The 144,179-nt window shown below is 44.4% G+C and overlaps 4 protein-coding genes and 2 long non-coding RNA genes across 21 annotated transcripts in view; 3 read left to right on the top strand and 3 right to left on the bottom strand.

Annotated features, from left to right (window-relative positions):
- Window positions 1–33,455, bottom strand: part of LOC118370000 (xin actin-binding repeat-containing protein 2-like) — a 56,579-nt gene extending 23,124 nt beyond the window's left edge. The window contains exons 1-2 of one of the 2 annotated variants that reach the window (XM_035754755.2): window positions 32,865–33,455; window positions 7,193–7,313 (exon numbers count right to left, since the gene is read on the bottom strand). In XM_035754755.2, coding sequence (XP_035610648.2) covers window positions 7,193–7,313; window positions 32,865–33,095 — 352 coding nt within the window. In that variant the 5' untranslated portion in view covers window positions 33,096–33,455. Of the gene's footprint in view, window positions 1–1,711; window positions 1,945–7,192; window positions 7,314–32,864 lie in introns of those variants that run through there. The other variant, XM_052499266.1, reaches the window with a different exon arrangement.
- A 15,356-nt stretch (window positions 33,456–48,811) lies between these two features.
- LOC118374188 (cysteine/serine-rich nuclear protein 3-like) lies at window positions 48,812–71,473 on the top strand. Of its 2 annotated transcripts, none has more exons than XM_052499265.1 (6): window positions 48,812–49,057; window positions 50,014–50,063; window positions 65,458–65,646; window positions 66,534–66,793; window positions 68,522–68,818; window positions 69,070–71,473. In XM_052499265.1, the coding sequence occupies exons 3-6, from the start codon at window positions 65,490–65,492 to the stop codon at window positions 70,078–70,080; spliced, it is 1,725 nt and encodes a 574-aa protein (XP_052355225.1). In that variant the 5' UTR covers window positions 48,812–49,057; window positions 50,014–50,063; window positions 65,458–65,489; the 3' UTR covers window positions 70,081–71,473. The 2 variants fall into 2 exon arrangements, with proteins under 2 accessions (XP_052355225.1, XP_052355224.1); XM_052499264.1 differs by having other exon boundaries at window positions 68,522–68,833.
- Window positions 71,474–76,140: 4,667 nt separating this feature from the next.
- Window positions 76,141–118,715, bottom strand: LOC118374186 (sodium channel protein type 2 subunit alpha-like). 5 transcript variants are annotated; one of them, XM_052499260.1, is made up of 27 exons: window positions 118,428–118,715; window positions 113,728–114,044; window positions 111,643–111,760; window positions 111,207–111,297; window positions 110,487–110,615; window positions 107,999–108,090; window positions 104,237–104,518; window positions 98,773–98,836; window positions 97,707–97,848; window positions 96,353–96,559; window positions 95,285–95,548; window positions 94,727–95,068; window positions 94,351–94,498; window positions 93,841–94,079; window positions 92,972–93,145; window positions 92,354–92,710; window positions 91,561–92,106; window positions 86,318–86,453; window positions 85,601–85,755; window positions 84,970–85,143; window positions 84,509–84,631; window positions 83,308–83,583; window positions 82,441–82,494; window positions 82,086–82,223; window positions 80,226–80,330; window positions 79,714–79,984; window positions 76,141–79,594 (listed from the first exon to the last, which is right to left on the bottom strand). In XM_052499260.1, the coding sequence occupies exons 2-27, from the start codon at window positions 113,989–113,991 to the stop codon at window positions 78,363–78,365; spliced, it is 6,123 nt and encodes a 2,040-aa protein (XP_052355220.1). In that variant the 5' UTR covers window positions 113,992–114,044; window positions 118,428–118,715; the 3' UTR covers window positions 76,141–78,362. The 5 variants fall into 5 exon arrangements, with proteins under 5 accessions (XP_052355220.1, XP_052355219.1, XP_052355222.1 ...); XM_052499259.1 differs by lacking the exon at window positions 107,999–108,090 and adding an exon at window positions 107,745–107,836; XM_052499262.1 differs by having other exon boundaries at window positions 94,351–94,480; window positions 118,428–118,714.
- Window positions 108,098–110,480, bottom strand: LOC127916682 (uncharacterized). 10 transcript variants are annotated; one of them, XR_008095523.1, is made up of 6 exons: window positions 109,785–110,480; window positions 109,596–109,622; window positions 109,389–109,514; window positions 109,092–109,172; window positions 108,867–109,028; window positions 108,098–108,767 (listed from the first exon to the last, which is right to left on the bottom strand). It is a non-coding gene; the product is annotated as an uncharacterized LOC127916682 (long non-coding RNA). The 10 variants fall into 10 exon arrangements; XR_008095528.1 differs by having other exon boundaries at window positions 109,461–109,514; XR_008095531.1 differs by lacking the exon at window positions 109,785–110,480 and adding an exon at window positions 109,704–109,761.
- Window positions 118,716–135,594: 16,879 nt separating the features above from the next.
- LOC118383271 (cordon-bleu protein-like 1) lies at window positions 135,595–137,026 on the top strand. Its single transcript, XM_035769853.2, has 2 exons — window positions 135,595–136,722; window positions 136,811–137,026. The coding sequence occupies exons 1-2, from the start codon at window positions 136,651–136,653 to the stop codon at window positions 137,000–137,002; spliced, it is 264 nt and encodes an 87-aa protein (XP_035625746.1). The 5' UTR covers window positions 135,595–136,650; the 3' UTR covers window positions 137,003–137,026.
- A 179-nt stretch (window positions 137,027–137,205) lies between these two features.
- The window catches only part of LOC118374187 (uncharacterized), a 7,163-nt gene continuing 189 nt past the window's right edge, over window positions 137,206–144,179 (top strand). The window contains exons 1-4 of the long non-coding RNA XR_004823553.2: window positions 137,206–137,294; window positions 137,494–137,661; window positions 138,144–138,249; window positions 141,366–144,179. The exon at window positions 141,366–144,179 is cut by the window's right edge and continues 189 nt beyond it. This is a non-coding gene — a long non-coding RNA (uncharacterized LOC118374187). The remainder of the gene's footprint in view (window positions 137,295–137,493; window positions 137,662–138,143; window positions 138,250–141,365) is intronic.

Raw genomic sequence — 144,179 nt, 5'->3', positions numbered from 1 at the left:
AAACTGGGCCCTGGGCTGTCAGTAAGACAGACAGACATACAAGCGGTTCTGATGCCATAAAAACATTGACAACAGTCCCTTGGTATGTTCAGCCTGCGAGCGGAGGTATGGTGGTGAACTAATGCAAAGCTTGCCGTAGCAGGGAAGTGAGGTAACTAAACCAGGCTCCATGAGAGTCGCAAAATAAACCCTCTTCTTTTCCTATGGCCCTGTCTGCAGTCATGTTTCCCAGTAAGGGAGTGCTGCTCTTGGATCAGCTTTCTCCATTCAAATCTTTCCTTGACATTATAATTATTCCACAATACTGACAACGGATCAGCTCCTAGAGAGATATTACCACCTACGGCTACAAATATTGAGGAGGCTTATTCTAATGAAGGGGAGAGAGAGAGAGAGGTCATCTCAAAAGAGCTCAGTTTCTCCAGAAGTCTAAAAGCTTTTTCATCTACATCACTGGCGCGTTCATCTGTTTAATTAGCGATATCAACCGATTTCAATGATTATAACATTTACAAATGACTTACTGGGTAAGATGCCATAATCTTCCAGCAGATTACCATCTGTTTGCATTTTGATATCGCTGTCTTAAAAGCAGAGGTGCTTTCACTGATTTTATTTTCCTATATTAACTTCCCTTCCACGGAAGGCAGTGCGTTTGCGGAAACTCCACATGGAAAAGTCTATGGGGGAGACAGTATGTGTGAGGGAGGCCTTGCATCTGGTATGCATGGCTCAGTGGCTATATCGAGCTGTGCCAGCCCCCCTCCCCACAGTCACTGCTGCTGCTCTGCCTGTGGTTATGTGATCAGAGGTGGGCTACACTACTAGCTAGCTAGCCTCATGGAACCACAGACCCAGAGCAGCAGCTGAGATCCTGAGCCAAAGCTCGCTGTTCTGTGACTCCTGTTCAACTGGCACAGAGACGACGCACAATTATTAAGCTGTCAAATGGATCAAAGAGACCACTGGATCGGCCTCAAGTACTTGGTCTCGATGTCTCTACTGAGTACGCTCACAGTCGGACAGTCGGAGAGCATTCCAGGCGAAATAACTAAGTCATATCAGATCGGGAAAAACAAGCTGACTTCATGCATACTTAACAATCCCACATCCTCGTGGAATCATGCTTCCTTTCGCAATTTTACATTTTATTCATTTAGCAGACGCTCTTATCCAGAACATCTTACAGGAGCAACTAGGGTCAAGTGCCTTGCTTAAGGGCACATTGACAGATCCCTTGCCTAGATAACGCAGGGATTCAAACCATCGACCCCTCGGTCACCGGTCCAATCAGCATCATCTGACAACTCTATACTTCTGGAACACATTTAGAAGACTCTTGCTGTAATTCCAGTCCTGTTTTACATGGTAAAACAACCTAGTCGTACACTACACGCAAGCAAAAGCTGTATAAAACTGAAAAGGCAATCTACTGTCAACACAGTCAATTCACCATTCAGCCTCTCATTCATCCAGTACATATAGTATCTCTCTCTCTCTCTCTCTCTCTCTCTCTCTCTCTCTCTCTCTCTCTCTCTCTCTCTCTCTCTCTCTCTCTCTCTCTCTCTCTCTCTCTCTCCATATCTCTCGAAGTGTCTTTGTGTGTCTCACTCAAATCAATCATGTGGCAATGAATGTCAGTCCACCTTTACATGCACAGTATTGCAACACACTGAAAGGCTATGAAGGTTGTAAAGACTGGCTTACTTACTGTAGTGCTCTCTATGCCTTTAGCACAACTGTGTACCTCAGACAATACAATCCCTCAGATAATGTTGAAGGGCCTTGAAATCCCCTGAGAGCCAGCAGCAGGGTCTTTTCGCCCAGCCGTTACCAGAGAAAACTAAACAAAACCCTGGGAGGTGATTTAATGAGGGTTGGAGACCGGCTCCAGCAGTGTCCGATCAGCTCAGCTCTGTGGGGCCTAGTGGACAGTGACAGCTGATTTTATTTTAGATGCCCCCCCTTCCTAAAAGACGGAGCTCAGGAGGGGTAGGGGGGCTTTTTTTAGATGAGGTACCCTACATTCCCTTTACCTTAAGTCACACGGACCTAACGGAACAGACGTTCCTCACTGAGACCTCGAAACCGGACCCGCATCCCTCGTTTCTCAGAGTGGAGGGGAAAAGACGAAGGGATGGGGTGAGTAATCAACCCAGTGAGAGGACCGACCCAGATAACCTCATACACGTCCCCAAATCCAGAAATATTGACAACGATGATTCACCATGATGACGTTCTTTTAATATCTTTGATGATGAAATGCGTGAATCCACCCTAGGCTCCCTTTTAAGAGCCACAGGCAGCAGGACTTTTTACATGCCAAAAATGAAAAGTAGAAAATGAAGGGGACTGAGTAGAGGGCAGACACCTGAGGTTCAGGGATCTCCCTTGGCTGCCCGGGCCCAGATGGGGAACAGGGATACCAGATGGACATGAGTCCCCTCTGAGACCACAACAGAGCCGCCTGTCATAGCTCACCCTGATGCATCAGCCATGATCATGGCATTTACAACACACTATATACAAATATATCTCAGATCTGTGTGTGTGTGTGTGTGTTTGTGGTACCGGGCCTGTCTAAGTAACTGAGTGACGCTGCTCCCTCTTTGTGCCATCGAGGCTCCCTCCCCTTAAGTTACTGTCCAGCCTTTCTGAACTGCCTGGCTGAACAGCACCTTATCATCTGAAGATGGAAGAACATCGCCCAACACCTACCAGATCTACATTAGTTTTGTTTGTTTTAACGAGCGTATTTAAAATGATCTTTGTAAATGAAAAGCACTATATAAAATAAGTCTATTATTATTGCTTTTATTATTATTATTAAAGCCACTTGCGTTCTGGGAATCGAAACATTTTAGGAACTGTTACATAAATGCATGCCTTAAGGCTCGAATCCTTAGTTGCTAGATCCATTTTTGGACTTGATTGATTCTCATTGATTCTTTTAATTTTTTAAATTTTACCTTTATTTTACTAGGCAAGTCAGTTAAGAACAAATTCTTATTTTCAATGACTGCCTAGGAACAGTGGGTTAACTGCCTGTTCAGGGGCAGAACACCAGATTCGTACCTTGTCAGCTCGGGGGTTTGAACTTGCAACATTCCGGTTAATAGTCCAACGCTCTAACCACTAGGCTACCCTGCCGCCTCATTGAGTCTTGAAGAATATCTTATAAATGCTTAATGAGTTTAGTTCAACATCAGATCCCCAAATAGCTTTATGTTTATAAAACATCATGAATGTAAACAAACACTGTAGAGGTTCAAAACATGGTTCAAACTATACATTTGATATCATAAATTTGAGTGTGGTTAAATTTCTCCAGCATCATTACTTAGCTTTTTAGCTAAACAGGGGAGTGTGTTTTGTTATTGTTTCAATTAAGAATTCTATCTTAAGAACACACATAAATGAAATACAATATTTTGTCACTGGAAACTTGGCCCTTCACGTGACATACAAGAAGTATCATTCAATAATTTATCATTGAACTGACATCATGTTGTAGTTAAAGGGCAATTCCGCCACTATTCAACCTCATATTCACCATCTCCAGCACCAAACCAGTGTTTAAATACAGTGGGGTCCAAATGTATTGATACCCTTGTTAAAGATGAGCAATAATAAGTGTATAAAATAAATCATTAAAATACTGAGCTGTGTTATATGCTCCAAAAAATTGATCAGAGAAAGAGATTTTGTTTAACAAGAAAGACTTTTTCGTTTTTACCTCTTAAGGATCCGCCCCTTTTTTAAATTTTCACCTAAAATGACATACCCAAATCTAACTGCCTGTAGCTCAGGCCCTGAAGCAAGGATATGCATATTCTTGATACCATTTGAAAGGAAACACTTTGAAGTTTGTGGAAATGTGAATGTAGGAATGTAGGATAATATAACACATTAGACATGGTAAAAGATAATGCAAAGAAAAAAAAACAATAATGTATTATTCCAGCCCAGGTGCAATTTAGATTTTGGTCACTACATGCCAGCAGTGTATGTGCATAGTTTTGACTGATCCAATGAACCATTGCATTTCTGTTCAAAATGTTGTATCAAGACTGCCCAAATGTGCCTAATTTGTTTATTAATAACTTATCAAGTTCAAAACGGTCCACTCTCAATATACTCTCCTCAAACAATAGCATGGTATTATTTCACTGTAATAGCTACTGTAAATTGGACAGTGCAGTTAGATTAACAATAATTTAATATTTCTGCCGATATTAGATATGTCTACGTCCTGGAAAATGTTCTTGTTACTTACAACCTCATGATAATCACATTAGGCTACGTTATCTCAACGGTCCCATGGGGGATGCACCAATCTTGAAGATGTTTTAAGGTAGGAATCAAAATTATTGACACCCCTGAAGATTATTAGAAATAAAGAAGTCAAAAGTGTAGTATTTGGTCCCATATTCGTAGCAATGACTCTACAAACGTGTTCGTTTTGGTTGTGTTTCTGATTATTTTGTGTCCAATAGAAATGCGTGGTAAATAATGTATTGTTTCATTTTGAAATACCTTTTATTGTAAACATAATATGTTTCTAAACGCTACTACATTAATGTGGATGCCACAATGATTACGGATAATCCTAAATGAATTGTGAATAATGATGAATGAAAAAGTTACAGTGTCAAAGATCATACCCCCAGGACAGGCTATCCTCCCTGTTATTGGTAATGGCGAAGAGGTTAGCATTGTCGTGGGGGTACGGTCTTTGACCCTCTGTAACTTTCTCACTAACCTGCAGAAAGAAAAAAGAGCTCAGCATGAAAGAGGCGAGTAAACTTTTCCCAACAAGAGCGAGCTCCCCTTAAGCCAATGACCTTGTGAGAGTAGCTTCATCACACTAACTTCTCTCATTCAGGCCTGTAATCAAAGACTGATTAGCATTAGCTCGCTCAAGGCACCAATGTGCAGACCCTGACATATCTTGACATTCTACCCAGGGTACTCCTGGTTCTGTTCAGAAAGCCTCCAGGTATTGTATAGCTCACTAAATTCAAATAGATTAGCAGTGATTGTTGTTTTCTAGCCCTGCAGAGGAAACACAGTGCACACCATAGGAGGCTGGTGGGAGGAGATATAGGAGGAAGGGTTTCATTGTATTGGCTGGAAAGGAATGAATGGAACAGTATCAAGCATATGGAAATCACATGATTCCATAAATTCCATTCCAGCCGTTACAATGAGCCCTTCCTTCTATATCTCCTCCAACCAGCCTCCTCTGGTGTGTAAGTACCCCCAGAGTCATACATAGCAGTGCATCGGCGAAAGGAAAGCCTGGTTATCTCTGCTGTAGGAACCTGTGCCATGCTGATAATCCCTCTGAAATTGCACATGGATTTCCTGTTCGTGGAGTGTAAACAAACTCGCCCGGAATTTCTGATGTCATAGACGGTATCCCTTGGCGCTTTATCAGCTATCTAATGCCTGCAGGCCTTCAAAGGGTTAATAATGAACGCATTCACAAATTCTGGAAACTTTTTTTGCTAAGGCACAGTAGATGTGTATGCAAATTCACTGGCAAGACTTATTTTCAGGTCAGTGTTTAGACAACAGTTTATGTTATGTGCTGACTGTCTAGGTAGAGACTGTTGTCCCTCAAAGCACCTTAGCCCTCTGAGTCTGTTTGAGTATTGTGCTTAATGGAAGATAATGGGAGGAAGTGAACTTTTGCCATTTAGAGAAGACGTAAGAGAAACAATGTGGATCAATAGGTGTCAATCTGAGTGACTGGAGCTTCGATTTCCAATTCAAGCAGGTATCCTAAGGCTAAAATCTCATCCAATAACCTTCGTTGGGTAAAATCCCAAAACAAATTTGCCTTGTTTAACAAAATCAGTGGTGCTTTTCCCAACGGAGCGTATCCCCTGATATTATAAAATAATATCACTACAACTGTGAATATTACATTCCATGTAAAAAATATAGTGTTTTTTGGACCCACAGGTGTGGGATATATAAACCAGACCCAGAATCCACTGGGATATACAAAAGGGAGATATTGTAGCCAAGGTTGTCTATTTAAAAGACAAAAGCATGCTGCTTCAGAGGTGAGGTTGGTGCTTGTTTAAAGCACAAAGCTCAGTGCGTCGTTCACAGGTCTTTATTTAACACGGTGGCTTCGGTAAAACAGCTCCTTTACCTCCTCTGTCACTCACTGTGAGCTGTAAATCACATGATGCTGTCACTAGCATGACACTGTCAATCGGTCAGCTCTCACAAACCCTCATCACTTACACCCACACCGGTCCGCAAAGGCCACGGTGGCATCCAACTTTAGCCACCACAGTGATTTAGGACTGGTTAACCATTTCACATGGCCGAGGTAACATTTGAGAAGAGAAAAAAAAACATTCTGGAGATTGAACTGCTGTATATAGGTTGTTACTGAAACCACAACAACAACTAGGAGTAATGTTGTGTGTGTGTGTGTGTGTGTGTGTGTGTGTGTGTGTGTGTGTGTGTGTGTGTGTGTGTGTGTGTGTGTGTGTGTGTGTGTGTGTGTGTGTGTGTGTGTGTGTGTGTGTGTGTGTGAGTGTCTGTGCGTGTGTGTGTGTGTCTGTGAGTGTGTGTGTGTCTGTGAGTGTGTGTGTGTCTGTGAGTGTGTGTGTGTCTGTGAGTGTGTGTGTGTCTGTCAGTAAGTATGTGAGTGGAACACACAGTGAGCTGTCAACATGTCCATCAATCCACTGAGCCTTTCTGTCTCTCTTACACACACACACACACACACACACACACACACACACACACACACACACACACACACACACACACACACACACACACACACACACACACACACACACTCACAGAAGCACCTCAACATGACCCCAATGTCACACACTCAAGCACTATCTCTCTCAGGTCACGTCCTCTGCCTTCACATGTGTAAATAATTTAAATGGAGTGAAACAGTGGAATTATTTGTGGATGGTTTTCCATAAAGAAAGATTTGATCCCACACAGGACAACACAGTACATTCTCAACATACAAGCTCATCTTCAGATTTCTCTCTCAAGTGCACATAACCGGTATCACATTCTGTAGCTGCTATGTGGATTTGAGGAAATTCTATGAAAGTTGTGCTACCTGATTTCTGATGGAATAAAAGTCGTGGAGGAGGAGGAGGTAGGGCCGTGTGTAATACTACAGTAATGAACTACTTACAGAGGCTGGGGTCATGAGCTGAGGCCATCTTCTCACCAGGTGATGGGTCCCTCTTCTGGTCAAGCTGGTAGCTACTGGCTGGGGCTCTTCTAGATGTGCTGGTCTGTACGGCTCTCACTTCCTGGTTAGGGAAAGAGAGGGAGGGAGGGAGGAGAGAGACAAGATGGGTAGGTTAGTATATTATCAGAGGAAACACCTGTGCTTTTCCAGAAGAGGGTGGTGATTGAGGTACAGGTCAAAGCTCAATAGGCACACGCACACAGGCTGGTATACACACACACACACACTCACATACACACACACATGCCCATATCTGAAAAATGATCCACCCAGTGAGTGTTAGGTGTCATTGAACCCCTGGACACCAGTGGAACATTATTGTTGGTAGCGAGGATGTCTGTGTCTGTTGACTGGATGGCAAACAAACCCCTGAACTTACAGAGCAAACACTGACGACCTTGACTGGAATGTGCAAAACAGGCATCGACTGGAAAGTTACAGCAAACAAAAGACTCCAGTGAATTTTAATTGGCAAACTCTTGGTGTGTGTAGCAACTTAAGGCTCCACCCTTCAACAGAATTGTAGGTTACACAACTACCGTGTTAGACAAGACACAATATTATAATGCAAAACATGTCTCGTTGTTAGTGGTATATCCTTGAGGCATACAATCTTGTGTTTCCTGAAGTGTTTTTTTGTGTGTCAAATGTAGAAACCAGTAGAATAAGCACGCCTAGTTTCCTTGCAAATCAGCACTGTCTTTCCAAAAACGATTTGCAAATCAAATGTGTTCCCTGTGGTATTTCATCTACAGATTCCCAGCGGGACCTGGGGAAGAGTGACAACAAGCAAACAACAACGCAAGGACACAACAGACGATGCTCCAAAACACACAATCAGAGGAGCGCACCTAAGACAAATCTGGGACACACACAAAGACACAAAGACACAATGTATTTGAAGGACGTGTCCATGAGAGGAACAGCTTGTGCGGTGTGTTCGAGGTCACAGGTCCCAAAACAGCGTGAACAGAGTTAACCTGTGGTCTGGGTTCTTCGACTGACTGAATGTGGGATTTAGTCCCTCACACTTCAAGCTTTGTCAACAGCAGTACAGTAGTAAACACCATGTCGCTGAACGCTCCATTCTGAGACTGTAAAGCTCGAACCACTCCTCTCCTCAGGAACGAGTTCCCAGCCTCCCACTGGATCGTCTTACCAGTTCTGTTGACGTCTCCCGTTATTCAATAATGATAAACAGTACGTCTACGGCAGCATTGTGTGTTGCTCCGGAGATGTTTAAGAGCGTCATTAGTGGCAATAAAACTGCTGTTTGAACAGCATTTGTGTCTGTGAAGTGGGGATTGATGGTATAGAGAGGACTGTGTGCTAATCTGGAGATTAGGGTTCCATTCAATCTAATCCACAAGGGGATTTTGGAGTTAAATCTCCTGTAAATAATAATGCTCCACTACAAACATGTTGGCACAGTGATCTTATTTTACTGTTTACAACAATCCAGTTGCACATTGTATCACAGCAAGCAAGTGGTGTATTCTAATTGATTTCATTGGATAGGGCCGGCAGTCATGTTACCAGGCAGACTGGGCTCGAGCCTCTCTGTGGCTATTCAGCTCTGAGGTCATGATTTCAACAAACAGGGCAGGATGTCAAACATCTTTATCAGCGGAGTGAGCATTTACATCACATAATATAGGCAGCAATTATGTGACATATTCCTATACAAAACATGCCATATCCCTACTGTGTATATATACAGTTGAAGTCGGAAGTTTACATACACTTAGGTAGGAGTCATTAAAACTTGTTTTTCAGCCACTCCATAAATTCCTTGTTAACAAACTATAGTCAGTTAGGACATCTACTTTGTGCATGACACAAGTCGTTTTTTCAACAATTGTTACAGACAGATTATTTCACTTATAATTCACTGTATCACAATTCCAGTGTCAGAAGTTTACATACACACGGTTGACAGTGCCTTTAAACAGCTTGGAAAATTCCTGAAAAGGATGTTTAGAAGCTTTGAATAGGCTAATTGGCATCATTTGAGTAAATCGGAAGTGTATCTGTGGATGTATTACAAAGCCTACCTTCAAACTCGGTGCCATTTTCATGAGAAAATCAGCCATGACGTCAGAAACAAAATTGTGGACCTCCACAAGTCTGGTTCATCCTTGTGAGCAATCTCCAACCGCCTGAAGGTACCACGTTCATCTGTACAAACAATAGTATGCAAGTATAAACACCATGGGACCACGCAGCCATCATACCGCTCAGGAAGAAGACGTGTTCTGTCTCCTAGAGATGAACGTACTTTGGTGCGAAAAGTGCAAATCAATCCGAAAACAACAGCAAAGGACCTTGTGAAGATGCTGGAGGAAACAGGTACAAAAGTATCTACATCCACAGTAAAACGAGTCCTATATTGACATAACCTGAAAGGCCGCTCAGCAAGGAAGAAACCACTGCTCAAAAAACGTCATAAAAACGTCAGACTACGGTTTGCAACTGCACATGGGGACAAAGATCATACTTTTTGGAGAAATGTCCTCTGGTCTGATGAAACAGAAATTGAACTGTTTCGCCATAATGACCATCGTTATGTTTGGAGGGAAAAGTGGGAGGCTTGCAAGTCGTAGAACACCATCCCAGCCGTGAAGCACGGGGGTGGCAGCATCATGTAGTGGGGGTGCTTTGCTTCAGGAGGGACTGGTGCACTTCACAAAATAAATGTGTGGGAGGACAATTATGTGGATATATTGAAGCAACATCTCAAGACATCAGTCAGGAATTTAAAGCTTGTTTGCAAATGGGTCTTCCAAATGGACAATGACCCCAAGCATACTTCCAAAGTTGTGGCAAAACCCTGTTCCGCTAGCGGAACCAATCGCCAACAGCCAATGAAATTGCAGGTCTCCAAATACAAATCAACAGAAATCTCAAACATCAAATTTCTCTAACATAGAAGTATTTATTAGGCACCATTTTAAAGATAAAATTCTCGTTATTCCAGCCACAGTGTCTGATTTCAAAAATGCTTTACAGCAAAAGCTCCACAAACGATTATGTTAGGTCACCACCAACTCTTAGAAAAACCCAGCCATTTTTCCAGCCAAAGAGAGTCACAAAGAGAGTCACAAAAATCACAAATAGAGATTAAATTAAAATCAAATCAAATCAATTGTATTTATATAGCCCTTCGTACATTAGCTGATATCTCAAAGTGCTGTACAGAAACCCAGCCAAAAACCCCAAACAGCAAGCAATGCAGGTGTAGAAGCACGGTGGCTAGGAAAAACTCCCTAGAAAGGCCAAAACCTAGGAAGAAACCTAGAGAGGAACCAGGCTATGTGGGGTGGCCAGTCCTCTTCTGGCTGTGCCGGGTGGAGATTATAACAGAACATGGCCAAGATGTTCAAATGTTCATAAATGACCAGCATGGTCAAATAATAGTAAGGCAGAACAGTTGAAACTGGAGCAGCAGCATGGCCAGGTGGACTGGGGACAGCAAGGAGTCATCATGTCAGGTAGTCCTGGGGCATGGTCCTAGGGCTCAGGTCAGTTGAAACTGGAGCAGCAGCATGGCCAGGTGGACTGGGGACAGCAAGGAGTCATCATGTCAGGTAGTCCTGGGGCATGGGTCCTAGGGCTCAGGTCCTCCGAGAGAGAGAAAGAAAGAAGGAGAGAATTAGAGAACGCACACTTAGATTCACACAGGACACCGAATAGGACAGGAGAAGTACTCCAGATATAACAAACTGACCCTAGCCCCCCCGACACAAACTACTGCAGCATAAATACTGGAGGCTGAGACAGGAGGGGTCAGGAGACACTGTGGCCCCATCCGAGGACACCCCGGACAGGGCCAAACAGGAAGGATATAACCCCACCCACTTTGCCAAAGCACAGCCCCCACACCACTAGAGGGATATCTTCAACCACCAACTTACCATCCTGAGACAAGGCTGAGTATAGCCCACAAAGATCTCCGCCACGGCACAACCCAAGGGGGGGGCGCCAACCCAGACAGGATGACCACAACAGTGAATCAACCCACTCAGGTGACGCACCCCCTGCAGGGACGGCATGAGAGAGCCCCAGTAAGCCAGTGACTCAGCCCCTGTAATAGTGTTAGAGGCAGAGAATCCCAGTGGAAAGAGGGTAACCGGCCAGGCAGAGACAGCAAGGGCGGTTCGTTGCTCCAGAGCCTTTCCGTTCACCTTCCCACTCCTGGGCCAGACTACACTCAATCATATGACCCACTGAAGAGATGAGTCTTCAGTAAAGAATTAAAGGTTGAGACCGAGTTTGCGTCTCTGACATGGGTAGGCAGACCGTTCCATAAAAATTGAGCTCTATAGGAGAAAGCCCTGCCTCCAGCTGTTTGCTTAGAAATTCTAGGGACAATTAGGAGGCCTGCGTCTTGTGACCGTAGCGTACGTGTAGGTATGTACGGCAGGACCAAATCAGAGAGATATAGGTAGGAGCAAGCCCATGTAATGCTTTGTAGGTTAGCAGTAAAACCTTGAAATCAGCCCTTGCTTTGACAGGAAGCCAGTGTAGAGAGGCTAGCACTGGAGTAATATGATCACATTTTTTGGTTCTAGTCAGGATTCTAGCAGCCGTATTTAGCACTAACTGAAGTTTATTTAGTGCTTTATCCGGGTAGCCAGAAAGTAGAGCATTGCAGTAGTCTAACCTAGAAGTGACAAAAGCATGGATCAATTTTTCTGCATCATTTTTGGACAGAAAGTTTCTGATTTTTGCAATATTACGTAGATGGAAAAAAGCTGTCCTCGAAATGGTCTTGATATGTTCTTCAAAAGAGAGAGTAACGCCGAGGTCCTTCACAGTTTTATTTGAGACGACTGTACAACCATTAAGATTAATTGTCAGATTCAACAGAAGATCTCTTTGTTTCTTGGGACCTAGAACAAGCATCTCTGTTTTGTCCGAGTTTAATAGTAGAAAGTTTGCAGCCATCCACTTCCTTATGTCTGAAACACATGCTTCTAGCGAGGGCAATTTTGGGGCTTCACCATGTTTCATTGAAATGTACAGCTGTGTGTCATCCGCATAGCAGTGAAAGTTAACATTATGTTTTCGAATAACATCCCCAAGAGGTAAAATGTATAGTGAAAACAATAGTGGTCCTAAAACAGAACCTTGAGGAACACCGAAATGTAGGGTTGATTTGTCAGAGGACAAACCATTCACAGAGACAAACTGATATCTTTCCGACAGATAAGATCTAAACCAGGCCAGAACATGTCCGTGTAGACCAATTTGGGTTTCCAATCTCTCCAAAAGAATGTGGTGATCGATGGTATCAAAAGCAGCACTAAGGTCTAGGAGCACGAGGACAGATGCAGAGCCTGGGTCCGATGCCATTAAAATGTCATTTACCACCTTCACAAGTGCCGTCTCAGTGCTATGATGGGGTCTAAAACCAGACTGAAGCATTTCGTATACATTGTTTGTCTTCAGGAAGGCAGTGAGTTGCTGCGCAACAGCCTTTTCTAAAGTTTTTGAGAGGAATGAAAGATTCGATATAGGCCGATAGTTTTTTTCTGGGTCAAGGTTTGGCTTTTTCAAGAGAGGCTTTATTACTGCCACTTTTAGTGAGTTTGGTACACATCCAGTGGATAGAGAGCCGTTTATTATGTTCAACATAGGAGGGCCAAGCACAGGAAGCAGCTCTTTCAGTAGTTTAGTTGGAATAGGGTCCAGTATGCAGCTTGAAGGTTTAGAGGCCATGATTATTTTCATCATTGTGTCAAGAGATATAGTACTAAAACACTTGAGTGTCTCTCTTGATCCTAGGTCCTGGCAGAGTTGTGCAGACTCAGGACAACTGAGGTTTGGAGGAATACGCAGGTTTAAAGAGGAGTCCGTAATTTGCTTTCTAATAATCATAATCTTTTCCTCAAAGAAGTTCATGAATTTATCACTGCTAAAGTGAAAGTCATCCTCTCTTTGGGAATGCTGCTTTTTAGTTAGCTTTGCGACAGTATCAAAAGGAATTTCGGATTGTTCTTATTTTCCTCAATTAAGTTAAGGGAGTCTGGAAGGGCATCAAGGAATCTTTGTGTTGTCTGTGAATTTATAGCACGACTTTTGATGGTCCTTGGTTGGGGTCTGAGCAGATTATTTGTTGAAATTGCAAACGTAATAAAATGGTGGTCCAATAGTCCAGGATTATGAGGAAAAACATTAAGATCCACAACATTTATTCCATGGGACAAAACTAGGTCCAACGTATGACTGTGACAGTGAGTGGGTCCAGAGACATGTTGGACAAAACCCACTGAGTCGATGATGGCTCCAAAGCCTTTTGGAGTGGGTCTGTGGACTTTTCCATGTGAATTTTAAAGTCACCAAAGATTAGAATATTATCTGCTATTACTACAAGGTCCGATAGGAATTCAGGGAACTCAGTGAGAAACGCTGTATATGGCCCAGGAGGCCTGTAAACAGTAGCTATAAAAAGTGATTGAGTCGGCTGCATAGATTTCATGACTAGAAGCTCAAAAGACGAAAACGTCATTTTTTTTTTGTAAATTGAAATTTGCTATCGTAAATGTTAGCAACACCTCCGCCTTTGCGGGATGCACGGGGGATATGGTCACTAGTGTAGCCAGGAGGTGAGGCCTCATTTAAAACAGTAAATTCATCAGGCTTAAGCCATGTTTCAGTCAGGCCAATGACATCAAGATTATGATCAGTGATTAGTTCATTGACTATAATTGCCATTGAAGTAAGGGATCTAACATTAAATAGCCCTATTTTGAGATGTGAGGTATCATGATCTCTTTCAGTAATGACAGGAATGGAGGTGGTCTTTATCCTAGTATGATTGCTAAGGCGAACACCGCCATGTTTAGTTTTGCCCAACCTAGGTCGAGGCACAGACACGGTCTCAATGGTGATAGCTGAGCTGACTACACTGACTGTGCTAGTGGCAGACTCCACTATGCTGGCAGGCTGGCTAACAGCCTGCTGCCTGGCCTGCACCCTATTTCATTGTGGAGCTAGAGGAGTTAGATCCCTGTCTATGTTGGTAGATAAGATGAGAGCACCCCTCCAGCTAGGATGGAGTCCGTCACTCCACAGCAGGTCAGGCTTGGTCCTGTTTGTGGGCGAGTCCCAGAAAGAGGGCCAGTTATCTACAAATTTTATCTTTTGGGAGGGGCAGAAAACAGTTTTCAAACAGCGATTGAGTTGCGAGACTCTGCTGTAGAGCTCATCACTCCCCCTAACTGGGAGGGGGCCAGAGACAATTACTCGATGCTGACACATCTTTCTAGCTGATATGCACGCCGAAGCTATGTTGCGCTTGGTGATCTCTGACTGTTTCATCCTAACATTGTTGGTGCCGACGTGGATAACAATATCTCTATACTCTCTACACTCGCCAGTTTTAGCTTTAGCCAGCACCATCTTCAGATTAGCCTTAACGTCGGTAGCCCTGCCCCCTTGTAAACAGTGTATGATCGCTGGATGATTCGTTTTAAGTCTAATACTGTGGGTAATGGAGTCGCCAATGACTAGAGTTTTCAATTTGTCAGAGCTAATGGTGGGAAGCTTCGGCGTCTCAGACCCCGTAACGGGAGGAGTAGAGACCAGAGAAGACTCGGCCTCTGACTCCGACCCGCTGCTTAATGGGGAAAACCGGTTGAAAGTTTCTGTCGGCTGAATGAGCGACACTGGTTGAGCTTTCCTACAGCATTTCCTTCCAGAAACCGTGAGAAAGTTGTCCGGCTGCGGGGACTGTGCCAGGGGATTTATACTACTATCTGTACTTACTGGTGGCACAGACGCTGTTTCATCCTTTCCTACACTGAAATTACCCTTGCCTAACGATTGCGTCTGAAGCTGGGCTTGTAGCACAGCTATCCTCGCCGTAAGGCGAGTACAGCGACTACAATTAGAAGGCATCATGTTAATGTTACTACTTAGCTTCGGCTGTTGGAGGTCCTGACGAATCGTGCCCAGATAAAGCGTCCGGAGTGAAAAAGTTGAGGAAAAAATAAATAAATATATGAACGGAAATTAAAAAGTGAAAACCGTAAAGTTGTCAGGTAGCAAAATAGGTTGGCAACAAAATGCACAGCAACTCGAAAACTTAACCACTAACCTTTGATGATCTTCATCAGATGACACTCATAGGACTTCATGTTACACATTACATGTATGTTTTGTTCGATCAAGTTCATATTTATATCCCAAAATCTTATTTTACATTGGCGTGTTATGTTCAGTAGTTCCAAAACATGCAGTGATATTGTAGAGAGCCACATGAATTCACAGATGAATTCACAGATGTTCATAAATGTTGATGAAAATTCAAGTGTTATGCAAGGAACTTCAGATACACTTCTCCTTTATGCAACCGCTGTGTCAGATTTTTTTTGTTAAACTAATGGAAAAAGCATAATCTGAGAACGGCGCTCAGAGCCCAAACCAGCCAGAGCTATATCTGCCATGTTGGGTAGTCAACATTAGTCATAAATAGTATTATAAATATTCACTTACCTTTGATGATCTTCATCCGAATGCACTCCCAGGAATCGCAGTTCCACAATAAATGCTTGTTTTGTTCGATAATGTCCATCATTTATGTCCATTTATGTCCAAATTGCTTCATTTGTTAGGGTGTTTGGTAAACAAATCCAAAAGCGCGTTCTGGTCCAGTCGGACGAAACGTTCAAAAAGTTATATTACAGGTTGAAGAAACTTGTCAAACTAAGTATAGAATCAATCTTTAGGATGTTTTTATCATAAATGTTCAATAATATTCCAACCGGAGAGTTCCATTGTCTGTAGAAAAGCAATGGAACGATGTGAAAGCGCATGACTGAGAACGAGGCTAGTGGAAGACCCCTTAGTCAAACAGCTCTGATCCGGCCCCCCTTCACAGGAGCAGCCTGAAACAACATTCTAAAGACGTTTAACATCTAGTGGAAGCCATAGGAAGTGCAAAATAACCCATATCCTACTGTGAATTTGATAGGGGCTGAGTTCAAAAACTACAAACCTCAGATTTCCCACTTCCTGTTTGGATTTTTTCTCAGGTTTTTGCCTGCCATATGAGTTCTGTTATACTCACAGACATCATTCAAACAGTTTTAGAAACTTCAGAGTGTTTGCTATCCAATACTAATAATAATATGCATCTATATGCATATATTTGCATCTATTGACTGAGTGGAAGGCAGTTCACTCTGGGCACGCACCTATAGATCATTTGTGGGCAGAACTGAAAAGGCGTGTGCGAGCAAGGAGGCCTACAAACCTGACTCAGTTACACCAGCACTGTCAGGAGGAATAGGCCAAAATTCACCCAACTTATTGTGGGAAGCTTGTGGAAGGCTACCCGAAACGTTTGACCCAAGTTAAACAATTTAAAGGCAATGCTACCAAATACTAATTGAGTGTATGTGAACTTCTGACCCACATTTCACGTTCTTAAAATAAAGTGGTGATCTTAACTGACCTAAGACAGGACATTTTTATTAGTATTAAATGTCAGGAATTGTGAAAAACTTAAATGAAATGTATTTGGCTAATGTGTATGTAAACATCAATACATATATGGTCATTCAGCAGTTACTCATGTATTTCATCACCCATTCCCATTAAAATGGATCAAATGTTTTCTGCTTTTCTCCACTATCATGCCACAGCATATCCTGTTCTGAAGAGGAATGGGGGTCAGATAAACCACAGACAGGAGGCCATTTCCCAGGGCTCCCTGTTAGCCAGATCTTGTCCTCCATATGTTCCCGTTGGCCCTGCCACAGCTTCCCCGTCAGCTTCCCCGTCAGCTTCCCCGTCAGCCTGGGGAATCACTCCCCTTACGCTCCCCTTGACAGACTGCATCATTAATAAGGTACGTGCTTCAGGAAATCTACCAGCCTCAGAGACAATCCTGCAGGAAAAATAAATAACCCTTTTAAGGGTGTCTCACTAATGAATTCAATGCCACCCATCCATGACATTAATGCTGATATGACAGCATGCACAGTAAAACGGTGAGGCCGGTCGGACACTTGTCAGGGGAAACCATGGCGATGACATCAGTTTTTTAAATGGAGCTTCAGATTAGGAATTGACATCGCGACCTGTTGTTTTGTGTCACCTGGGGGTGCACTAATGCACAACCATGCCTATTAAAATCCAGTAAAGCACGTCATACAGCAGCTATAGGTGATCTCTCTCTCTCTCTCTCGCTCTCGCTCTCGCTCTCGCTCTCTCTCTCTCTCTCTCTCTCTCTCAATTCATTTTCAATTCAAGGGCTTTATTGGCATGGGAAACATGTGTTAACATTGCCAAAGCAAGTGAGGTAGACAACATACAAAGTGAATATATAAAGTGAAAAACAACAAAAATTAACAGTAAACATTACACATACAACAGTTTCAAAACAGTAAAGACATTACAAATGTCATATTATATATATATATATACACAATGTACAAATAATTAAAGGACACAAGATAAAATAAATAAGCATAAATATGGGTTGTATTTACAATGGTGTTTGTTCTTCACTGGTTGCCCTTTTCTCGTGGCAACAGGTCACAAATCTTGCTGCTGTGATGGCACACTGTGGAATTTCACCCAGTAGGTATGGGAGTTTTTCAAAATTGGATATGTTTTCGAATTCTTTGTGGATCTGTGTGATCTGGGGGAAATATGTCTCTCTAATATGGTCATACATTGGGCAGGAGGTTAGGAAGTGCAGCTCAGTTTCCACCTCATTTTGTGGGCAGTGAGCACATAGCCTGTCTTCTCTTGAGAGCCATGTCTGCCTACGGCGGCCTTTCTCAATAGCAAGGCTATGCTCACTGAGTCTGTACATAGTCAAAGCTTTCCTTAATTTTGGGTCAGTCACAGTGGTCAGGTATTCTGCCGCTGTGTACTCTCTGTGTAGGGCCAAATAGCATTCTAGTTTGCTCTGTTTTTTTGTTAATTCTTTCCAATGTGTTAAGTAATTATCTTTTTGTTTTCTCATGATTTGGTTGGGTCTAATTGTGCTGTTGTCCTGGGGCTCTGTAGGGTGTGTTTGTGTTTGTGAACAGAGCCCCAGGACCAGTTTGCTTAGGGGACTCTTCTCCAGGTTCATCTCTCTGTTTGTGATGGCTTTGTTATGGAAGGTTTGTGAATCGCTTCCTTTTAGGTGGTTGTAGAATTTAATGGCTCTTTTCTGGATTTTGATAATTAGTGGGTATCGGCCTAATTCTGCTCTGCATGCATTATTTGGTGTTCTACGTTGTACACGGAGGATATTTTTGCAGAATTCTGCGTGCAGAGTCTCAATTTGGTGTTTGTCCCATTTTGTGAAGTCTTGGTTGGTGAGCAGGACCCCAGACCTCACAACCATAAAGGGCAATGGGCGCTATGACTGATTCAAGTATTTTTAGCCAAATCCTAATTGGTATGTTGAAATTTACTCTCTCTCTCTCTCTCTCTCTCTCTCTCTCTCTCTCTCTCTCTCTCTCTCTCTCTCTCTCTCTCTCTCTCTCTCTCTCTCTCTCTCTCTCTCTCTCTCTCTCTCTCTCTCTCTCTGTATAGAAAAAGGAGTTCTGGCTGAGATGACAGACTAGAAGGAGTTGTTGAGGGAAATGGCAGCTCATATGTGACTGGCTCACCGCTTGGAGGGATGCTTTGTATCAAATGATGCACACACAGACGCACATATACACACCACCAAGCCCGATTGCTCCTGGCTAGGAGGTCTAATGTTGTGAGAGCTGCCTTATCGCTTTCCTGGCACAACATGAAGTGACATGAAGATGACTCATCAGGATCCACAGTTGATAGTCAAGACAGAGACATACCAGTAGGCTGTAGGAGGCATCTGCCTTGCTGCTGGTGGAGAACATCTCATTTTTCTTTCCTCTCCTTAAATCAATCCAATTCTTTACTAATGGATCCAATGTTTTCAGTTACAGCGTCACAAAACTTGCTTCACCTGAGCACGTACTGTACCTGAACAAGTTTGATTTCACGTTCTCCTCCTCTTATTGAAATAACAAAGCTTTAGTTCCTGGTTTGGAAGCTTTTGCTGAAACTCCAGATATTTCCTGTCTTTGAAGGTCACCCAGAGGCACTTAACAGACTCCAAAGTGTCTCATCCAAACCTTGGCACGAGCTTCTCTTTCCATCTGAGTTATTTGTTTGCATCCAATGCCATAAGCTTTCCTCACAATCCAAACATTTGCAGTGAAGATTATTGTACAGTACAATTCTCTGTTGACTCTCACCATTATTAGGACACACAGGCCACTGAGATCCACCCACTTATATTTCACTCTCAAGCCAACACAGTCACAAAAGTGTTGCAGTGAGGATAGAAAGATAGAGATGAGAGCGGGGAGAGCAAGAGATAAAGGGGGATACCTAGTCAGTTGTACGACTGAATGCATTCAACTGTAAGAGTTAGTGACGATAGTTGGCAGTAGAAAGCCGAAATAGTATATTTGACCTTTCAGCTTCCCTATCAAATCTAGACATTTCAAGCAGACAATTAACAACAATGACAAATGATTTGATGCAAAAACCTAAGAAAGAAATTGGGAAACCTGTCCAACCAAAAACATAGAGATCCAGAAAACCACAGCCTACGCTTTCACTATGGTGAATCACTAAAACAATACAGAAATACACTACGGAAAAAGAAGGAACAGCACGTCAGAATTCAGCTCAAAGTAATTGAAGAACCCATAGAATCTAACCACTTCTGGTAAAATTGGAACACTCTAAACCAACAACAACACGAATAGTTATCTATGGAAAACGGAGATGTATTGGTAAACCACTTCTCCAATCTTCTGACCTTATAACAAAGATCAAACAGCAAAGACATGATCAATTGAAAATCTTAGAATCAACTATTAAAACTACCAGAACCCACTGGATTCTCCAATTACATTGAATGAACTACAGGGCAATTTCTTCAGTGAAAACAATGTACTGAGCAAATGTCAAATTGGCTTTTTACTAAATTACGGTATGACAGACCATGTATTCACCCTGCACACTCTAATTGACAAACAAACAAACCAAAACAAAGACAAAGTCTTCTCGTGCTTTGTTGATTTCTCATAAGCTTTTGACTCAATTTGGCATGAAGGTCTGCTATATAATTACAAAAAATCTGCTATGTAATAATAAAATGGTGTTGGGGGAAAACATTATAAAATCCATAAATGTCCAAAAAAGCAAACATTTCTTTCCAAAGGGTGTTGGGGTGAGAAAGAGATGCAACTTGAGCCCCTACGTATTAAACATATATACAGTTGGGCAAAAAAGTATTTAGTCAGCCACCAATTGTGCAAGTTCTCCCACTTAAAAAGATGAGAGAGGCCTGTAATTGTCATCATAGGTACACTTCAACTATGACAGACAAAATTAGAAAAAATAATCCAGAAAATCACATTGTAGGATTTTTTATGAATTTATTCTCAAATTATGGTGGAAAATAAGTATTTGGTCAATAACAAAAGTTTATCTCAATACTTTGTTATATACCCTTTGTTGGCAATGACAGAGGTCAAACGTTTTCTGTAAGTCTTCACAAGGTTTTCACACACTGTTGCTGGTATTTTGGCCCATTCCTCCATGCAGATCTCCTCTAGAGCAGTGATGCTTTGTGGCTGTTGCTGGGCAACACGGACTTTCAACTCCCTCCTAAGATTTTCTATGGGGTTGAGATCTGGAGACTGGCTAGGCAACTCCAGGACCTGGAAATGCTTCTTACGAAGCCACTCCTTCGTTGCCCGGGCAGTGTGTTTGGGATCATTGTCATGCTGAAAGACCCAGCCACATTTCATCTTCAATGCCCTTGCTGATGGAAGGAGGTTTTCACTCAAAATCTCACGATACATGGCCCCATTCATTCTTTCCTTTACACGGATCAGTCGTCCTGGTCCCTTTGCAGAAAAACAGCCCCAAAGCATGATGTTTCCAACCCCATGCTTCACAGTAGGTATGGTGTTCTTTGGATGCAACTCAGCATTCTTTGTCCTCAAAACACAACGAGTTGAGTTTTTACCATAAAGTTCTATTTTGGTTTCATCTGACCATATGACATTCTCCCAATCTTCTTCTGGATCATCCAAATGCTCTCTAGCAAACTTCAGACAGGCCTGGACATGTACTGGCTTAAGCAGGGGGACACGTCTGGCACTGCAGGATTTGAGTCCCTGGTGGCGTAGTTTGTTACTGATGGTAGGCTTTGTTACTTTGGTCCCAGCTCTCTGCAGGTCATTCACTAGGTCCCCCACGAGGTGAGATCTTGTGTGGAGCCCCAGATCGAGGGAGATTATCAGTGGTCTTATATGTCTTCCATTTCCTAATAATTGCTCCCACAGTTGATTTCTTCAAACCAAGCTGCTTACTACCTTTTGCAGATTCAGTCTTCCCAGCCTGGTGCAGGTCTACAATTTTGTTTCTGGTGTCCTTTGACAGCTCTTTGGTCTTGGCCATAGTGGAGTTTGGAGTGTGACTGTTTGAGGTTGTGGACAGGTGTCTTTTAAACTGATAACAAGTTCAAACAGGTGCCATTAATACAGGTAACGAGTGGAGGACAGAGGAGCCTCTTAAAGAAGAAGTTACAGGTCTGTGAGAGTCAGAAATCTTGCTTGTTTGTAGGTGACCAAATACATATTTTCCACCATAATTTGCAAATAAATTCATAAAAAATCCTACAATGTGATTTTCTGGAGCACCCCGCCTCAGCCTCCTAGAATCTGAAGTAAAATTTCTACTGTTTTCTGATGATCTGGTGCTTCTGTCCCCAACCAAAGAGGGCCTACAGCAGCACCTTCATCTTCTGCACAGATTCTGCCAGACCTGGGCCCTGACAGTAAATCTGAGTAAGACAAAAATAATGGTGTTTCAAAAAAGGTCCAGTTGCCAGGACCACAAATACAAATTTAATCTAGACTCTGTTAACCTAGAGCACACAAAACATGATGCGTACCTCGGCCTAAACATCAGCACCCCAGGTCACTTCCACAAAACTGTTCCATTGAAAGGAACATAAAATTCGACATCCCATTTAGGATGTATGAGACACATATTTATCTCAGATTACACAGATCCACAAAGAATTTCAAAACAAATCCAATTTTGATAAACTCCCATATCTATTGGGTGAAATACGACAGTGTGCCGTTTTGTGACCTGTTGCCACAAGAAAAGGGCAACCAGTGAAAAACATAAATATGGGTTGTATTTACAATGGTGTTTGTTCATTTATTTTCCCTTTTGTACTTGAACTATTATCTAATCGTTATAACACTGTACACGGCCATAATATGATATTTGAGATGTCTCTATTCCTTTGAAACTTTTATGAGCCTAATGTTTACTGTTCATTTCTGATTGTTTATTCAACTTGTGTTTATTGTCTATTTAACTTGCTTTGACACTGTAAACATATGTTTCCCATACCAATAAAGCCATTTGAATTGAATTGAGAGGTAGAGGGAGGGATACAGAGCGAGAGAGGAGACATACAGACAGGCACATAGTGGAGAGAAAGAGAGAGGCTGAGTAGAGAGAGAGAGAGTGTTGTGACGGAGTGGGCCCAGCTTGGCTGTGGCGTCTCCAAGCAGGTTTGAGATGATTAGGAGCCTCTGTCTCGCTGGGCCAGCTGACACACACAGAGGAGCTAAACAGTACTGTGTGCCAGATGGCCAGACGGCCAGACAGACAGACTGCAGAAGTGTCATATGTTGTATGGGTGGAGAGGACTATTCTAGTCACCAGGCTTTATTGTTGGTAACACCTCTCACTCTGTCACACTCATCACAACACAGTACATCAAACCCAGAAAAGCCCCAGCTACAGTGGTGGGTTAGTGATGATGTAACACTCCTCTGAGTGTAGGCTACTTTGTACTTGATTTATGGAAGGTGTAGGACGTACTCTGAAAAGGTTGTCAATGTTGATATAACATGCATGATCATTTTTTTCACTGAACATTTCTGAGAGAGATGTATAGAGAAATAGCGAGTTGGAACTACAGAGAGTCAACATGAAAAAATAGTGTGTTTCTGAAATGTGCTCGTCATGCTTCACCGTAGATGGGACTTGTTTATGAAGTACAGTGACCTGCTTGTTAAGTCCCGAGAACCAACATCTCTCCCTCTCTCTCTCTCTCTCTCTCTCTCTCTCTCTCTCTCTCTCTCTCTCTCTCTCTCTCACTAGGTCATTCTCTCTGTCTCTTCCCACTGGGCCTATGTGTAATGAATGCAAATCATGTTTCACTCCCTTTCATCAGGCTCCTCTGCCTCCTAATGTTTACTGAGCGCTGCCAAACACCAACTCCATCCGACACTATTTATACGTACGAGTGGCGGATCTAAACCGGGATATCCAGAACCTTCTCCATTTCCAGACAGTGACTTTGGACATAAGCTGAATCAGGGGCCCCTTGTTCATCAATGCTGATCCAATGTTCTGGGGATATAGGCCTAGTCTATCTTTGTTTACATGGATATATGCCTAGTCTATCTTTGTTTACATGAATATATGCCTAGTCTATCTTTGTTAACATGGATATAGACAGGTGGAAGCAAAATAAACTAGCTGCGAGTGTGTTCTCAGTTTGACCAACGGTGCTGCTGTTAATGATTCATCCGTCACACCGAATATCGTTCGTCATCCAGTAAGTTATAAATAAAGCTTTAACGGGTTTGAAAACAACCAACATCAATTGAATCTATTTCGCCATGGCAACCGTCACAGTAGCAGCCAGGTCTGAGTGAGGGGACGTTATGAATTATAGTGCTGTCTTTGTCTCAGAGCAATATCTACATAAATGATTAAACTGTAAGCCCTGTGGTTCGGGTGGTAATCCGTTAGCGTGCACGCTCCGGTGCCGTTCTGGGTGTCATAATAATAACGCTGTAAAAATGTTTAAAAAAAGGTCCCTGAAACACAGAATCATGCTGGTGGTGAAGATGGATTATGACGATAATGAAGATGACTGGTGAACTATAGGAAAATAATGCTCATATGCACATAACAGATAAGTGTACAAGATGAATGCTTTAGAAAGGGAAACCCCCCAATCAAACTCCCCACCCGTACAGTATCTAGAATAGAACCTGTTTTAGGGCAAGTCGATGGAAATGGAAAGCCAATGGAAAGCCAGGTGACGACCTGGCCTGGCCATTGGTTTAACTATACAACAGATAAGTGCTGGTAATAATTGGAATGTCTAGCGTTCAGAGACCCACTCCTTTGTCATTGGGCCGTGTGGTTGGACTCATACAGCCGTGACTTCATTAAATGATTTGAATCAGTGAAACTGAGACGAGGTGGAAGTGTCTCATAGAGCTAATGGAATCTTACGAGTGAGCCGTTGAGCCACTTTGGGCCGGGCTGGGCTGGACAAGAGAGGGCTGGAAGAATGGGTCAGAATGAAGGGGTTTTGATGTGGGTGTGAGTAAACTGTAGCCTTAACTTCAACATAACATTAACCATTTGAAGCTTTAAAAGAGGCTTTCATACCTGTTTGCCAAATACCACTTCCGGTCAACCGGGGCAGCCAATGAAATGACAGTAAACACAATTGACTATCCCCAAAATAAAACACACAAGCATACACATAATGTCGTGTCAAGTGTCAAGTTACCTGAAAATTATGCATATGGGACACATGAAGCAATGTTCAAAGCCTCGATAAAAATGAAAAAAAAAAATCATTCTCCCGAGTGGTGCGGTGGTTTAAGACACAGCATTGCAGTGCTAGAGGTGTCACTACAGACCCTGGTTCCATTCCAGGCTGTATCACCATGATTGGGAGTCCCATAGGGCCAGTGCGCAATTGGCCCAGCGTTGTCTGCGGTAGGCCCGTCATTGTAAATAAAAATGTGTTCTTAACTGGCTTGCCTAGTTAAATAAAGAGAAATGCTTTTGCAGTACATCCAACACAGTACAGAGGTACGGTAGCTACTCAAGCTGTGAAGATCAACCCAAGCTCCCATGTACATTCCCACCCGCACGTGCCACCATCTGAATGTGTGCAGACGCCTCACATTTAAGTGTCCAACTTTAAGTGTCCAAGCCACCCATGACATCAAGCTTCATAGGTCACAGTGGGCTGTATATTTAGAGTCTGGATGTCCCATGAGGTGAGGATGGGGAGTGGGCTATCGATCTCAGAGAACCCCTAGGACCTTCAAAAACAAACTAACCAAGATTAAATCCCTGGTGAAATAACAGGACAATGACATAGGATGTGGCATGGTTTGGTGACATAGATCCTATCTCTGTGGCATGGTTTGGTGACATAGATCCTATCTCTGTGGCATGGTTTGGTGACATAGATCCTATCTCTGTGGCATGGTGTGGTGACATAGATCCTATCTCTGTGGCATGGTGTGGTGACATAGATCCTATCTCTGTGGCATGGTGTGGTGACATAGATCCTATCTCTGTGGAGTGATACATGCTGTATGGCTTTGGTTTCTTCATTATAGTCCTACCTGTTTTGGTATGCAACTTGTATGGATTGCTTTAGATTGCATTTGGATTACTGATACTGTGTTATGTGGGTTGTTAACTGGATTCGTTCTGACATTTGTGATTTATTGTTTTTGATTATTATTTGACATTTTTGCTGCACTGTTAGAGCAGGACTAATTGGTGTGACTCCCAGACATTTGATTGCCCCCCTCTGGTTGGGACTGGTAACGACATCTGCTTCCACTGTCAGAAACAGAAACAGAAAGGGGTCGGCTAGTCAGCTTGTCCACTCGAGAAAAAAAAGGAACTCTTTGCTCCGAACATAAACTATTGCATCACTCCACATCTGTGGATAATGGAAACATGCCTGTCCTCCTCTACAGTGGAATCAGTGACGTTTTGGCACTACTTATACGGCCACCCGGCGATGATCCATCCTCCATTGTTATGACTAACCTCTCAATGACATCCCAGGCATTCCACTGTATAAATAATAAAATATCCCACCAAAGCTGACATTTGCATTACAACCCTACAGATAAGGCAAGAGACAGAGAGTCATGTTTTATAGTGAGCTGCACACCTTTTCTTCTGTGATCTGTGAACACTGGCCCTGTGTTGAACTGACACAGGCTTTTGTTAGACGACTAAATCAGAGATAAGAAGATGACCTTCCCGTTGCCTGTGAATAATGTGTGGCTGAGAATGTTATTAGAAACCAGAGTGAAACAGAGACAAATTAACAGCCAGATGATTGTGCTTCATTCAAGGTCTCCTTTAATTAAATGTTCTAAAGGGGTATTAATCAAATATTAATATTCCGCTTTATTGTTTCTCAGGTCACCTTGCCCCAAAAGGGGGCAGAATTCATCTGATTTGGGGGAATAAAAAAGCACTTTAACACCATGGCCAACACAGAAGGAAAATTAAAAACGGGAATGAAATCTTCTGCAGAGGAAATTGAAAGGAAACGGCAAATTGGATTATCATTCATTAAGAATCAAATGTCAAATAGAAAGGTCAGATTCAAAGGAAGAATTAAACAGTGACAAGTATCCGTGTTCTCAAAATTAAGATTCAAGATAATGACAGAAAGATCGGTTTCTTTGCGAATTTTGGTCATGCAAAATAAAGGATGAATTCCAAATGGGCGTCATAGAGTAAAAGTATGTCTTTATCCCCCTTTCCTTGACTTGAATGATGTAGTAAGAGAAGGATTGAGAGTCGTCATATTGGAACCCTACAGAAATACAAGCAGTTCAGCGTTAGTATATCACAACGGTACAGTAGATAAACCACCATTGTATGGGGTTTGGGGGCGGCAGGTAGCCTGGCGGTTAAGAGTGTTGAGCCAGTAACCAAAAGGTTGCTGGTTCAAGTCCCTGAGCTGAATAGGTGAAAAATCTGTTGATGTGCCCTTGAGCAAAGCACTTAAACCTAAATGCTCCTGTAAGTCATTCTGGATAAGAGCATCTGTTAGCCTAACCTACATTGTCTCAGTCTCATCATGATTGTCAGTCAGCTCATGTCAAGGGAATACAATAATTCATCTTTGAAGCAAATGTCTCCTAAATGTATTATAGGACAAGGTCCATTGGGGAATAGCCAAACTCTGTTCTTATCAGGATGTGTTTGGTTTATTATGGCTTCGTTCCACTCTGTCTCGCCACACTCGTCTACATATACTTAACAAGGCTTAACTTTCCCTAAAATACTACATTTCACTCAGTACCAGATGAAGTTTTTACTGTGTATTGGAGACATGGCCAGTTATTCTGAGCCAAAGAATGTCTGTGAAAGATTGCATCTTTTGGACCTTTGGCATCAGTGGTTCAGTGTTGTGGTCGCAGCAAACTACGGTACAGTCATCTGAGAAACCTCTCACATTTCCTTTCACACATTAGTAGTAATTAAAGAACAGTAAAGATAAAAACCCTCACAAAAAACAACAACCCCATCACAAAGAAAAAAACGTTCAATAAAACAAACCCCAAACTATTTTGCTTTTGTACACTTCTGCTCTTGTCGTTAAACTACTAAGAATGAAGCTTCTCAGCTGGCCTTTAATCAGTTCAGCTGACTTCACCTTCCTCTTTGTGATCTGAAGCAGCACCAGAACCCACAGATCCACATAAGAAGACAAACAGCCAGCAGGACCCAGTCCAGAACTCTGACTACGACAGGCATGATCCAGTTCTCTATAGATCCACGTCTCCACTCTGCCTGCGCTCCCATCCGATCTGAGGCAGGCTGGCAGTACCTAAAGGCCCTCCACTCCCGCGCTGTCAGCCACAGCCGACATACCAATTACAGGGTTATTTTTAAAATGCAGCATAACCATAAAACCCCAGGAATAGGCCTTAAATAACACAGTGCGAAATAAGCTCCATCGTCTGTGCACTGCACTGCACTGCACAGACAGCATGTGCCATCTACAGGTTTCAACCCACAGTCGGCAGGCTAGAGACACCATACTGCAGCTGTGCTGCCGCCTCAAGACCTCTAAAACCTACAGAGGTGGGACAACTGTATGTTTATTATGAGTAGGGCTCAGAGTTTTCCCTGACCATGAGCTAACTAGGAACAACTTTAGTTAAGTTAAGGCTATATGGTCAGGAACAAATCTAGAACCTAATTATGGACTAGTCAGAGCTCCTATGAGTCCCACAACTAAGCAATCAAAGCCAGTGAGCTCACTGAATAGATCAGTAAGAAGTTCATCCGTATCAGAATGAGTGATTAATAATACACAGTTCTTAAATACATCTAAAACTAAAAGTATTGTATTTGGTTAAAAAAAAGAAAAATAATCTGAGCCCCAAACCTCAACTGGAGTTATGCATTAAGTGTGTTAAGTGTGTGACCATTGAGCAAGTTGAGGAAGCTAAACTCCTAGGTACAGTTGAAGTCGGAAGTTTACATACACTTAGGTTGGAGACATTAAAACCCATTTTTCAACCACTTCACAAATGTCTTGTTAACAAACTATAGTTTTGGCAAGTCTATTAGGACATCTACTTTGTGCATGACACAAATATGTTTTCCAACAATTGTTTACAGACAGATTATTTCACTTATAATTCACTGTATCACAATTCCAGTGGGTCAGAAGTTTACATACACTAAGTTGACTGTGCCTTTAAACAGCTTGGAAAATTCCCGAAAATAATGTCATGGCTTTAGAAGCTTCTGATAGGCTAATTTACATAATTTGAGTCAATTGGAGGTGTACCTGTGGATGTATTTCAAGGTCTACCTTCAGTGCCTCTTTGCTTGACATCATGGGAAAATCAAAAATCAGCCAAGACCTCAGAAAAAAATTGTAGACCTCCACAAGTCTGGTTCATCCAGCAATTTCAAAACGCCTGAAGGTACCACATTCATCTGTACAAACAATAGCACGCAAGTATAAACACCATGGGACCATGCAGCTGTCATTCCGCTCAGGAAGGAGATGCTTTCTGTTTCCTAGATGTGAATGTACTTTGGTGCGAAAAGTGCAAATCGATCACAGAACAACAGCAAAGGACCTTGTGAAGATGCTGGAGGAAACAGGTACAAAAGTATCTATATTCACAGTAAAACCAGTGGTAAATCGACATAACCTGAAAGGCCGCTCAGCAAGGAAGAAGCCATTGCTCCAAAACCACCATAAAAAAGCCAGACTACGGTTTGCAACTGCACATGGGGACAAAGATCGTACTTTTTCTAGAAATGTCCTCTGGTCTGATGAAACAAAAATAGAACTGTTTGGCCATAATGACCATTGTTATGTTTGAAGGAAGAAGGGGGAGGCTTGCAAACCGAAGAACACCATCCCAACCTTAAAGCACAGTGGTGGCAGCATCATGTTGTGGTGGTGCTTTGCTGCATGAGGGACTGGTGCACTTCACAAAATAGATGGCATCGTGAGGGAGTAAAATTATGTGGATATATTGAAGCAACATCTCAAGACATCAGTCAGGAAGTTAAAGCCTGGTCGCAAATTGGTCTTCCAAATGGACAATGACCCCAAGCATACTTCCAAAGTTGTGGCAAAATGGCTTAAGGACAACAAAGTCAAGGTATTAGAGTGGCCATCACAAAGCCTTGACCTCAATCCTATAGAAAATGTGTGGGCAGAACTGAAAAAGCATGTGCGAGCAAAGAGGCCTACATACATGACTCGGTTACACCAGCTCTGTCAGGAGGATATGGCCAAAATTCACCCAACTTATTGTGGGAAGCTTGTGGAAGGCTACCAGAAATGTTAGACCCAAGTTAAACAATTTAAAGGCAATGCTACCAAATACTAATTGTGTGTATGTGAACTTCTGACCCACTGGGAATGTGATGAAAGAAATAAAAGCTGAAATAAATCATTCTCTCTACTATTATTCTTTATTCTTAAAATAAAGTGCTGATCCTAACTGACTAACCTAAAACAGGGAAATTTTTACTTGGATTAAATGTTAGGAATTGTGAAAAACTGAGTTTAAATGTAGTTGGCTAAGGTGTATGTAAACTTCTGACTTCAACTGTATATCATTGGATGGTCAATTATCATATTGAAAAATGTGTCGTGAAGATGGGGAGGAGTATGTCTGTTCTGAAAATATGTTCTGCGCTTTTGACACAAAAATCAACTGCACTAGTTGTTCAGGCTCTGGTCTTGTCCCAACTTGATTACTGTCCGCTCATACGGTCAAGTGCAGCAAAGAAAGACCCAGCAAAGCTGCAGCTAGTTCAAAACAGAGCATCACGCCTCGCCCTTAACTGCACATACAGAACTAGCATCAACAACATCCATGCCAGTCATTCCTGGTTGAGGGTTGACAAGAGATGAACTGCTTGTCTTTTTATGTTTATGAGAAGTATTAGTGTAATGAAAATTCTAGATTGTCTGTATAATCCAATAACATTCAGCACAGACAGCCATACATACCTCACAAGACATGCCACAAGGGGTCTCTTCACATTCCCCAAGTTCAAAACCAATTCCCGACAACACGCAGTATTATACAGAGGCATGGTCCAATTACTCAAAGAAACAGGAAATGACCTTTAAAAAATTGATTAAACAACGTCTGATGGCAAAATAGCGACTGTGAAATGACACACACACAGACACACTCGAACACAATCCACACACACGTTATTCTTCGGTTGTACACCGTTGCATTCTACATTTGTGTGACTGCTCTTGTCTGTGCTTGTCTCTTGTCTGTGCTTGGTTCCTCGTCATGTTCTGTGTTTCGTGTGGACTCCAGGAAGAGTAGCTGCTGCTTCGTCAAAAGCTATCGGACATCTGAATAAGCCAATAAACACTGTCAGTGTATTGATCTAGTTTATAAATAACTAAAGCTGCTTTCAGATGGTTGACACTGAGACATGGTCATCTACTTTGTTTACAGCATGACTAAGTTCCCTTTACAACTCTCAAGAGGACTGTAATGCCATGGCCGGGGCTAAGAAACATCAGCTGTGTATTTAGGCTCCACTCCATAGACAGGAGGATGGACTAGAGATCAATACAGATCTCTCTGTGCAGCTAATGGGGAGACTTCACTCATTTCTTTCACTTTTGCTGTGCTCTTCATACCATCTGCTGGAAGCTTATAAATTCACTAAGGATATTGTAATAATATTTGTATTATAGTTTTTGATTAAACCGATCAAATCTGCGGTGGATCTTTGGCATTACGAACACATCACGGCCAGATTTGGGAATAATATGGTTGGACATCATGACGGTGTTAAAACCAACTAAGAGAATAACTAGGTCAGATGGACCATTCGTTACTCCACGGTAGACATTTGGCAGTGGGATGGTTTGCCCAAAAATGACCCACTTTCCTTCCAAGTGTCTTAGATGTTCCTCTGAGAGCAGCCAGCTGTAATGTGATGGAAAACCAGGTGGTGAGTCATTCGCCCTCGACTTCAGTGAAAAAAGAAGACGTAAGCACTTTTACCAGAGTCAACAAACTTTGAGTAAACCCTTTGCCAAAGGCTGAATCATATTCTCTGGCTTTGAAACAATACTCCTAACCCCTAGACCGTGGTATCCACTGCTCTTTGTAACAATACTCCTAACCCCTAGACCGTGGTATCCACTGCTCTTTGTAACAATACTCCTAACCCCTAGACCGTGGTATCCACTGCTCTTTGTAACAATACTCCTAACCCCTAGACCGTGGTATCCACTGCTCTTTGTAACAATACTCCTAACCCCTAGACCGTGGTATCCACTGCTCTTTGTAACAATACTCCTAACCCCTAGACCGTGGTATCCACTGCTCTTTGTAACTATACTCCTAACCCCTAGACCGTGGTATCCACTGCTCTTTGTAACAATAGTCCTAACCCCTTAGACCGTGGTATCCACTGCTCTTTGTAACAATACTCCTAACCCCTAGGCCATGGTATCCACTGCTCTTTGTAACAATACTCCTAACCCCTAGACCGTGGTATCCACTGCTCTTTGTAACAATACTCCTAACCCCTAGGCCATGGTATCCACTGCTCTTTGTAACAATACTCCTAACCCCTAGACCGTGGTATCCACTGCTCTTTGAAACCTACTTTCTATCCCTTGTCATCTTGTTCTATCTTGACATTTCAACCATCTTAGTAAATAGTGCATTTTCTAACTGTGTAAAAACCAAATGCAATAAAAAAGAGGGGCCAAAATACTGCAACCAGGTGCTGCACCAGGGGTTTTCTATTGGTCAGTGATCACACGGACGTCTTTCAGAGGATCCCACATAGCCACCCTGAAACTAGAATAGACCTATTTATGGAATTAAGTGAGAGACGCAACAAGAACACAAAAACAAGCAGCAGAGCTGATGTTTTTAAAAAAGTGTGATGCCATTGGTCACCAGACCTCCCTCTATATACACTGATACTCTGCTTCCCGTCTCTCAGAAACTAGGAGACAGCATTACAACTGCGTCAAAATCTCCAATGAACCTACTTCACTAAACCTACTTTTTAAACTTTCCACTAAAGTTTTATTCAGTTTCTCACAGTAAATGTAGCACATAATTGCCCATCAGTTGGTTCCCTCCCAAACAGTCCATGGACAGAGTGCTTTGGACCACAGTAAGTTAGGGCACTGTTTGGCTTAAACATTCAATTCACATAAAGCTGTACTGCATAATAAGAAAAAAAGTGTACTTACAGTGTTGGCTGCTCCTGGGGGCTTCTCAAACATCCTCTTCAAGTTACTCAGAGGGATGTCAAACCTCTCAATGGTCTTGGCAGCCTGGAGGTCCTCCCGGAGTACTTGGTCGTCCGTGCCGTCTGCCTGAGGGACAGGGAGATACGGCGAGGAGGAAACGGAGCCCGAGGTCACTAATGACTCGCCACTCACCACCTCCAACTCTTCTCCATTTCCTGATTGAATTTCCATTGTTGTGGAAACCGTATCCCCCTGTTCTTTCTTCTGGACAGGAGCGTACAGGGGAAGTCTATTGTATGACTGGGAGGTAAAAGGGGGAGAAAGGAAGAGAGATTTGTGAGTATTGTGAGTGAGAGAATGAGAGAAAGAGGAGTAGATGGGGTAGATGCCTTTCTCTGCTCTGTTCTGACCCTGTGGCTAGCTCTAGACACACCAGGCTGATAGACGACACAGAGAGGCTGGCCTTCAGAGGAGGAGAGAGGGAGAGGAGAGAGGAAAATGTTTTCCCAGTGACACACTGTTTTGGGTCTTGGATGCAGCTCACAGTAACGTCAGCTACATAGCTATGAGAAATAAATATTCACGTTAGAGAGAGAGACAAAGGAGGACAGAGACAGACAGAGAGAGAGAGAGAGAGAGAGGGAGAGAGAGAGGGAAAGAGAGAAAGAGAGAGAGAGAGAGAGAGGGAAAGAGAGAAAGAGAGAGAGAGAGAGAGAGAGAGAGAGAGAGAGAGAGAAAGAGAGAGATAGATAGAAAGAAAGAAAGAAAGAAAGAAAGAAAGAAAGAAAGAAAGAAAGAAAGAAAGAAAGAAAGAAAGAGAAAGAGACAGACAGACAGACAGACAGACAGACAGACAGACAGACAGACAGACTGACCAAGCTAGGGCCTACTTTATAAATGTAATATTACACTAATAGAGGTATCATAGCCTACCTTTCAGCTTAATCCTGAAGCAAGGAACTCCAGAACCCAGTTTAGACTGAACAGACCCCTTTCTCCCTCCCTCTGTCAGTACCACCCAGGTCAGGCTGACATGAAACAGTTGAGACCCAGGGTTGACCCCAGCCCTAGCCTTGTCTGGCTCCAAACCTATTTTTCCTGAACAAATCATGGAAGCTCTGTCACAATTAACCTCCCACCCCAGTCGTCAGTGTGATAGTTGTTTTATTGCCCTTCCTTTCCTTGGGAGGGTTTTACTTCACTGGGCTAATGGTTGTTTGACGGTTTAAACACATTTTTTCCTCTACTTACACGATTGGATCACAACTTTTCTACTGTTTTTCTTTGTCCCCCTGTGACATTAATGGTGTCTCTCACAGCTTTGCGTTGAATGTTTTTTTGTGTCAAGACAAGGGCCATTCAGTGTGGGGACTTTGTGCTGTGTGAGCGTATGCTAACTGAACTGCAAGGTTTTGCTGGGTTATCTTAATGAATTTAAGCAATGAATCGTCAACCATGTGAAATGAATTGAATTACTTATGCATAGGTTGTGAAATCCGTCAAGGCAACTCTGTGGTCCTCTCAAGTGTGTCAAAAGGACCTTTTTAAGCAATAGCATTTCAAAGAGTACCTTGGCAACCATCTCAGGCAGTAGTTGAATATATTTTAAAATACACTTACAAGCTATTGGAAAAATACCCAAATACACTCCCATGCGTTTTAAAATAGTATTTAAAATAAGTATTTGAAAATACTTTCAAATAGTAGGCTATTTAAAGCATATTATTTGAAAATGCCTTAAATTACGTCCGATAGAAGTAGTTGATTCGGGCCACATTATTAGAAAATAGTAAAATCCCCAAAAGACGTTCAGGTCAGGGAATAAAGAGAGGGATACAGGGGATATGAGAAAGGGATACAGGTGGGATATGAGAAAGGGATACAGGGGATATGAGAAAGGGATACAGGGGATATGAGAAAGGGATACAGGGGATATGAGAAAGGGATACAGGTGGGATATGAGAAAGGGATACAGGGGATATGAGAAAGGGATACAGGTGGGATATGAGAAAGGGATACAGGGGATATGAGAAAGGGATACAGGTGGGATATGAGAAAGGGATACAGGGGATATGAGAAAGGGATACAGGTGGGATATGAGAAAGGGATACAGGGGATATGAGAAAGGGATACAGGGGGATATGAGAAAGGGATACAGGGGATATGAGAAAGGGATACAGGGGATATGAGAAAGGGATACAGGGGGATATGAGAAAGGGATACAGGGGATATGAGAAAGGGATACAGGGGGATATGAGAAAGGGATACAGGGGATATGAGAAAGGGATACAGCGGGATATGAGAAAGGGATACAGCGGGATATGAGAAAGGGATACAGGGGATATGAGAAAGGGATATACAGCGGGATATGAGAAAGGGATACAGCGGGATATGAGAAAGGGATACAGGAGATATGAGAAAGGGATACAGCGGGATTTGAGAAAGGGATACAGGGGATATGAGAAAGGGATACAGGTGGGATATGAGAAAGGGATACAGGGGATATGAGAAAGGGATACAGGGGGATATGAGAAAGGGATACAGGGGATATGAGAAAGGGATACAGCAGGATATGAGAAAGGGATACAGGGGATATGAGAAAGGGATACAGGGGATATGAGAAAGGGATACAGGGGATATGAGAAAGGGATACAGCGGGATATGAGAAAGGGATACAGGGGATATGAGAAAGGGATACAGCGGGATATGAGAAAGGGATACAGGAGATATGAGAAAGGGATACAGCGGGATATGAGAAAGGGATACAGGGGATATGAGAAAGGGATACAGGTGGGATATGAGAAAGGGATACAGGGGATATGAGAAAGGGATACAGGGGGATATGAGAAAGGGATACAGGGGATATGAGAAAGGGATACAGCGGGATATGAGAAAGGGATACAGGAGATATGAGAAAGGGACACAGCGGGATTTGAGAAAGGGATACAGGGGATATGAGAAACGGATACAGGGGGATATGAGAAAGGGATACAGCGGGATATGATAAAGGGATACAGGGGATATGAGAAAGGGATACAGGGGATATGAGAAAGGGATACAGGGGATATGAGAAAGGGATACAGGGGATATGAGAAAGGGATACAGCGGGATATGAGAAAGGGATACAGGGGATATGAGAAAGGGATACAGGGGGATATGAGAAAGGGATACAGCGGGATATGAGAAAGGGATACAGGGGAGATGAGAAAGGGATACAGTGGGATATGAGAAAGGGATACAGCGGGATATGAGAAAGGGATACAGCGGGATATGAGAAAGGGATACAGCGAGATATGAGAAAGGGATACAGGGAATATGAGAAAGGGATACAGTGGGATATGAGAAAGGGATACAGGGGATATGAGAAAGGGATACAGCGGGATATGAGAAAGGGATACAGCGGGATAATAGAAAGGGATACAGGGGATATGAGAAAGGGATACAGGGGGATATGAGAAAGGGATACAGGAGATATGAGAAAGGGATACAGCGGGATATGAGAAAGGGATACAGGGGATATGAGAAAGGGATACAGCTGGATATGAGAAAGGGATACAGGGGATATGAGAAAGGGATACAGGGGGATATGAGAAAGGGATACAGGGGATATGAGAAAGGGATACAGGGGGATATGAGAAAGGGATACAGCGGGATATGAGAAAGGGATACAGGGGAGATGAGAAAGGGATACAGTGGGATATGAGAAAGGGATACAGCGGGATATGAGAAAGTGATACAGTGGGATATGAGAAAGGGATACAGCGGGATATGAGAAAGGGATACAGCGGGATATGAGAAAGGGATACAGGGGATATGAGAAAGGGATACAGCGGGATATGAGAAAGGGATACAGGGGATATGAGAAAGGGATACAGCGGGATATGAGAAAGGGATACAGCGGGATAATAGAAAGGGATACAGGGGATATGAGAAAGGGATACAGGGGGATATGAGAAAGGGATACAGGGGATATGAGAAAGGGATACAGCGGGATATGAGAAAGGGATACAGGGGATATGAGAAAGGGATACAGCGGGATATGAGAAAGGGATACAGGGGATATGACAAAGGGATAGAGCGGGATATGAGAAAGGGATACAGGGGATATGAGAAAGGGATACAGCGGGATATGAGAAAGGGATACAGGGGATATGAGAAAGGGATACAGGGGGTATGAGAAAGGGATACAGCGGGATATGAGAAAGGGATACAGCGGGATATGAGAAAGGGATACAGGGGGATGAGAAAGGGATACAGCGGGATATGAGAAAGGGATACAGGGGATATGAGAAAGGGATACAGCGGGATATGAGAAAGGGATACAGCTGGATATGATAATGGGATACAGGGGATATGAGAAAGGGATACAGCGGGATATGATAAAGGGATACAGGGGATATGAGAAAGGGATACAGGGGGATATGAGAAAGGGATACAGCGGGATATGAGAAAGGGATACAGGGGAGATGAGAAAGGGATACAGCTGGATATGATAATGGGATACAGGGGATATGAGAAAGGGATACAGTGGGATATGAGAAAGGGATACAGGGAATATAAGAAAGGGATACAGTGGGATATGAGAAAGGGATACAGGAGATATGAGAAAGGGACACAGCGGGATTTGAGAAAGGGATACAGGGGATATGAGAAACGGATACAGGGGGATATGAGAAAGGGATACAGCGGGATATGATAAAGGGATACAGGGGATATGAGAAAGGGATACAGGGGATATGAGAAAGGGATACAGGGGATATGAGAAAGGGATACAGGGGATATGAGAAAGGGATACAGCGGGATATGAGAAAGGGATACAGGGGATATGAGAAAGGGATACAGGGGGATATGAGAAAGGGATACAGCGGGATATGAGAAAGGGATACAGGGGAGATGAGAAAGGGATACAGTGGGATATGAGAAAGGGATACAGCGGGATATGAGAAAGGGATACAGCGGGATATGAGAAAGGGATACAGCGAGATATGAGAAAGGGATACAGGGAATATGAGAAAGGGATACAGTGGGATATGAGAAAGGGATACAGGGGATATGAGAAAGGGATACAGCGGGATATGAGAAAGGGATACAGCGGGATAATAGAAAGGGATACAGGGGATATGAGAAAGGGATACAGGGGGATATGAGAAAGGGATACAGGAGATATGAGAAAGGGATACAGCGGGATATGAGAAAGGGATACAGGGGATATGAGAAAGGGATACAGCTGGATATGAGAAAGGGATACAGGGGATATGAGAAAGGGATACAGGGGATATGAGAAAGGGATACAGGGGATATGAGAAAGGGATACAGGGGATATGAGAAAGGGATACAGCGGGATATGAGAAAGGGATACAGGGGAGATGAGAAAGGGATACAGTGGGATATGAGAAAGGGATACAGCGGGATATGAGAAAGTGATACAGTGGGATATGAGAGAAAGGGATACAGCGGGATATGAGAAAGGGATACAGCGGGATATGAGAAAGGGATACAGGGGATATGAGAAAGGGATACAGCGGGATATGAGAAAGGGATACAGGGGATATGAGAAAGGGATACAGCGGGATATGAGAAAGGGATACAGCGGGATAATAGAAAGGGATACAGGGGATATGAGAAAGGGATACAGGGGGATATGAGAAAGGGATACAGGGGATATGAGAAAGGGATACAGCGGGATATGAGAAAGGGATACAGGGGATATGAGAAAGGGATACAGCGGGATATGAGAAAGGGATACAGGGGATATGACAAAGGGATAGAGCGGGATATGAGAAAGGGATACAGAGGATATGAGAAAGGGATACAGCGGGATATGAGAAAGGGATACAGGGGATATGAGAAAGGGATACAGGGGATATGAGAAAGGGATACAGCGGGATATGAGAAAGGGATACAGCGGGATATGAGAAAGGGATACAGGGGGGATGAGAAAGGGATACAGCGGGATATGAGAAAGGGATACAGGGGATATGAGAAAGGGATACAGCGGGATATGAGAAAGGGATACAGCTGGATATGATAATGGGATACAGGGGATATGAGAAAGGGATACAGCGGGATATGATAAAGGGATACAGGGGATATGAGAAAGGGATACAGGGGGATATGAGAAAGGGATACAGCGGGATATGAGAAAGGGATACAGGGGAGATGAGAAAGGGATACAGCTGGATATGATAATGGGATACAGGGGATATGAGAAAGGGATACAGTGGGATATGAGAAAGGGATACAGGGAATATAAGAAAGGGATACAGTGGGATATGAGAAAGGGATACAGGATTTATGAGAAAGGGATACAGCGGGATATGAGAAAGGGATACAGCGGGATATGAGAAAGGGATACAGCGGGATATGAGAAAGGGATACAGCGGGATATGAGAAAGGGATACAGGGGATATGAGAAAGGGATACAGCAGGATATGAGATAGGGATACAGGGGATATGAGAAAGTGATACAGCGGGATATGAGAAAGGGATACAGGGGATATGAGAAAGGGATACAGCGGGATATGAGAAAGGGATACAGGGGATATGAGAAAGGGATACAGCAGGATATGAGAAAGGCATACAGGGGATATGAGAAAGGGATACAGCAGAATATGAGAAAGGGTTACAGCGGGATATGAGAAAGGGATACAGCAGGATATGAGAAATGGATACAGCGGGATATGAGAAAGGGATACAGGGGATATGAGAAAGGGATACAGCGGGATATGAGAAAGGATACAGCGGGATATGAGAAAGGGATACAGCGGGATATGAGAAAGGGATACAGGGTAGATGAGAAAGGGATACAGCAGGATATGAGAAAGGGATAGAGTGGGATATGAGAAAGGGATACAGCGGGATATGAGAAAGGGATACAGGGGATATGAGAAAGGGATACAGTGGGATATGAGAAAGGGATACAGGATTTATGAGAAAGGGATACAGCGGGATATGAGAAAGGGATACAGCAGGATATGAGAAAGGGATACAGCGGGATATGAGAAAGGGATACAAGGGATATGAGAAAGGGATACAGCGGGATATGAGAAAGGGATACAGCGGGATAATAGAAAGGGATACAGGGGATATGAGAAAGGGATACAGGGGGATATGAGAAAGGGATACAGGAGATATGAGAAAGGGATACAGCGGGATATGAGAAAGGGATACAGGGGATATGAGAAAGGGATACAGCTGGATATGAGAAAGGGATACAGGGGATATGAGAAAGGGATACAGGGGGATATGAGAAAGGGATACAGGGGATATGAGAAAGGGATACAGGGGGATATGAGAAAGGGATACAGCGGGATATGAGAAAGGGATACAGGGGAGATGAGAAAGGGATACAGCGGGATATGAGAAAGGGATACAGCGGGATATGAGAAAGTGATACAGTGGGATATGAGAAAGGGATACAGCGGGATATGAGAAAGGGATACAGCGGGATATGAGAAAGGGATACAGGGGATATGAGAAAGGGATACAGCGGGATATGAGAAAGGGATACAGGGGATATGAGAAAGGGATACAGCGGGATATGAGAAAGGGGTACAGCGGGATAATAGAAAGGGATACAGGGGATATGAGAAAGGGATACAGGGGGATATGAGAAAGGGATACAGGGGATATGAGAAAGGGATACAGCGGGATATGAGAAAGGGATACTGGGGATATGAGAAAGGGATACAGCTGGATATGAGAAAGGGATACAGGGGATATGAGAAAGGGATACAGGGGGATATGAGAAAGGGATACAGCGGGATATGAGAAAGGGATACAGGGGAGATGAGAAAGGGATACAGTGGGATATGAGAAAGGGATACAGTGGGATATGAGAAAGGGATACAGCGGGATATGAGAAAGGGATACAGCAGGATATGAGAAAGAGATACAGGGGATATGAGAAAGGGATACAGCGGGATATGAGAAAGGGATACAGGGGATATGAGAAAGGGATACAGGGGGATATGAGAAAGGGATACAGCAGGATATGAGAAAGGGATACAGGGGAGATGAGAAAGGGATACAGCGGGATATGAGAAAGGGATACAGCGGGATATGAGAAAGGGATAAAGCGGGATATGAGAAAGGGATACAGGGGATATGAGAAAGGGATACAGCGGGATATGAGAAAGGGATACAGGGGATATGAGAAAGGGACACAGCGGGATATGAGAAAGGGATACAGGGGATATGAGAAAGGGATACAGGGGGATATGAGAAAGGGATACAGCGGGATATGAGAAAGGGATACAGGGGAGATGAGAAAGGGATACAGTGGGATATGAGAAAGGGATACAGCGGGATATGAGAAAGGGATACAGCGGGATATGAGAAAGGGATACAGCGAGATATGAGAAAGGGATACAGGGAATATGAGAAAGGGATACAGTGGGATATGAGAAAGGTATACAGGATTTATGAGAAAGGGATACAGCTGGATATGAGAAAGGGATACAGGGGATATGAGAAAGGGATACAGCGGGATATGAGAAAGGGATACAGGGGATATGAGAAAGGGATACAGGGGGATATGAGAAAGGGATACAGCGGGATATGAGAAAGGGATACAGGGGAGATGAGAAAGGGATACAGTGGGATATGAGAAAGGGATACAGCGGGATATGAGAAAGGGATACAGCGGGATATGAGAAAGGGATACAGCGAGATATGAGAAAGGGATACAGGGAATATGAGAAAGGGATACAGTGGGATATGAGAAAGGGATACAGGGGATATGAGAAAGGGATACAGCGGGATATGAGAAAGGGATACAGCGGGATAATAGAAAGGGATACAGGGGATATGAGAAAGGGATACAGGGGGATATGAGAAAGGGATACAGGAGATATGAGAAAGGGATACAGCGGGATATGAGAAAGGGATACAGGGGATATGAGAAAGGGATACAGCTGGATATGAGAAAGGGATACAGGGGATATGAGAAAGGGATACAGGGGGATATGAGAAAGGGATACAGGGGATATGAGAAAGGGATACAGGGGGATATGAGAAAGGGATACAGCGGGATATGAGAAAGGGATACAGGGGAGATGAGAAAGGGATACAGTGGGATATGAGAAAGGGATACAGCGGGATATGAGAAAGTGATACAGTGGGATATGAGAAAGGGATACAGCGGGATATGAGAAAGGGATACAGCGGGATATGAGAAAGGGATACAGGGGATATGAGAAAGGGATACAGCAGGATATGAGAAAGGGATACAGGGGATATGAGAAAGGGATACAGCGGGATATGAGAAAGGGATACAGCGGGATAATAGAAAGGGATACAGGGGATATGAGAAAGGGATACAGGGGGATATGAGAAAGGGATACAGGGGATATGAGAAAGGGATACAGCGGGATATGAGAAAGGGATACAGGGGATATGAGAAAGGGATACAGCGGGATATGAGAAAGGGATACAGGGGATATGAGAAAGGGATACAGCTGGATATGAGAAAGGGATACATGGGATATGAGAAAGGGATACAGGGGGATATGAGAAAGGGATACAGCGGGATATGAGAAAGGGATACAGGGGAGATGAGAAAGGGATACAGTGGGATATGAGAAAGGGATACAGCGGGATATGAGAAAGGGATACAGCGGGATATGAGAAAGGGATACAGCGGGATATGAGAAGGGGATACAGGGGATATGAGAAAGGGATACAGTGGGATATGAGAAAGGGATACAGGATTTATGAGAAAGGGATACAGCGGGATATGAGAAAGGGATACAGTGGGATATGAGAAAGGGATACAGCGGGATATGAGAAAGGGATACAGCAGGATATGAGAAAGGGATACAGGGGATATGAGAAAGGGATACAGCAGGATATGAGATAGGGATACAGGGGATATGAGAAAGGGATACAGCGGGATATGAGAAAGGGATACAGCGGGATATGAGAAAGGGATACAGCGGGATATGAGAAAGGGATACAGAGGGATATGAGAAAGGGATACAGGGAATATGAGAAAGGGATACAGCGGGATATGAGAAAGGGATACAGTGGGATATGAGAAAGGGATACAGGGGATATGAGAAAGGGATACAGGGGATATGAGAAAGGGATACAGGGGGATATGAGAAAGGGATACAGCGGGATATGAGAAAGGGATACAGAGGGAGATGAGAAAGGGATACAGTGGGATATGAGAAAGGGATACAGCGGGATATGAGAAAGTGATACAGCGGGATATGAGAAAGGGATACAGCGGGATATGAGAAAGGGATACAGCGGGATATGAGAAAGGGATACAGGGGATATGAGAAAGGGATACAGCAGGATATGAGATAGGGATACAGGGGATATGAGAAAGGGATACAGCGGGATATGAGAAAGGGATACAGCGGGATATGAGAAAGGGATACAGCGGGATATGAGAAAGGGATACAGAGGGATATGAGAAAGGGATACAGGGAATATGAGAAAGGGATACAGCGGGATATGAGAAAGGGATACAGCGGGATATGAGAAAGGGATACAGCGGGATATGAGAAAGGGATACAGAGGGATATGAGAAAGGGATACAGGGAATATGAGAAAGGGATACAGCGGGATATGAGAAAGGGATACAGTGGGATATGAGAAAGGGATACAGCGGGATATGAGAAAGTGATACAGCGGGATATGAGAAAGGGATACAGCGGGATATGAGAAAGGGATACAGCGGGATATGAGAAAGGGATACAGGGGATATGAGAAAGGGATACAGTGGGATATGAGAAAGGGATACAGGATTTATGAGAAAGGGATACAGCGGGATATGAGAAAGGGATACAGTGGGATATGAGAAAGGGATACAGCGGGATATGAGAAAGGGATACAGCAGGATATGAGAAAGGGATACAGGGGATATGAGAAAGGGATACAGCAGGATATGAGATAGGGATACAGGGGATATGAGAAAGGGATACAGCGGGATATGAGAAAGGGATACAGCGGGATATGAGAAAGGGATACAGCGGGATATGAGAAAGGGATACAGAGGGATATGAGAAAGGGATACAGGGAATATGAGAAAGGGATACAGCGGGATATGAGAAAGGGATACAGCGGGATATGAGAAAGGGATACAGCGGGATATGAGAAAGGGACACAGATTGAGTGATCAGATCATCTTAATGAGTGTGAGGCCATGTGGCAGATGCATCTGATAGTACTGTGGGGATATAATATCCAGGTTCATTTGAACCTGTGGCATATACATTATTTAGTGGAGGCCAAAGGTATGTGTGTCACTTTCAAATGGATCCTGTATCCGCCTGGCACACTCATCTTACAGGAGTTGCAACACTCACATGCATGCGTATGCACACAAACACATGCACATGAACTCAGCAAAAAAAAGAAGCGTCCCCTCACTGTCAACAGCCTTTATTGTCCGCAAACTTAACATGTGTAAGTATTTGTATGAACATGACAAGATTCAACTACTGAGACATAAACTGAACAAGTTCCACAGACATGTGACTAACAGAAATGGAATAATGTGTCCCTGAACAAAGGGGGGTCAAAATCAAAAGTAACAGTGAGTATCTGGTGTGGCCACCAGCTGCATTAAGTACTACAGTACATCACTTCCTCATGGACTGCACCAGATTTGCCCGTTCTTGCTGTGAGGTGTTACCCCACTCTTCTACCAAGGCACCTGCAAGTTCCCAGACATTTTTTGGGGGAAAGGCCCTAGCCCTCACCCTCCGATCCAACAGGTTCCAGACGTGCTCAATGGGATTGAGATCTGGACTCTTCGCTAGCCATGGCAGAACAATCCTGTCTTGCAGGAAATCCCGCACAGAACTAGCAGTATGGCTGGTGGCATTGTCATGCTGGAGGGTCATGTCAGGATGAGCCTGCAGGAAGGGTACCACATGAGGGTGGAGGATGTCTTCCCTCTAATGCACAGTGTTGCGATTGCCTGCAATGACAACAAGCTCAGTCCGATGATGCTGTGACACACCGCCCCAGACCATGACGTACCCTCCACATCCCAAAACGATCCCGCTCCAGAGTACAGGCCTCGGTGCAACGCTCATTCCTTCGACGATAAACGCGAATCCGAACATCACCCCTGGTGAGACAAAACCGCGACTCCTCAGTGAAGAGCACTTTTTGCCAGTCCTGTCTGGTCCAGCGATGGTGTGTTTGTGCTCATAGGCAATGTTGTTTCCTGTGGTCTGGTGAGGACCTGCCTTACAACAGGCCTACAAGCCCTCAGTCCAGCCTCTCTCATCCTACTGAAGACAGTCTGAGCACTGATGGAGGGATTGTGCGTTCCTGGTGTAACTCTGGCAGTTGTTGTTGCTATCCTGTACCTGTCCCGCAGGTGTGATGTTGGGATGTACCGATCCTATGCAGGTGTTGTTACACGTGGTCTGTCACTGTGAGGACGATCAGCTGTCCCTCATGTCTCCCTGTAGCGCTGTCTTAGGCGTCTCACAGTACGGACATTGCAATTTATTGCCCTGGCCACATCTGCAGTTCTCATGCTCCTTGCAGCATGCCTAAGGCACATTCACGCAGATGAGCAGGGACCCTGGGCATCTTTATTTTGGTGTTTTTCAGAGTCAGTAGGTATGCCTCTTTAGTGTCCTAGGTTTTCATAACTGTGACCGTAATTGCCTACCGTCTGTAAACTGTTAGTGTCTTAACGACCGTTCCACAGGTGCATGTTAATTTATTGTTTATGGTTCACTGAACAAGCATGGGAAACAGTGTTTAACCCCTTTACAAGGAAGAGCTGTGAAGTTATTTGGATTTTTATGAATTATCTTTGAAAGACAGGGTCCTGAAAAAGGGACATTTCTTTTTTTGATGAGGTTTACACACACACACACACACACACACACACACACACACACACACACACACTGCCCTCTGCCTCCCAAAGCGGATCAGAAGTAAGAAATGGGCCTTAAAATCTGTAGCCCTAAAGTCCTCTTCATTCCCATGGAAAAGACATCAACTCAACAGTTACATACCAGCCATGTCATGACAAGTAGGAATATCATTTGTTATCATGAAATGCAAAAAGTAGGATGGGGGTGTATTTCTCTACAGAGAAGTTCTCCATGAAAAGAAACAACACTGTATGGCTTCTTTTGTATCCAAATAAAAGCTCTCATTTCTAAACGTTCATTAGATTAACGTGGGCTTTTTTTCAGCAGATGGGGAATTGCTGCATGCAGTACTAGACATATGGGTAGGTACGATCTATTCCTGGCTTTCTAGTCACTCAGTATCAGATCTCTGTCTCGCATACTCCAGTTACTGAGGTTTAATTCAGAGCTTGGTTTTCACACGTCGCCGGTACGGCAGGTGAGAAGGGACACTCTACCTAGTGAATAGTAACACTAATACTGCAGCCTATGTTTACACAATGTTTCATGGGGTGTTCATGTAGCTCAACAGCTACAACAGAGATGCACATGGCACTCAATGCCTTGGACGTTATGGGACATTTCCTTTTATATTATTTAGTTGTGCTTATCTCACTCAATGCCTTGGACGTTATGGGACATTTCCTTTTATATTATTTAGTTGTGCTTATCTCACTCAATGCCTTGGACGTTATGGGACATTTCCTTTTATATTATTTAGTTGTGCTTATCTCACTCAATGCCTTGGACGTTATGGGACATTTCCTTTTATATGATTTAGTTGTGCTTATCTCACTCAATGCCTTGGACGTTATGGGACATTTCCTTTTATATTATTTAGTTGTGCTTATCTCACTCAATGCCTTGGACGTTATGGGACATTTCCTTTTATATTATTTAGTTGTGCTTATCTCACTCAATGCCTTGGACGTTATGGGACATTTCCTTTTATATTATTTAGTTGTGTTTATCTCACTCAATGCCTTGGACGTTATGGGACATTTCCTTTTATATTATTTAGTTGTGCTTATCTCACTCAATGCCTTGGACGTTATGGGACATTTCCTTTTATATTATTTAGTTGTGCTTATCTCACTCAATGCCTTGGACGTTATGGGACATTTCCTTTTATATTATTTAGTTGTGCTTATTTCACTCAATGCCTTGGACGTTATGGGACATTTCCTTTTATATTATTTAGTTGTGCTTATTTCACTCAATGCCTTGGACGTTATGGGACATTTCCTTTTATATTATTTAGTTGTGCTTATTTCACTCAATGCCTTGGACGTTATGGGACATTTCCTTTTATATTATTTAGTTGTGCTTATTTCACGATAGGTGTTAAACAGTGTATTGACCTTCCTTATTTATTGACTATACATCTTTAAACAAACGTCCATTTGATTGAACTTCTCACAATGCTTGACCAAAAGAACAATGCATAAACTGTTATTGAAGATTTTTTCCCCCAAACGTTACACTGCTTCCCCCGTTCAATCATTCGTCATGTTCTCTTGACAGCCGGGGGGAATAGTTTAATGACTGACTTCCCGGAAACCAGACTGAAGAGACAGATTGCAACATAGACAGTTGAGAGTTCACCATTTTAGTGAGGGAAAGCTTCATCTTGAAGTTTTGGAGGGGAATGACTAGGCTACAAGCAAAGAGCTATTTAACTTATCCTAAGCTTTAGGCCAAAGTTAGCTTGTTTGGCTTGGAACTCTGCCCAGACCAGACCGTTCTTTAAACAAACTCAGATGGTATCTGGATATTTCTCAGCCACCTCTCTCTCTCCCTCTCTCTCTCTCTCTCTACTGCTGCTGCTGCTGCTGAAAAAAGTGACTCTGTCTCATTTAGCTCTCATTACAATGCAGCTGGAGTCAACAGGGGATAAGGGTACTAGGGTACTTTCCCAGGTACTAAAGTAAGACTTTCTGTTCCAAAGACAGATGGAAGACGATGAATGTGCAAGACAATCAACATGAGTTACCTTTGTGTATGTAGACTGCAATGAGCCCTACAGTGCCTGTCATTAATACAGATGCAGGATCTTAATTTGAGCCAGTTTTTTACAGCAGGAAAGGACATTTGAATTATTATGTGGATTACAATTGATGGATATTTTTGAAGGGGTTGATACATTTTTTGTTAAGGTAAATCAAGTCTGAAATGTCAAAGTGGAAATTACAAATTTAGAAGCTTTTTGTCAACTCAAACACACTACAGGTTTACATTTCCTGTTGTGCAGGCAAATTCTCAGCAACAAAAGAATGATCCAATACGTCTGTGAAACCAGAGACTGGAAATGGAACAGAACGGAGCCAGTACAGTGTGTGGGCTGTGAGCGCCCTCTACTGTCTCCTGGCTCTAATATCACGCTCTCCAGTACCCATTGATAAAAATAAAAAAATAGACCAATGCTGCAAATGTCCCCAAGTAGTTGCTATTAAGTAATCTATTCAAATAAACGATGTGCTATACCCAAATCCAACACTTGGATAAAACAAAATGTAATTAAATATCACATGATAATTATTCAGAATATACTATATATATTAGTTATTATACAACTATAACAACTTGTGGACACATCCTGGCAGGGTGTTTCTGTACCTCAGCTACGACATTCAAATATAATACTTATTCTTGACAGCTCAATACATAAAACAATACATGGTTAATTATTTAAATACCCCGCTGAGAGGCTAGCCAAGCTTTCCACTGGATGGCAGCAAAACATTTCCACCGCACCAAATCCATAGCTGAGCCACACACACACGCACGCGCGCGCACACACGCGCACACACACAGCTTCTTATCTGAAGACCAAAGACCACAATTATTTTTGTTGGAGTTGACAAAAATATTGTTTTACGTTTTCAAAGATAGGCTGCCATGTTTCAAAAACGTGTAATCGTTTGCTACAGTAGCCGACACTTTGGTAGTCCACGTATAATTTCATTCACCTGGGAATGATTGGCTAACCGTAGTCACGTTGCTTGTAGGGCTCGTGTCAACCCCTTTCTCTCCACCATTGTCAGCGCGCGCAGCCGAAAAGACCTCCACGCATCAGTCGTGCTGCAAAACCTACTAATTCATTTACAACATAATCAGTTACAGGACCATATCACTCTGTTATGCGTTTGTGTGTATGGTGCGCAAATATAATTTAAGCTGCATTGACAATTAGCCTTTGATTTAACAGTTGTCATTGAGATTTGTTTATTTTAGCCAGTACGGGACGTAATTTTATACAGTTGCCAGTTTTTCGTGATGGGTTTGACAAGATGATTGGTAAGTCACTGCTTTTGATACCTCTGTATTAGTATTTCCCTCTAGCCTTTTCAATTCCTATATAGCACGGTATACCGCGATACCCTGCGCGCTGTGCTTTTTCACTATCTGAATCTTAAACAAGCTGAGTGAGTGCATGATTTGAGAGATGTTACGCTAACGATGCACATATTTTGCAAATATAAAGTGTTTTGGAATAGAATAGTACATTTTGTTGTAGGATACGTGGTTTGTCATAGAGGCCTCAGAGCCTTCAGGTTTTCTTGCTTTGTCACAGGCATAACTACAGTACGTTTTCATTCAAAAGGTTTCACCACTATGTTTTATTATGAAATCAATTTGACGTTGGTTATATATAAGTTGTAGTGTATATGCTAGTACCCCCAAAACATGTATAATTAATAACATCATAGTTTAACCTTTTCTGTTGAACTTATTCCAAGGTTATGCATAGTTAAAACAGATTGATTAAACTGTATTTACATGTCATATCATAAAAAATCTATTCTCTTGTAAACACACACACACACACACACACACACACACACACACACACACACACACACACACACACACACACACACACACACACACACACACACACACACACACACACACTTCAGTGCTGCAGAGAGGAGGCTACTGCCCCAGTCAGTCTGTTGAGAAAGGGAAACTGTGTGTGTAGAACTGCTGGGCCCCACTCCTGAGTCCCCTGGGAACCAATTATTCATCACAAGAGGAGAAGGGGGAGGAGGAGGTAGTGGTGGGGGGGCAGCAATGCCTGCTTTCCACTTCCCCAAGCCAAACTCTCACTATAAGCTTTGTCTCACTGCATGAGTAGTTTCTATGAGAACCCAATCCACACTATTAGTGAATTGTGTCTCACTATATTTCAGCCATTGTCAAATAAGAATACATTAGCTCATCAGTCCTCACCTGTGCGCATTTCCTTACAGGCCAACGACTTCTCATGCAAACAACCTAACTTGATCTCTCAGCATCTAAGGTAGGTTGGCTTTAACTTGTCCAAGCATTGTTGTTCCAGTTTGTATAGACTGATTTTAAACATAAACTGTTAGCAGCCCTGTTAGCTGTCTGGCATTTCCTAAAAGGTTCCTGATGGGAGAAGTCATCATGTAGTGAGTGGGGCAGCTAAGTGTCCGTGCAGGCTGAATGATGCTTGATTTATCTGGGTAGAACCTCTCTTTGTCCACCACCACATGGTTATTATCTCTACAGGAGATATCAGGGGAGAGAAAATAGAACTGGAGAAGTATGGGGTGTTATTACACAATACAATGCAAAGACACACACACACACACACACACACACACACACACACACACACACACACACACACACACACACACACACACACACACACACACACACACACACACACTGTAAAGGTCACCCTGATTCTCTGTCTGTCAACATCTGTCTATCAAATCCATCATCAAGCAATTCCCAATGCATAAATTATATTACTAGGTGTCATGCCATGTTTTCATCAGGCTTTGACTGTATATTATTAGGGTGAAGGATACATTGTTACAATTTCATAGAGAGAGAGAGAGAGAGAGAGAGAGAGAGAGAGAGAGAGAAAGCGGTTGCATCATTGTCTGTTAAAGATAGTATTCTAGTCACACTTCCAATGAATGCTTCATAATGCATAGTAATAATATGATCGTCTATACTGTATTTTACATGTAGAATTGTATTACTATTCTATATTTCAATGGATCATTCTGTATTGTCATTGATACAGCTCCATAACTATTGCATGCAACCACACAGTATATTAATTACATCTATACTCATCACCCCTCCTGGCTAGCATACATAACAGTTCTTCTTTGTGAGATGTGGTATACTTCCCAGTCCAACTCATGCTTCAGCATAGTGCTCTCCCCTCGCCTCCACCCCCCCTCCCCCTCGTGGCTGGTTGCCATGGCAGCTGATTGGAATGTTCACTCAGTCTCCAGCAGCATATTGCTGTTCACCCCCTAGGAGAGGACAAGCCGCTTACAAAAGGTAACATCTAGGAATGAACCAGGGTGCTGAGGTCAGCTGAAAGTGTGATTCATTCATTTCACATGTTCATTACTTGTAAGAGATCGTCATTATTTGGGATTATTTAGTATAATAATAATAAAATATATATATTATATATATTAACCACTGTAAAAGTATAGTATTCTTTGTATTTGCCTTGGTTTAGTGGACAAATGTTCATCTGGGTTTTATTTGCAGATTTAGTAAACTTATTCTCCAACCCCCCAATCATAGCCAACCATACTCACACCTCTTTAAGGCTTCTGTCTGGAGACTTTCCATGAAATAAACTCTCAGACAGAATGCGGACAGGAGATACACAGCACCTCTCACCTTCCACATTCATTGAGGTAATTACTTTGCATAATTACTTTGCATCCCCTTGCTCCACGTTTGATTGGAGAGAGGTAATATGAGAGAGAGAGAAAGAGCAAGGGAGAGAGATAATATGAGAGAGAGAGAGAGCAAGGGAGAGAGATAATATGAGAGAGAGAGAGCAAGGGAGAGAGATAATATGAGAGAGAGAGAGCAAGGGAGAGAGATGATATGAGAGAGAGAGAGCAAAGAAGAGAGATATGAGAGAGAGAGAGCAAAGAAGAGAGATATGAGAGAGAGAGAGCAAGGGAGAGAGATAATATGAGAGAGAGAGCAAGGGAGAGAGATAATATGAGAGAGAGAGAGAGCAAGGGAGAGAGATAATATGAGAGAGAGAGAGCAAGGGAGAGAGATAATATGAGAGAGAGAGAGCAAGGGAGAGAGAAAGAAGTTGATATGGATAGAGAAAGGGAGGGGAGAGAGAAACATATAGAGAGAGAAACACAGAAAGAGATTGGGGGATGTTGAGAGAGAGAGAGAAACAGACAGAGTGAGAAACATATAGAGAGAGAAACAGAAAGAGAGAGAGGGGGATGTTGAGAGAGAGAGAGAAACAGACAGAGTGAGAAACATATAGAGAGAGAAACACAGAAAGAGATAGGGGGATGTTGAGAGAGAGAGAGAAACAGACAGAGTGAGAAACATATAGAGAGAGAAACACAGAAAGAGAGAGAGGGGGATGTTGAGAGAGAGAGAGAAACAGACAGAGTGAGAAACATATAGAGAGAGAAACACAGAAAGAGAGAGAGGGGGATGTTGAGAGAGAGAGAGAAACAGACAGAGTGAGAGAGGGATGTTGAGAGAGAGAGAGAGACAGAGTGAGAGAGAGAGAGGGAAAGGGAGAGAGAAGTTGAAATGAGAAAGAGAGAGAGAAATAGACAGAAAGAGGAAGTGTGGGTGAGAGAGAGAGAGGAGAGAAAGAGAGAGAGCAGTGGCTGGGAGAGAAATCAGTAGCAGATTTTAAATGCAGCACAATTAGTTTCACCAGTCACTAGGAGAAGAGAGGGAGAGGAGAGCAACGGAAAGGGGCTCACTAACTCGCTCTAGGACACATACAGTAGTAATTGGACGTCTCCACTATCTCCTCTTGTCGTGCTTCCAACAGCTAGGCCATATTTTGTGCAGTGGTAAAGGCTACTGTTTATTCAGTCAGTGGTAAATGAATCTATGTTATACCTCTCATTAGAGTGCATTTGCTTAACATTTTCGACAGACTGAATGTGATTTCCAGTGGCGTGTTAGCTCATGAGACAAGTGTCCGTAGATTCACTTTGCAAATAGTTAATGATCTTACGTTGGTCTTTGTTCTCCAAGAGCTTTAGACTGTGAGTGCATACTGACAGAATGTCAGCCCTCCCCAATACTATATCAGCCTAACAAGCCATTCTATTCTGTTATGTCTAAGTAGAATTTAGAAGTAGAATGTCCCTTATAGGATTTGACTGGTGTGCTGGTTTAAGATGGAAGGGTATTCCTTCTCTCGATAGGCTGTGTGTCTGGGTGCTATATGTCTGGTATTGCTATAGCAACCTGTTTTCATTCATGTATGGGTAAACTGTAGCTGCCACACACACACACACACACACACACACACACACACACACACACACACACACACACACACACACACACACACACACACACACACACACACACACACACACACAGAGAGAGAGAGACACACACACAAACACACACAGAGGACAGTCAGAATAGTCGTAGAGGGACTGATGGTGTAACGCCTTTCTGTCACCTTCCATCTTAAAGCAGAAGTTTATCTTGTTATTTTCACCCATGGTACCATTATAAGACCATAGCCCTCTGAATAAGAGAGATACAGCTCTCTGAATAAGGGAGATACAGCTTTCTGAATAAGGGAGATACAGCTTTCTGAATAAGGGAGATACAGCCCTCTGAATAAGGGAGATACAGCTTTCTGAATAAGGGAGATACAGCTCTCTGAATAAGGGAGATACAGCTTTCTGAATAAGGGAGATACAGCTCTCTGAATAAGGGAGATACAGCTCTCTGAATAAGGGAGATACAGCCCTCTGAATAAGGGAGATACAGCCCTCTGAATAAGGGAGATACAGCTCTCTGAATAAGGGAGATACAGCTCTCTGAATAAGGGAGATACAGCTCTCTGAATAAGGGAGATACAGCTCTCTGAATAAGGGAGATACAGCTCTCTGAATAAGGGAGATACAGCTCTCTGAATAAGGGAGATACAGCTCTCTGAATAAGGGAGATACAGCTCTCTGAATAAGGGAGATACAGCCCTCTGAATAAGGGAGATACAGCTCTCTGAATAAGGGAGATACAGCTCTCTGAATAAGGGAGATACAGCTCTCTGAATAAGGGAGATACAGCTCTCTGAATAAGGGAGAATACAGCTCTCTGAATAAGGGAGATACAGCCCTCTGAATAAGGGAGATACAGCCCTCTGAATAAGGGAGATACAGCCCTCTGAATAAGGGAGATACAGCTCTCTGAATAAGGGAGATACAGCTCTCTGAATAAGGGAGATACAGCCCTCTGAATAAGGGAATAAGAGATACAGCTCTCTGAATAAGGGAGATACAGCAGCCCTCTGAATAAGGGAGAACAGCTCTCTGAATAGCTACAGCCCTCTGAATAAGGGAGATACAGCCCTCTGAATAAGGGAGATACAGCCCTCTGAATAAGGGAGATACAGCCCTCTGAATAAGGGAGATACAGCTCTCTGAATAAGGGAGATACAGCTCTCTGAATAAGGGAGATACAGCCCTCTGAATAAGGGAGATACAGCTCTCTGAATAAGGGAGATACAGCTCTCTGAATAAGGGAGATTACAGCTCTCTGTCTGGTATTGCTCATGACTCATGTCTATTTGAAATATAATGGCAGAACATATGAATGGCATCGTTCCGTGTTTTGTTCGATGGTGCCTAGTCTAATTTTAGATTTTCCTCTTAGTCTTTGTCTGTCCTCTCTCTCTCTCTCTCTCTGTCTCTAAATTCTGGCAATCCAGCAACATTTTCAACTCTGACTGAAAGAAAGAGCACATTTGTGTAGGTGGGTGTGGGTGGGTGGATAGGAAGAGGAAACATTGTTCCATAAAGTCAACTCCCTCACATCTCCTTCAGTCCCCTCTAGCCCTTCCCTGCCTTACCCAGCCCTGCTCCCCTGTACTCCCTGTACCGAGAGGTGAAAACAGGTCTGTGTGTCTGCCTGCCTCCGTGTGTGTGAGTGTGTGCATGGGGGCGTGCATGTCTGTGGCAGTAGACTTCTTCAGCGCCAGATGACCCTAGGGGCCGTTCCTTTAGGAATCCCATTCAACTGACCCTCTCTGTGTGGTCATTCTAGAATCTAGAGAGGGCTTCATTTCTCAACCTCCCTTCCTGGAGGCTGAATGGAGCCTGGCTATCTAGGTTAGCGCTAATTCAACCAGTCTCACTGCAGCGAGTGAGTCAGGGCTCCTCTCTGCTGTATGACACACACACCATTAACCCAATGAATCCAAACATGAATGTAGGAGGAGGAGGAGTAGAGAGGAGAGGAAAGGGTAGTAGAGAGAGAGGAAGAGGGGAGATGCAAACGGGTATTTTAGGGCAGTGAGTTAAGATGAGTTGACAGTTGGCCCGTATTCATAATCGAGACTGAGTGTCTGTGGACAGGGTCAGGACTGGCATCGGTGCTTCCCACTAAGCTTTGTCACTTATGCTATTTGTGGCAACCTGAGCCTGTAAAGTGACACAGTGTTGTTGTGTCTGTCTGTTATACAGGGGACAGTGCAGGGTTTGGGATTATAAAAGGGAGATTTCGTATTGCAGATCTGTCTCCTTGCCCTTTTTGCTATTTTGTCGAAATTGTCTGATTACACCCCCCTCTCTCTCTCTCTCGCCTATTCTTTCATTCTATCCTCTTTCTCTCGTGATCTCCAAGGACTTCCTCCTCTACCTCAGTCAGGCTTCGGCACTTCAGCCAGCACAAGCTAACGAGTCTTTGTGTGGAAAAGGAGGGTGAGAGAAAGCGAGATAGAGAGAGAGCTAGAGGGGAGAGAGAAACTGTCTGAGAAAGCTGACAGCAAGCAACACCAGAGAGAGAGAGGCAAAGAGGGGGTAGAGAGAGATAATGCATGCAGAGCAGAATTAGGCCGATACCCGCTAATTATCAAAATCCAGAAAAGAGACGTTAAATTCTACAACCTCCTAAAAGGAAGCGATTCCCAAACCTTCCATAACAAAGCCATCGCCTACAGAGAGATGAACCTGGAGAAGAGTCCCCTAAGCACGCTGGTCCTGGGGCTCTGTTCACAAACATAAACACACCACACATATTTACTTAACACATTGGAAAGAATTAACAAAAAAAATAGCAAACTAGAATGCTATTTGGCCCTAAACAGAGAGTAGACAGTGGCAGAATACCTGACCACTGTGACTGACCCAAACTTAAGGAAAGCTTTGATGATGTACAGACTCAGTGAGCGTAGCCTTGCTATTGAGAAAGGCCGCCGTAGGCAGACCTGGCTCTCAAGAGAAGACAGGCTATATGCACACTGCCACAAAATGAGGTGGGAACTGAGCTGCACTTCCTAACCTCCTGCCAAATGTATGACCATATTAGAGAGACATATTTCCCTCAGATTACACAGATCAACAAAGAATTTGAAAACAAACCCAATTTTGATGAATTCCCATATCTACTGGGTGAAATACCAAAGTGTGCCATCACAGCAGCAATATTTGGACCTGTTGCCACAAGAAAAGGGCAACCAGTGAAGAACAAACACCATTGTAAATACAACCCATATTTATGTTTATTTATTTTACCTTTTTGTACTTTAACCATTTGCACATCATTACAACAATGTACAGTATATAGACACAATTTGACATTTGAAATGTCTTCATTATTTTGGAACTGCTGTGCGTGTGATGTCTACTGTTCATTTTTATTGTTTATTTCACTTTTGTACATTATCTACTTCACTTGCTTTCACACTGTTAACACATGTTTCCCATGCCAATAAAGCCCCTTGAATTGAATTGAATTTCAATTGAATTGAATTGAGAGAAAGATTGTGAACCCTAGACAAACTCCTGGGTGCTAAACAATAAGTAAGAGGGTAGCAGCAAGGTCTGTTCTTCTGGGAGCCCTATCGATGTGGACGTTTATGTAGTGAATAATGTGGGGAAGCGCTAGAGGATTCCTGGAGTTTGCAAGGCGATACGACACAGGTCAGTCAGTGGTCACATAGATTATTGAAGTGTGGTGGTAATATTTCCTCACCTTTGGTACTTTTACATTTTATGGGGGGAGCTCGCGAATGGGATCCATTCAGCACAGGACACTATGTGTAGCATCTGGTGTGGAGGGAGCTTATGCAGCGTTGTGTTCCCAGTGTATATCCTGCTGCTTACTGTTCTTCAGAGAGAGAGAGAGAGACAGAGAGAGAGAGACAGAGACAGAGAGAGAGAGAGAGAGAGACAGAGAGAGAGAGACAGAGAGAGACAGAGAAAGAGAGAGACAGAGAGAGAGAGAGACAGAGAGAGACAGAGAGACAGAGAGACAGAGAGGTGGTTAAGCAAGCGAAGGGGAGTCTCCCTCCACCTATTCTCTCACTGCCATTGCAGGGTAGTCTGCTCCCATGTTCTGTTCTGTTGTGGTGCATGATGTCATCCGGTACCAGTTCAAGGAGGCATTTATTATGAGATTGGGATTTGTGTGGACAGTAAACCGCCGTTTTAAGTGGTATTGTTTTGCACATAGTATCCATAATGTCTAAAACAGGCGACGACTGCCCGAATTAAACATGTCTCTTAATAAGACACATGTATACGATGACACCGTTGTCATGGCAACCGCCGCCGGGTTTTCAAGGAATAGGTAGCAAGGTGCACGGAGTGCTGGATTCTGAAGATGGGAATGAGAATACGTGACTGAAATGAAGTGTAGGAAGTCGGTACATGATGCTTGGATATAGCCACGGAAACCCTTACCCAGTTCCCACCATCTCCCCATACTGTCACCGTGGGGGGTTGTGTTTGAATTTTAGTCTAGTTTATTCACTCGACCATTTAAAAACAAAAAACAAGAACACAGAAAACTTGAGAAGCCATACAGGCACATGAGTAACATCATGGAGGATAACACACAACAACGTCTGGGACTTCTTTCCATTGTGGTCCTCTTGAAACAAGAGACTGCTCTATCAAATCATAGACTTAGTTATAACATAATAACACACAGAAATACGAGCCTTAGGTCATTAATAAGGTCGAATCCGGAAACTATCATCTCCAAAACAAGACGTTTATTCTTTCAGTGAAATACAGAACCGTTCCGTATTTTATCTAACGGGTGGCATCCATTAGTCTAAATATTCCTGTTACATTGCACAACCTTCAATGTTATGTCATAATTACGTTTCCCAATCACAAACAATTAGTTATTCTTCTAATTGCTTGGCCTGGCTATAGCAATAAGTAAGCTGGCTTACGCTACCGAAACGACGAAGGCTAACAAGCCGGGATCGGATTCTGGACCATACCCCAAGATACTCACGTTGGTTGTCTTGTATGTCTCGGCGCATGCTCAGACTGCCCTCACTTGAATCTATTTGTGTGCGAGGGGATGGCTGGCACTGTTCCCCTACTAATCCGTGGCACAGGTTCTCTTGACAATCGAGTAGCATTCTTTAGGGAGCTTGGTGTTTCCGATAGTGACTTCCTTTCCCGGGTGCCCTTACCTCGGCTGATGGTTTGGGTCGTTGGTCGGGTAGAATGTCTCCCGGCTCCTGTGCGCACTGTCGCCGGTTACGGGAGGCTACTTGAAGAGAGAGGGCGACAAGGTTCTGTGGGTATCCCCACCGCCTGTAAATGGAGGTATTTGGATTTAACAATAATCTTTCTGTAACATTTATTGTGTAACTGGGAGTCTCGTGAGCGCAAACATCCGAAGATCATCAAATGTAAGCGATTCATTTGATTGCTTTTCTTACTTTCGTGACCAATCTACTTTGCTATCTGTTTGTAATGTTTTGTCTACTGAGAGAGATGTCCTAACATAAACGCTTGGATAGCTTTCGCAGACATCGGGCTAAACAGTCTTCCATTCATCCACCTCCCGGATGTGGATGAGCTTGTTCACACTCCGCAGGTCCAATTTGGTAAAAAAGAATAATAATAAAATGGGCCCCACGGAGCTTTTCGACAGCTGCCGGAAAACAATGGGAGAGTGTAATAGTACTTTGTGCTGATTTCATTGAGTCCTTTGTAATCAATACATGGACGTAACCCTCCATCTTTCTTGGGCACAAAGATGAAGCCAGCTGACGCAGGAGAAGAGGACGTCCTTGTTGTAGCTCCTCTTGGATGTAATCCTCTGTGGCCTGGGTCTCAGCCACCTACAGAGAGTAGATGCTCCTGCGAGGAGGCACAGACCCTGCCAGCAGGTTGATGGCACAGTCCCAGGGGCGATGAGGAGGAAGACAGGTGGCACAGGTCTTGGAGAATACCTCCTCCTGGTAGGTCCTGGTATACCTGGGTTGTTGGGTTGTTGGGCTGAAAGGCAACCACAGGACTCTCAACCGACGTAGAACCAGCATTCGGGTGACCAGTCTGATTCTCATTCTCGACCATGAGATGGTGGGGTTATGACATTGAAGCCAAGGCAGATCTTGTGAACTGGTAATGTAGAAGGGAAGTTCTCCTGATGAATGGACTCCACGTGAGGGTGAGTGGTTGGGTGATGTGTGTAATGGTTCCGGATCCTAGTGGCCAACTATTGAGGGCTTGAACCGGGAAAGGAGAGGTGGTATGAGATGTTAAGAGAGGAGGCAAGGGTCTGGTCAATAAAGTTCCCTGTGGCACCGGAATCCACTAACGCTGTAGACACAGTACATGAGTGACAGTCAACTAGTATGATGGACACCAAAAAGAGTTTAGCAGAAAGTGATGAAGGTGGAATACTCACTCCTGCCCCAGGAGGTGGAAGATCACGTGACTCTGCTCTTGTGGATCCCAGATTAGGAAGTCCTTGAACACCATCTGGCTCAGTCTGCGTCATGGGGAGGCATGTGACCCCTACCTCCATGTGTTCAGGCTCTGATCCAGAGTGTTCACTGAGAGAAGCGATGAGTGCCAACGCTGCCGAAGTAGGATATCCAGAGGGACGGCCATCACAATGAGTGCGTCCAAGCAGAGGTTGTCATCGACAGGCCAGTTCCATCTGGACCTACTCGTGCAGACCTCTTCTGAATAGCGTACGAAACACCCACTCGATCCATCCGCTGGATGTTGCTACTGTCCGGGAGGTGAGCGAAAACTAGGCAGCCGTCTGGTCCCCCTGCTGTAATTGGAGTAGGCGCTCACCTCCCTCTGCCCTCCAGGGATGATCAAAGATGCATTTGAACAGAGCCATGAACCCCTTATGAATATAGCTCCTTTACTCTCCTCTTCCAGACGGCCGTGGCCCATTCCAACACTCGCCCAGTCAGCAGAGAAATAACCTCTCGGTGGTGGGGGCTCCCATTTGGTGCATAAAGTAGAGGGAGCACTGAAATAGGAAGCCACGGCATTTAGATGGGGTGCCGTCATATTTATCCGGGAGGGACAAACAGGCTTCCCTGACCTGAGCGGGTTGCTAAATGTGCTGGTTGTGCCGGCTCGCTGGGTCAATTGGTTGTAGAGTATCCTACGCTAGTTGACGGCAACGCTTCCGGGTATGTAAGCAGCTGGAGTGTTCACTCCGTTAGTTGAGGACTATAAGCATCGGTGTAGACTAGAAGCATTAATGTAGAGCTGAGGTGATTATTATAGTAGTACCCGAGATGGCATAGCAGTTCAGACGTCTTTTGTCCTCGTCTTGTCGTGTCCTGTATATATATATATATTTACAACTTTTTTTTCACATACATTTTATTTTTATTTTCCATCAACTCATCTTCAAAACACTCTCCTGCAACCCGCCTCACCAATTTATATTTATAAATAAGTATTATTTGCCTCAAATCTGCAATCCTCCAAGAAGCTAGCCAGAAACTAGCCAGAAACTACCCAGAAGCTAGCCAGGAGCTAGCTAGAAGCTAATCAGAAGCTAGTTCAGAAGCTAGTTAGCTTCTTTACTGGCAAATCGTTAGTATTCAGCTAACCACGGTTTGTGGTCATCAGCTATCCTTTAGCTCGAAAATCTATCGCCAGTTTTTGTACGGCGCAGCTCAGAACGGAACATACCGGACCAATTTTTCTCTCCATGTCCTTGGATTTCAACTGCTCTCTGGACATTCATTCCCGGATCTCACAGCTAGCTAGCTGCTATCCATGTGTCTATCTGCTCTCGTCGATTCCGGAGCAAACATCAATTACTCCGGAGCTAGCCAGCTCCGTCAATCACTCCTGAACTCCGTCAATCACTCCTGGGCTGCAGTCACCTATCCGGACCCGTTTTACCGCCTACGCGGAGCCCCACCGGGCCTTCACAACTGGACTGCCGACGTTATCTACCCGAAGGAGATCCGGCTGGCTCCTCCGTCGCGACGTTACCTGAACACCCATCTGCGGCCTGCTAACCGTTAGCTGTCTTACCGGCTGCACTCAGAATAGACAATCGGACAATTTATTTATTTTTATTATTATTATGTTTTCTTCTTGGGCCTCTATAACTATATCTATTGTTTTTATTTTATTTTTGTTGTTGTGTGATTTGGACTAATCCCCTCTACCACACGGAACCCCACTAATCTACTGACGGAACGCAAGAGGTGGCTAACAACAGACCTACATCCTATGCTAGCTTGCTACCGATGTCCTGGCTAGCTGTCTAAATCGCCGTGACCCCCAAACCAACCACTCCACTCACTGGACTCTTTTGATCACTCGACTAAGGATGCCCCTCCTTAATGTCAATATGTCTTGTCCATTGCTGTTCTGGTTAGTGTTTATTGGCTTATTTCACTGTAGCGCCTCTAGTCCTGCTCACTATAACTTATCCAATTTATTAGTTCCACCACCCACACATTCAATGACATCTCCTGGTTTCAATGATGTTTCTAGAGACAATATCTCTCTCTTCATCACTCAATACCTAGGTTTACCTCCACTGTATTCACATCCTACCATACCTTTGTCTGTACATTATACCTTGATGCTATTTTATCGCCCCCAGAAACCTCCTTTTACTCTCTGATCCAGACGTTCTAGACGACCAATTCTTATTGCTTTTAGCCGTACCCTTATTCTTCTCCTCCTATGTTCCTCTGGCGATATAGAGGTGAATGCAGGCCCTGCAGTGCCTAGCTCCACTCCTATTCCCCAGGCGCTCTCTTTTGATGACTTCTTGCTTCTGTAACCGTAATAGCATTGGTTTCATGCATGTTAACACATTTACATTTACATTTAAGTCATTTAGCAGACGCTCTTATCCAGAGCTCTGGACACCATATTCAGGATTCAGACACAGCTAGAACATCCGGGTTGGCAGAGTGTGCTAAAGCAGTGAATAGAACAAACTTAGGGAGGAGGTTTCTCCGCTCTCTCCACTGGCTTCCAGTTGAAGCTCGCATCCGCTACAAGACCATGGTGCTTGCCTACGGAGCTGTGAGGGGAACGGCACCTCAGTACCTCCAGGCCTGATCAGGCCCTACACCCAAACAAGGGCACTGCGTTCATCCACCTCTGGCCTGCTCGCCTCCCTACCACTGAGGAAGTACAGTTCCCGCTCAGCCCAGTCAAAACTGTTCGCTGCTCTGGCCCCCCAATGGTGGAACAAACTCCCTCACGACGCCAGGACAGCGGAGTCAATCACCACCTTCCGGAGACACCTGAAACCCCACCTCTTTAAGGAATACCTAGGATAGGATAAGTAATCCTTCTCACCCCCCCCCCTTTTAAGATTTAGATGCACTATTGTAAAGTGACTGTTCCACTGGATGTCATAAGGTGAATGCACCAATTTGTAAGTCGCTCTGGATAAGAGTGTCTGCTAAATGACTTAAATGTAAATGTATGTAAATGTAAATATCAAACATCTCCAATCCAAAGTTAAATCTAGAATTGGCTTCCTATTTCGCAACAAAGCATCCTTCACTCATGCTGCCAAACATACCCTTGTAAAACTGACCATCCTACCAATCCTCGACTTTGGCGATGTCATTTACAAAATAGCCTCCAATACCCTACTCAACAAATTGGATGCAGTCTATCACAGTGCAATCTGTTTTGTCACCAAAGCCCCATATACTACCCACCATTGCGACCTGTACGCTCTCGTTGGCTGGCCCTCGCTTCATACTCGTCGCCAAACCCACTGGCTCCATGTCATCTACAAGACCCTGCTAGGTAAAGTCCCCCCTTATCTCAGCTCGCTGGTCACCATAGCATCTCCCACCTGTAGCACACGCTCCAGCAGGTATATCTCTCTAGTCACCCCCAAAACCAATTCTTTCTTTGGCAGCCTCTCCTTCCAGTTCTCTGCTGCCAATGACTGGAACGAACTACAAAAATCTCTGAAACTGGAAACACTTATCTCCCTCACTAGCTTTAAGCACCAACTGTCAGAGCATCTTACAGATTACAGCCCAAACAACTACCTCTTTCCCAACTGTATTTAATTTATTTATTTATTTTGCTCCTTTGCACCCCATTATTTTTATTTCTACTTTGCACATTCTTCCATTGCAAAACTACCATTCCAGTGTGTTACTTGCTATATTGTATTTACTTTGCCACCATGGCCTTTTTTGCCTTTACCTCCCTTCTCACCTAATTTGCTCACATTGTATATAGACTTGTTTATACTGTATTATTGACTGTATGTTTGTTTTACTCCATGTGTAACTCTGTGTCGTTGTATCTGTCGAACTGCTTTGCTTTATCTTGGCCAGGTCGCAATTGTAAATGAGAACTTGTTCTCAACTTGCCTACCTGGTTAAATAAAGGTGGAAAATATGAATAAATAAATAAATGTTCAAGACGTTACACACTGTGAAGAACCTCTTCCATAGCCGTTGTACTAGCTGGTCATGGTGTTGACGTAGAAGGTATCCCTGCTCGCCGACCGTCTGGGAGATACTCTGTTTTCCTGCTGCTTCCATTGTTGTAGTCAGTATTCTGTAACAGAAACGCTGAGAGTCGAGAAGCAGGTGAAACTTTTAATAAAACAACAACCATGAACCGAGACAACAGTAGAGTCTATGCATAAACACAGGAATAATACCGACTGGGGAAAGAACCTAAGGGAGTGCCAGATATAGGGGAGGTAATAAGTGAGGTAATGGAGTCCAGGTGTGCATAATGATGATGTGCAGGTGCGCGTAATGATTGATGCCAGGTGTGTGTAATGATGGATCCCAGGACCGGTGGTTAGTATACCCGCTACGTCAAACGCCGAAGGGGAGGAGTGGGAGTAGACGTGACACAGCCATTAAATCCAGTAGATAGTGGTTAGAGGTCGACGGATTATGCTTTTTCAACGCCGATACCGATTATTGGAGGACCATAAAAAGCAGATACCGATTAATCTGACTATTTTTTATTTTATTTATTTGTAATAATAACAATTACAACAATACTGAATGAACACTTATTTTAACTTAATATAATACATCAATAAAATCAATTTAGCCTCAAATAAATAATGAAACATGTTCAATTTGTTTTAAATAATGCAAAACAAAGTGTTGGAGAAGAAAGTAATAGTGCAATATGTGCTATGTAAGAAAGCTAACGTTTAAGTTCCTTGCTCAGAACATGAGAACATATGAAAGCTGGTGGTTCCTTTTAACATGAGTCTTCAATATTCCCAGGTACAAAGTTTTAGGTTGTAGTTATTATAGGAATTATAGGACTATTTCCCTCTATACCATTTGTATTTCATTAACCTTTGACTATTGGATGTTCTTATAGGCACTTTAGTATTGCCAGTGTAACAGTATAGCTGCCGTCCCTCTCCTCGCTCCTCCCTGGGCTCGAACCAGGAACACATCGACAACAGCCACCCTCGAAGCAGCATTACCCATGCAGAACAAGGGGAACAACCACTCCAAGTCTCAGAGCGAGTGACGTTTGAAACGCTATTAGCGCGCACCCTGCTAACTAGCTAGCCATTTCACATCGGTTACACCAGCCTAATCTTGTGAGTTGATAGGCTTGAGGTCATACACAGCGCAATGCTTGACGCACAACGAAGAGTTGCTGGCAAAATGCACGAAAGTGCAGCCTGCTGCTGCCTACCACCGCTCAGTCAGACTGCTCTATCAAATCATAGACTTAGTTATAACATAATAACACACAGAAATACGAGCCTTAGGTCATTAATATGGTCAAATCCGGAAACTATCATCTCAAAAACAAAACGTTTATTCTTTCAGTGAAATACGGAACCGTTCCGTATTTTATCTAACGGGTGGCATCCATAAGTCTAAATATTCCTGTTACATTGCACAACCTTCAATGTTATGTCATAATTACGTAAAGTTCTGGCAAATTAGGCCGCCCAAACTGTTGCATATACACTGACTCTGCGTGCAATGAACGCAAGAGAAGTGACACAACTTCACCTGGTTAATATTGAATGATAACCTGGATTTATTTTAGCTAAATATGCAGGTTTAAAAATATATACTTCTGTGTATTGATTTTAAGAAAGGCATTGATGTTCATGGTTAGGTACACATTGCAGCAACGATACGCACCGCATCAATTATATGCAACGCAGGACACGCTAGATAAACTAGTAATATCATCAACCATGTGTAGTTAACTAGTGATGATGATTGATTGATTGATTGTTTTTTATAAGATAAGTTTAATGCTAGCTAGCAACTTACCTTACCTCATCGTCCTATACCTGTTGGGAGAGATCAATGCCCACCATTGCATGAACTGAGCAACCATGTACAGTAGCATGGGTTTGCTCAGCGAACCATGTACACTCTTGTGCAATAACGGTAATAACATTTCTTACCACATTCTTTCTCTCTCTCTCAGGGGCAGACGTTGGGTGGTAGACCTACGGCAGGATGAGTGGGATCCTGAAGAGGAAGTTTGAGGAGGTGGAGGTGGACAGCCCCTCCCCCTGCCTCTCTCTCCGGGGGTCCGATGACGAGGTCTCTGCCGGCAGCGACAGCGGGAACAGCAGCGACAGCGTCAACCCAGGCACCTCCACCCCCGTCGCCCGTGAGTTGCTTACCCAGCTTGCATGTACTTGACTGCTTAACTATCAAAACCAGCATTTCCAACTTTGGACAACACTGTCAACTATTTGACCCCAAGTGAATTAAATAGCGCCTTACATTTTGCTAGTGAGTAGCCTTCCATCTTTTCAGTGGAAAAACTCCCAGTTACGAGAACCTCTTCCTCACCTACTTCTTTTCAAATCAGCTGGGATTCCTTCAAGCACCACCAGCATAGAGAGCCTCAGCGGTATTAGAATGATAGGGAGAAACAGGAAGTAACTCTTGGGAGTAGTGTGATTTCATCTCTCTCTAGGAGTCATAGCTGGTGATCTCCCCTAGCTCCTGCTCCCTGTGGGTTTTTAGATGACAGGGAGGATGTTAGGGATGCTCGAACTCACTCAAAGGGTCCATAGGGATATCAATAGCAGCAATACTCTCGATTGGCGCAGCGGTCTAAGGCAAGAGTGCAAGAGGTGTCACTGTAGTCCCCAGTTCAAACCCAAGCTGTATTACATCTGGCTGTGATTGGCCCAGCGTCGTCCAGGTTTGGCTGGGGGTAGGTTGTCATTGTAAATAGTAATTTGTTCTTAACTGACTTGGCTAGTTAAATAAATTTTAAGTAAAACATTTCTATAGTGATACTTTGTCTCTAAATGCCCCCTCTCCCTCCTTCTCTCTCCTTCTCCCTCCTTCTCTCTCCTTCTCCCTTCTTCTCTCTCCTTCCCCCCTTCTCTCTCCTTCTCCCTTTTTCTCTCTCCTTCTCCCTCCTTCTCTCTCCTTCTCCCTTCTTCTCCCTTCTTCTCTCCCTCCTTCTCTCTCCTTCTCCCTTCTCTCTTCTTCTCCCTTCTTCTCCCTCCTTCTCCCTTCTTTTCTCCCTCCCTCTAACAGCCGCTTCTATCTTGAGGCGTGAGAAGCGTCTGCTGGTACGCAATGTGCACTTTGAGAGTGTGACGGTGTACTACTTCAGCCGGCGCCAGGGCTTCACTAGTGTGCCCACGCAGGGCGGCAGCACCCTGGGCATGTCCACGCGCCACAGCTGGGTGCAGCGCTACACTCTGGGGGAGTTCGCTGTGGAGCAGGAGAGAAGCCACCGAGACATGCTGCGAGACCACCTCAAAGAGGAGAAACTCAACTCCATAAAACTCAAGGTAGTCAAGTCCATCTAACTAAAGGTAGTCAACTTTAGTCAACTCCATCAAACTCAAGGTAGTCAACTCCATCTAACATAGGGGTTCCTAAACTTTTTTAGCCCAGAACCCCATTTTGATATCTGAAAATTCTTGTGACCATCACATACTTTTAATATGGGGCTATAACAGTTAATTTCAAATTAGTCTGACATAAGGTATCCTGCATCCCGGAGTCGCCTCTTCATTGTTGACATTGAGACTGGTGTTTTGCGGGTACTATTTAATGATGCTGCCAGTTGAGGACTTGTGAGACACTTATGTACTTGCCCTCATGCTCAGTTGTGCACCGGGGCCTCCCACTCCTCTTTCTATTTTGGTTATAGCAAGTTTGCGCTGTTCTGTTAAGAGAGCAGTACACTGCATTGTACGAGATCTTCAGTTTCTTGGCAATTTCTCCCATGGAATAGCCTTAATTTCTCAGAACAATAATAGACTGAGTTTCAGAAGAAAGGTCTTTGTTTCTGGCCATTTTGAGCCTGTAATCGAACCCACAAATGCTGACGCTTCAGATACTCAACTAGTCTAAAGAAGGCCAGTTTTATTGCTTCTTTAATCAGGACAACAGTTTTCAGCTGTGCTAACATAATTGCAAAAGTGTTTTCTAATGATCAATTAGCCTTTTAAAATGATAACCTTGGATTAGCTAACACAACGTGCCTTTGGAACACAGGAGTGATGGTTTCTGATAATGGGCCTCTATACACCTATGTAGATATTCCAAAAACAATCTGCTATTTCCAGCTACAATAGTTATTTACAACATTAACAATGTCTACACTATTCTGTTATTTTAATGGACAAAAAATGTGATTTTCTTTCAAAAACCAGGACATTTCTAAGTGAACCCAAACATTTGAACACGAGTGTACATTGTTTTTCTTCAGGATTTTGGAAAATCTCCCGCGACCCCATTTTCCATATCAGGTGACCCCACATGGGGTCACGACCCCAAGTTTGGGAACCACTAGTCCAACTAAAGGTAGTGAACTCTGTCTAACTATAGGTAGTCAACTCCATCAACCTAAATGTAGTCAACTTTAGTTCTCCATCAAACTAAAGCTAGTCAACTTTAGTCAATTCCATATAACTAAAGGTAGTGAATCTAACTCAAAGTAATCAACTCTGCCTAGTCAGCCCCCTTCAAACTTAAGGTAGTAAACTCCGTCTAACTAAAGTTTTGGACTGTGCCTTTAACGCCTTTGTATTAGAGTATCCAGCAGTGCAGTTGCAAAGGCAGTTTATTAATAATAGATTGCGTAAAGCATTCACAGTGGCACTTCTCCAAGTGCATTACATTGTACACCGATGTGGTGCATGCCAACTATTTTTGTGCTAGAAATCAGCTAACATAGAAGAGAGATGAGGAAGGAATGTTTTCCCATCTGTAAGCCGGGGATAACCAGGAAAGCAGGGTGGCATTAGGACTAGGTTATGAATTCAAGGTTAATGACAAATTACATGAATAAGCTGAGTGCCACAGTCCTTTCTCGTCAAAATGACCTTTACATTGTTTATAATGTATTTATTCAGTGTATTCACTAGCACTTTAAGCTGCGTTATCGCAGTGATTCTAATCCAACACAAGGGGATGCGCTAACACAAGCGGTCAGTATTAGGAAGGTGTTCGGTATACTCAATGTGCATCGCTAGAGAGCATCACCATCTACTCGTGTGTTTTTCCTCCAGCTGACCAATAATGGCACTGTTGAGTCGGACGAGGCCGAGTCGCTGACCCTGGACGATATCTCAGAGGACGACATCGACCTGGACAACACGGAGGTGGACGAGTACTTCTTCCTGCAGCCGATGACCACCAGGCGGCGCCGCGCTCTCCTCCGGGAGTCCGGGGTGCGACGCATCGACGTGGAGGAGAAGCACGAGCTGCGGGCCATCCGGGTGTCCCGGGAGGAGTGCGGCTGTGACTGCAGGGGGCTGTGCAACCCCGCGACCTGCGCTTGCAGCCTGGCCGGCATCAAGTGCCAGGTAAATGGAGCTGTGGTGAGGGTCTCCTGAATTACCTCTGTCAGTATGTTTGCCTGTTAAATGATAGCTGGCCCGCTATTGGCTGGCTGGATGTTTGCCTGGCTGTTTGCCTGGCTTTTTCCTTGTCTGTCTGTCTGTCTGTTTGACCGTCTGCTATGTTTATGCCTCTGTCTATGTGTTAGTTATTCATTGGAAATGGGAACCGTCCAGTTTTGGAGGCTAACTGAGGCGTTGGTTGTCTGTCTGTACAGGTAGATCGAATGTCATTCCCATGCGGTTGCAGCAAGGAGGGCTGCAGTAACAGCACAGGCCGCATCGAGTTCAACCCCATCCGTGTTCGTACCCACTTCCTGCACACCATCATGAAGCTGGAGCTGGAAAAGAGCCGCGAGCAACAACAACAACCACAGGTCACCAATGGCAATGGTTACCATGGAGAACTACCAGTCAACGTCCCTGTCCAGCGTGCTCTGCAGTACCCCCTGATGTCTGACAACATCCCAGTCCTGCAGGCTCCCATCATGCACCTGCCAAGCGCCAGCGACGCAGAGCAGCATCTAGAAGAGGAAGTAGACGAAGATGAGGAAGACGATGAGGAGGAGTACGAGGATGAGGACGATGGTAGTAGTTTATGTAGCGGCCTCTCTGACTGCAGCACCGACAGCCTGCACACTAGTGACTCTGAGGAGGAAGAAGAGGAGGAGGAGGAAGATGACTGTGAGTCTATGGAGGAGGGAGTGAGTGGACCCCCAGTCTATCACACAGAGGTGGTTCCTCTCTCCTCTGTGTTGGGTTACACTGATGTCACACACACCAACACCAACCATGCTAACCCCAACTCATACTACCACAACCCTTTATCAGGGTACTACCATATGGACAACTCAGCCAACTTGAACCCCACACCCAAAGCCCCTAGTGAAGCTTCCTCACTCCCCCTCTCACTCCCCAATAGGCAGGGGGCCACGGATGGCCCCACAGTCGTGTCACAGGAGCAGCCTAAAACCACCTCCGAGCCGCACACAGACCACCTCAGCCAGATAGAGCGACTGTATATGCATTTTCCCCACACTGACAAAGCACCAGCAGCCAACGCCTGTTCCTCAGCCCCGCAGCAGAGCAACACTCCCCACAGTGGGGAGACTAGTACACTACACCATGAGCAGCCCTATCAGACACAGGTTAGCGTTTTTCATAATGAATCTTGTTCTAGAGGCAACTCTGCGGAGTGGTCACTAGCTGGCACAGCCACAAAGTCATAAAATCAGATTTAAACCTAACCTTAACCCTAAAAGTAACCACACTGCTGACCCTAATGCCTAACCCTAACCTTAAGATCAAAGCACATTTTTGTTTTCATATATTTTTACAATATAGCCAACTTTTGACTCAGCAGCTGGCCTATCTAAAGGGAAATCGCTCAGTTCTGCCTCCAGGACAAGACTTATGACAATAATTGTAAATCTGCCTTTCAGACAGACATGGGCAGTAATGATATTACACTGTCACTGAAGAATAGCACACGGTCTGAGGTATCTGTGGGGACTGAGGAGCAGCAAAGCCAGCGTTCTGTCAACAGGCTGGCTGAGGCGTCCTCTCTCCTGCCTGAGAATAAAAGGGATCCACCAATCCTAGAGACTAACACTCGTCACTAGCATAGTGTCAGGTAGACTTGTGGAGAGTTCAATGCAACTGGTTAGTGTGATAAGTAAAGTTAGCATTCCTTTGCAGCAAGTATGTACATTTGGATTAATGTGCTGACCAACTTAATTAAAGGGATACTACAGGATGTTGGCAATGAAGCCCTTTATCGACTTCCCCAGATCCAGTTGAACTTGTGGATACCATTTTTATGTCTCTGCATGTAGTTTGAAAGGAGTCGCTAACTAGCGTTAGCGCAATGACTGGAAGTCTATGGTACCAGATGCTAGCTGTGACCATAGACTTCCAGTCATTGCACTAACACGAGTTAGCAATTGGCTTGCCAAACTACCTCTAACTTCCTTTGTACTGGATGAAGGATGCAGGGACATAAAAATGGTATCCATGAGTTCATCCGACTGGGGAGGTAGATAATGGGCTTCATTGCCAAAATCCTAAAGTATCCATTATTATTATTATTATTATTTACCAGTGAAACTACATGATGTCAATATCAATTCATTTTCTGCACAGGAATAATGGTGTTGTTGACCTATCCTAGAAACCGGGTCGCCAGTAATGATTGAATAGAACCTGAAGGACGGTGTTTGTTGTTTTTAACTCCTGATGAATGTACCTTTTTAAAGTGAATGATTAGGTTGCAAAGGCAAGTTGTGGGGTTTTGCCTCAGAAGGATCTTTGCACATTATTGCGCACACAGTTTCCATGTCCTGGATCTGAGTGTCTAACAGCTATTGGACGATGACTGTGAAATAGTTAGAATTAAACAAAATGATTCCTTATTTCAACAATATAACCATGTCGAATGGGAAAATGAAAAGATCATCTTATTTGAGTTAAATGAATGAGCTAAGATAGACGCTAGGGCTTGGACAATATCAGTAACGCGATACTTGTTGGTGGCGTGGCAATGGAACAAAACACGAAGCGGATTTCACTTATTTGGGGAAAACAGCCCTAATGTTGGAAATAAACATTATGTTGTCACCCAGACTCACATGTATTTATTTCCCATGCTATCGCACGCGTTATTTACATATAGCAGGTTTTTAAAAGACCAAAGAGTTTTGTCTGCTTCGTGTACAACAAAAAAAAAATTGCCATGGAAAAAATATTGCAATACTGGTATAGTCACAGCCTTAGTAGATTGAACTTTTATATGGGGTCAACTGGAAAATGTATATAGCTGCAGTTTATTTATGGCTATACAACGTTTATGTAATGTTATGAATGTTTTGATAATGCGAGCATGCTGTGGTTAGTATTGATGACAAATCAACACGATTTTGAGGTACTACAATTATTAAGCGTTAGTCTCGTGTTTATTTGTGTTGTCTCATAGATGTTGAATACTTTGCATGTATTTTGTTAAAAGGAAACACCCTGTTTAAAAATGAACGTTTTTATATATATATATATATATATATATATATATATATATATATATATATATATATATACAGTGAGAATGTCAAAATGAAACAAATTAAGTAACATTTATACTTTACATTAGATTGGACAATACTCCAAGATACTGTAGTTAGAGCCACAGACTTATAATCACCTCTAGTCGTATCATTACATTTAGGTCCAATTTCAAAAGGACCATGAAACATGGATGATGTACGTCGTTTGAAATCGTTTTAAACGTCTTGCTGAATTTCATGAGACAAGCTATATTTTCAGTGCTGCTATTATGATTTGTTATCAAGCTTTATTGTCACATGCACAGGACACAGCAGGTGTAAAACAGTGCAGGGAGAACCTTAATTGGGGGCTCTTTACCAAAAAATGCGCAATAGCGGTAGTATTACAGATAAGAAATAAAACACATGAAATGTGACAGAAGAAGAAAATAAAAGAAACAGGAGAATGGAGTTATATAACGTTCTTATATACAGGTCAGTACAGTGCCAGTACTGTTATTTCAGTGTGCAGGGGGTACTGGAGGGATTGAGGAAGGAATGGACCTACTCCATCACAACATGTTCTTTGTCTCCTCTCTCTTTTCTCTATGTATCCAGTCTCTTCATCTAGCCCCTTTATGGTTCTCCTCGCTCTCTCTCTCTCGCTCTCTCTGTCTTTCTTTCTCTCGCTCTCATGACCTCTCTCTCCTCTCTCCCATCCTGTGACATCATATCACGTCAGCCAATGAGGTGGTGTGTAGCGTAAGGGTGCCAAAGCGTTCATGTTCAGGTGATCTATAGTGAAGTAAGCTACGTCTGTACCCGTCTCTGCTATTCTGCTGTAGATATGATTTTGTAGTCTATATTGTGGTAAATGTGAAACTGGGTATTTTATTGTGATTAATTCTCGCAGCAGTCTGTTGTGTCATGAAGGCCTTGAAGTTCACAGAGCTCATGTTTTTTTTGTTTTTTTTACTTTGTCCCAAATGGCACCTTATTCCCTATACAGTGCACTTCTTTTGAACAAGGAAGTAGTACCCTTATAGGGTATTTGGGACAGAGATGTCCTGTTCTGTTTCGTTTTGTTCCAGAATGTCTCTTTGTTTATCAAGACTGCCTAAAACTGGGGGCCTAAAATAGATTTTCTCTGTTTGTCTTCTTTTTTACACCAACATTTGTTCCTTTTTCCACAAACATCAGACTTTGAGAATAAATAACCAATGGAATAATTGTGTCCCTTGTCAATAATTTTGGTTACGGATTATTATGACCTTGACATTTTGTCAAGATGAATCATACATATCAGTAATGTATTGTTGTAATTATTAAAGGAAGACAAAATCTAAATACACATAAATATTGCTGTTTCAGTTTATAGTTTTTTTTTTAAAGTCTGTGTCAACACCCATTTTTCAGTTCCAAATGTAGCCTCTGAAATCCCCAGAGAAAACCAGTGCCATGTTGTCTGTCCCGCCCACAGAGTCAGAATGAGATGGATTCTCCGGAATGTGTCTGTTTCCCAGGGTAACACATAGCAAAGACTGCTGTCTTGCGCTCAAGACCGGAAGGTTGCAAGTTCAAACTCCCGAGCTGACAAGGTACAAATCTGTACAGGCACTGTTCCTATGCCGTCATTGAAAATAAGAATTTGTTCTTAACTGACTTGCCTAGTTAAATAAAGGTAAAGAAAAAAATTACATTAGGTAATGCAACTGATCTCAGCAACGGATTATTCCAGGATGTACAGTGCCTTCGGAGAGTATTCAGACGCCTTGAGTTTTTCCACATTTTGTTAGGTTACAGCCTTGTTCTAAAATTGATTTAAAAAAACAGTTTTCCTCATCAATCTACACACAATACCCCATAATGACAAAGAAAAAAAATGTTTTTTAGGCTCTGTCTGGGCCACTTAAGGACATTCGGAGACTTGTCCCGAAGCCACTCCTGCGTTGTCTTGGCTGTGTGCTTAGGGTTGTTGTCCTGTTGGAAGGAGAACCTTCGCCCCCCAGTCTGAGGTCCTGAGCACTCTGGAGCAGGTTTTCATCAAGGATCTCTCTGTGCTTTGCTCTGTTCATCATTCCCTCGATCCTGACTGGTCACGCAGTCCATGCCGCTGAAAAACACCCCCACAGCATGATGCTGTCACCACCATGCTTCACCGTAGGGATTCTGCCAGGTTTCCTCCAGATGTGATGCTTGGCATTCAGGCCAAAGAGTTGAATCTTGATTTCATCAGACCAGAGAATCTTGTTCCTCATGGTCTGAGAGGCTTTAGGTGCATTTTGGCAAACTTCCAAGTGGGCTGTCATGTGCCTTTTACTTTGGAGTGTCTTCTGTCTGGCCACTCTACCATAAAGGCATGATTGGTGGAGAGCTGCAGAGATGGTTGTCCTTCTGGAAGGTTCTTCCATCACCACAGAGGAACTCTGGACCTCTGTTAGTGACCATTGGTTTCTTGGTCACCTCCCTGACCAAGGCCCTTCTCCACGATTGCTCAATTTGTCCAGGCGGCCAGCTCTAGGAAGAGTCTTGGTGGTTCCAAACTTCTTCCATTTAAGAATGATGGAGGCCACTGTGTTCTTGGGGACCTTCAATGCTGCAAAATTTGTTTGGTACCCTTCCTCAGATCTGTGCCTCAACATAATCCTGTCTCGGAGCTCTACTGACAATTCCTTCAACCTCATGGCTTGGTTTTTGCTCTGACATGCAGTCAACTGTGGGACCTTATATAGACAGGTGTGTGCCTTTCCAAATCATGTCCAGTCAATTGAATTTACCAGAGGTGGACTCCATTCAAGTTGTAGAAACATCTCAAGGATGATCAATGGAAACATGAGTCTCATAGCAAAGGGTCTGAATACTTATGTAAATAAGGTATTTCAGTTTATGTTTAATGCATTTTCAAACATGTCTGTTTTTGCTTTGTCATTATGGGGTATTGTGTGTGTAGATTGCTGAGTTTTTAAAATGTATTAATCCATTTTTGAATAAGGCTGAATAAGGTATGTGGGAAAAGTCAAGGGGTCTGAATACTTTCTGAAGGCACTGTATGTATTGTTATTTAGTATAAAGTCAGTTATAGCTAATACTATTCTGATCTTGTTCATACCTTCAAAAGTAGTGATTGTAGTGAATTGAGAAATATTCAGAAAATACATTAGGAACAAGGTCATGGTTTTAAACTGACTGTCAAATCATAGTCTTTCGATGTCAGTCCCATGCTATACCTCTATACCTGGATAGTTGACAACAGATTGAATCATGTCTAAATTATGGCTTAATGAGGAGTTAAGTAACAACATTGAAATAATCATTATTACATGAATTCAAATATTATTACAATTACCGGTACATAATACAAATACGAAAAAATGATACTAGGTTGTACGGTTTGACTCAATGGAACTTGATAACAAAACCAAAATTCCCTTGCTTACTGTGTTTGCCTATGGGGGGTTATTGTTTATTGCCCATTTGTGCTGTTGCTGAGCAACTATTGCTAGGTAATCATGGAAATTATTCTCAAGAGTTCAACAGACATAATAACCTACTATAATGACATAATTTGAGTAGTTAATTGAGCACATAAGTTCAGCCTACTGCATGATTTGAGCCAGTCAACAAGCACTCATAGAACATGTTTATTGAAAAAGCTCATTGAAATCAGCCAGAAGTGCTACCCAGACTGTTCGTGTGCCTCCCCACCTCTAGGTGGAGCCACTGACCTTGTTTTGCAGGCAGTCCTCTCTTTGGTGGCAGGCAGGTTAGGGTGTAAGTTGGTCCTCTCTTCCCACCTCACAAAAGATGTGTATGGATTAAAGCGCAGGGATATGAAGGCAGTTCATCGATACTATGCATATACTGTAGTACTGTACAGTATAATACGTGTATTACATGGCTTCTGATCATGGTGTTTATTTCTGATGCAGGGAAGGAGGGAAGGAAAGGGGTTGGGAAGGGTATGCCTGCTCGCAACAAGGTATTGTGGGTAGGCAGTTGGGAAACACTACTGATCAATCAAAAGCGGGGGAGCTGTGATGTAAGGTTGCCAAGCAACAGCAGGGGAGAATCTGGCGGCAGGTTCAGCAAAGTGTTTTGAGGCAGTAAGGGCGGCGGTAATCTCAATCTCTCTCCTTCTGTATACAGCTCGTATACAGTATGTCTCCCAGCTGCCTATTGACCAGTCAACATGCTAACAATAGATTGCATGACGCAACAGTTCCATCTGACTGAAAATATTCTGTGTACAAAGAATGTGTTCCAAAATCGGTTTTATTTTTGAAATCTTGATTTTGTGTTTTGTGGTCACATCTTTGGTTCGAACAAAAATGTCACTTGTCACACATTTGCAAATGTATACATTTCAGTGTAACATGAAGTTCAACCACATGGATGACCCCTTCAAACCAGACATCCAGCAATTGTCATACCTTTCTCTCTTAAGCTATGCTCTATCAGAAAGTAACAGGTGTGTAAAAACAAATATGTTCTTTATTCTATAGAATGTTTCCATCCATGTTAGCAGATGAGTTGATACTAGTCCTGACCTGCATGCCCTTCACTAACACACTACTTGAAGGGAAAATGGCTGCCAATTGCTTTATGGTTCATATCTACAGAAATGTGGACCATACAAGTGTTTCATGTGTCAATATGTGCAGAATGTAAAACAAGTTGTAGAAAAAAGGCAACCTAAACCTTACTTCAAAAAGCAACAGTAGCTACAGTAGAAGCACTATTTATGATACTTGTAATACAAGTCAACTGTAGACCCCCAGTCACACACACGCTCACATAATACCCTTTGGGGGTGGCCATTAAAAGCTAAACAAGTGCTCTTACATCAAATGGAAGTGTTATGCATACTGCGGGTCTATATAGTACACCATACTATTTATAAATCGAACCAAATCACTATGTTGAAAGAATCAGGCTTTGAATTACAGTCATTAATGAACTATGAGTACAGTGTGCAGCACAGACGAGTGCTAAACTCAATGCCAGGTGTCATATGCACATATTATAATGGATTTAGACACCGTTGAAAAAGACCACAATGTGTTCCCTTTATTATATTTTTGTTAGTCACCTTTCTTTCGACAGAAACAAGGAGTGGAGAGAGAGAGAGAGAGAGAGAGAGAGAGAGAGAGAGAGAGAGAGAGAGAGAGAGAGAGAGAGAGAGAGAGAGAGAGAGACAGAGAGAGAGAGAGACACAGAGAGAGAGAGAGACACACAGAGAGACACAGAGAGAGAGACACAGAGAGAGACACACAGAGAGAGAGAGAGAGAGAGAGAGAGAGAGAGAGAGACACAGAGAGAGAGAGAGAGAGAGAGAGAGAGAGAGAGAGAGAGAGACACAGAGAGAGAGACACAGAGAGAGAGAGAGAGAGAGAGAGAGAGAGAGAGAGAGAGAGAGAGAGAGAGAGAGAGAGAGAGAGAGAGAGAGAGAGAGAGAGAGAGAGAGAGATTAAAATACGTCTGTCAGACACATTGCTTTGTGACAATGAAGGTCTACGAAGATGAAGAAGATCTCATTGAATCCCTCCCAATGGATCTGTTGACATACATTCAGGATCTCTGTGTCCATGGGCGTGTTCATAGAAACAGCGTGGGAAGAACAACAGCAAATCATATAGAGGTACAAGATATATCTTTGCCAAGTGTCACGGATGATAGGTTGTGGAATTAAGCGTGTGCATAATGTAATGTTCACATGATAAATAACCTTGCCTGAGATCTGAAGACCTGGGTTAGCTCCCAGAGCTAAGTCCCAGACCTTACCTCAGCGGGCGAGCACAGTCGTGTGGTGTGCAGGTGACCCGGTTAGTTACATATACAGTATCTATGCTTATTCCCAGAGGGATACACGAAAACTGCGGCCTGAGCACAAAGAGTTCTGGGAGTAACAAAACGCATGTGGTGTTAGTATTGGAACATGGATTTGTTAAGTAGCTGAGTTTTGCTGTACATGGTGTTCTTAAAACCGTGAAAAGAAGTGGACACATTCTCACAATTATACGATAAAACATTCCTTACCATTAAAAAAAAGAAGTTATACAAAAATGCAAGAACCTTAAGTAACACGGCGACCGTTATTCAAGACACTGGATGTATGATGGTAGCAGCAGCACTAGCTACAGAAAACTTCACAGTATACACAGGTGTGTCAGATAGTAACACTCAACAGAAAATCACAAGCGGTTTCGCAGCGGCTTTTTGAGTCGCCGTCTTTCACTTACTCCTGGCAGTGATACATAACAATAATCTTCCCCTGCCTTGTTACTATGTAACCCCCTGGAACAGTCCCCTTAAATGGCTCCAAACCTGCTCTCTGGCCTCAGCCTTAGCTAGCTACATATCAGTTTGGCCTAGCACCCAACACCACCACACACCCTACACCAACACATTAGCATTTAGCATTTAGCATACATCGATAATCCAAAACTGTTAACAAGTTTCCCTTCAAAGCAAACGTCTCAGTACTCATCATTTCTCCTCTTGTTCACTTGTTTATTTTGCTCTCTTAGATCTTTCTCTCTGTCCTCTTTCTCCCTCTGTTCTTTCTCATATTTGTCCTTTTCCGACTTTGTGGCACTGTTGTACGAAGGCAGCGAGGCGGTGGAGGACGTCATGTCCATTTTCTCTGTGGAGGTGGAGTTGTCCGCAAACTTCCCTATCACCAGCACCTCCTTGTCCTCCAGCTCGCACATCACGCTGCCTTTAGGCTGCTCCTTGTAGAGCTCTGCTGCTTTCTTCAGGGCGAGTCGGGCCAGGTAGCGCCTAAAGGACCTCTGGATCACCACGGCAGACATGTCTTCCTGCTTACGCCGCAAGGTACTGGTGATGGGTTCGTAGGAGACTTTGGAGGGGTTGGAGGCCATGAAGCGCTCCTCCATCTGGCCCCGGAGGAGGTCCAAGCCTTCACCCTCTCCCAGGACACGCTTGGTGAAGGCAAACAGGATGTCAAGGCAGTGGATGCGCTCCCCGCTGACCATGGGCAGATCCATTTTGATCAGCTGGATGTGGTTGGGCTTGGCCATTCGCAGCGGTGGGTCCAAAGCGTCTGCAAAGTCCGACAGCTTGTCGTACTCCACGAACTGAGTGGCGTCCGGGTCGAAGCGCTCCCACACCTCGTAGAACATCTCAAAGTCGTCCTCGCTCAGCGGCTCGGCCGACTCCTCGGTGGCCACGCTGAAGTTCTCCAGGATGACGGCGATGTACATGTTGACCACGATGAGGAAACAGATGATGATGTAGCTGACGAAAAAGAACATGGCCACTGGCGGGTTGCCGCAGTTTCCCCGGTACAAGGTGCCCGGGTGCTCCATCTGGCTGTCACAGTCGGGCTCCTTCTTGTTGAGGATGGGCGCCAGGAGGCCGTCCCAGCCCGCCGACGTGGTGATCTGGAACAGGCAGAGCATGCTGTTGCCGAACGTCTCGAAGTTGAACATGTCGTCGATTCCTGCCTCGTGCTTGACGTAGGCGAAGTTGGACATGCCGAAGATGGCGTAGATGAACATGACCAGGAAGAGCAGGAGGCCAATGTTAAACAGGGCAGGAAGTGACATCATCAAGGCGAACAAAAGCGTCCGGATGCCCTTGGCGCCCTTGATGAGACGGAGGATGCGGCCGATTCTGGCAAGTCGGATGACTCGGAATAACGTTGGGGAAACAAAGTACTTCTCAATCAATTCTGATAAAAACATACCTGTAAGGACAGAGACAAAAACCACACCAATTTAACACATACAATTTCTTAGTTACAACTCCAAACATTCTGAATGCTACATGTTGATTCAAACAACTACAAAGGGTCGGGGTTCTTACCTACGATTGAAAGGATGACAACGACAAAGTCAAACACGTTCCAGCCAATGGTGAAGTAGTAATGGCGGAGGGATATCATTTTGAGCGTACACTCCCCAGTGAAGAGCACTATAAAGACAAAGTTAATCCAGTGGAGGATTTTTTCCCTCTCTGGTGTCTGGTCATCCTCTTCCACCATCATAGTGACCATGTTGAGGCAGATGAGGATCATGATGACAATGTCAAAAGCCTGCTTCGTTACGAAGTCAAACACACAGCCTTGGAATGCATTCTAGAACGGAAAGACGAAGGGAAGGGAGAGAGAGAAACAGATGTAGAGAGCGATAGAAATATATATATTTTTAATGATCATTATAGTGAGAATTCAAACTAAATATTGATTTACAATATTTGTTATTTTGCTATGAGACATCAGTCTTAAATATTCATTCTTAATCAGTCTTGAATATTTGAGCTACTGTTTGTTTGAATGGTTATTGTAATATCAATAGGTGTCAATATCAGTGTCAAACCGTTGGCCTGGGAATAGGCTTCTGGGGCTTCTTGGAGCCGAGCTTCTTCATGGCATTGTAGTACTTCTTCTGTTCCTCTGTCATGAAGATGTCCTGACCTCCAAAGTAAAGGGAACAATACAAAACCTGGTAAAAACCCAACACATGTACACCCAGAGCATGTCTGTCTGTCTGTCTGTCTGTCTGTCTGTCTGTCTGTCTGTCTGTCTGTGTCTGTCTGTGTCTGTCTGTGTCTGTTTCTCTATCTATCTGTCTGTCTGTCTGTCTGTCTGTCTGTCTGTCTGTTTCTCTGTCTGTCTGTCTGTCTGTCTGTCTGTCTGTCTGTCTGTCTGTCTGTCTGTCTGTCTGTCTGTTTCTCTGAGTCTGTTTCTCTGTCTGTCTGTCTGTCTGTCTGTCTGTCTGTCTGTCTGTCTGTCTGTCTGTTTCTCTATCTATCTGTCTGTCTGTCTGTCTGTCTGTCTGTCTGTCTGTCTGTCTGTCTGTCTGTCTGTCTGTGTCTGTTTCTCTATCTGTCTGTCTGTCTGTCTGTCTGTCTGTCTGTCTGTCTGTCTGTCTGTCTGTCTGTCTGTATCTGTTTCTCTGTCTGTCTGTCTGTCTGTCTGTCTGTCTGTCTGTCTGTCTGTCTGTCTGTCTGTCTGTGTCTGTCTGTCTGTGTCTGTCTGTCTGTCTGTCTGTCTGTCTGTCTGTCTGTGTCTGTTTCTCTATCTGTCTGTCTGTCTGTCTGTCTGTCTGTCTGTCTGTCTGTCTGTCTGTCTGTCTGTCTGTCTGTGTCTGTTTCTGTCTGTCTGTCTATCTGTCTGTCTGTCTGTCTGTCTGTCTGTCTGTCTGTCTGTCTGTCTGTCTGTTTGTCTGTGTCTGTTTCTCTATCTGTCTGTCTGTCTGTCTGTCTGTCTGTCTGTCTGTCTGTCTGTCTGTCTGTTGGTCTGTCTGTCTGTCTGTTGGTCTGTCTGTCTGTTTCTCTGTCTGTCTGTCTGTCTGTCTGTCTGTCTGTCTGTCTGTCTGTCTGTCTGTCTGTCTGTCTGTCTGTGTCTGTTTCTCTGTCTGTCTCTGTCTGTCTGTCTGTCTGTCTGTCTGTCTGTCTGTCTGTCTGTGTCTGTCTGTGTCTGTCTGTGTGTCTGTCTGTCTGTCTGTGTCTGTCTGTCTGTCTGTCTGTCTGTCTGTCTGTTTCTCTATCTGTCTGTCTATCTGTCTGTCTGTCTGTCTGTCTGTTTCTCTGTCTGTTTGTTTCGCTGTCTGTCTGTTTCTCTGTCTGTCTGTTTCTGTCTGTCTGTCTGTCTGTCTGTCTGTCTGTCTGTCTGTCTGTCTGTCTGTCTGTCTGTCTGTCTGTCTGTCTGTCTGTGTCTGTTTCTCTGTCTGTCTGTCTGTCTGTCTGTCTGTCTGTCTGTCTGTCTGTCTGTCTGTCTGTCTGTCTGTCTGTCTGTCTGTTTCTGTCTGTCTGTCTGTCTGTCTGTCTGTCTGTCTGTCTGTCTGTCTGTTTCTCTATCTGTCTGTCTGTCTGTCTGTCTGTCTGTCTGTCTGTCTGTCTGTCTGTCTGTCTGTGTCTGTCTGTCTCCTTGATCTTTCTTTCTTTCTTTCTTTCTTTCTTTTTCTCTTGTCTCCTCTGTCTCTGTATTATGGAGACTGCATTCACAGTGTTAGCTCTCTTAACAACTGGAAGGTGAATGTGTGTGTGTCTGACTCATATGCCTGCTGTATTATGAATCATCTCTCAGCTAGCTGCAGGTTAGCTGAGAGATGTGCTAACAATATCGCAGTGTAAAAGAACACCTGGTCACTACTGCACAACTAATCAAATGGCAATCCAGACTATTTGCATTGCCCCCGCCCCACCCCTCCCCCTCTTTGATACTGAATACGTATCTTTTTCTTCTGTTGGTTGAAGTTGTCAATGATGACACCAATGAAGAGGTTGAGAGTGAAGAAGGAGCCAAAGATGATGAAGATGACAAAGTACAGATACATGTAGAGGTTCTGTTCATATTGGGGCTGAAGCTCCACCTGAAACACAAACAAGAAAGATATACAGTAAAATATCTAATCATATTCAATCAAACCCTTATTGACCGGTCATTCCTAAGGGAAAAAACACTTTTATTTTTATACAAAAGCCACGAAAACCCCATCAAATGTCAGCTCAAAACCTTAAATGCAAGAGTCAACCTGACTTTAAACTGTCCTCCATTCACCATGACCAGAGCCCCAAAGAAACACTTACATTACGAGAGTCCACAGCTGCGTACATGATGTCCATCCAACCTTTGAACGTTGCCTAGGAGCAGAGAACAGAGAACAGAATGAGTTACTCTCTGAGGGGTCACTCTCGAGTGGTTACTTACATCTGACTTCCCTGTTCCCTAGCTGCAGCCCTGCAGTCAGCCTCCGCTTCACTGCTTTTACTTAAGGAGAGCTATTTTGGTAGCAGGTAGAAAATATGAAATGAACACTCTGTGAAAGGTGCATAGCTACAGGTGAAGTGGGAAGTTTACATACACCTTAGCCAAATACATTTAAACTCAGTTTTTCACAATTCCTGACATTTAATCCAAGTAAAAATTCAATTTCTTAGGTCAGTTAGGATCACCACTTTATTTTAAGAATGTGAAATGTCAGAATAATAGTAGAGAGAATGATTTATTTCAGCTTTTATTTATTTCATCACATTCCCAGTGGGTCAGATGTTTACATACACTCAATTAGTATTTGGTAGCATTGCCTTTAAATTGTTTAACTTAGGTCAAACGTTTCGGTAGCCTTCCACAAGCTTCCCACAATAAGTTGGGTGAATCTTGGACCATTCCTCCTGACAGAGCTGGTGTAACCGAGTCATGTTTGTAGGCCTCTTTGCTCGCACATGCTTTTTCAGTTCTGCCCACAAATTGTCTATAGGATTGAGGTCAGGGCTTTGTGATGGCCACTCCAAAACCTTGACTTTGTTGGAAAGTGCAGGTTTTCCTCATGTTTTGTTCACTCAATGTAAATGAACATTATATACACATTTCATAATAACTACACTTTTAAACCAGATTTAAAGCATAATCTTCCTGAGCAATGTAAAACGGCAACAGACAACTGTCCCACTCACCACTTGCAACAAGGCCAAGTAACCGGCCCCGACATTATCAAAGTTGATCTTGACATTCTTCCATCGGGCGCTGTCATTGGCCAGGGCCAGACAGTCGCTCTTGTTGTTGACCACCTCGATGGGAAAGGTCTCGTCGTTGGTGGTGTTGACACAGTGATAGTACTTCCCTGCGAACAGATTGACGCCCATGATGCTGAAGATGAGCCAGAAGATGAGGCACACCAGTAGCACGTTCATGATGGACGGAATGGCACCCAGGAGGGCGTTCACCACCACCTGTCAAATCACAGATGACACGGTTAGAGGGCTCGGTCAAACCGGTTCGCTGAGGTTTCTCTGGATAGGACTAGAAAGTAATGTGACCCAAGTTGTGGAGTGAGATAAAGTTGAAGCTGAAATGCACACTTTTGTTGCTCAAGAAAACATGGATTTCTAGGCTTATCCAAGAAACCTGGTTACCATAGATGATAACATATGTAATAATAATATAATCATACATGTATAGGGAGGGTTAATAGAGCTAATATGGAGATATTGTGTTAGGAACACATGAGAATATGTGTACAGTATTTTCACTGTGTTATTTTCAGCACAAAGCATGTTACGAGCACTACCACACAAGAGTTTGACAGTTAACTATTTGAGGAAAGGAAAAGGGAGGAGACGCTCTTTCAAAGGAGTGGCGACGGAGCACATTTAACCACTCAAAACAGAAAGAAAACCTTAGAAGAGTCAGGATGAAGTCACAACAGTGTTTTACTGCAAATGAAAAGACACACAAAGAAACATATTTACACATCAAAAGGCCCCACACAAGCAACATCGACGGCAGAGAAATGTCAGAGAACATCGATATAGAATCTATCGACACAATGTGGAGGGAAGTCACGCAGATACACACAACGAGAGACGTGTCTCGAAATCTACCTCTATACACAGGCATGCGTCCATTTAAAATACCACGCTGGTTCCTATTTTCCTCCTTCTAGAGGCCTAAGCCACTTAAAAAGGACTGCGGCTAAGAATTCTACATGATGTCAAATGTAACAAGGCACTACTCTCCTAAAATAAGTTACATTTAGTTATTTTCAAGAGACTCAATTGCTGTGGACTTTCTGTCGTAACAAATATCCTAAAAGCTGCTTGAGAGGCTCTTTCTGATTGCAGTTCAGCAAGAAACATGTTCTCCAGTAAACCTTACCCTCATGCCCTCGAACCGTGACAAGGCCCTCAGGGGTCTTAAGGCCCGCAGTGTTCGTAGGGACTTGATGGCACTCAGCTCAGAGTAGCCTAACGCATTGGCTACCAAGCTCACCAGAGACACCTGAGAGAGAGAGAGAGAGAGAGAGAGAGAGAGAGAGAGAGAGAGAGAGAGAGAGAGAGAGAGAGAGAGAGAGAGAGAGAGAGAGAGAGAGAGAAAGAGAGAGAAATAAGCAATATCAGGAGAGACATTTGCACAAGGAGAGGTATGTGCGGCACATGGGTCAAAAAAAATGTAATGTGATTTCCATTCATTCCAATTGGTGAAGGAATGATCACAAAATTAATCAAATCACTTTCAATTGCTAGCCAAAGCTAAGATTTGAATGAATCTACTGACAAAGCCCATTCAAGGTCACCATGTGTGTACGGAGTTCGCATACAACTCCAGCAAGTGCATACATCAACAATGAGGAAGTCCAGCCAACACCAGGCGTTGGTGAAGTACTTCTTGAATCCGTAGGCCACCCACTTCAGCAGCATCTCCAGGATGAAGATATAAGTGAAGACTTTGTCTGCGTACTCCAGCACTACCTTAATGGTCTTCCTCTGCTCTATGTAAATGTCTTCAAACGCCTACACAGAGACACAAACAAGGAATCAAGCATCAGATAGTTGACAGTGTCTGAGGTCTGGGCTAAGGTCATGTTTGTCAAGTGTTTTGAGTCACATACAGTAGGTTTTTTTTTTTTTGGTCAAATGTAGGGCTCTGAGTTTTTTCTGAACACAAGACCTGACCAGGAAATACTCTGGGCCCTAGTTATGCATATGGATCAGAGTTTTCCCTGTCCAGACTCAACCCTACTGAGGAGTACACTCTGATCAATCAACATTTCAGTTTTCAGTTCAAAGCAGAAGGGTCAGGCTAACCAAGAAGCCATAAAGCTCATCTTCACTCTATATCAAAGTAAGCAGACTGTAATTATTTGACACTCCCATTGTGATGTAAAGACAACTAGAGCACACGTTTACTTGACTTTCCTTAAAGGAGCGGTACAACATTACACAGGCCAGGTGAGCAGCAGCCACTCACCAGAGCTCCACTGCTGAGCAGGATCATGAAAATGATTAAGGTCTCGAACCAGTTGTGTTCCACGATGATGAAACACGTCTTCCTCAAGGTCCACCACATCTTCCACTTGCCCTGCTCAACGTTGACCTGGCAACACTGGAACCTGAGCACACAGCCTAGGAGAGACAGAGAGAGAAAGACAGAGAGAGAGAGAGAGAGAGAGAGAGAGAGAGAGAGAGAGAGAGAGAGAGAGAGAGAGAGAGAGAGAGAGAGAGAGAGAGAGACAGAGAGAGAGAGAGAGAGACAAGAGAGAGAGAGACAGAGAGAGAGACAGGGAGAGAGACACAGAGAGAGAGACACAGAGAGAATCAGAGAGAGACACAGAGAGAGAGACACAGAGAGAGGGAGAGACAGAGAGAGACAGAGAGAGAGACAGAGAGAGAGAGAGAGAGAAAGACAGACAGACAGACAGACAGACAGACAGACAGACAGACAGACAGACAGACAGACAGAGTCGATAAAATAATGCCTTGTCCTTGACTGAAACAACTGTCCTCCCATTTTTCAAACAGTTGCCCCCCTATCAGAGCTCGGAATTCCCTTTAGACTACTTCTAATGTTTGAAAGGACAAAGTATGTCAAAGATAAAGCTTCTGTCTCTGTCAGTCTCTCTCAAACCTTCCTCTCGCCAGCCCCCCTTCCTCATCCTCTCCCCCAGATCCTCCCTCCCTCCCTCACCATCAGTGAAACAGTTCTCTGGGTCCTCTGACTCCTCGTCCTCCAGCTCGACTGACTCAGCTCCATCCCCCGGGGGCCCGATATCCACTGAGCTGCCCTCCGACGAGGTAGGTTGCCGGGACTCTACAGGTAGCTTCTATAAAGGGGGGGGGGGGGGGTGAGAGAACCAGCACGTTTAACCAGACAATGTCTACAGTAACACAGCCCCAGCCCTTCTCACCAGCTCCCTCCATAGAGGAGAAAACCTTTTGAGCTACTAGCTACTAGAGATCTTGAGATTCTTGCAATGGTTCATTCTCCATTGTCATGGACTTTAACAGTACAGTAGTCCCACCAGATACTTTGGTCTGGACTGGAGACATGACTTTGGCTTAAATATAAACTCAAGAGTTGGACCCGTTTCATCATTATAATCATCATTACATGCAGCGTTGATCAAACGTACCTACAGGCTTTGGGATCAGTTTGATCAGGGGATATCCAATCACACAGCACCTGGTAGCAACAATACACGCTACAGGGAGAGGTTGGTGTTACAATGCACTGTGGGTATGTTTGATATCGGCTCAGACAGTCGAAGGGGGCATGCAGTATTCCAGTGCATTTCCAATCCTGAAATCGGAAAACAAGCAAGAGAACGTGGGCTGACGGATTTTCATGTCCACTGAAAAATGGCCCAGGATTTGATTGGTTGATAGCCCCATCGATCAAAAGACGATAACGAATCAATTCCCCCTCTTCCCTCCCTCCCCCGAAATACTGAACATTCTCCTCTTTGACATGAAAACACATTTTTTTGCCCATCCTTAAAAAAAAACAGTGTTCACAAGCTTCGGTCTCTGTTTTGGGAAAATAAATGGGTATTACCACGTTAGCTAACCAGCAAAACCCAGTACTGTGCACTGTTTACAAGACAGCATGTGGTCTGGAGCTATCCGATAATAATAATATCATGAATACTAATATAACATTAGATGCAGTGTGACCATGCTACCCAGAAAACATACAGGGGAGACACAGCTAAATGGGGTACTCTCTTGTGATTATCCACTAGAGACGAAGAGGAAATGTCCCACCAAGAGGAAATCATGTTGGAGGGATCTCTGGGGCTGACTAGTACTACTGTCCTTATTCTTTGCTATTGGCAGGATAAGCATTGGATTATAATGCACACTTTGACATTAGAGCCCTGCAATCCATGCAAGTCATCCATAATACAGTACTAGATATATTTTTATATATATAAATATATAATCTATATGCTGATTTGTCTTCCGAGTGGCGCAGCGGTCTAAGGCACTGCATCTCAGTGCTAGAGGCGTCACTACAGACCCTGGTTAGATTTCCAGGCTGTATCACAACTGGCTGTGATTGGGAGTCCCATAGGGCGGCGCACAATTGGCCCAGCGTCGTCCGGGTTCGGGTTTAGCCAGGGTAGGGGAGGGTTTGGCCGGGGTAGGCCTGGGTAGGGGAGGGTTTGGCCGGGGTGTGCCTGGGTAGGGGAGGGTTTGGCCGGGGTAGGGGAGGGTTTGGCAGGTGTAGGCCGGGGTAGGGGAGGGTTTGGCCGGGGTAGGCCAGGGTAGGGGATGGTTTGGCCGGGGTAGGGGAGGGTTTGGCCGGGGTAGGCCGGGGTAGGGGAGGGTTTGGCCGGGGTAGGGGAGGGTTTGGCCGGGGTAGGCCGGGGTAGGGGAGGGTTTGGCCGGGGTAGGCCGGGGTAGGGGAAGGGTTTGGCCGGGGTAGGCCGGTGTAGGGAGGGTTTGGCCGGGGTAGGCCGGGGTAGGGAAAGGGTTTAGCCGGGGTAGGCCGGGGTAGGGGCGGGTTTGGCCGGGGTAGGGGAGGGTTTGGCCGGGGTAGGCCGGGGTAGGGAGGGTTTGGCCGGGGTAGGGGAGGGTTTGGCCCGGGGTGGGGGAGGGTTTGGCCGGGGTGGCGGAGGGTTTGGCCGGGGTAGGGGAGGGTTTGGCCGGGGTGGGGGAGGGTTTGGCCGGGGTAGGCCGTCATTGTAAATAAGAATTTGTTCTTAACTGACTTACCTAGTTAAATAAAGGTTAAATACATGTTTTGAAATGCAATACAGTGTTCTGTGTACTGTATGGTGAGAAGGTCTAGCTTAGCTCCGTAGGTTGGAATCCCTGTCCTGTTTTCATTGGTAAAACATGCTGCAATCTTTAGGGAGTTTGGGGCGTCTGGCTGGCTGGCTGGCTGGCTGGCAGACAGAGGAGTAACATGCCATCAGTACTCGACAGTGCAGCAGGTCTGATTGCCGTGGGACCCAGCTAATATGTAGTGGGAACAATGGAAGCATGCCGCCCTGCCCGCTCCACGCCCCTCCCGCCCCGAGATACACAATGTTCCCGAAGGAGGGGTGGTGCTCTCTCTAACTCTTTCTTTCTCTCTCTACACCGCTCTCTCTCTCTCGCACATATTATATCCCCCCTCTTGCACATGTTCTCTATTCCTTCCTTCCGCACCCTCTCTATACCTCTCTCACACACATTCTACCTCTCCCTCTGTCTCACACACATTCTACCTCTCCCTCTGTCTCACACATTTTCTCATCCGGCTTGCTTCCGTCCTTTCCGTCTCCCTCCCTCTCTCTACTCTTTCACACATCTTCTCCTTCTCTCTCTTTCCCAGTTTCTCTCTCTCTCTCTCTGCCATCTCTCTCTCTCTTTGTTCAGGGTGAAGGCTATATATAAATTGAGGGTGCCCTCCTGCCATGCCTTAGGAAGGCAATATGTAATTTGTGTCTTGATTTCAATTGTTTGCGATAATTGTTGCATCAGTATGGTATGGCTGACGGTATGCCACCACTAATCTACCAGGGTTTCAAAGAGACTAATATTCAGACTCCAAAACATTCGCTAGATCTGCACAGGGAGAAAATGTAACCCTCGTGATCTTAACCTACGTACTGTACTTGGGCAAAATTAATTAATTTAATCTAATTTAATCTATGTCTCTTCCTCTCCTCATTTTCTCTCTTCATCAATTCTCTGTTCTTTTTTTTCCAGTCTTGGGGTGTACAATGTGAATCACCTCCAAAATCAATACAAACCAAGCAAGGAAATCAAAAACAAGTCACATGACTCCACCTATCAATGGGAAAAGTGGGTGCAGCTCATTCATAATGGTGTGGAAAGTACAAAAAAAGCCCAATGATCAAATTAGAAATAAAAAATGAGATAAAATACAAAGCAGGTGGGGGAGGGGTTTATTCAGGCAGAGAACGAAAAAATAGGCAATCCATTGAAACAAATGCAAGACAAGTATTGGTTGGTTCTGTTAAATGGCATAGGCAGTCCTCATGGTTAGTGCTATGTAGAATAAAATGGTCTTACAAGTCTCCTCTCTCTCACTGACAACCTTGTGAGCGTCTGTAACACAGCTGCAATAACAAACGGTGGGTTAAGCAAGGTAATGTAATACAACTGTGAGCCAGCACATAATGTACAGTACAACCTCTATGTCTGTTTTCATCAGCTGCCAGGCACATAGCGACACAGGTTATCAGCGTCCACACACATCCATGAGCCTCCACACACATCCATGAGCCTCCACACACATCCATGAGCCTCCACACACATCCATGAGCCTCCACACACATCCATGAGCCTCCACACACATCCATGAGCCTCCACACACATCCATGAGCCTCCACACACATCTATGAGCCTCCACACACATCCATGAGCCTCCACACACATCCATGAGCCTCCACACACATCCATGAGCCTCCACACACATCCATGAGCCTCCACACACATCCATGAGCCTCCACACACATCCATGAGCCTCCACACACATCTATGAGCCTCCACACACATCCATGAGCCTCCACACACATCTATGAGCCTCCACACACATCCATGAGCCTCCACACACATCCATGAGCCTCCACACACATCCATGAGCCTCCACACACATCCATGAGCCTCCACACACATCTATGAGCCTCCACACACATCTATGAGCCTCCACACACATCCATGAGCCTCCACACACATCTATGAGCCTCCACACACATCAATGAGCCTCCACACACATCCATGAGTATACTCAGTCAACCAGATAACACACACACACACACACATCAGCCCATTATAGATATCTTATGAAAACATCTAGAAACGACCTGCGCCATAGGCCATTCTGACTCATTATCTGTAGTGACTGTACTGTCGTCTTATGCAACATCATTGTTTTGACGCTTAGGGCTTTATAAAAGTACACTACAACTCCCTGGACAGTGGACTCGGCTCGAAAGACATGATGCAATAACTCAATGAGTCAGCAAAATATCTAGTTGGTGACTGTCTCTGGAAAGTCTGGACTTCTCAGATTCTATCCATTGATGTGTAGTGGTAAAAAAAAGAACAGCTGATCAAAGTAACGCTGTCTATATTTTCAATGCATTTTTCCTCTTTCGGTGGCTCAACGCCTGGCGAGATGAAAAGGTGTGTGAACGCCGATTATGTCCCTTCCACTTCACCACTGATTCTGTTTACAGATCTACGTCAAACACAGCAGACCTTGGTCAAACACATATGACAAAAACGTTGAAATACCGTAGAGTTGCGCTGTATTTAGCTTGCCTGACAAAATGGAACCAATGGCACAGTCCCAAAAGTGTAAACCAATGGAATAGTCCATCATTTGTAACCCAATAAGCCTTGTTCAACCATCCTGATCTCCCGAGCTCACATTCTGTTTCACTACACATGACATGAAACGGGAGCACACATGGTTAGTTATGGTTCACAAGGCTAGTAAACCAATGGAACAGTCCCAATAGTGTTAAATAATGGAATCATCCCAAAAGTGTAAACCAATGGAATTGTCCCAAAAGCGCCCACTCTGCTTAAGGTCAAGCTAAATCACGGCACCTCCAGTATTTGGCATAGTGTATTTGACCCTGATGTGACACACAGACATCACTCAAAGCTAACACAGACACCACTCAAAACTAACACAGACACCACTCAAAACTAACACAGACAGCACTCAAAACTAACACAGACACCACTCAAAACTAACACAGACACCACTCAAAACTAACACAGACACCACTCAAAACTAACACAGACACCACTCAAAACTAACACAGAGACCACTCAAAACTAACACAGACACCACTCAAAACTAACACAGACACCACTCAAAGATACCACAATTAAAAGATGTGATGTGACTGTGCTCGTTTCTACTGAACAGAGCAGCACAGGGTCTCTAGTCAAACCTCTTACCTCTTTGCTGCCCATCGACATTTCCTCGGAGGCCGAGTCGCTGCTGAAGTCCTCCGTGATAGCGGTCTCAAAGTCTGACTCGCACACCGCGATGGGAACACTCACCGTCAGGCTGGGGTTGTGGATGAACGACATGTAGTTGCACTCCTCCTTCGGGTAATTCTCCGTACTATCTCCTAGCCCCACCCCCAACCGACCTCCGGACCGCCCGTTCCCCTCCTTCAGATAGACCCCACTCGGATCTTTACTGATCTCGACCAACGTGTGATTTGAGATGCAGTTGCCCCCCTTGCCGTTGATGGAGCTGTGGAGCTCGTCCAGGGGCTTGCCCTCCTCCAGTGACCCCTCCTTGACCCCTTTGGTGGCTCCTCCCCCGAGGAACAGGCTCTGAATGACCTGTCGGATGGTCACCTTGACCCAGGCCACGCCCCTCTGGATGCGGCCCACAGCGATCTGCAGGTTGTTCATCTCGCTGTCGTCGTCTGTGGCCGCCAGGTTGTCGGCGCTAAAGGAGCTGAGCAGCAGGGCCAGGAACAGATTCAGGACCTGCAGAGACAGAGGGAGGACAGGACCAGGAGGGAGGATAGTTGGAGGACATTCTGATCTGGGTTCAGTTGTTCATTTGGAGATTCAGGTCAAATTGAAAATTGCATTTCACGTGAATATGGCAATGCTTAAAACATATCTGCTGTCCCAGATCTTGACCACAAAAAGATTCATCACAAGTACAGTGATATCATCCATAGGTATGGGGATTCTGGGATATACAATGACTAACAGTAAATACACCTACCACCAGGTTCCCTATAACCATGACCATCATAAAGACGATGAGGCACATGCTCTGGCCAGCCACCTCCATACAGTCCCACATGGTCTCGATCCACTCCCCACACAGCACCCGGAACACGATGAGGAACGAGTGGAAGAAGTCGTGCATGTGCCAGCGGGGCAGCTGGCAGTTGTCTGCGATCTTACACACACACTCCTTGTAGCTCTTGCCGAACAGCTGCATGCCCACCACGGCGAAGATGAACACGATGATGGCTAGGACCAGTGTCAAGTTACCCAGAGCTCCCACCGAGTTACCGATGATCTTGATCAGCATGTTCAGGGTGGGCCAAGACTTGGCCAGTTTGAACACCCTCAACTGTTGACAAGAAGAATCACATCAGGAGTTCACTTTGTTGTCCCCAGTTGTGACTACGGTATTAATATCTAGCGAGCATCAATCAACAAAGGGTGAAGATGAATATTACCACTGTATCAAGGAGTACGTTTAAGAAAGGGCATCTGTTATTCCCGCTAAGGAATAGTTATGTCTCCCGTAGAAATGTGTCAACTAGAATGTACACAATCTGCTCTGACAGGGTCGACTCGGGAGAAACTGGTGTCAGAAGTGGGATCTCACCAATCGGAAAGACCGGAGCACAGACAGGCCCTCCACATTGGCCAGGCCGAGCTCCATCAGACTCAGACTGACAATGATGCCGTCAAATATGTTCCACCCCTGTTGAAAGTAGTAGTAGGGATCCAGAGCGATTAGCTTGAAACACATCTCAGCCGTGAAGATGCCTGTAAACACCTACACAGAGACAGAGGCAGTAGTTAGATTTGAGCACGGTTAGACACACTTCCATAGAATGAGTGTTAGTGGTTGTGTGGGTAGTGTGTGGGTTAAGCTTGGCTAGCCATACTTATTTTGGACCTATGGATAGTGGATAGATGTACATCGTTGTATACAGTTTCAATAGTATGTGGCCAACTTGGTGGCGGAATCTTCTAAAATAGACTTAGACAATGAAACTGTGAAAAATAACAGATTGGGGATTTGGAAGGTGCCACGTGTGACTTTGAGGAGAAGCTATATCAGGTGCAAGAGATTTTCCGTACAAATTCATTAGACATGAAAAAAGCAGCAGCGGACATTTCGGAACTTTTATCAACCAGACCTGTACATCCAGGAATGGATCTCTATCATTTGTAACTGTTTCTGATGTATGTGTTGTGAAGTATTGTTCAATAGATGTACTATGTAAGGCATTTATTTACCTGTGTTTCTATTTCACAATTCATTTTGACATATGCTATCAGATTGCTGAGTAAATGGTTTGGGAGTCAAAAAATATCTAAATATATACGATGCATTGTATGAAGAAAAAACTATACAATTACAAATGGCCGTTAGGCTGTTACTGGGCTGGTTTTCTCCCCTATCTTTAACAGCTTGATATTTCGACAAAGCCTTGCAAGTTTACCTCAATAATGTCGAACACTCACCAAGTTCCCGACAGAGAGGACGTGGTTGAACTCCGTGGTCATGGGATAATGTTCCATGGCCATGAACAGGGTGTTGAGGACGATGCAGACGGTGATGGCCAGGTCCACAAAGGGGTCCATCACCACCGTGTTGACGATCCCCTTGAAGCTCAACCACATAGGACAGCAGTCCCAGATCAGATAGGTGTTAGCAAACTTATACCAGCATGGTGGACACTTCTGCCTGGACTCTTCAAGCTCTGGAAAGGGTTAAAACAGACACATTTTAATGTCATTTTCCCTCCTTTAAAAAACAAAACAATTTAGTCATTTAGCAGACGCTCTTCTTCAGAGCGACTTACAGGAGCAATTAGGGTTAAGTGCCTTGCTCAAGGGCACATCGACGGGGCACAGACAGATTCTTCACCGTCGACTCAACTAAAGGTTGTTGTAGGCAATGGGTCTTCAAGATGTTTGGTTCATCGGTCTAGTATTATAATATATTATTTGAGAACTTGTTGTGACACCAACCCTCCATGGTGTTGGTGAGAATACTGGCCACACTCATAGCTCTGGCTCTGGCTGGCTCATCTAGGTAGGCCATGGAAGCCTGGCGAGACCTCCTCTTCTTCAGCCTCATCTCAGAGTCAGTGGTCGTCCCCTGGAGACAAAGAAACATCTGGAAGAGTTATTCAGTGTATGGACTAGGTGGCCTGTAAGGGACCATAACCACGACTATACCATCTATGTTGGGTTCACTTCAAATAGTATTTATTTTCTGTCAAATACTTTAGATGGGCAATGGAACCAATAGAATAATCCCAAAAGTGCAAACCCGTGTCATCTGGCTCAACCAAAAGAAAAGTAATACTATTTGGAGCCTGGACTGATAAAAACTATAGCTCACCTCAGGCAGGAGCAGTCCTACAGGCGAGGTGGGCACCGAGGTCCCTCCCACTAGCGAGACGACGCCGTTACAGTCCACGGTGCAGTGCATCTTGCCGTTGGCGGGCAGCAGAACGCGCTGAGGGGCCAGGCTAGTCTGACTGACCGTGCTGGAGCGGCGCTCGACACGGCAAGGCACGAACAGGGAGCCGCGGCGGCTGTCGGTGTCCTCGAACGTGCTTTGCTCGTCGTCGGCGAAGTCGTTATCGGAGACCACATCGCGGGCGCGGCCTCGGAAGCTAAACAGGCTAGCTCGGCTGTTCCTCCTCGGGGAGAAGAGGGAGCCGCGGATACTGAGGAGAGACTGGTGGAAGGGGAGAAGGAGGAGAGAGAGAAAGGTATCAGTACTGAGAAAGAGGAGGAGGATGGAGGTGATAGAGACGATGAAACAGAAGAAGGGAGATCAACATGATTGGAGTGGCTCAGAGGACACTCCGCCCGGTGGAGTGATGAGGAAGATGATGGTAATGAGGACAATGGTGACGAAGACAATGGCCCTTTCCCCTCACTGTGCACTCGCCTGGTTGGGTGAGGAGCATCTCTTCTCGTAGGACAGCCGGTTGGCATCTATCGAAAACCGGAAGCTTAACCTCTTGATACTGTCCTCTGACTCGGACTTGTGGAACTTCTCGTGCTCGCCCCTCTCTTTTCTCTTCTTCTGACGGTTCATTCTCTCCTTGGCGCTCTTGGAGCTGAGTTTGGAGGTCCCTGAGGAGGCTTCTGAGGAGGGCCCCCCTCTCCCGCTGTACTCTCCGTGGCTCTCTGTGGTTGCTGCCGCGGCAACCTGCCAGCCAATCACACACAAGCACAGTTGTCACGGCAACCGGCACCCGTCTTTGGTGGACAGAGCACAGAGCAGAGCAGCAGGCAGCACAAATACCCAAATCAACTTCAAAGAACTTCTAAAAATGGAGGCCTGTGTTTTGTCCCACAAACTGACGGTTTTCTTAATGAAACTGGCAAAGACTAAAAGCTTATCTGTTCCAGAAGCAAGTAAACAACCCAATTGCTCTTTGAAATAATAACAAGCCCTGCACAACCTGAATCCCTGTGGATTCATTTACAACAACAAAAAGCATGGGATACGACATCAAACATTTTTCAAAAGCAACATTGTACTCGGTATATAAAATCTTTGTGATATCCATGTTTTTGTTATTATTGCATTGCTGGACTATTGGTCAAGCTGTTATTGTAAATAATAAATGATGTGTGTAGCAGATGGAACCTCCCTCCCTCCACAGAACCTAATACTGTACTACCAATACTGCACAGAGTAATTATTCCTTCTCTATCTACCTCTTGTTTCCATAGTAATGGAGCACCATTGTCTGTAGAAGCTTGACTCCAAGCAAGCACCAAGACATACTTATGTAAGAGAGGATTATGGACTTGAGAGAGGAAGGGCAATAATGTAGAGTAGAGGGCAGGGTAGGGGAAGACAGAGAAAGACAGGGAGGTCTTTGGCAGTATGCACCCACTACTGTGTCATCGCTCTGGATAAGACGGCCTGCGTAATGACTCGAATGCAAATGATAAAAAAGTCAACCTCCGCAATGCAAATGCACAACCAGAAATCAGCCAATACCAATGCCTCCTCCTGTTGTCTCTTGAGCTGCTCCAGCATGGCCTGGAACTCCTCCTCCTTCTGGGCTGCCTCCTCTATGGTGGCCTGGTTCTGCTCGTCGTAGGCCATGGCCACCACAGCCAGGATCAGGTTCACCAGGTAGAAGGAACCCAGGAAGATCACCAACACAAAGAACATCATGTAGGGCTTCCCCGCCGCTCGCAGGGTCTAAGAGGGAGGGAGAGAGAGAGGGACGGTGGAGGGAGAGAGAGGGGGGGGGGAGAATGGAGGGAGGGGGAGGGAGAGAGAGAGGGACGGTGGAGGGAGAGAGAGAGAGAGAGAGAGAGAGAGAGAGAGAGAGAGAGAGAAGAAGAAAGAAGAAAAAGAGAGATAGAGAGGGAGGGAGAGATAGGGAGGGAGGGAGAGAGTGATAAGGAGGTAGGTAGGGAAGGGAAAGAGGGAGGGGAGGGAGCGGGGAAAGAGGGATAGAGGGAGGGGAGGGAGAGAGGGATGGAGGGAGGGGAGGGAAAGAGGGATAGAGGAAGGGGATGGAGAGAAGGATAGAGGGAGGAGAGGGAGAGAACGATAGAGGGAGGGGAGGGAGAGAAGGATAGAGGGAGGGGAGGGAGAGAAGGATAGAGGGAGGGGAGGGAGAGAAGGATAGAGGGAGGGAGGGAGAGAAGGATAGAGGGAGGGGAGGGAGAGAACGATAGAGGGAGGGGAGGGAGAGAAGGATAGAGGGAGGGGAGGGAGAGAAGGATAGAGGGAGGGGAGGGAGAGAAGGATAGAGGGAGGGGAGGGAGAGAAGGATAGAGGGAGGGGAGGGAGAGAAGGATAGAGGGAGGGGAGGGAGAGAAGGATAGAGGGAGGGGAGGGAGAGAAGGATAGAGGGAGGGGAGGGAGAGAAGGATAGAGGGAGGGGAGGGAGAGAAGGATAGAGGGAGGAGGGAGAGAAGGATAGAGGGAGGGGAGGGAGAGAAGGATAGAGGGAGGGAGGGAGAGAAGGATAGAGGGAAGAGAGGGTGAGAAGGATAGAGGGAGGGGAGGGAGAGAAGGATAGAGGGAAGAGAGGGTGAGAAGGATAGAGGGAGAGAAGGATAGAGGGAGGGGAGGGAGAGAAGGATAGAGGGAAGAGAGGGTGAGAAGGATAGAGGGAGGGGAGGGAGAGAAGGATAGAGGGAAGAGAGGGTGAGAAGGATAGAGGGAGAGAAGGATAGAGGGAGGGGAGGGAGATGGAGAATTGTTTTCATTATATGTATTTTATTTTCTTTACCAGTATTCCTGGTAAATGATAAAGCACTAAAAGGGGATCAAGTATATCAGATCAGCAAACAGTGAGCGGACATTTTGTTTCAAACGAATAGCTTTGGCCCACCTGTTGGTAGAGGTTTTCCCAGAAGTCCTGGGTCATGAGTCTGAACAGGGACAGGAAGGCCCAGCCAAACGAGTCAAAGCTTGTGTAGTCGTAGTCTGGGTTCCTGCCTGCCTTAATGCATGTGAATCCCTCTGGGCACAGCCTGTGGTGAAGACCCCCATACACAACAGGTCAGCAACCATGTGGTGGTCACTAAACCACTGCCACAAGCCACTTGTACAGTACAGAGCGATACAGTGGATACTTACAATGTCCACTGAGCAGCATTGGTTTTCATTAGATTGACTTAACTGCACTTACACTGAATGTGATTTCATGTTCTAGGATCAGCCTGACTACATTAACACTATCCACTGTAAGTTGCACCTGTTTTTATAGCACCTGTTTTTATACTTGACTGCATCAAATGAATCAATTCTGCTGAAATAGTATAGTCCTCTTCACTCTCTTTTATTCGCGCCATATTCTCTATTCTAGTTAGCATGTCTTCAATGCCAAAGTGTTAAGGAAACGAGTGAGTACGCTTACAATGCCCATTAATAACTTGATATTAAACTGATTAAGGCGGAAGGCCGAGTAAACACCTTACTCTGCTGATCTTAACCGGCGTAAGGTCAAAGTCAATCAAAGCACCTGGTTTTCCGAGCAATCTTTCTAATTATTAGGACATGTAAACAACTTCATTGGTGTTCCAGCTGTGAGTCTGATCTTTGTATGTACCAGCACGTACATACTGAAAGTATGCATCTTACAAATGTTTTTCACAAACAAACTTCATATGTCCAAACTCAGAATCAAATAGTCTTTGCAAAAAGAACATGTTGTAAAAGCGTTTATTTGGATTGTTGATTTCCCAATGTGTCCATTTAAACATGATTATTAGGTAAATCGCTCTTCTTGCAGAGCACGTTAAAGTTTTTAATCAAACTATTATATTCATCTGACAGTGCACAATAAACATATTTATTGTGCGCATGTAATCGTGCTCAGTAACTCCGTATGGTTGTTGAGGCTGGGTTGGTGAATGTAATTGGCTATGTAAATAAAGGATGTTGTCAAGTCTCACCCGGCTCCACTGCCATTCCCACAGAGCAGGGCGTCCCTGCGGTTGAGGAGGTAATAGTAATTACCTACAAGGAAGAACAGAGAGAGGAACAATCAGTCAATATGTTGAGGAGCGCTCGAGGAAAGGAGGGATGCAGGCAGGGAGGAGAGAGAGGAGGGAGGCAGGCAGAGAGGAGAGAGAGGAGGGAGGCAGGCAGGGAGGAAAGAGAGGAGGGAGGCAGGCAGGGAGGAAAGAGAGGAGGGAGGCAGGGAGGGAGGAAAGAGAGGAGGGAGGCAGGGAGGGAGGAGAGAGAGAGGAGGGAGGCAGGCAGGGAGGAGGAGGGAGGCAGGCAGGGAGGGAGGCAGGCAGAGAGGAGAGAGAGGAGGGAGGCAGGGAGGGAGGAGGAGGAGGCAGGAGGGAGAGGGAGGGAGGGAGAGAGAGGAGGGAGGCAGGCAGGGAGGAAAAAGAGGAGGGAGGCAGGGAGGGAGGAAAGAGAGGAGGGAGGCAGGGAGGGAGGAAGAGAGAGGAGGGAGGCAGGGAGGGAGGAGAAGAGAGAGGAGGGAGGCAGGCAGGGAGGAAAGAGGGGGGAGGCAGGGAGGGAGGAGAGAGGCAGGGAGGGAGGCAGTGAGGGGCAGGAGGAGGAGGAGGGAGGCAGGGAGGAAAGAGAGGAGGGAGGGAGGAAAGAGAGGAGGGAGGCAGTGAGGGAGGAGAGAGGGGAGGGAGGCAGGGAGGGAGGAGGGAGGAGAGGAGGAGGCAGGGAGGGAGGAGAGAGAGGAGGGAGGCAGGGAGGGAGGGAGGAGAGAGAGGAGGGAGGCAGGGAGGGAGGAAAGAGAGGAGGGAGGCAGGGAGGGAGGAGAGAGAGAGAGGAGGGAGGCAGGCAGGGAGGAAAGAGAGGAGGGAGGCAGACAGGGAGGAAAGAGAGGAGGGAGGAAGGCAGGGAGGAAAGAGAGGAGGGAGGCAGGGAGGGAGGAGAGAGAGGAGGGAGGCAGGCAGGGAGGAAAGAGAGGAGGGAGGCAGGGAGGGAGGAAAGAGAGGAGGGAGGCAGGCAGGGAGGAGAGAGAGGAGGGAGGAAGGGAGGAAAGAGAGGAGGGAGGCAAGGCAGGTAGGGAGGAAAGAGAGGAGGGAGGCAGGGAGGGAGGAGAGAGAGGAGTGAGGCAGGGAGGGAGGAAAGAGAGGAGGGAGGCAGGCAGGGAGGAGAGAGAGAGAGGAGGCAGGCGGCAGGGAGGAAAGAGAGGAGGGAGGCAGGCAGGGAGGAGAGAGAGGAGGGAGGCAGGCAGGGAGGAAAGAGAGGAGGGTGGCTTGAAACTGGATTAGGTTTGAAATTGAGGAAATAATGTTAATGGGTTTTCAAACTTGTACAGTATTCTGATTTATGAATTAAGCAAACAATCTGCTGTGGCTCTGCTTTGAGTGAAATAAACAAAATCACTTGATTAAAATAATTGTTATTATCATTATATATGGCAAAAAGGGGGGGCAACTGAATATTAGGAAGGTGTCCTTAATATACACTGAACCAATATATAAACGCAACATGTCCTATGGTTTTCATGAGCTGAAAAAAAAAGATCCCAGAAATGTTCCATATGCACAAAAACCTTATTTCTCTAAAATGTTGTGCACACATTTATTACATCCCATGTTAGTGAGTATTTCTCCTTTGTCAAGATAATCCATCCACCTGACAGGTGTGACATATCAAGAAGCTGATTAAACAGCATGATCATTACACAGGTGCACCTTGTGCTGGGGACAATAAAAGGCCACTCTAAAATGTGAAATTGTGTCACGCAACATCACAGATGTATCAAGTTTTGAGGGAGTGTGCAATTGGCATGCTGACTACAGGAATTTCTACCAGAGCTGTTGCCAGAGAATTTAATGTTAATTTTCTACCATAAACCGCCTTCAATGTCATTTTAGAGAATTTGGCAGTATGTCCAACCGGCCTCACACCCACAGACCCCGTGTAAACTTCTTCACCTGCGGGATCGTCTGAGACCAGCCTCTCAGACAGCTGATGAAACTGAGGAGTATTTCTGTCCGTAATAAAACCCTTTTGTGGGGAAAAAACGAATTGTGATTGGTTGGGCCTGGCTCCCAAGTGGGTGGGCCTACGCCCTCCCATGGCTGCGCACCTGCCCAATCATGTGGAATCCATAGATTAGGGCCTAATTAATTTATTTCATTTCACTGATTTCCTTATATGAAATGTAATTCAGTAAAATCATAGAAATTGTCACGTTGCTTTTATATTTTTGTTTAGTATATATATATATATATACACATACACACACACTGAGTGTACAAAACATTAAGGACACATTCCTAATATTGAGTTGCAACCCCCTTTTGCCCTCAGAACACCCTCAATTTGTTGGGGCACGGACTCGACAAGTTCAACGGCACTTACATATGTTGTCTTTCCCATTCTGAATAGCACACATACACAAGCTATGTCTCAATTGTCTCAAGGCTTAAACATGTCTCCTCCCCTTCATCTAAACTGATTGATGTGACATTAAGGGCATTAGCGTTCACCTGGATTCACCTGGTCAGTCTATGACATGGAAAGAGCAGACATCCTTAATGTTTTATACACTCAATGTGTGTGTGTGTGTTTATACAGTTGAAGTCGGAAGTTTACATACACTTAGGTTGGAGTCATTAAAACTTGTTTATCAAACAATTTTTCCAACAATTGTTTAAAGACCGATTATTTCACTTATAATTCACTGTATCACACTTCCAGTGGGTCAGAAGTTTACATACACTAAGTTGACTATGTCTTTAAACAGCTTGGAAAATTCCAGAAAATCACGTCATGGCTTTAGAGGCTTCTGATAGGCTAATTGACATCATTAGCCTATCATCCTTGGGAGAAATTTCCAAATGCCTTAAGGAACCACGTCCATCTGTACAAACAATAGTACACAAGTATAAACACCATGGAACCACGCAGCTGTCATACCGCTCAGGAAGGAGACATGTTCTGTCTCCTAGAAATGAACGTACTTCGGTGCGAAAAGAGCAAATCAATCCCAGAACAACAGCAAAGCACCTTGTGAAGATGCTGGAGGAAACAGGTACAAAAGTATCTATATCCACAGTAAAACGAGTCCTATATTGACATAACCTGAAAGGCCGCTCAGCAAGGAAGAAGCCACTGCTCCGAAACTGCCATAAAAAAAGCCAGACTTTGTCCCCATGTGCAACTGCACATGGGGACAAAGATCATACTTTTTGGAGAAATGTCCTCTGGTCTGATGAAACAAAAATAGAACTGTTTGGCCATAATGACCATTGTTATGTTTGGAGGAAAAAGGGGGAGGCTTGCAAGCCAAAGAACACCATCCCAACCATGAAGCACAGGGGTGGCAGCATCATGTTGTGGTGGTGCTTTGCTGCAGGAGGGACTGGTGCCCTTCACAAAATAGATGGCCTCATGAGGAAGACAAATTATGTGGATACATTGAAGCAACATCTCAAGACATTAGTCAGGAAGTTAAAGCTTGGTCGCAAATGGGTCTTCCAAATGGACAATGACCCCAAGCATACTTCCAAAGTTGTGTCAAGATGGCTTAAGGACAACAAAGTCCAGGTATTGAAGTGGCCATCACAAAGCCCTGACCTCAATCCTATAGACGATTTGTGGGCAGAACTGAAAAAGCATGTGCGACTAAGGAGACCTACAAAACTGACTCAGTTACACCAGCTCCTTTAGGAGGAATGGGCCAAAATTCACCCAAATTATTGTGGGAAACTTGTGGAAGGCTACCCTGTCACGCCCTGACCTTTGTTTTCTTTAATATGTTGGTTAGGTCAGGGTGTGACAAGGGTGGTTGGTTTAGTTTTTGTATTGTCTAGGTGTTTTTGTCCTGTCTAGATGTTTTTACCCTGTCTAGGGTTTTAGTATATCTATGGGTTTTTGTATGTCTAGGTATATGTAGGTCTATGGTGGCCTGAATTGGTTACCAATCAGATGCAGCTGTTTATCGTTGTCTCTGATTGGGGATCCTATTTAGGTTGCCATTTTCCATTTGGGTTTGGCGGGTTATTGTCTGTGTAGTTGCATGTCAGCACTCGTGTTTATAGCGGCACGTTTGTTTAGTAGTATTCGTTGAAATAAAGAAGACTGTATTCATCTCACGCTGTGCCTTGGTCTCCTCATTACAATGAACGTGACACACCTGAAACATTTGACCTAAGTTAAGCCAGTTAAAGGCAATGCTTTCAAATACTAATTGAGTGTATGTAAACTTCTGACCCAGTGGGAATGTGATGAAAGAAATAAAATCTGAAATAAATCATTCTCTCTACTATTATTCTGACATTTCACATTCTTAAAATAAAGTGGTGATCCTAACTGACCTAAGACAGGGAATTTTTACTAGGATTACGTGTCAGGAATTGTTAAAAACTTAGTTGAAATGTATTTGGCTAAGGTGTATTTAAACCTCCGACTTCAACTGTATATTTATATATAGTGCAGAGGTAATAACTCCAATAATATCTCATCATGACCATGACTGGAACACTATGGACCGAGGAGGACCACTTCATACCCACTACTGTGGGTGAATGATAGATTGTTGTCAAAAAATAATTCACAAAAACAAAGGACGAAAGGAGTAAACATTAAATTATACAAGGATATCAATTATTCAAACCAATGTATCCCCTGAGACTGGAGGTCAATGAGACATATACTGTCTGTTTCACAGTGTACCAACAGCTTAGGGGAAGAGGGCAGAGAGATGTCCAGGAGAGTTTGACCCTGTGACCCTCTGGCCTTGATTACTAAAAACTGCTGGCTGCAGAGAGATGGAGAGGCGTACTGGAAATCTCACCCAGCTAACTGCTACACCTCCCTCTCAGACCTCTGTGACTCACATCCTCCATTACTCTCTCCATCTTTCCATCTCTCACTCAAATAGATTTATTTGCATGACATTGCTTCTCTCCCCCGCTCTCGCTCTAGCTATGTTTGTGAATCCATTTCCAATTTATCCTTAGACCATTTTCACTCTACCCTTTCTCTCTTCTTCATGTATCTCCTCCTCTGTTTCCACCTTGTCCCCTCTCTCCCCATGACATCAGTGTCATATGTTGCTGGTCTGGTCTGTGTGCCCACCTGCCTGCCCGTCTGCCACGCCCAACCAGCGGCCAGTGACAGCCTCCTCTCTCTCTCTCTTTCTCTCATAATGTGCCTATTTTCTCACACACAGACAGGGTGTAGGAGGGGATGGGGGGTGGAGGGGGTTGTTGTGGGCGATTATCCGCCACATTTGCCACAATTCCCCACCAATCACTGTCACTCTTTATCACGTTGCTTCACAGAAAGTGGGCAGGGCATGGTCTGTCTGGTTTTATTTCACGGAATAGGAAGTCTGTCTGAGTAGCGTGACTCAGATACTGTCTGAGGTAGAGAACTCGACCCTCATTACCCCAGTGCCCCTGCAGACAAAACAAGCACTTAGCTTACTCTCATCGTTGATGTACTCAGTCCAGTTTACGGAGCGAGTGACGTTGAAATCAGTGCCATTGAAATCAGTTCCATTTATGTTTGGAGTTCCCAGAGTTCTGTTCAGGTGGTTGTCGGGGATCGTGTCATTGACGAGGTTGCGGATACACTTCTGCCTCAGGTTTCCCATGAAGAGCTGCAGGCCAATCAGGGCGAAGACGCTGAGACAGAAAACGGTGAGGATCATGACGTCGGAGAGCTTCTTGACCGACTGGATCAGAGCGCCCACGATGGTCTTTAGTCCTGCAAGGGAGGGACGACGCACAGTCCTGGTTAACAGCTCCAACTGGTTAATAGAACATATACATAATACAGTATAGAAATATAGTATAGAAATGCTAAGGTATATAGCAATGCTTCAGCCCCCAATGATAGCTAGCAAGCAGCATAGGAGATCCATATGTCAAGTTTTTGTATGGCATTCATACAGGAGCTAGTTGAGGTATAGCCTGAATTCTTTTCTCATGGATCTCTTCAGAGATGGTGTTGTTGGTGTTAAGATTACCCAGTTCATAACACACTTAGATTAACCCCTAGCAAACTGTCTACACATAAAGTCTGTTTGTTGATAATCAAATTCACTTTCTGAATAGACTCAGATCACTACAGATATCGTATCATATTCATATCATTACTGAGTGATCTGAACAGCAATGTAATAATGACGTAATGGACAAATTGCGATCATTCATTTTGATAGGGACCAAGTGTGTTGGGGTTTTAGTGATGCTAAGCAGATGCTAAGTTACAGGACTGTTTTTCGAGCAGGACTGTTTTTCTGGAATATGTTCTGGGATTCTTCCGATGGCATTGAGGAGTATATCACATCAGTCACCGGCTTCATCAATAAGTGCATTGATGACGTCGTCCACACAGTGACCGTATGTACATACCCCAACCAGAAGTCATGGATAACAGGCAACATACGCACTGAGCTAAAGGGTAGAGCTGCCGCTTACAATAAGCGGGATTCTAACCCGGAAGCTTATAAGAAATCCCGCTATGCCCTCCGAAGAAACCATCAAACAAGCAAAGTGTCAGTACAGGACTAAGATCTAATCATAATACTCTGGCTACGACGCTCGTCGGATGTGGCAGGGCTTGCAAACTATTACACACTACAAAGGGAAGCCCAGCCGAGAGATGTCCAGTGACACGAACCTACCAGACAAGCTAAATTACTTCTATGCTCGCTTCGAGGCAAGTAACACTGAAACATGTATGAGCGCATCAGCTGTTCCGGACGACTGTGTGATCACGCTCTCCGCAACCGACGTAAGACCTTTAATCAGGTCAACAATCACAAGGCCGCAGGGCCAGACGGATTACCAGGACGTGTACTCCGAGCATGCGCTGATCAACTGGCAAGTGTCTTCACTGTCATTTTCAAACTCTCCCTATCCAAAGTCTGTAATAACTACATGTTTCAAGCAGACCACCACAGTCCCTGTGCCCAAGAACACTAAGGTAACTTGCCTAAATGACTACCGACCCGTAGCACTCATGTCTGTAGCCATGAAGTGCTTTGAAAGGCTGGTCATGGCTCACATCAACACCATTATCCCAGAAACCCTAGACCCACTCCAATTTGCATACTGCCCCAACCACCCTTTCACACCTGGACAAAAGGAACACCTATGTGAGAATGCTATTCATTGACTACAGCTCAGCGTTAAACACCATAGTGCCCTAGAAGCTCATCTCTAAGCTAAGGACCCTGGGACTAAACACCTCCCTCTGCAACTGGATCCTGGACTTCCTGACAGGCCGCCCCCAGGTGGTAAGGGTAGGTAACAACACATCCGCCATGCTGATCCTCAACACGGTGGCCCCTCAGGGGTGCGTGCTCAGTCCCCTCCTGTACTCTCTGTTCACTCATGACTGCACGGCTAGGCATGACTCCAACACCATCAATAAGTTTGCAGATGACACAACAGTGGTAGGCCTGGTTGCTGACAATGACGAGACAGCCTATAGGGAGGAGGTCAGAGACCTGGCCGTATGGTGCCAGGACAACAACCTCTCCCTCAACATGATCAAGACAAAGGAGTTGATTGTGGACTACAGGAATAGGAGGGCCGAGCACAAACACATCACCAACAAACTAACAAGGTCAAAGCACACCAAGACAGTTGTGAAGAGGGCACGACAAAACCTATTCCCCCTCGATACACTGAAAAGATTTGGCATGGGTTCTCAGATCTTCAAAAGGTTCTACAGCTGCACCAACAAGAGCATCCTGATGGGTTGCATCACTGCCTGGTACAGCAACTGCTCGGCCTCCGACTGCAAGGCACTACAGAGGGTAGTGCACATGTCCCAGTACATCACTGGGGCCAAGCTTCCTGTTCTCCAGGACCTCTATACCAGGTGGTGTCAGAGGAAGGCCCTAAAAATTGTCAAATACTCCAGCCACCCTAGTCATAGACTGTTCTCTCTGCTACAGCACGGCAAGCGGTACCAGAGTGCCAAGTCTAGGTCCAAGAGGCTTCTAAACAGCTTCTACCCTCAAGCCATAAGACTCCTAATCATCTAGTCAAATGGCTACCCAGAATATTTGCATTGCCCCCCCCCCTCTTTTACACTGTTGCTACTCTCTGTTATTATCTATGCATAGTCACTTTAATAACTCTGCCCATATGTATATTACCTCAATTACCTCGACTAACCGGTGCCATCGCACATTGACTCTGTACCGGTACCCCTGTATATAACCTCGCTATTGTTATTTTTCTGCTGCTCTTTAATTATTTGGTATTTTTCTTAAAACTGCATTGTTGGTTAGGGTCTTGTAAGTAAGCATTTCACTGTAAGGTCTACTTGTTGTATTCGGCACATGTGACAAATAACATTAGATTTGATTCGATTTGATTTGAAAGCGGGCTGATGTCGGTTGAGGTTAGCGACCCCCACTAATCAGGGGGTCAATGATGTGATTGGTTGGTCCATGAAACCAAGAGATGACAACTTTGTGAGAGTGTGTGTCATGGCATTGCCTAGCATCACTCTAGTAGAACCCTATTCAACAACCACCATACACAGTGAACAAGACATACATGCAACTTAGAACAAGGACAGAGGGGGAACCCTAGACACAAATGCTCACCACACAAATTGGAACTTTTGCAATGTCTCATGCATAAAAAAGCAAACAAATAATAAATATTCTACATAATTTCCCCAAAGGGCAAGATAACAAAGAAAGTGAATTACAGGAAGAAAGTGAAAGTAATGTCATGTGTCTAAAAGCATGGAATCTTTTCCATCTCGATGGAGTGGGCCCGGATTCCTGCTTTTACTTGCCTGTGGAAAGGCAGCGTGACAGAGGCAACAACGCTAGGCTAAGCTAACATGAGATGAGCAGTTACTGTATCTCAGATGGAGCGAATTAGCCATTAGCCGTTAGCTTATAGCCTTGTTGCTAGCATTTAAGCATTTAACCTTTAACCTCTGACCTGGGCTCTCTCACCTGGGATGACTGATATAGTTTTGAGGGCTCGGAGAACCCTGAAGGTTCTGAGGGCCGAGACATTACCCAGGTCCACAAACTCTGTCACATATCTGTAAGGGAAGGCAGCAGGGGGAGGTTTGGGGGAGGGAGGAGGAGCGAGGGAAGGAAGGGGGAAGTCACACAAAAGGACAGGACAGGACAGGGAGGTCGACAAACGTCACAAACAAAAGACATCTTTGCTGACGGGTGAGAGAGCAGACACAGGTTCTTACCTGGGATGACCGAGATAGTTTTCAAAGCTCGCAATACTCTGAAAGTGCGCAGAGCTGAAACATTGCCTAGGTTTACAAACTCTGTTACATACCTGCAGGATTAAATGCACAGTTAAAAATCTGCATTGTACCCTGACATACTTGCAAATGCACACACACACACACACACACACACACACACACACACACACACACACACACACACACACACACACACACACACACACACACACACACACACACACACACACACACACACACACACACACACACACGTATAGACGCAGGTACACACATACGCGCATATGAATACACCAAGTATACACTTACACAGTAGAATTCATCCGATCAAATGCACTACACCATAAACATAGGAGTACATTAGATATCATACATACAGTATATAAGTTTCGAGAAAGATAATTTGAAAAATACAATTTTATTGAGTAAATGTAGTTAATGGATTCTTTTCATTTTGAAGAGAAATCAAAATGTCATGAATTGATGGCCCTTTGTTAAAGTAAAAATAGAAACGTAACAAACTAAGGTTGCGCCATTAGAGCGGTGGGGTCGCGAGAACAAAATAATCAGGGTCCCCAGAAATTCTGGCAAAAAAAAATGGGGTCCCCGCTGAAAAAGTTGGAATGCCACCGGTCTAGAGCGTTGAGTGTGGTGACACTGCTCTAACCTCTGTGTCCTGACAGACCTGACAGACCTCTGTGTCCTGACAGACCTGACAGACCTCTGTGTCCTGACAGACCTGACAGACCTCTGTGTCCTGATAGACCTGACAGACCTCTGTGTCCTGACAGACCTGACAGACCTCTGTGTCCTGACAGACCTGACAGACCTCTGTATCCTGACAGACCTCTGTGTCCTGACAGACCTGACAGACCTCTGTGTCCTGACAGACCTGACAGACCTCTGTGTCCTGACAGACCTGACAGACCTCTGTGTCCTGACAGACCTGACAGACCTCTGTGTCCTGACAGACCTGACAGACCTCTGTGTCCTGACAGACCTGACAGACCTCTATGTCCTGACAGACCTCTGTGTCCTGACAGACCTGACAGACCTCTGTGTCCTGACAGACCTCTGTGTCCTGACAGACCTGACAGACCTCTGTGTCCTGACAGACCTGACAGACCTCTGTGTCCTGACAGACCTGACAGACCTCTGTATCCTGACAGTCCTGACAGACCTCTGTATCCTGACAGACCTGACAGACCTCTGTATCCTGACAGACCTGACAGACCTCTGTGTCCTGACAGACCTGACAGACCGCTGTGTCCTGACAGACCTGACAGACCTCTGTACCCTGACAGACCTGACAGACCTCTGTATCCTGACAGACCTGACAGACCTCTGTATCCTGACAGACCTGACAGACCTCTGTGTCCTGACAGACCTGACAGACCTCTGTGTCCTGACAGACCTGACAGACCTCTGTGTCCTGACAGACCTCTGTGTCCTGACAGACCTGACAGACCTCTGTGTCCTGACAGACCTGACAGACCTCTGTACCCTGACAGACCTGACAGACCTCTGTATCCTGACAGACCTGACAGACCTCTGTATCCTGACAGACCTGACAGACCTCTGTGTCCTGACAGACCTGACAGACCTCTGTACCCTGACAGACCTGACAGACCTCTGTATCCTGACAGACCTGACAGACCTCTGTATCCTGACAGACCTGACAGACCTCTGTGTCCTGACAGACCTGACAGACCTCTGTGTCCTGACAGACCTGACAGACCTCTGTGTCCTGATAGACCTGACAGACCTCTGTGTCCTGACAGACCTGACAGACCTCTGTGTCCTGACAGACCTGACAGACCTCTGTGTCCACACTTTTAAAACCAGTCCTTCCAGTTACATGGCAGAGGTAGAATATACACTGACTGTACAAACATTAAGGACACCTGCTCTCTCCATGACATAGACTGAACAGGTGATTCCAGGTGAAAAGTTAGGATCCCGTATTGATGTCACTTGTTAAATCCACTTCAGTCAGTGTAGATGAAGGGGAGGAGACAGGTTAGAGAAAGATGTTTAAGCCTCGAGACAATTGAGACGTGGATTGGGTATGTGTGCCATTCAGACGGTGAATGGGCGAGACAAAATAAGTGCTTTTGAACGGGGTAATGTAGTAGGTGCCAGGCACACCGGTTTGTGTCAAGAACTGCAATGCTGCTGGGTTTTCCACGCTCAACATGGGCCAGCATTTTGAGCGTGGGTGGGGGTGGGGGGGGCAACTGAAGGTGTTCCTCATGTTTGGTATAGTCAGTGTATATTGATATTTAGATTAGTGACATGAGTAGCAGTTTTGTAGTGAAGTGTTATATAAATGATATTTATTTCAATCTACGCTGGTTAGGAGGAATACAGACATCAGTCCTAGGTAATAATGCATCAATGCCTCATAATTATTCTATTGATCCTAGCAGGAAATATAAGTCATACATACATCTGTGGTAATACTTACGCCATGGAGATTACCATGAAGTCCAACCAGTTCCATGGATCCCTGAGGAAGGTGAACTTCCCCACACAGAACCCCCTCGCCAAGATTTTAATGAGAGACTCGAATGTGTAAATCCCTGTGAACGTGTACCTGATCAAACCAAGAGAGAAAGGCATTATGACGGTTGCTATGGAAGTCAACAACAATAGCCCTATTCAATCAAATAGGGACTGGACCAAAACAACACTATTTGTCCTGTGCCAGTGTCGGCTCTGTTCCAATTTTGATACCAAGATAACAATTGTAAGTGTTACGCTAGTGTGGATATCAGTGGAAGCTGCTGAGGGGAGGACGGCTCATAATAATGGCTGGAACGGAGCGATTGGAATGGCATCAAACACATTGAAACCATGTGTTTGATGTATTTGATACCATTCCACCTATTCCTCTAGTCATTGCCACCAGCCCGTCCTCCCCAATTAAGGTGCCGCCAACCTCCTGTGGTGGATACTGGAGCATTGCCGATGTTTGAATTGTCATGCTAATTCGTTTCTTTTGGTTTCTCACAATAAAAAGTCCTGAGATTACTTGAGCCCAAACGCAAATACGCATTCTCACACTGGAAACAGGATTGTATCTTTGTCTTACCAAGGAAGCTATAAAAACCGGTGTCAATTGAATAGGGTAACAGCCAATAATAAATAACCTACAGGAATTAAATCTACAATATAAGTTACTTACTCAACATTCTTGGCCCAGTCCGGGGGGTTGCTCAGAGTCATAAAAGCACAGTTGGTCAAAATGGTGAACATGATTAACATGCTGAACAACGTACAGAGACACAAGTCAAGGAAAGAACTCAACACACATGTAAAGCAATGTGACATCAAGGCTAACTAATAATGAGGACTAAGCCCAGAGTGTTCCGTGAACATAGGCATTTACCAGGAAAACTCCATGCCCTATACAGCCGAGAAATATCGACCCAGAGAGTTTTTTCTTGGTCAGGTCACATGGTCACGAACCACTCAGGGAACCCTCTACCATAACATATTTTCAAAGTCAACATACAATTTAGTCACATTTCTCTCACATACACCTGTACATGCTCCATATGACACCAAACTTGGCCATAATTATTTCAATCCAAGCCTTGATATAGATGTGAAAGGATATGAGTGTACTAAAACTGCAATTGCTATTCTCCGTAGAGGATTGAAGGGGCTTAGGATGTAACAGGCAGGAGTGGCGTTGAAACGGAATATTGCCTTGCCGCGATTCAACACTATAAATGTCTGAAAGAGAGAGTGAAAGAGAGAGAGAGAGAGAGAGAGAGAGAGAGAGAGAGAGAGAGAGAGAGAGAGAGAGAGAGAGAGAGAGAGAGAGAGAGAGAGAGAGAGAGAGAGAGAGAGAGACAGAGAGAGAGAGAGAGAGAGAGAGAGAGAGAGACAGAGACAGGGTGAAAGAGAGAGAGACAGAGAGAGAGAGTTAAAGAGAGAGAGACAGAGAAAGGCAAAGAGAGACAGAGAGAGAGTGAAAGAGAGAGAGATAGAGAGAGGCAGAGAGACAGAGAGAGCGAGTGAAAGAGAGAGAGAGAGAGGCAGAGAGAGACAGAGAGAGGGAGACAGAGAGAGACAGAGAGACAGAGAGAGCGAGTGAAAGAGAGAGAGAGAGAGAGAGAGAGAGAGAGAGAGAGAGAGAGCAAAGAGAGAGAGAAAGTGAAAGAGAGAGAGAGAGAGAGAGAGAGAGAGAGAGAGAGAGAGAGAGAGAGAGAGAGAGAAGAGAGTGAAGAAGAGATAGACAGAGAGAGTGAAAGAGAGAGAGACAGAGAGACAGAGAGTGAGAGAGAGAGGGGCAAAGAGAGACAGAGAGAGAGAGAAAGAGAGAGACAGAGAGAGGGAGACAGAGAGAGAGAGCGAGAGAGAGAGAGAGAGAGAGAGAGAGAGAGAGAGAGAGAGAGAGAGAGAGAGGCAGAGAGAGACAGTGAGAGGGAGACAGAGAGAGACAGAGAGAGACAGAGAGAGAGAAAGAGAGAGAGAGAGAGAGAGACATGACATGACATGAGGTAATAATTAGGACATCTCGACTGACTATGGAACTAAGACTACAAGAAGTGACTGTGAGTGTGAAACACACCCATCCCAGCTGTGCACACCACCACAGCACCAAGGCAAGGCCAGGACATTGTCCACCGCTGTTGATGGTGTACTGAGGCTGTCCTGTGGTCCTGTTACTGTTGGTGTTGATCCTTCTGTCTGGCACGCTCAAACCCCAGAGAACAGGAGAGCAGTCAGGCAGTCCCTCTCTCTCTCTCAAAGATGGACTCATGAGGCGTGTGTGTGTATGTACCCGTGCAAGTGTGACTTTCTATGTGTTTGTATGTGTACACACGTTTGTAGGGTGTGAGGGGTGTGTGCATTTACCCATGCAAGTGTAATGCATGTATGTGTGTATTTGTGTTTCTCACTTAGTGTGTTTGTGTGTTTCTGTCTATGTGGGTTTGTGTGTGTCTGATCATGGCAGTGTGAAAGTGTTAGGTAGGCTCTGTAAACAACCACCCTACAGAAGGGGCTTCTGCAGTACACTGTGTCAAAAACTCCGCTGGGGCCACAGTTCAGCTCAGTTCCTGTCACCTGTGTGTTGGCTGCTAGTTACCCGTGGCACCATCTGAGGAGGACCCTAGAGTGTGGCTGCTAGTTAGCCGTGGCACCATCTGAGGAGGACCTTAGAGTGTGGCTGCTAGTTAGCCATGGCACCATCTGAGGAGGACCCTGGAGTGTGGCTGCTAGTTACACGTGGCACCATCTGAGGAAGACCCTGGAGTGTGATGGCATGAACTGAGTGCTCAGAAACAGTGACTCAAATGTAATTTGGTCTGTTTTTGTTATTCTTTGAAGATGCATCACTGATTGCACCAGTTAATACATAAATGACACAACATGGCACATGAAGGCAGCATGAGGACACAACACCATGTTGCCGCTTTGGAGCACGGTATGCTAGCTTTGCTTAAAATTCAGAACATTCTGTGAACTCCTATGTGTCATTATTGGCCAGCAGGGGATAACGTGATTGCCAATGAGCCTTGCAATGTCTTGTGAATGTACCATAATAATTTGGGATTGAAAAATAGACCAAACCTTAAAGGTTGTGGGTGGGGTTTAGCCTGAGTACCATATGACATGAAATGGGAGTTGGCAAGACAGCACAAACAGATCTGGAACTTAGGCTAGGTGTGGGTGTGTCCAGACTCCATACGTACCTTCTGATTGGAGTAGAAGGGGTCCAGGTCCTCCAGAGGGGTGGAGACAAAGCCTTGGGGGACATCACCGTAGATGAAGGGGAGGGACTTCCCTGCCTCCAGGTCGCTGTTGGGCTTGGGCCCGTTGTCATCGCTGTCGCTACAGCGGTCAACGCGGGGTCTCCCGGTCTCCTCCTCGGCGACGCGCCTTTCGATGGCGGCAAGCGAGTCGGGACAGAAGTGGCAGAAGCTGTCAGGTCCGGGCGGTACAAGCAGCTGTGCCATCTTGTCATGGTGCTCCTTCACAGGAAAGCTTGGGGCTCCGCCAGGCCAGGGGGCTGGGGAGAGAGGGAGATCAGGAAGGCACAGCTACAACATTTAGCCTATAGCACATGGTGTGCATGACAAGTGGCCAGGGATACACCCAGTACTCTACTGTATGTTTAGACAGATTACTCCCCCCTCCCCCTAAGACGAATGTCAAATACGTATTGGGAGGACACAACTGAAACAGCATGAATGGCAATATAATCTTCATTTCCCATGACGTCTACTGTATTTTACTGTACTGTAGCACCATGTTCAGATATACCAGTACGTCATCATGCACAGAGACCTGGTTTCAGCCCTTTTGTTTTTATGAAACAATACACACTCTTTTTCTGCTGAGAAGGGAAGCCAAGTTAAAACAGAGATATAGGTGACCACAGAGTGTCACGGGTGGGCGTTCTATGTTATTTTTTCTATGTTTTTGTATTTCTTTGTTTTTGGCCGGGTATGGTTCTCAATCAGGGGCAGCTGTCTGTCGTTGTCTCTGATTGAGAACCATACTTAGGCAGCCTGTTTTCCCACTATGGGTTGTGGGTAGTTATTTTCTGTTTAGTGTGGGTTGCACCTGACGGAGCTGTTTCGGTTGTACCTTTTGTTACTTTGTTATCTAGTGTTCAGTTATATTTAATAAAATGCCGAACACATACCACGCTGCACCTTGGTCCTCACCTTCTTCCAACAACGACAATCGTTACACAGAGATTATTTTAAGATTCTTAAATGTAATTCTACGTAGGTGACCTTCAATATGTCCCCAGGGTTGTCACTGCCACTGTGGTTCTTTTAAAAACAACCAACTGCTGTGGATAGATCACTCTCATTGTGGATACATCTGTGATGGAAATAACCACTCATTTTCTCTCTCACCATGGCCAAATTCTCCATCAACATCAATCAACGCCCACACACACCTTCCGCTCCCCTGTTTCTCTTTCTCTCTCTCTCTCCAAAGGCCTACCCTGTTTCCTCCAGAGGCCAATGGAGAGATACAAACAAGGACTCCCTTAACACCCAAGTGGGCAATTAGAACAAAGCCTGTACCTTAAAGACAACACATATTCAGAGGCCAGTGAGGGCAGTGGGGGCCTACCTGTCTGGGAGCAGGGGCCAGGGAATACGACTGTGTTCCCCCACCGGCTCCTCTCTCATCACATCTTTAACACTTTGATCCTCGTCACAGAATGGCACTACTGACAAAACCTTCATTGTCAGTCTTTACCATGTAATATTTCTGAAACAATGAAGGAGCTGCAGTTGTGTCACCTAGCAACCCTAATATTGTCTAACTTATGAGAAATGGCACGTACAAAACAGTGACACGGCACCCAGCATACACTTCCACAGGGCTCCTAGGCCAGCCGAGGAGGGATCTCATTTGCATTCATCAGGTTAGCACCATTTGGTTTCTGATTGCTGTTTGAGCAATAGACACCAAAGTAGTAGGTGTTTTCAGAGTTGAATAGTGTTTCTACAGACTATAAGTAGCAATTCAACTAACCATCTACTGACCCTAACCCTTATCCTAACCCTAAACTTAACTGTTACCCTTATCCTAGCACTAACCCTTACCCTTACCCTAACTAGTGTTCTAAACCTAACCGTAACCTTAGCAACCAGTTGCTTATCAACAGATAGTTTGTTGATAGTATGACCCCTGTTTGAGCATCTACAGATGGACAATCTAAATAAACTGTGCCAGAAAACACCTATGTTCTAATTCATGGCATGGAATAGGCGTATAAATTAGGAATTACAGTGACATCATACTGTTGAAGTCGGAAGTTTACATACACCTTAGCAAAATACATTTAAACTCAGTTTTTCCACAATTCCTGACATTTAATCCAAGTAAAAATGCCCTGTCTTCGGTCAGTTAGGATCACAACTTTATTTTAAGAATGTGAAATGTCAGAATAATAGTAGAGAGAATGATTTATTTAAGCTTTTATTTCTTTCATCACATTCCCAGTGGGTCCGAAGTTTACGTACACTAAATTAGTATTTGGTAGCATTGCCTTTAAATTGCTTAACTTCAGTCAAATGTTTCGGGTAGCCTTCCACAAGTTTTCCACAATAATTTGGGTGAATTTTGGCCCATTCCTCCTGACAGAGCTGGTGTAACTGAGTCAGGTTTGTAGGCCTCCTTGCCCAGGACACACACTTTTTCAGTTCTGCCCACACATTTTCTATAGGATTGAGGTCAGGGCTTTGTGATGGCCCTGGTCCTTAAGCCATTTGACCACAACAATTGAAGTATGCTTGGGGTCATTGTCCATTTGGAAGACCCAGTTGCGACCAAGCTTTAACTTCCTGACTGATGTCTTGAGATGTTGCTTCAATAAATCCACAGAATTTTCCAGCCTCATAATGCCATCTATTTTGTGAAGTGCACCAGTCCCTCCTGCAGCAAAGCACCCCCACACCCAACAACATGATGCTGCCACCCCCGTGCTTCACGGTTGGGATGGTGTTCTTCGGCTTGCAAGCCTCCCCCTTTCTCCTCCAAACATAACGATGGTCATTATGGCCAAACAGTTCTGTTTTTGTTTCATCAGACCAGAGGACATTTCTCCAAAAAGTACGATCTTTGTCCCCATGTGCAGTTGCAAACCGTAGTCTGGCTTTTTTATGGCGGTTTTGGAGCAGTGGCTCCTTCCTTACTTTTGTACCCATTATTTCCTCCAGCATCTTCACAAGGTCCTTTACTGTTGTTCTGGGATTGATTTGCACTTTTCGCACCAAAGTACGTTCATCTCTAAGAGACAGAACGCGTCTCCTTCCTGAGCGGTATGACGACAGCGTGGTCCCATGGTGTTTATACTTGCGTACTCTTGTTTGTACAGATGAACGTGGTACCTTCAGGCATTTGGAAATTGCTCCCAAGGATGAACCAGACCTGTGGAGGTCACAACCTTTTTTCTGAGGTCTTTGCTGATTTCTTTAGATTTTCCCATGATGTCAAGCAAAGAGGCACTGAGTTTGAAGGTAGGCCTTGAAATACATCCACAGGTACACCTCCTATTGACTCAAATTATGTCAATTAGCCTATCAGAAGCTTCTAAAGCCATGACATCATTTTCTGGAATTTTCCAAGCTGTTTAAAGGCACAGTCAACTTAGTGTATGTAAACTTCTGACCCACTAGAATTGTGATACAGTGAATTATATGTGAAATAATCTGCCTGTAAACAATTGTTGGAAATATTACTTGTGTCATGCACAAAGTAGATGTCCTTGCCAAAACTATAGTTTGTTAACAAGACATGTGTGGAGTTGTTGAAAAACAAGTTTTAAATGACTACAACCTCAGTGTATGTAAACTTCTGACTTCAACTGTATATCCTATGGTTCTTTGTACTTTAGCCGATATCTGTGTCACTGTGTCCTAGCTAGCTTTTCCCATGGGGAACTTCATAAATACATCTGCTTGTGTTCTAATGACACTGCTCTGATGTGTGAGTGAATCGACAGCACCTCATCTAAGAGCCCTATGAGAGGTTTGCTAGACCCTATGCTAGTACACACGCCCACAACTAAACCAGTCTCTGGCGGCTTGTTTTGCCTGGAGTCAAACAACACCGCAGACACTGATTATTTCTATACTCTAACGATGAATTCAATGGTATCTCCAGTTCTAGCATGCATAGTTAGCTATACATTCTGGTACGTTAGGGTTTCGAATGGACATTACATTTCCAAAGACAGTTCAAATCAAAAGGTAGTCCTGGGTGGACGGCATTTATCCAAAGAATGTTTCTAATGTCGACCTCCACATTTAAAAAAGGTTGTTTTAATATGATGATGTCTGTCTGTGATAGGGATAAAGAAGCTTCGGGAATATCATACTCAGAAGGTGATCGATATCACAGCTGGAATTTGTCAGATCTGTTCACAGACACACGAATCCCTCGAGACTTTATGTAGGCTGTTATCAACAAAAGTATGTACTCAAGACATATATTAAATCAATACATACTGCTATTATATCAATACATTAAACGTGACATATGAGTAATAGTAACCGTTCATATTAGTATGTATTGCTGCGTTGCCTAATTTTCTCTGAACACGTCTGCTGTCCATGGTGCTGAAATGTGAAACAACACGGAAAACACCAATTTGTGGCTCATACGCCCAACGGCAGACAGAAACCAAATGGTAAGCTACTAACAGAGACACAGGTAACCACAACATACAGCCGTTTTGTCATCATGAAACGCATAGCCAAACACACGAAGGTGTGAAACAAGTTAGGAATCGATTGATGGCTAATACATCCGTCTAGACAAGTTCAGTGGTTTGCTTTTAAATACATTTATGTAGTCTTATCACGAACAATAAGCACAGGCTACAGGTATAATCTGAAAGAGAATGTGAGGCTAGTAGCCATACCTTAATTGTCGTGGATTCAAAACGAGCAGGGGAGGCGGCAGCTGTCGCCATATTGACGTATCCGTGTATTTCCTCGAATTGACCGCTTCTCATTTGTAACATCTCCGCCCTGCCACCACCATCTGACACGCACATACGTCTCCAAAAACCGAGTCACTCAGATCATAGTTGGAAAGAGCGAGGAACATTTAAGAAACAACAGTGGCCATCTCTCTCAATCACCACAATTCCCGAAAACAGTGACGTGAGTGACAAAATCTGTTCCCAAGCGCGCGTCACCGTGAAAAACCCAACTGAATGGGTGTGAATGGATCTCTTAACAGTGCCAGGGCGTTCCCTTACCCATACCAGTTGTTTATTCCTTGTAATGGATCCACTATAGATCCTGTTAGCTGAAATATGGATAAACGTTGGTATTTTGCCACTACATTCTCTATGTAGCAGTGTTTCATCTATAGACATGGGAATATCTTATTTCCATGGCACTGGAGTCATCTATCCTAAGTAAAAGCCTAAGAAGCAGTTTAGCCGTCTATTTTTACATTATCGAGACATGACCGCAAATGACTCAAGCTATTTGTACAATATCGATGGGAAATATTATCGTGATCAACGTTTGCTCAATGAGTTCGTGTGTTTGAGTAACACACATTTAGAGACAACAACAGCCCTACCAATTTTGATAAATGCATTGCTAGAAGTGTATATGTCAATTTAAGGCAAATCTGTTAAACAATAGGCTTCTTGTAATTGATATGTATTACAACAAATTAAATGATCTAATTGCGACACCCACGTATAAAAAAGTTAGGCCATAATTTGGAGATTATAAGAAAGAAGCATAGGAAGGTAGCCTAAATAATAATTGATTGTCATTTCACTCGGTTTCCCCAATGAGAACACCCCGTGCTCCCCCTGAGCGCAAACGCCCATGTCTATGTCTATGGGCACAAGCACTGTTCATGACCAATCAACATCTTGAACCCCATTGAAAACCTGTGGTTTGAGTTGAAGAGGTCAGTCCATTAGAGCAGACGAAAGATATCAAGTATCTGGAAAGATTATGTCTGGAGGAATTGTCTAAGATCCACCCCAACGTGTTCTCCAATCTCATAAAACATTTGACAAAAAGGCTGTGTTATTATCCTCGCAAGGGGAGGGTGCTAGAGTATTGAAAGCAGGAGTGTTAGTCTTTTTCGCTCATCTTTTTCAAGGGTGCCAATAATTATGGATCTGGCTTATTGCCAATGATATCTCTCGATGTCTGAAAGGGGGCGCTGTTTTAAAGTCACCGCACAGTCATTTTGGTACTCCACTCCATTGTAAAAAAAATAAAAAATGCATTTATTAATGTCTACATTCGTTTTTGACAAGTCTGTTCGACAGACACCTTAATGCATACTTTTATACTATATTAAGTGAACGTAACATGATTTTATTTCATGTATATAAAACATATTTCTTTAAAAAAACACATTTGAGAGTGTTAATGATACTTTGCCCACTACAAAAAAAAATGAAATACTTAAGTACATGCAATTTTCTAATTTTATTGACATACTGTTGTATTCCTTTCATTCCTATGGAGGACCGCTCCTTCTGGGGAGTGCCAATATGGCGGCCGGTCGCTTCAAAGCCTCTCATTGGCCAATACATATCATCAACAATCCAGGTTGTCATTGGTTATTGTCTTGTAATGTTTGTGTGAATGTTTTATGAAATCCAATAATATAAATCTATAAAAAAATATATATTTGTAAGTCTGGGATAGACTCTATTAAATAGACCACTCTCCTACTTCTCAGCCAGTGATGCTTATTTTCAAACAGCACCTAGCAACACATTTAGGGACGTTTAAAATTTATTTTGAACTTTCATCAACTTTTGAAAAGTGACTCAAACGCTAAAATGCAGGCATTTTCTCTATAAATTACACAAAAACGATTTTCTCTGTCACACACTCAGTCACAACACACGTGCCTGGCTACAAAAGTGCATTGTGAGTGACGTCGGCAGCATGCGCTCAGCTCGTGCACAGCCAGAAGCAATTTCAGCTAATTTCAAATCATTGTTGGCTGACTGCAGCAGCAGTGGTAGGGGTTCGACGAGCCAAACCCAATGAATATAGTTGGTCACGAATGTTTGATCTTGAACAGAGCTTACAACATCAATCAACATGCCTGTTGGATCCTGTATTTTACATTATATCCATTACCATATATATGATTGAATATTATCTGCTGTTGCCTTGTGTGGATGTATGTATGTGTTATGCAACATAGCTGACTTGAAACATTGTTAAAAGCTTCAAGGCCATCGGCCTTTCTCATGATGGAAAAGTAGCATGAAGACAGGAACTGTTCAATGAGTTGGGAGGGGGGCACATTCAGAGCGGGGTGTTGCGAGAACAAGCGGTCTTTTGTTAGATAACAGGAGCCAGGTGCAAGATAACGGTATGGAGCATGAGAGCCTGGATGTTCCTCACAAGCAAGTTACATCTATCAAAGAAGCGCCAAGAGGCGGGGACCCGCCTGAGCGCCTGCAATAGGCTGAGCAAGTTTAAACCACGCCCAGTCTCTACTGTGATAGGCCAACAGACGGGTTGGAACTATGTCTATCACAGTATAAAGAATACTGTTTTACATACGTCTTGTCAGTTCTCTGTTCTGCCTGCGTGATATTACAGTGAGCCCGTATATACGAAATTTGCATTTGCCATTTATTACTTAGCTAATAAAAAATACATAGTATAAAATCGGTGACTCATTGTTATATTTATCCTGATACCAGATTTGAATTTACGCCTTAATCAAAAATATACCGCCAGAAGTACAGAAAAGAGTCAAAAAAAGTACAGAAAAAATGTCAAATCATATTTTTTGCCGAGATGGCCAGTCAATTTGTGTAACGTTATTGTGTCAAACATACCTACTTGTTAACAAAATTAAGGAAGTTTCCTTTAAAATTATTCATAAATATTATCCTGCCAACCACTATATGAAGAGGTTTAGAGGAAAACATCAACTCAAATAGCTCCTTTTGTAATGACCACCCAGAAACAGTTGTGCATCTTTTTTGGCATTGTATGCATGTAAGAAAACTGTGGCAAGACATCAGTAGGTTTATAATTGAACACATTTATGAAGATTTTACACTATTGTGGAGAGATGTACTGTTTGGATTCTTTACATACAATAGAAATAAGCGGAATCATTTTTATGTAATTAATTTCATTATTCTTTTGGCCAAATTTCATATACACAAATGTAAATTTACAAACAGAAAACCACATTTTCGTATCCTACAAAAAGAAATTGAACTGTATTTTAAGACGGTTAAATGCTCTACTAACAAAAAAGCTGTTAGAATTGTAAGTATATGCATGTCCCTTAAGGTCATTGTGTAATTGTAATGTGATATTGTACCCCCTAGCTCGATTGTCCATTGTTTGTAATCTATGTATGCTTGTGTTCCCTCATGTGCTTTATGTATTGATTTGTTGTTAATAAAATAAAATAAAAATGTAATTAAAAAAACAAACAAAAACTACGTAATTTAGCAACTTTTAGCAACAAATCAACCTGCCGCTCTAGCCATTTACTGTGAAAATTAGTTGGCAACACTGCTCTCGGCTGCTGCTTAGTCACTACATGACTCCGCCTTCCGCGTGTTCTCGAGACGGTTCGAAGAAACGTAAATCTATTGTAACGGTAGGCTATTGCAAAAATACGCACAACACAAACTGGTTCTCTAGTAATTTCGTACTTTTTTTCAGGAGGGGAGTTACATGCAGATATTTAGGGCAAGCTATATGTAGCCTACACAGCATATCATACAAGTAAGTCACAGACAGATAGTCAATAGCGAATTTAATGTTTAAACATTTTTTTTGCATCTTTGCAAACATTGGCTAAACTGGAGGCATATTGTTAACTATATGGCAGCATAACTACAAAAATTACACCACTACACAAAACGCTAATTGTTTTTGTCCAAATGCAATGTGTAGACTGCTTCTTGCTTGTGCTACGGCAATATCCGTTACAACAGACAGACCGTTGTATGTAGACTTCATATACAGTGAGCGGCAAAAGTATTGGGACAGTGACGTTTTGTTGTTGCTGTTTTGGCTCTGTAGTCCAGCACTTTTGATTTGAAATAACACAATGTCTGTGGGGTTAAAGTGCTTAAAGTGCAGACGTCAGCTTTAATTTGAGGGTATTTTCATCCATATCAGGTGAACGTTTAGAAATTACAGCACTTTTTGGACATAGTCCCCCCCATTTTAGGGGACCAAAAGTATTGGGCCAAATTCACTTCTATGTGTATTAAAGTAGTCAAGTGTAGTTGTATTTGTTCCCAAATTCCTAGCACGCAATGATAACATCAAGCTTGTGACTCAACAAACTGGTTGCATGGGGGAACTATGTAACAAAAAGTTTCTAAACGGTACACCTGAAATGAAAGCTGTCAGTCTGCACTCATTGTATTATTTACAATCCAAAACTACAAGAAATGTGTCACGGTCCCAATACTTTTGGAGCTCGCTGTATATTTTTGGAACGTTCGTTAAAATCGCAGCTGTTCAGAAATATGAGGCAGAGAGAAAAGGCTCCATCATCAATCATATCGATCTAATCGGTTGAGGCTTCAGAAGAGGGTGAGTAAAGAGAGAAACATGAATGTGTGTGAATAACACATGCACAGTATGGGATTTGGATCCTTAGATTTGAGAAATAAGTTTCCAGAAGGGAGGGGAGCAAAAACAGTTTTCGTAGCCTCGGCCTGTAAAGAAACTCCAGCTCACTGGTGATCTTGATCCTCCACAACTGCACCAATCTGAAAACACCAAATATAATGACAGAAATCATATTAGATGATTTTGCTTCCACCGATCCAGCTGTTTCATTCAGAACAATGCAGAAGAAGAAGGATAGGACACAAGGTCAGGGTGCCACTGTAGACTATTGGGACGCAGGCTCTCTGTCAGATGGGCTGTAGTGTAGTGTGGGTGAAACAGGCTACAGATCTGTCTTCTTAGCACAAGCCATACTTGAGCATTCTACAGAACTACACTGCCAACGAAAGAGCGACATGTGTTCCCTCTGAAGTGGCACTCAGGGAGAACCGGCAAGCTGTGTGTGTGTGTGTGTGTGTAGAGGGAAGCACGATAGCATGTCTATACCATTTTATCACCTTAAGTGTAACCCCCCTGTCATTCTTGCATGTCCCTGCCCTCTGCTGGTGAATGTGCATTTTTACTTCAAGCCAAGAAAGCACATCTCCATCAAATACACTCTAACCCCTCACATGCCAAAATATACCTGAATATAACACAGAACATGACATTTTCGTTTTTTCAATGCTGTCATAGTGAGTAAAAGGCTGTAGTGTTGCCCTTGTGGAGTGTGACTATTTGACTTTCACCTGGCTCATCAACGTTCCTGAAGCTGCCTGTCATCATGGTTACACTGTTCTCTTCTCATTACCGTCTCAGTGATGAAAGTAATACGTGTGAGTTTCTGTCACATACACGCCGTGCACACAGACACAAAAACACACACAGACACCTATACACATACATGTGCCTTTTGGAAAGCGCTAATTGTTTTACTTTAACCCTTTACGTTTTCCACATTTTATTATGTTAAAGGATTACTCTAAAATTGAATAAATAAAATGTTTCCATAATGAATCTACACACAATACCCCATAATGACAAAGTGAAAATAGTTTTTTTGAAATGTTAGCAAATTTATTTAAAAAAACAGAAATACCATATTTACATAAGGGAAAGGGGAATACCTAGTCAGTTGTACAACTGAATGCATTCAACTGAAATGTGTCTTCCGCATTTAACCCAACCTCTGAATCAGAGAGGTGCGGGGGGCTGCCTTAATCGACATATAGAAGTTTGGAACCACCAAGACTCTTCCTAGAGCTGGCTGCCCTGCCAAACTGAGCAATTGGGGAAGAAGGGCCTTGGTCAGGGGGGTGACCAAGAACCCGATGGCCACAGCTCCAGAGTTCCTCTGTGGAGATGGAAGAACCATCCAGAAGGACAACCATCTATGCAGCACTCCACCAATCAGGCCTTTATGGTAGAGTGGCCAGACGGAAGCCACTCCTCAGTAAAAGGCACATGACAGCCCGCATGGAGTTGGTCAAAAGGCACCTAAAGAACTCTCAGACCATGAGAAACAAGATGCTCTGGTCTGATGAAACCAAGATTTGGCCTGAATGCCAAGCGTCACGTCTGGAGGAAACCTGGCACCATCCCTATGGTGAAGCGTGGTGGCAGCATCATGCTGTGGGGATGTTTTTCAGCGGCAGGGACTGGGAGACTAGTCAGGATCGAGGGAAAGATGAACGGAGCAAAGTACAGGGATTCTTGCTGAAAACCTGCTCCAGTGTGCTCAGGACCTCAGACTGGGTCCAATGTTCACCTTCCAACAGGACAACAACCCTAAGCACACAGCCATTCCAAGAGTGGCTTCGGGACAAGTCTCTGAATGTCCTTGAGTGTCCCAGCCAGAGCCTGGACTTGAACCAGACCGAACATCTCTGGAGAGACCTGAAAATAGCTGTGCAACGATGCACCCCATCTAACCTGACAGAGCTCGAGAGGATCTGAAGAGAAGAATGGGAGAAACTCCCCAAATACAGGTGTGCCAAGCTTGAAGCGTCATACTCAAGAAGTCTCGAGCTGTAATCGCTGCCAAAGGTGCTTACTTAAGTAAATGTGATAATACCGTTTTTTTATGTTTAACATATTCACAAAATATGGGGTATTGTGTTTAGTTTGATGAGGACAAAAACATTTATTCCATTTTTGAATAAGGCTGTAACACAACAAAATGTGGAAAAAGTGAAGGGGTCTGAATACTTTCCGAATGCGCTGATTTATTTAAAACTGTTAATTTAGTCAGATGGTAATGTTTTCTGACTAACCTCCATTTTGCTGGTGGACATGTGATCAGGTGATTGTTGGCATTTTTCTGCTTTACCAAATGAGGAGAGTTACAAACTACACACCAGTCAGAGTTACACTTAAACTACATATTTTTTTAATAAGAGCTTTGCAATAGTCCTTTTTGACTTTCAATGATGCGCCATCTCTAATGAACCATTGAAAAGTACCACCAGAAAAGTACAAAGATCTTTTATAGCCAAGATACACCCCTCTCAACTTACATGACGAACCACAGATCGTAGGAACAGTTTACAAGGTTAAGATTTGTATGAAAGATATCTATGAAACATAGCAGACAGTTAGTGCTTTGCCAACAGTTCTCATTGTAAAGATCAGTGTCTGGCCCCCTCCTACTCCAAACCGGAACCCGTCTCACCCTGGTACGGTATAGCACAAAAACATTACCTTTACTATCTGGAATGCTCTTTAGGTTTTATTACCCAAAGACATCGTAAATCTCCTCTGTCAGTGCTATCTCATAGAGGCCCATCCTCAGTGGAACACACACACAATACTCTATTCTGTCGAATGTAACAACTATTATAATGTAATACAAGCATTATAACAATTTTACAAGCATTAAAACATAATCTTGCAATTTTCCCCGACATTGTACAGGACAGGAATCCAGTAGGAGTCTAGGGGCTACACACACAAGCCAGAGTCAAAACTTCCAGAGTTACCTCTGACCTATTCAATAAACTGTCTTGAGTAAACAGTGCATTGAGATGTTTTTAAAGGCATGCGGGAAAACAGAGGAGGAAAATGAGTTCATATTAAGGGCTTTATAATTACTGACTCTATTTCCTCACCTATTGATAAGACTATTCACTATGGGGTCAGGGTGCAAAGTTTTTCAGAAATGTTAGTCAACATGGCCGCCACTGTTTTAAGATGGATAAGTTTAGATCTGTGTGTCTAGGCTGTAATAGTAGGAGAAATGTTGATTATTATTCTAAGACAACCATTTAAAAATGATAGTGTGTGTGTGTCCATCTCACAGATTTCACTATATTAACATGAGTGCACACCAGATAAGTGACAATCGATTTGTTACAATGAAATGTAGCCAATACAACACATTTACATAAGTATATATTTACTAACTAACTGGTGCGGGGAATCTTCACTGTTTAACCACCAAAGAAGGTTACACGATTACATTCAATGTGGTGGACATGTGTTCCTCTGGGCTTAATTTGATTAAACTCCTACTTGGTGAGTGACTGCTACTGTGTAAATTAAACTTTAGTATAGGGACAATGTCCATCGCCTGCCATAGTCCAATCTGACCTTGTGTTATAGTGTTGAACCAAGCGGAGCCTCCGAACAGTAGATTTCTACTCCCTCAATGGTGCTACTTTGTCTCCATAAATCACAGGCAAGGGTGTGTGTATTCATTAGTTGCATTCCGTTGCAAAACCTTTTGTCTGTTGCATAATGCTTTGCAAAATAAACTGTTACTGTCTCCTTTAGGTGTGATTGTGTGGGGGTGCTTTGCTGGTGAAGCTGTCTGTGATTTATTTAGATATCTTGTCTAGCATGGCTACCACAGCATTCGGCAGCGATACGCCATCCCATCTGGTTTGCGCTTAGTGGGACTATCACTTGTTTTACAACAGGACAATGACCCAACACACCTCCAGTCTGTGTAAGGGGTATTTGACCAATAAGGAGAGTGATGGAGTGCTGCATCAGATGAACTGGCCTCCACAATCAGCCGACCTCAACCCAATTGAGATGGTTTGGGATGAGTTGAACCGCAGAGTGAAGGAAAAGCAGCCAACAAGTGCTCAGCATACAGTATGTGGGAACTCCTTTAAGACTGTTGGAAAAGCATTCCTCATTAAGCTGGTTGAGAGAATGCCAAGAGTGTGCAAAGCTGTCATCAAGGCAAAGGGTGACTACTTTGAAGAATCTAAAATATACAATATATTTTGATTTGTTTAACACTATTTTGGTTACTACATGATTCCATATGTGTTATTTCCTAGTTTTGATGTCTTCACTATTATTCTACTATGTAAAACATAGTAAAAATAAAGAAAAACTCTTGAATGAGTGTCCAAACTTTTGACGGGTGCTGTATATGAATTTGTACAATACAAACTCTTGTTTTCATTTGGAGTAAAGGGTTTTTGTTGCATAACGTTTTGCAACAGACTAAACCGCAGTTGACCAACATGGCCCAGGCAGGGTTGCATTTCATTATGTGCTTGGTCTATTCTGAGTATATTTGCTCCTTTTTAAAGAGACAAAAAATAAGTGTGAATGTAAGTGTTTAACCTATTCAACTAGGTGCTCTGATTACCACCAACATTCCGTTGTGTACTTAGTAGAGGCAAGAATGGAACGGCTATAAAATATAACGTGTTTTGGTTATGTCATTTAGATGTTCACAGGAGCCCCCAGCCTATTCTTCCACATTGAGTGGAGCGCAGGCACCCCCAAATTGTTGGAGTCCAACAGCTATGAAGCTTACTAGCAACTCATTCATATAGGAACGTGGTGACGAACAGTCACTCAGAGCTGCTGAGGAAGGCATGCATCGTTGAACTCACTTCTGTAAATACTCTGGGGGATGTCTGATATAGACCAGGGGTTTGACACTTTGCAGGCTGGTGCTCCGTTTTGTCAACCACGCGTGCCCCAAAACCTTGAACAATACGATTGTGTGCATCGCGGTTGGTGCGTGAATATTACAGTAGGTCTCCCTTATTTTGACGAACGTGTCCAGAAAATCCGTTTCGATGTTGTCTCGTAAGCAGATTCATGTTGTTGTAGTTTGTATATCTTTTAAACGAGAATAAGTATAAATGTACGTGGCAGTGACATTAAAATATTTAATTTAGAACTAGTGTGCCAAATGCGCACACAGTCAAAATCCAGTCATTGCCAGGTGGTCAAGTCTGGTGACAATTTCAAATTAAAACAATCTAAATGTAGTTACTCTTGCTGAGTAAGTCTTGTAGGATAAGTCCATGTTTTTGTCGGAGAAAAGGAGGATAACTGTTTTACGGTCTGTGATATACTATATATGCAAAAGTATGTGGACACCCCCTTCAAATGAGTGGATTTGACTTTTTCAGGCACACCTGTTGCTGACAGGTGTATAAAATCGAGCAAGCAGCCATGCAATCTCCATAAACAAACATTGGCAGTAGAGTGGCCTTACTGAAGAACTCAGTGACTTTCAACATGGCACCTTCTTGGGATGCCACCTTTCCAACAAGTCAGTTCATCAAATGTCTGCCCTGCTAGAGCTGCCCTGGTCAACTGTAGGTGCTGTTATGTGAAGTGGAAATGTATAGGCGCAACAACGGCTCAGCAGTGAAGTGGTAGGCCACACAAGCTTACAGAATGGGATTGCTAAGTGCTGAAGCATGTACCGCGTAAAAATTGTCTGTCCTCGGTTGCAACCGAGGAATCTGGGTTTGGCGGATGCCAGGAGTAGGCTACCTGCCTCAATCCATAGTTCCAACTGTAATGTTTGGTGGAGGAGGAATAATGGTCTGGGGCTGTTTTTCATTCCAGTGAAGGGAAATCTTAACACTACAGCATACAATGACGTTCTAGAAGATGATGTGCTTCCAACCTTGTGGCAACAGTTTGGGGAGGGCCCTTTCCTGTTTCAGCATGCCCCTGTGCACAAAGCTGTTATGCAGGTGAGTGAGGACCCAAAAGCGGTTTAACAGAAACAGAGTCTTTTAATGTTCAAACACAGGGAAAACATAAATCCTCTTCAGATGTATCGGTTGACTAGTCCCCTTCTAGCAGTAGAGGAGAATAGCAGGGCTAGCGGCAACTGACTGCAGGTCCCTCCGGGTAGGCGCGGGCCGTAGAGGACAGAGGCACCTGATCAAACGCAGCATCTAATGCAGAGGCAGATTACGACAGGACAGAACAAGGACGAAGCAAACGAGAATCCGACAGATAAACTTAGATTTTTTGTCTGGAACACATACTGGATTTTACCCTCTACAACATAACCCCTACTTCAAATCAAAACTTAAAACCTACAACCTGATTTTGGACGGAATTACGGAATCACCTGGAAGGTTCACAACTACCAAGGATTTTTACTCTATACAGCAAATTCTCTGGAAAACAACAGAAACCTGAAAACACCATCCAACCTGGAACTGAGTGAGTAATGTTTAGTCTGAAACTATATCTTATTTCCAAAAGCCAAGAAGAAAAATACACAACATTACTTTATAAGGACTGAATTCTAACATAATTCTGCCAAGCTTGATACAGCTTCAACTAGCACTGACGTGTCAAGTGAGAGGTGTCAAAGCCCATTAGCCCAACAATGGCAGGAGAGTCACACAGTCTACCCCAACCAAATGGAGAGGCCTTAGAAGCTCCCTCCCGCTGTTCAGAGGCAATTAAAATACAGTACCCTGTGCATGTAAAGAATGAGAAGTCAAGAAAAGATTACAAAATGAAGCTCCTTATGGAAAATCAAGAGACACTTTTTGCTGACTATTACAAAAATGGGAACATCAGCAACCTTATCTTCCACACAAACCATCCCCGGGCATGGCACAGTGCTATATTAGCACACTACCCCTCTGTTACGAGAGCGGGGATTACCGAGGGGTGGAAACTCAGAATACTTGATAACGAGGACTCTGAGTCATGTAATATAAATATCTATAAGTCCGGAACAGTGATCGTACAAAGTAACCACAAACAGCTTCAGCTGGACTTTCACCTAATCAAAGAATTAGCCCAACAGGAGAAGCTCTCCCTTGATAAAGATACCCCCACCCCGAGCGGGTCAAACCAGAGCTCTTCATTATGTAACACCACAGACGAGCAACCCCCAGCGGAGAGTCAACCTCCCAGCACGGACTACCACTCCCTCATTGAAATGAAGGACAAATTCACCCAGCTGGAGGTAAGACAGGTGGAGCTGGAACAGCAGGTGATTACACTTCAGTCAGCACAGACCCAGACAACAGTCCAGCACAACAACACCCCCTTAACCAGACCCGGAGAGCTGGAGGTGGACAGAGACATATCTGCACTCTGGACTGTGGTGAGACAACTTCAACAGGAGAAAGAGCAGAATCAGGAGAAGAACAGAGCATTAGAGGAGAGGATCGGACTGCTGGTGGAGGAGAGGTTGAGGGGGATGGAGGAGAGGGTGAGGGGGACGGAGGAGAGGTTGAGGGGGACGGAGGAGAGGTTGAGGGGGACGGCGTGTGACAGAGAACAACCCACTAGAGAGGTGGCCACCCCCACAGAGAAGCCAGCAGAACAGCCCACCCCAGCACCTGACAAAAGTTTCGACACCACAGCAGAACAGTCCACACCAGACCCTGACCATAGAGTCGACACCACAGCAGAACAGACAAATGAAGAACCACAAGCCCAGCGGCTCTCACCCCCTCCGAGCACCCCCCCTGTCAGCCACCCTGATAGCCCTTCTGACAACCCCCTCACACCCACTGAGGACAAACACAAGACACAGATTGTACTACTTATGGACTCAAATGGGAAATATATAGAAGAAAAAAAACTTTTTCCCAAACATAGTGTGTCTAAACTCTGGTGTCCAAACACCCAGCGTGCCCTCGACCTTCTGTCCGAGGACCAACTAGGTTCACCCAGCCACATAATAATACACACAGGCACAAACGACCTGAGAGCACAGCAGGAAAGGGTGGCAACAGCACTGAAGGGAGTGATTGAAAAGGCTTCTTCTACTTTCCCCAACGCACAAGTGGTTATCTCCACCCTGCTACCACGAAAAGACTTCCACCCTGCCACAATACAGCGGGTAAACGCAAGTATTTCCCGTGACTGTGCCTCAAAACCAAATGTTTTCCTGGCCCACCACTCCACCCTGGACTTGAACAGCCTCTATGACCAGGTCCACCTCTACAAGGCAGCAGTGCCCACCTTTGCCAGGACCCTAAAGGACATCGCTCTCAAACGTATCCCCAACACTTCACACAGGAGCAACAGATCAATAGACTCTCCACCCAGACCAGCGAGACACCCTCCCAGACCTGCAGGACCCCCCTGGACCTACACATAGAGGACCCACGCCAAGAGGAATTACATCCAGACCACAGTACACCCAGACACATCCACACCCCCACCCCAACCAATCAACACCCCCCACGTCAACCATGCCCACACCCCATTTAGGCCCCCTCAGATCAGACCTATGCCACTCCTGCCCACCCCATGCACCCCACCCCCGCAAAGAGGGCCTCAACATGGAAGCCACACATACGCCCAGGTAGTGAGCGGGCAAACAGTCCCAACCCCCACTCTCACACTCGCCCAAGCCAATAGCATGTACCAGATGCTCAGCAGGCTCTGCTCACACTTACTGGCCTGAGGCCAAACCACACGACCAACAACATTGGACATTCTATGGAACAAAAAGCCTTCACTATATCATCCTGGAATATCCAAGGTCTGAGGTCATCTGCCTTTGGCCTAAAGAGCAGAAACCCGGACTTCACCAAAGAAATCGGTAACACAGACATTGTCATCCTGCAAGAAACCTGGTATAGAGGAGACGGACCCACTGGTTGCCCTCTAGGTTACAGAGAGCTGGTAGTCCCATCCACCAAACTACCAGGTGTGAAACAGGGAAGGGACTCAGGGGGTATGCTAATTTGGTATAGAGCAGACCTAACTCACTCCATTAAATTAATCAAAACAGGAACATTCTACATTTGGCTAGAAATTCAAAAGGAAATTATCCTAACAGAGAAAAATGTCCTCCTGTGTGCTACCTATATCCCCCCACTAGAATCCCCATATTTTAATGAAGACAGCTTCTCCATCCTGGAGGGCGAAATCAATCATTTCCAGGCCCAGGGACATGTACTAGTCTGTGGCGACCTAAATGCCAGAACCGGACAAGAACCTGACACCCTCAGCACACAGGGGGACAAACATCTGCCTGGAGGTGACAGCATCCCCTCCCACATATGCCCCCCTAGGCACAACTATGACAACATAACCAACAAAAACGGGTCACAACTCCTGCAGCTCTGTCGCACGCTGGGTATGTACATAGTCAACGGTAGGCTTCGAGGGGACTCCTATGGTAGGTACACCTATAGCTCATCTCTTGGCAGTAGTACTGTAGACTACTTTATCACTGACCTCAACCCAGAATCTCTCAGAGCGTTCACAGTCAGTCCACTAACACCCCTATCAGACCACAGCAAAATCACAGTCTACTTAAACAGAGCAATACTCAACCACGAGGCATCAAAGCCAAAGGAACTGAGTAACATTAAGAAATGCTATAGGTGGAAGGAATGCAGTTTGGAAACCTACCAAAAACAATTAGGCAACAACAAATTCAATCCCTTTTAGACAATTTCCTGGGTAAAACGTTCCACTGTAATAGTGAAGGTGTAAACTTGGCAGTAGAAAATCTTAACAGTATATTTGACCTCTCAGCTTCCCTATCAAATCTAAAAATCTCAAATAGAAAACCGAAGAAAATTAACAATAATGACAAATGGTTTGATGAGGAATGCAAAAATCTAAGAAAGAAATTGAGAAACCTGTCCAACCAAAAACATAGAGACCCGGAAAACCTGAGTCTACGCCTTCACTATGGTGAATCACTAAAACAATACAGAAACACACTACGGAAAAGAAGGAACAGCATGTCAGAAATCAGCTCAATGCAATTGAAGAATCCATAGACTCTAACCACTTCTGGGAAAATTGGAAAACACTAAACAAACAACAACACGAAGAATTATCTATCCAAAATGGAGATGTATGGGTAAACCACTTCTCCAATCTTTTTGGTTCTATAACAAAGAACAAAGAGCAAAAACATATACATGATCAACTACAGATCTTAGAATCAACTATTAAAGACTACCAGAACCCACTGGATTCTCCAATTACATTGAATGAGTTACAGGACAAAATAAAAACCCTCCAACCCAAAAAGGCCTGTGGTGTCGATGGTATCCTCAATGAAATGATCAAATATACAGACAACAAATTCCAACTGGCTATACTAAAACTCTTTAACATCATACTTAGCTCTGGCATCTTCCCCAATATTTGGAACCAAGGACTGATCACCCCAATCCACAAAAGTGGAGACAAATTTGACCCCAATAACTACCGTGGAATATGTGTCAACAGTAACCTTGGGAAAATCCTCTGCATTATTATTAACAGCAGACTCGTACATTTCCTCAATGAAAACAATGTACTGAGCAAATGTCAAATTGGCTTTTACCAAATTACCGTACAACAGACCATGTATTCACCCTGCACACCTTAATTGACAACCAAACAAACCAAAACAAAGGCAAAGTCTTCTCATGCTTTGTTGATTTCAAAAAAGCCTTCGACTCAATTTGGCATGAGGGTCTGCTATACAAACTGATGGAAAGTGGTGTTGGGGGTAAAACATATGACATTATAAAATCCATGTACACAAACAACAAGTGTGCGGTTAAAATTGGCAAAAACACACACATTTCTTCACACAGGGTCGTGGGGTTAGACAGGGATGCAGCTTAAGCCCCACCCTCTTCAACATATATATCAACGAACTGGCGCGGGCACTAGAAAAGTCTGCAGCACCCGGCCTCCCCTGCTAGAATCCGAAGTCAAATGTCTGCTGTTTGCTGATGATCTGGTGCTTCTGTCACCAACCAAGGAGGGCCTACAGCAGCACCTAGATCTTATGCACAGATTCTGTCAGACCTGGGCCCTGACAGTAAATCTCAGTAAGACCAAAATAATGGTGTTCCAAAAAGGTCGAGTCACCAGGACCACAAATACAAATTCCATCTCGACACTGTTGCCCTAGAGCACACAAAAACTATACATACCTTGGCCTAAACATCAGCGCCACAGGTAACTTCCACAAAGGTGTGAACGATCTGAGAGACAAGGCAAGAAGGGCATTCTATGCCATCAAAAGAAACATAAATTTCAACATACCAATTAGGATTTGGCTAAAAATACTTGAATCAGTCATAGAGCCCATTGCCCTTTATGGTTGTGAGGTCTGGGGTCCGCTCACCAACCAAGACTTCACAAAATGGGACAAACACCAAATTGAGACTCTGCACGCAGAATTCTGCAAAAATATCCTCCGTGTACAACGTAAAACACCAAATAATGCATGCAGAGCAGAATTAGGCCGATACCCACTAATTATCAAAATCCAGAAAAGAGCCATTAAATTCTACAACCACCTAAAAGGAAGCGATTCACAAACCTTCCATAACAAAGCCATCACAAACAGAGAGATGAACCTGGAGAAGAGTCCCTAAGCAAACTGGTCCTGGGGCTCTGTTCACAAACACAAACACACCCTACAGAGCCCCAGGACAACAGCACAATTAGACCCAACCAAATCATGAGAAAACAAAAGATAATTACTTAACACATTGGAAAGAATTAACAAAAAAACAGAGCAAACTAGAATGCTATTTGGCCCTACACAGAGAGTACACAGTGGCAGAATACCTGACCACTGTGACTGACCCAAAATTAAGGAAAGCTTTGACTATGTACAGACTCAGTGAGCATAGCCTTGCTATTGAGAAAGGCCGCCGTAGGCAGACATGGCTCTCAAGAGAAGACAGGCTATGTGCTCACTGCCCACAAAATGAGGTGGAAACTGAGCTGCACTTCCTAACCTCCTGCCCAATGTATGACCATATTAGAGAGACATATTTCCCCCAGATCACACAGATCCACAAAGAATTCGAAAACATATCCAATTTTGAAAAACTCCCATACCTACTGGGTGAAATTCCACAGTGTGCCATCACAGCAGCAAGATTTGTGACCTGTTGCCACGAGAAAAGGGCAACCAGTGAAGAACAAACACCATTGTAAATACAACCCATATTTATGCTTATTTATTTGATCTTGTGTCCTTTAATTATTTGTACATTGTGTATATATGTGTATGTGTGTATATATATATATATATATATATATATATATATATATATATATATATATATATATATATATATAATATGACATTTGTAATGTCTTTACTGTTTTGAAACTGTTGTATGTGTAATGTTTACTGTTAATTTTTGTTGTTTTTCACTTTATATATTCACTTTGTATGTTGTCTACCTCACTTGCTTTGGCAATGTTAACACATGTTTCCCATGCCAATAAAGCCCTTGAATTGAATTGAATTGAAATAGAGACCTAATCAGAGGGAAAAGAGGGAACAGGTGTGAGAGAGTAAACGAGGTCGTTAGAGGAGAATGAGGGACAGCTGGGAGAAGGAAAGGGACCATAGAGAAAGAGAGAGATAGAGGGAGAGAAGGTAACCTAAAACGACCAGCAGGGGGAAACGAAGAGAAGAGAAAGAACAGGAACAAGACATAACATGACAATACATGACACAAAGCGATGTCCATACAGAAATGGTTTGTTGAGATCGGTGTGGAAAAACTTGACTGGCCTGCACAGAGCCCTGACCTCAACCCCATCGAACACCTTTAGGATAATTGGAACGCCGACTGCGAGCCAGGCCTAATCGCCCTGTAACACTTTTAGTGCCCGATCTCACTAATGCTCTTGTAGCTGAATGGAAGAAGGTCCTCGCAGCAATGTTCCAACATCAAGTGGAAAGCCTTTCTCAGAAGAGTGGAGGCTGTTATAGCAGCAAAGGGGGACCAACTCCATATTATGCCCATGATTTTGTAATGAGATGTTGGACGAGTACATGTCCACATACTTTTGGTCATGCAGTGCAAGTCATGTATTATAGTAACACTTTCAGTTGACTGTGGCATCAGCTTCTCACAGGATGTCATCTCCTCTCCTTATGTTGACATTGTCCCTCTCTGTTGGGAGATTCAGTCAAGTCTCCCACTCTGGTCGCGTCAAGACCCCTGGGGAGGCTCCATGGAGGAGTACCTGCTAGAGAGGGAGCATACTCTAGCAGTGGTTCTACCAGGAGGCCTGGAGAAAACGGCCCAGATACATGGGAGGTAAGAGGCATACAGACAGAATGTTTCGTTGGAGCCATACAAAATTGTACTGTGTATTTGGAATGGATTGACTTTGTACGAAAAAGGTATGAAAATGTATGCACTCACTTCGATGAGAGCATCTGCTAAATGACTAAAATGTAAATGGGTTCCTTGGACATACTGGTCACACTCTGTGCCCTGAACCACCTGAATCCATCTGAGTTCACCATAGAACTCCAGAAACCAAATATCCTTCAATCCCACCTCTCTGATTGGAGCCATGGAGGCTCACAGGATCATACTGAAACCTAAAGGGGGAGAGGAGAAGATAAAGAGGCTGTACGTGCCAGAGGTAAATACTAACAAAATGCATCTGTACACACTAGCCAATCTCCAACCTAGGTCAGTTTATGTACTGAAGGGATACTGTTTCCTGAAAGGTCACTGTACGTCTGCTGATCAACTACAAGAAGAACCATAAGGTCGTTGTGAGGGTCAGCCCTAGAGTCCCTCTGGAGCGGCTCCTGCCTGCGGTGTGTGTGAAGTGTGAGTTTGACCTGGAGTCCACCATTTTAATGAGAGCCAATGGCTCTGAAGAACCTTTAAACCTGAGCAGGTCCCTCGGTGGCTAAGGGAACTGTACGCCAAGGACATGGCAGGTGAGAGATGTCTTTATGTAACTGCTTTTGAGTTTTGGTGGCATACTTGTTTCATACCCAAACTGTGTTTTGGAGACTGTCTACAGTATATTATTTACCCACTGAGTGCATCGTGTCTATATACTGTAAATAGGAAAATGCTAACATGGATGTCTATTTCTAATCTTGAACAGCTGCCCCCCACCAAGTAAAGGGAAGAAAGAGAAGGAGAAAGAGAACAGGATTGTTCTGCTTATTCAGGAGAATTAAGAAGAAACCAGAAAAGGTACTTTATTTTACTCTCCTACAACTTAGCTTTAATATTGTACGTAAGCATTGTGTAAGAAATAGATTTCATACTTTGACTAGATCTGTGGATGCAGTTTTTTCTCTCAGCTGTACTAGAATTGAGTGCGTGGTAGGATTTCAGTGTACACTGATTAAGCTTTGTGATATGTGTTTTTTTCTGTGGTCTTCTTCTAAAGTGTCTCTCAGTGAGTGCCCCTTTCTCACGTGGTCTGAAAAACCAGCGGGTGGCCAGCATCAGCATGAACTCCCTGGGTATCCACTCCTCCAACACCCTGCCCATGGACAACACCATGGCCCCCATGGCAGGCTCCCAAAGCGCCCCTGCTGACCTCAACGTCCAGCCGGTGAGTGACTGGGGGTTAGGGAGTAGGATTTAGGGCTGTGTCTCGATGCTATTTCATGGTTTTCTTTGCTTGTCTGCTTTGTTCAGCCTTTACGAAACACAGCCCTTATTTTAAGTGTTTCTAAAATCCCCTATTAGAAAATGGTGGAAAATGAAAAATGATTGGAACCATTTCCTTGTTTGTCCACTAAGTTTTTATGGGTATTATTACACCACCACCGTGGGGCTCTATAAGTGAAAGGACAGGGGATGCTTCCACCATATTGACTTCACCTGATCTGATTGCCTGACTATGTTGCGAGTTTAGTGGTTATAGAGAAAAGGACACAAGAAAAGGAAGCATGTCAATACTATTGAGACTCAGCCAATGACTTTAGACTTTAACTAGTGGTTCCAAATCCTTGTTCCCTGACCACAGTGAGAATGTATGGTGGATTTGGAGGATCATGGGTTAAAGCGGTATTTGTTTCTGGTGTTTTCCAGTTGACCTCTAGGAAGAAGAGGAGAGCCCCCCCCGCCTCCTCCCTGTGCCCCCACACCATCATCCTCCTGTGTTAACACCCACAACGGATCACCCCTGAGATCAAAGGTCAGTCATTTTGAATCACTAGTTGACTTGACATTTGAATGAACTCTCAGTGTTGTAATATTGAGTTAGATCAGGAATTGGCAACTTTGATGGGACTGGGCACAAAAAACAGAACTTATCATGAGGGGCTGCAGTGGCTCGTGGGTCTGCATACCCAAATCATACAGTTAACCATCCCTGAGTTAGAGGGTGGGCTCATGTCGAATCATATACTGCATATGGTGTCTCACCTGTCTGCTAGTGGTCAATATGTTAGTGGGCTCGTTCTGTTGACTCCTATTCCCCTGTCTGACTGGTTGTCCTGCTTGGCTGTTGGTTCTCCTTGGCAGTGGTGTTCATCTGTAGGCTGTTAAACACTGATTTGGGCTCCCGGTAGGCGGTACTTCTCAATCCTGGCACCTGAGCGGGATTGTAGACCACTGTTCTAAGCAGTGTCCCCTTCTTTCTCCCCTGCAGACGGCGAGTGAGAGCTGCGTCCCCCTTTCCTCTTCCTCTGTGCTGCTCCTCCTGTTCCTCCTGTTCCTCCTGCTCCTCCTGTTCCTCCTGCTCCTCCTGCTCCTCCTGCTCCTCCTGTTCCTCCTGCTCCTCCTGCTCCTCCTGTTCCTCCTGCTCCTCCTGCTCCTCCTGCTCCTCCTGCTCCTCCTGTTCCTCCTGCTCCTCCTGCTCCTCCTGTTCCTCCTGTTCCTCCTGCTCCTCCTGCTCCTCCTGCTCCTCCTGTTCCTCCTGTTCCTCCTGTTCCTCCTGCTCCTCCTGTTCCTCCTGCTCCTCCTGTTCCTCCTGTTCCTCCTGCTCCTCCTGTTCCTCCTGCTCCTCCTGTTCCTCCTGCTCCTCCTGTTCCTCCTGTTCCTCCTGTTCCTCCTGCTCCTCCTGTTCCTCCTGCTCCTCCTGCTCCTCCTGTTCCTCCTGCTCCTCCTGCTCCTCCTGTTCCTCCTGTTCCTCCTGCTCCTCCTGCTCCTCCTGCTCCTCCTGCTCCTCCTGTTCCTCCTGCTCCTCCTGCTCCTCCTGCTCCTCCTGCTCCTCCTGTTCCTCCTGTTCCTCCTGCTCCTCCTGTTCCTCCTGTTCCTCCTGTTCCTCCTGCTCCTCCTGTTCCTCCTGCTCCTCCTGTTCCTCCTGCTCCTCCTGTGTTCCTCCTGTTCCTCCTGTTCCTCCTGTTCCTCCTGTTCCTCCTGCTCCTCCTGTTCCTCCTGTTCCTCCTGCTCCTCCTGTTCCTCCTGCTCCTCCTGTTCCTCCTGCTCCTCCTGTTCCTCCTGCTCCTCCTGTTCCTCCTGCTCCTCCTGTTCCTCCTGCTCCTCCTGTTCCTCCTGCTCCTCCTGCTCCACTCTCCTCTTGTCCCCGTGGTGAACGATTCTTCCTGCTCCTCCTGTTCCTCCTGCTCCTCCTGCTCCTCCTGCTCCTCCTGCTCCTCCTGCTCCTCCTGTTCCTCCTGTTCCTCCTGCTCCTCCTGTTCCTCCTGTTCCTCCTGTTCCTCCTGCTCCTCCTGTTCCTCCTGCTCCTCCTGTTCCTCCTGCTCCTCCTGCTCCTCCTGTTCCTCCTGCTCCTCCTGCTCCTCCTGCTCCTCCTGTTCCTCCTGCTCCTCCTGCTCCTCCTGCTCCTCCTGCTCCTCCTGTTCCTCCTGCTCCTCCTGCTCCTCCTGCTCCTCCTGCTCCTCCTGCTCCTCCTGTTCCTCCTGCTCCTCCTGTTCCTCCTGCTCCTCCTGTTCCTCCTGCTCCTCCTGCTCCTCCTGTTCCTCCTGCTCCTCCTGTTCCTCCTGCTCCTCCTGTTCCTCCTGCTCCTCCTGTTCCTCCTGTTCCTCCTGTTCCTCCTGCTCCTCCTGTTCCTCCTGCTCCTCCTGCTCCTCCTGTTCCTCCTGCTCCTCCTGTTCCTCCTGCTCCTCCTGCTCCTCCTGTTCCTCCTGCTCCTCCTGTTCCTCCTGTTCCTCCTGCTCCTCCTGTTCCTCCTGCTCCTCCTGTTCCTCCTGCTCCTCCTGTTCCTCCTGTTCCTCCTGTTCCTCCTGCTCCTCCTGTTCCTCCTGCTCCTCCTGTTCCTCCTGCTCCTCCTGTTCCTCCTGCTCCTCCTGCTCCTCCTGCTCCTCCTGCTCCTCCTGTTCCTCCTGCTCCTCCTGTTCCTCCTGTTCCTCCTGTTCCTCCTGTTCCTCCTGCTCCTCCTGTTCCTCCTGTTCCTCCTGCTCCTCCTGTTCCTCCTGCTCCTCCTGCTCCTCCTGTTCCTCCTGCTCCTCCTGCTCCTCCTGCTCCTCCTGCTCCTCCTGCTCCTCCTGTTCCTCCTGCTCCTCCTGTTCCTCCTGCTCCTCCTGTTCCTCCTGCTCCTCCTGCTCCTCCTGCTCCTCCTGCTCCTCCTGCTCCTCCTGTTCCTCCTGCTCCTCCTGTTCCTCCTGCTCCTCCTGCTCCTCCTGCTCCTCCTGCTCCTCCTGCTCCACTCTCCTCTTGTCCCTGTGGTGAACGATTCTTCCTGCTCTCCTCCATGTTGGTTTTTTGGACTGTCGTGTTTATCACTCGGTTGTCTTCTTTATAAGCTCTTTATTTTATTTCTGTTTCATTTGTTAGTGTGTTGTGCTTTTACCACCTGTGTAACCTTTCGTTTCGTTTCTCTGGGTTTAGATGGGAGGTTTCTCAGTACAGTAACACATTGCTTTATTTCCTGCAACGTCATAACTGTGCCTTCTAGAGAGACGCATCAGGCAATACACACCTCTGTGTAAATGACGTATATTACCTCACAAGTTCGCTTTTGAATAAAACCACAAGGGATTTGGTTTGTATTGTCTCCAACTTGTCTTTTCAGTTTTCTTTGTTTTTCTGCTCCTCAATTGACATGTTTTCTACCATTACCCTCTTTCTTTTCAGTCATAGTTTAAACTACATCTGTTGAGGAGATAATAGGTTGATATTCCTTGTGTAAATGTATTCGTTCGATTTTAATGAAGTGCTTTGATTAACTTGTTTTGTCAGAAACTGGGCTGTGTCTGTATTGTGTCTATAACCACCTTAGTACTCATTTCAATCACAATCTAATCTACGATCATCTTTGCACCCTTATTTCCTATATTGCAATCCTCAGTTACTCAAACCACCAGCCATTATCTATTCTAGATGAACTTAACAATTTCTCTGTCTTTACAGGGAATGGACAGTCACTTCACACACTGAAGGAGGAGATGGGAGAGTGTGAGGGGGACCTGGACTCCCCATCCTCATCCCCAAACATCTCCAGGCCTTTGAGTCAGCCTCGGGTGTCCCCCACTCCCCCTTCTACCCCCTCCACTACCTCTAGCACCTTTCCACCCTCCAATCCCTACCATCCCTCCCTCCCCTGCCACCCTAGGGGAGATACTAACCCCTTTCCTGCTTTGTCAAACCCGGGCCAACCTCAAGCATCCTTCGTTCCCAACCCCAAGACCCGTCAACTCCACCGATGGAGGCTCACCTGGGTCCTTGACAAGGTCGGGTGGAAGTAAGGGACTCAGTCCCCTCTCTTTACTCAAACTCAAGACCAAGGACCCTGGTGAAGCTTGGAGGAGTCCCAGTCTGAGGGAGGGGATGACCACATTTACCGTGGTGCCCCTAGGGCAGTCCCTGAAGGAGCAGAGAGGCTTGGAGGTGGACCTGACCCTGGCGAAGACCCAGGCCTTAGACCCAGCACAAACCATTGATGAACCCTCCAATGGTGTTGCTGAACCTGGGTTGGAGCACCACCAGACAAGGAAGAAGACACTGGTATCACTGGAGAGGTCAGAGGTTGAGGGATCTACCCCAGAGCCTGATATGGATTCTAAACTTTCTCCTCCAGGGTTTCCAGAAGGTTCTACTGACTGGGTCTTCAGTCCTCCAACCGTGTCTAGTCCTATCGAGCTTTAACAGACCGCATCAAATTCACCAGTGGTAGTTAGGAGAATTCCGAGATGGAGGCCCAGGAGGAGTCCGAATCACCCACAGACAGTCTAGATTCAGAACTACAGAAAAGTCTAGAGGTAGAAGTCTCAGAGGAGTCGGATACACTCTCAGATACCCAACCCATACACAGCTTTGTCCCACACCAATGGAATACCTGGAGATGAGGTGACCTCAACTCCTGAACTACTGGAGAGCAGGGGATTGTTCTGGAAGCCCAGTCTGGTGATAGAGGAGGCAGAAGTGGACCGAGACGGAGCCGGCCCAGTTACGAGTGAGGCCTCCTGGGGGAACAAATCACCGCCCTTCCTCTTATCCTCCCCCTTCTCTTCATACGATGAGTCATACCTTCTGTGAATCAGCAGAGGGAGACAATCAGACTGATGCCTCTTCTTCACCCAAACCGAACATGATTCATTTGACTTCACCCAAACCTACGTGCCTGCAGCCCTGGACAGGAAAACTGCCATTTCCTCCTGCTTTACCCAGGCTGTGGCTCTAGCCACCCATAAGTCCCAGTCCTCCTGTCCTCGAAGGCCAGCACCAGACTTGCTTCCCTCCCTCTCCGGATCCTCGCCCTCCACTGCTTTACTGCTAACCAATGCGGTGAGTGATGATTTTGACCTGCACTGACACAGTGATGACATGCCCATTTTGCCATTGTAGCAACTGGATTGGACCCAAAACTGAACCATTGTTTACCCCTATCATACTACAATGTGCTTCCTTCTATACATAAAGTTGCCATTCTTAACTTTCATGATCTCTCTGTGAACCTCACATGTTCCACAGGTGAACTCTTTACACCAGTGGAGGCTGGTGGGAGGAGCCATAGGAGGACGGGCTCATTGGAATGGCTGGAATGGAATAAATGGAACGGAGTGAAACAGGGTTTCTATGTGTTGGATACCCTTCCATTCCAGACATTCCAATGAGCCTGCCCTCATACAGCTCACCCCACCAGCCTCCACTGCATTACACAGGAAAGAAGGGAAGGGCATATCTTTACGGAAGTGTGTACATTCTACAGTGTGATTGTAATTTTTTCTCTCTGGAAAGACGCCATTTGTTACATTAAATGGCGACATATGCCTTTCTAAACAATCCTGGCAGGCTGGTATTCTTCTGAGACACCTTAGTGTTTGTCTGTTATCTTCATGTGTATGTGCAAAAGGTGGTGTATGGCTCTGTAGAATACCTCTATGGACATGCTCACACTCTGTGTGACCTGGTGGAGGAAGGACCTAATCTAAACGGGTGATATTCGTGTCTCTTGTCCTACAGGGGCCATAATGGCTTCATAGTAAATCTGTGAAATGGAAGTTTCTGTTTAGGGTGAGGCAACTGCAGTGAAGTAGAGCCGGCCACCACATAGTCACATGACCTCCAAACGGACCCCACTTAGAGGTCGACTGACAAATCCCAAAGAAGCCCAGGCCCCTGTTTTGCACTGGGAGTCAGCGCGTTATAAAAACAACATTTATCCAAGACTTCATCCAAGAGTTGGATTAGTGTACAGGTCATTTTATGTTCACTGAATGTTTGTTTTTGTATCATGCTACCTGAATTAATTGGAGGCAGTGCTGCCTTTTCGTTATGTTATTAAGATATTTGACTTTTATGCGAAGATGTATTTATTTGACCTTGGTAGTACAGTATTTATGGGCTCTACATTTTTGTACTTGGAGTTTCCTGCTGACTCGTTAGTGTTGAAATGTGCCAAAACCGAGATTAAATCATACGTAATCTCTCCTCACCAACTCTGAAATAAGACGACTTAAAATGTTACATTTCATTCTGTACATATCACACCTTTCTGAGTGAATTGTTCTATATATTTTCCCCCCAGACATTATAAGTAAATGATATGCCTTAATCAACTAGTGTGTTGCTTTCTTTTGCCACTGGAGGGCAGGAGCACACCTCACAAATATCTCATGCACAGAACCACTGAGTGAGCTGTTTTGTGATCCACACTTGATCAATTATTAGCATTGACATATCCAGATACTAAAGAAGAGCATCAATTATCGTTCATCTTCTTTG

Source organism: Oncorhynchus keta, chromosome 37, assembly GCF_023373465.1.
Source record: "Oncorhynchus keta strain PuntledgeMale-10-30-2019 chromosome 37, Oket_V2, whole genome shotgun sequence".
NCBI classification, from domain to species: domain Eukaryota; kingdom Metazoa; phylum Chordata; class Actinopteri; order Salmoniformes; family Salmonidae; genus Oncorhynchus; species Oncorhynchus keta.
This window is presented reverse-complemented; position numbering and strand designations above follow the sequence as displayed.

Coding starts and splice junctions, on each gene's coding strand:
- LOC118374188 (XM_052499264.1), top strand. CDS start 65,490: ATGAGTGGGATCCTGAAGAGGAAGTTTGAGGAGGTGGAGGTGGACAGC. Junction 65,647..66,533: donor CACCTCCACCCCCGTCGCCC/GTGAGTTGCTTA, acceptor TCCCTCTAACAG/CCGCTTCTATCTTGAGGCGT. Junction 68,834..69,069: donor GCCAGGTAAATGGAGCTGTG/GTGAGGGTCTCC, acceptor CTGTCTGTACAG/GTAGATCGAATGTCATTCCC.
- LOC118374186 (XM_052499260.1), bottom strand. CDS start 113,991: ATGGCACAGCTGCTTGTACCGCCCGGACCTGACAGCTTCTGCCACTTC. Junction 97,849..98,772: donor GGGAATGGCAGTGGAGCCGG/GTGAGACTTGAC, acceptor TCTTCACCACAG/GCTGTGCCCAGAGGGATTCA. Junction 85,756..86,317: donor AGAGAACTGTTTCACTGATG/GTGAGGGAGGGA, acceptor TGTCTCTCCTAG/GCTGTGTGCTCAGGTTCCAG.
- LOC118383271 (XM_035769853.2), top strand. CDS start 136,651: ATGGAGGCTCACAGGATCATACTGAAACCTAAAGGGGGAGAGGAGAAG. Junction 136,723..136,810: donor AGAGGCTGTACGTGCCAGAG/GTAAATACTAAC, acceptor GTTTCCTGAAAG/GTCACTGTACGTCTGCTGAT.